General features: G+C 37.4%; 19 protein-coding genes across 27 annotated transcripts in view; 9 read left to right on the forward strand and 10 right to left on the reverse strand.

The window, feature by feature from the left end:
* Positions 1–6,009: 6,009 nt before the first annotated feature.
* On the forward strand, positions 6,010–7,556 carry LOC116286666 (uncharacterized). The gene has a single exon (XM_031693233.2). The coding sequence runs from the start codon at positions 6,126–6,128 to the stop codon at positions 7,227–7,229; it is 1,104 nt and encodes a 367-aa protein (XP_031549093.1). The 5' UTR covers positions 6,010–6,125; the 3' UTR covers positions 7,230–7,556.
* A 2,818-nt stretch (positions 7,557–10,374) lies between these two features.
* LOC116286662 (uncharacterized) lies at positions 10,375–12,123 on the forward strand. The gene has a single exon (XM_031693229.2). It carries the CDS (start codon positions 10,473–10,475, stop codon positions 11,127–11,129), a length of 657 nt encoding a protein of 218 aa, XP_031549089.2. The 5' UTR covers positions 10,375–10,472; the 3' UTR covers positions 11,130–12,123.
* Positions 12,124–13,859: 1,736 nt separating this feature from the next.
* On the reverse strand, positions 13,860–19,693 carry LOC116286675 (uncharacterized). The gene is made up of 4 exons (XM_031693242.2): positions 18,794–19,693; positions 17,624–17,862; positions 16,749–17,046; positions 13,860–16,184 (listed from the first exon to the last, which is right to left on the reverse strand). Exons 1-4 carry the CDS (start codon positions 19,682–19,684, stop codon positions 15,963–15,965), a joined length of 1,650 nt encoding a protein of 549 aa, XP_031549102.2. The 5' UTR covers positions 19,685–19,693; the 3' UTR covers positions 13,860–15,962.
* Positions 19,694–19,992: 299 nt separating this feature from the next.
* Positions 19,993–29,350, forward strand: LOC116286663 (uncharacterized). 2 transcript variants are annotated; one of them, XM_089039080.1, is made up of 17 exons: positions 19,993–20,332; positions 20,502–20,567; positions 21,397–21,597; positions 21,787–21,864; positions 22,083–22,202; positions 22,456–22,563; positions 23,041–23,198; positions 23,716–24,259; positions 24,900–25,129; positions 25,593–25,620; positions 25,734–25,875; positions 26,488–26,573; positions 26,663–26,733; positions 27,126–27,265; positions 27,569–27,623; positions 28,062–28,143; positions 28,248–29,350. In XM_089039080.1, exons 1-17 carry the CDS (start codon positions 20,240–20,242, stop codon positions 28,341–28,343), a joined length of 2,298 nt encoding a protein of 765 aa, XP_088895206.1. In that variant the 5' UTR covers positions 19,993–20,239; the 3' UTR covers positions 28,344–29,350. The 2 variants fall into 2 exon arrangements, with proteins under 2 accessions (XP_088895206.1, XP_088895207.1); XM_089039081.1 differs by having other exon boundaries at positions 27,129–27,265.
* Positions 29,351–29,584: 234 nt separating this feature from the next.
* LOC116286664 (prestin) lies at positions 29,585–39,546 on the forward strand. Of its 2 annotated transcripts, XM_089039083.1 has the most exons (17): positions 29,585–30,121; positions 31,540–31,650; positions 32,129–32,337; positions 32,413–32,577; positions 32,745–32,897; positions 33,449–33,531; positions 34,041–34,188; positions 34,578–34,688; positions 34,856–34,933; positions 35,285–35,380; positions 35,752–35,858; positions 36,573–36,642; positions 37,333–37,557; positions 37,834–37,977; positions 38,061–38,115; positions 38,514–38,643; positions 39,344–39,546. In XM_089039083.1, exons 1-17 carry the CDS (start codon positions 29,812–29,814, stop codon positions 39,348–39,350), a joined length of 2,202 nt encoding a protein of 733 aa, XP_088895209.1. In that variant the 5' UTR covers positions 29,585–29,811; the 3' UTR covers positions 39,351–39,546. The 2 variants fall into 2 exon arrangements, with proteins under 2 accessions (XP_088895209.1, XP_088895210.1); XM_089039084.1 differs by lacking the exon at positions 34,856–34,933.
* Positions 39,547–41,599: 2,053 nt separating this feature from the next.
* LOC116286676 (prestin) lies at positions 41,600–56,551 on the forward strand. The gene is made up of 18 exons (XM_089038913.1): positions 41,600–42,153; positions 42,265–42,375; positions 44,868–45,136; positions 46,142–46,306; positions 47,261–47,413; positions 47,980–48,062; positions 48,395–48,542; positions 49,279–49,389; positions 50,501–50,578; positions 50,885–50,980; positions 51,503–51,609; positions 51,820–51,889; positions 52,156–52,410; positions 53,612–53,752; positions 54,583–54,637; positions 54,787–54,914; positions 55,135–55,236; positions 55,720–56,551. The coding sequence occupies exons 1-18, from the start codon at positions 41,874–41,876 to the stop codon at positions 55,738–55,740; spliced, it is 2,373 nt and encodes a 790-aa protein (XP_088895039.1). The 5' UTR covers positions 41,600–41,873; the 3' UTR covers positions 55,741–56,551.
* A 188-nt stretch (positions 56,552–56,739) lies between these two features.
* LOC116286665 (uncharacterized) lies at positions 56,740–59,713 on the forward strand. The gene is made up of 3 exons (XM_089038915.1): positions 56,740–57,074; positions 57,465–57,872; positions 58,375–59,713. Exons 1-3 carry the CDS (start codon positions 56,909–56,911, stop codon positions 58,914–58,916), a joined length of 1,116 nt encoding a protein of 371 aa, XP_088895041.1. The 5' UTR covers positions 56,740–56,908; the 3' UTR covers positions 58,917–59,713.
* A 44-nt stretch (positions 59,714–59,757) lies between these two features.
* LOC116286672 (ATP-binding cassette sub-family C member 4) lies at positions 59,758–70,350 on the reverse strand. Of its 2 annotated transcripts, none has more exons than XM_089038912.1 (7): positions 70,127–70,350; positions 65,502–66,045; positions 64,715–65,094; positions 63,226–64,547; positions 62,274–62,844; positions 61,902–62,038; positions 59,758–61,489 (listed from the first exon to the last, which is right to left on the reverse strand). In XM_089038912.1, exons 2-7 carry the CDS (start codon positions 66,030–66,032, stop codon positions 60,573–60,575), a joined length of 3,858 nt encoding a protein of 1,285 aa, XP_088895038.1. In that variant the 5' UTR covers positions 66,033–66,045; positions 70,127–70,350; the 3' UTR covers positions 59,758–60,572. The 2 variants fall into 2 exon arrangements, with proteins under 2 accessions (XP_088895038.1, XP_088895037.1); XM_089038911.1 differs by lacking the exon at positions 70,127–70,350 and adding an exon at positions 69,857–70,095.
* A 3,075-nt stretch (positions 70,351–73,425) lies between these two features.
* Positions 73,426–78,965, reverse strand: LOC116286673 (RUS family member 1). The gene is made up of 14 exons (XM_031693240.2): positions 78,816–78,965; positions 78,652–78,729; positions 78,456–78,570; positions 77,927–77,972; positions 77,688–77,720; positions 77,350–77,455; positions 76,870–76,971; positions 76,623–76,693; positions 76,014–76,198; positions 75,740–75,803; positions 75,385–75,470; positions 75,078–75,193; positions 74,678–74,753; positions 73,426–73,992 (listed from the first exon to the last, which is right to left on the reverse strand). Exons 1-14 carry the CDS (start codon positions 78,963–78,965, stop codon positions 73,802–73,804), a joined length of 1,419 nt encoding a protein of 472 aa, XP_031549100.2. The 3' UTR covers positions 73,426–73,801.
* A 483-nt stretch (positions 78,966–79,448) lies between these two features.
* Positions 79,449–85,379, forward strand: LOC116286674 (replication factor C subunit 3). The gene is made up of 9 exons (XM_031693241.2): positions 79,449–79,584; positions 80,494–80,631; positions 80,992–81,059; positions 81,763–81,860; positions 82,410–82,591; positions 83,035–83,171; positions 83,569–83,667; positions 84,103–84,172; positions 84,713–85,379. The coding sequence occupies exons 1-9, from the start codon at positions 79,498–79,500 to the stop codon at positions 84,899–84,901; spliced, it is 1,068 nt and encodes a 355-aa protein (XP_031549101.2). The 5' UTR covers positions 79,449–79,497; the 3' UTR covers positions 84,902–85,379.
* A 1,052-nt stretch (positions 85,380–86,431) lies between these two features.
* On the forward strand, positions 86,432–90,382 carry LOC116286649 (uncharacterized). 2 transcript variants are annotated; one of them, XM_031693206.2, is made up of 3 exons: positions 86,432–86,638; positions 88,114–89,317; positions 89,778–90,382. In XM_031693206.2, the coding sequence occupies exons 2-3, from the start codon at positions 88,217–88,219 to the stop codon at positions 89,973–89,975; spliced, it is 1,299 nt and encodes a 432-aa protein (XP_031549066.2). In that variant the 5' UTR covers positions 86,432–86,638; positions 88,114–88,216; the 3' UTR covers positions 89,976–90,382. The 2 variants fall into 2 exon arrangements, with proteins under 2 accessions (XP_031549066.2, XP_088895226.1); XM_089039100.1 differs by lacking the exon at positions 86,432–86,638 and having other exon boundaries at positions 88,036–89,317.
* A 413-nt stretch (positions 90,383–90,795) lies between these two features.
* Positions 90,796–94,407, reverse strand: LOC116286650 (CCN family member 2). 4 transcript variants are annotated; one of them, XM_089039102.1, is made up of 6 exons: positions 94,215–94,407; positions 93,548–93,574; positions 92,835–93,056; positions 92,292–92,327; positions 91,514–91,735; positions 90,796–91,056 (listed from the first exon to the last, which is right to left on the reverse strand). In XM_089039102.1, the coding sequence occupies exons 1-6, from the start codon at positions 94,309–94,311 to the stop codon at positions 91,025–91,027; spliced, it is 636 nt and encodes a 211-aa protein (XP_088895228.1). In that variant the 5' UTR covers positions 94,312–94,407; the 3' UTR covers positions 90,796–91,024. The 4 variants fall into 4 exon arrangements, with proteins under 4 accessions (XP_088895228.1, XP_088895227.1, XP_088895229.1 ...); XM_089039101.1 differs by having other exon boundaries at positions 93,548–93,577; positions 94,215–94,406; XM_089039103.1 differs by having other exon boundaries at positions 91,504–91,735; positions 93,548–93,577; positions 94,215–94,404.
* An 853-nt stretch (positions 94,408–95,260) lies between these two features.
* Positions 95,261–101,211, reverse strand: LOC148905920 (uncharacterized). Of its 2 annotated transcripts, none has more exons than XR_016121609.1 (5): positions 100,997–101,211; positions 97,090–97,176; positions 96,202–96,423; positions 95,779–95,842; positions 95,261–95,394 (listed from the first exon to the last, which is right to left on the reverse strand). XR_016121609.1 is itself a non-coding variant. In XM_089039499.1 (5 exons), exons 1-4 carry the CDS (start codon positions 101,091–101,093, stop codon positions 95,821–95,823), a joined length of 438 nt encoding a protein of 145 aa, XP_088895625.1. In that variant the 5' UTR covers positions 101,094–101,209; the 3' UTR covers positions 95,261–95,394; positions 95,779–95,820. The 2 variants fall into 2 exon arrangements, 1 of the variants encoding a protein (XP_088895625.1); XM_089039499.1 differs by having other exon boundaries at positions 96,192–96,423; positions 100,997–101,209.
* A 2,953-nt stretch (positions 101,212–104,164) lies between these two features.
* Positions 104,165–104,977, reverse strand: LOC148905921 (uncharacterized). Its single transcript, XM_089039466.1, has 2 exons — positions 104,808–104,977; positions 104,165–104,671 (listed from the first exon to the last, which is right to left on the reverse strand). Exons 1-2 carry the CDS (start codon positions 104,872–104,874, stop codon positions 104,448–104,450), a joined length of 291 nt encoding a protein of 96 aa, XP_088895592.1. The 5' UTR covers positions 104,875–104,977; the 3' UTR covers positions 104,165–104,447.
* Positions 104,978–107,732: 2,755 nt separating this feature from the next.
* LOC148905922 (uncharacterized) lies at positions 107,733–108,511 on the reverse strand. Its single transcript, XM_089039281.1, has 2 exons — positions 108,371–108,511; positions 107,733–108,208 (listed from the first exon to the last, which is right to left on the reverse strand). Exons 1-2 carry the CDS (start codon positions 108,435–108,437, stop codon positions 107,955–107,957), a joined length of 321 nt encoding a protein of 106 aa, XP_088895407.1. The 5' UTR covers positions 108,438–108,511; the 3' UTR covers positions 107,733–107,954.
* Positions 108,512–112,897: 4,386 nt separating this feature from the next.
* Positions 112,898–113,680, reverse strand: LOC148905923 (uncharacterized). Its single transcript, XM_089038673.1, has 2 exons — positions 113,536–113,680; positions 112,898–113,373 (listed from the first exon to the last, which is right to left on the reverse strand). Exons 1-2 carry the CDS (start codon positions 113,600–113,602, stop codon positions 113,120–113,122), a joined length of 321 nt encoding a protein of 106 aa, XP_088894799.1. The 5' UTR covers positions 113,603–113,680; the 3' UTR covers positions 112,898–113,119.
* A 1,965-nt stretch (positions 113,681–115,645) lies between these two features.
* Positions 115,646–120,454, reverse strand: LOC116286641 (zonadhesin). The gene is made up of 3 exons (XM_031693193.2): positions 120,285–120,454; positions 116,937–117,395; positions 115,646–115,743 (listed from the first exon to the last, which is right to left on the reverse strand). The coding sequence occupies exons 1-2, from the start codon at positions 120,361–120,363 to the stop codon at positions 116,947–116,949; spliced, it is 528 nt and encodes a 175-aa protein (XP_031549053.1). The 5' UTR covers positions 120,364–120,454; the 3' UTR covers positions 115,646–115,743; positions 116,937–116,946.
* A 7,605-nt stretch (positions 120,455–128,059) lies between these two features.
* On the forward strand, positions 128,060–131,945 carry LOC116286669 (neuropilin-1). The gene is made up of 5 exons (XM_031693235.2): positions 128,060–128,188; positions 129,601–129,636; positions 129,838–130,209; positions 131,018–131,416; positions 131,815–131,945. The coding sequence occupies exons 1-5, from the start codon at positions 128,152–128,154 to the stop codon at positions 131,856–131,858; spliced, it is 888 nt and encodes a 295-aa protein (XP_031549095.1). The 5' UTR covers positions 128,060–128,151; the 3' UTR covers positions 131,859–131,945.
* Positions 131,946–133,087: 1,142 nt separating this feature from the next.
* LOC116286656 (tyrosine-protein kinase BTK) overlaps positions 133,088–138,796 on the reverse strand; it is a 20,428-nt gene continuing 14,719 nt past the window's right edge. The window contains exons 16-20 of the mRNA XM_031693221.2: positions 137,931–137,995; positions 137,262–137,380; positions 136,594–136,670; positions 135,163–135,243; positions 133,088–134,817 (exon numbers count right to left, since the gene is read on the reverse strand). Coding sequence (XP_031549081.2) covers positions 134,728–134,817; positions 135,163–135,243; positions 136,594–136,670; positions 137,262–137,380; positions 137,931–137,995 — 432 coding nt within the window. The 3' untranslated portion in view covers positions 133,088–134,727. The remainder of the gene's footprint in view (positions 134,818–135,162; positions 135,244–136,593; positions 136,671–137,261; positions 137,381–137,930; positions 137,996–138,796) is intronic.

Consider the following 138,796-nt stretch of genomic DNA (forward strand, 5'->3'; position numbering starts at 1 on the left):
GTACGAATATACCATATCTACAATGAAAAAATAATGCTATGAATTGGAGATATAACAAATTTTATCTTTAAAATATAGTATTTCTACAGTGCGCAAATCCCACATTAAAATGGATTGAAGATAAAGTACGAGAATTTACCATATCCACAGTGCTCAAATGATAGCATGAGTCGGATTTATGTTAAACCACGCAAACATAACATATATACAGTGTGTATATGATATATTGAACCAGAATGAAAATAAACTAAGTAAGTATCCATATTTTACAGTCCGCAAATAATGAAATTAACCGGAGTTAAGCTATATCAAGCAAATATACCATATGTACAGTGCGCAATTATATTATGAATCGGAGTGAAGATAACTCAGGGAATTATAACACATAATTACTGTTGGCAATATAATATCATGAATCAGATTTACGATAAACTACTTGAATAAGTTTACAATGTCTACATGTTTAAAATGTTCACATCTTCATTAACAGTTCGCTCTAATACGCTAAGGTGACGTATATAGCCGAGAGCAGTTGCTGATCCGACACACAAGATTGCCAGAGCCCTGTTTGCCGGCTTAACCCGTTTCCACCTCTCACGGACGAGGACGTAGGGTTGGACTTTGAGAGGCGCCATAATGTCTATAGTGCGCATACAAATAATTTCAATTGGAGTTGAGAAAAACTACATAAATATGTTATATGTCTTTATAGTGTGGAGAAATATTACATAAGATAATCTATATAGTACAGTGCGCAAGTAATATTTTGAATCGGACTTGAGAAAAACTCTCATCAATATATTATATGTCTACAGTGCGCAAAAAATATCGTGAATAGCAGTTAAGATAAACTATGTAAATATCAAAGATCAAATATTACCGATATAAGTAAACCAAACTATTAAATTACTCTGATTCTAACTGCCCAAAAGCAGTGTACCTATAGGTACAATAGGTTCAATAGGTACTCCTTGTTACACGTGAAAAAAAAAAAAAAAAAAAAAAAAACAACGTAAAATTAAATAGCCGACAGCCTCCCCCCCCCCCCCCCCCCATAATGAACAAAAACATTTTATGCATATTTATTGTCCTTGATTATTTATTTTTTTATAGACAAATGGCCAAAGAGACAGATAAATGCCTTTCCTACTTCATAATTAATCGAGGTTCTCGTTTCTCTTTCTTTCTTTCTTTTCTTTTTTTTTTTTTTTTTTCCAGTTGTCGGGTTCCGTTTTCTTTAAAATCAAGCATTTCAATTAAACACAGAAAATTCTCACAAAAAAAAAGTTATTAAATCTAACCGAAAAGTTAAAAAAAGTAAGGTTTTTCAATAGCGTTTTGATATGCTTTTTTTTCTTGGTATAAAATTCATAATTCATTATTCTAACAAAGTAAAAAGTCCCAAAACGTTTTTCCTTACCTCTTAACTGAAATTGAAATTGCGAAGTCGTCGTCTTACATCTGAAATCCTAAAAAGCAGTCAAAAGTTAGCTATTTGGTTGAATAAAATACAATATTTATCGTAGAAAAGCTACGTGAGTGAGGAAGACAAGCCGCAATAAAGTTTTCGCGCCATAAGACAACGTGATTGACAAAGACCTCGGCATTTAGCTTATGAGATATCTCTAGTTTCTAGTTTACTGGAATGTTTTGAGTTTTTAAATCCAGCGTATCAGTTAGGAGTTTCAAGACAGGAAGATAATTGTGGTCTTTTGTGTGTGTGTGTGTGTGTGTGTGTGTGTGTGTGTGTGTGTGTGTGCTTTTTTTTTTTGCGCGTGTGTGTTTGGTTTTAGCTTTTTTTTCATCCACGAAGTCCACGTTTGCATCGAAGTTCAAATTCGCCTCCACGCAACGCATGCTTCACGTCATGCAGAATTTTTCTATTTTCAAAAAATACTAAATGAGCTCATTTAACGATAAAACAGTTGAACTTAGAATTTCATAAAAGCAGTATTAGTGCAAAATTGTTATTGCTTTATGTTCATATTGGGAGTCAAAAGTTACAATTACTGATGAGATCAGTATAGCCATTGAATTTGACTCGCGAAGCTAGACCTAGGTATTAGCGCTTACAAAATTTTCATATTTTTTCAAAACTAATAAAAAGTTCAAGTTCGTAACGCCAGTTTAGCACATAGAAGGTTAAAGACAGGAAGTTAGAATTAAGCTAAATGTGGTTTTACAAGACTATTTTCATTCACGAAGTCGTTGGCGGGAAAGTTCAAATTTTCCACACGTCGCACTCTGCATGGTCGACATGCTTCATGCAAAAAAAATCAATTTTCAAAGAAAAAGTACCAAAATGATTTGTTTTAAGACTAAAAAAATGGTTTAGAGTTTCATAAGACAATTTTGAAGTAAAACTTTATTCTGTTTTACATGTCTTTGGGGTCAAAAATTACAATTTGAAATACGTACTGGTTTGCCTCCCAAAGATTAGCCGATCCACCTCGGTATTTTAACGTTTGAAAACTCTCTCTTTTGTTTCAAAATAAGTAATTTTTAATTTCTAATACAAATTTAGCCCATAGCAGTTTAAAGGCAGGAATATGGAATTTAAATGAAGTTTTTTGTGTATTTTTTCATTCACGAAATCGTTCGCTTGGGAATACAAATTTGCCTCCATACAACGCAAACCTCATGCAGAATATTTCGATTTTCAACGAACAAATTTAATTAAACTGCTGAGAACTGGTTTAAACTTTTATGAAAACCGTTGTTCTTTCTAATTTATCCGTTGTTGGGGATCATTAGTTACAATTAAGCTTCAGATATTGAATTTGAGGCGTGCTGTCCAAAACTTCAACCGAGTTGCAAGCCTTTATTCGCTTTTGAAGAACTATATGTTTGAAAATATCAATCTGAACAGAAAGACTCTTCTTTTTCTTAAGCATTTCTAGCAAACTTCTGTTTACTTGAGGTTTTTAAAAGTTAGAATTCAGCTGTTTTATAATGAATAAAAATATTTCATCTTACCTCGTGGAAGTCTTGCAGTCCTTTGAACGTGAGCAGCCTCAACTTTTTGCCGCCTTGAGTTAAAAAGCCCGCAGAGTGCAACTCAGGCTATTCAGCCAATAGGAAGTCATTTTACCCGCTGTCTTTGTCTGATTCAACCAATGAAGAATCGATATTCTTCGGAGTTGTCAATCAATTGAGATAATTGGGAGTTGTCAATCAATGTTCATAGGTTTAATTTTGACGTAATACTCACGGGAAAGCGGGAAAATTTGTATGCTTACAGTACAACGAAAGAAGGTTATATTAAATTTTATTGCATCACAATAGTACTTTTGCCTAGAACAATTCTCGAGCCTATTCCATAACAATTTCTATCAATACATTTCTAAGACAAGAATAAATATATAATAATAATTCATAATTCTATGGTCTTATAATATATTTATTTATTCTTAAGTGCTACCTCTTTAAATAGTGAAAAAATTAAAGCGAATTATGATAGAATAGCATTAAGTAGAGGAGAATAAATTGGCACGCAGTTAAAGAGAATAAAATGAGCTGGTAAAGAAAGAATAGAATGGAACAAAATCGAATTGAATAAATCAATTAAAAACGGCTGGAATCCAAAAAATTCGTAGTGGAATAAAATGGGATAGAATATAATACACTGGAAAAGAATATAATTGAGAGAAATAACTGAATAGTTTTTATCAAACTTATTAAGGTGCTATGCTGTTGGGAACATCTTTTTTTTTTTTTTTTGTATTATAAGCGCCATCGTGATTTGTTGTGTATGCGTGACTCGTCGAAGAAGACACTCCCTCCTCCCCTCCCCCTCCCCTCCCCTCCCCTCCCCTCCCCTTCCCTCCCCTCCCCCCTCCCCCTCCCCCCATTACTAGTCAAAATACGTACATCACACTGCCATGATTTAGTTGCTAACCCCACAGAAAGGCCAAGCTAGAATTTTGTTGTGTTTTTAAGCTTAACAAATCGAAGTCAGTTTTCTATACGTCTGTACTGTATTAAAACCTGAAATGATCCAAACTCAAGTGGAAACCACGTGCTTGTCTTCTTCTTCTTCTTGTAATATATTTTTGCTTGAGTGCATAAGTATGAAAATTGCCATGCATGCCCACAAGCAAATCGTCTTTAAATCGTTTTAGTGTTTTTGGGTTATTGTTTTCTTAATTTTCGTGTGCGGAAGTTGTTCTCAAAAATCTAACAGTTTGATATAAATCAAAACACTGAAATATATGCATGGGATTTTGCAGTGGCATTTCAGAATGGCGGCCCTTTGAGGGGCGTAAGCAGGGATCTTGCAGGGGAGGTGCACAGGCAATAATTTGCAGAACCTCCCTCCCCCCCCCCCTCCCCCCCAAAAAGGTAACCAAAAATAATAGCAGAACCAAAAATAAATAAATGAATATACAAACAAACAAACAAACAAACAAGCAAGCAAACAAACAAAAAAATAAATAAATAAACAAATAAATAAATAAATAGATAAATAAAGGTAACCAAAAAAATTTTACAGAACCAAAAAAAACAAAAAAACAAAACAAAAACAAAACAAAAACAAAAACAAAACAAAACAAAACAAAACAAAACAAAACAAAACAAAACAAAACAAAACAAAACAAAACAAAACAAAACAAAACAAAACAAAACAAAACAAAACAAAACAAAACAAAACAAAGCAAAGCAAAACAAAACAAAACAAAACAAAACAAAAACAAAAAAGGAATAATGGGTGAGTGATTCTTAAAAATGCTATAAGATGTAGTAAGATGGAGATGGAAAGTGGTCTTCATTTAATCAAAATACATTTACATGCAATCTTAGAGCAAAAGGAGATGGATGAGCAGACCTTAAGCTTTTATGGAGGGGTGCATGTGCATCCTGTGCTCCCCCTGTTTACGGCCCTGCCTTTATCCACTAAAAATTCCACTGGAATCGGGTCGCATTGGCCGGCCTGGGCGAGCGGTATGTTTAGTTTTGGTTCTCTTACTGCATTTTTAGTGTGTTTTAGTTCCTTCTAGTTTCATCTTCTTTGCTTTGATCCGTACGCTGGTGACACGAATGGGAAACGTTTGCGCATGCGTGCACTTCAGCACGTTTTGTAAGAGTTTGAGTGAGAAAATAAATGTTTGTTTTCTCCAAGTATACATAAAAATTTGGCGAGTATACTTTTGTCAGACCAAGATACTGTATTAACAAACATAATATGTATTTTCGCATTTTGTGAAGTTCAATTTACCAGGCATGTTTGAAAGTCAAATTTACATATGTTTTGAGTAATTTGCATACGGATTCAGGGCATGCGCAGACGTTTTTCACTCGTGTCTGCGCCGGTTATTCCTTCCTTCCTCTTCTCTTCCGTTTCTCTCTTTTTTCTTCAATGCGGTTTGTCCTGGAAAACTGAAAACAATTTATTAACAAAAAGTCTGATAACTAAACAGTTTAGTACGTTTTGTTTGTCTGAGTCGGTTAGGTATAGTATGTGCATGGCATCATCATGTAGCTGCTGACAGGATTCCACATACATATCAAAGATTCGATTCAAGTCATGAGTCGTTTCAGTTAACAGGCTATTTTTACAGTTATTATATTAGTTTTAAAATCTACATCTCCCTAGCCTCGTAGTTGCGTCAAAATGAACCCTCACAGATTGAAAGAGATCTTAGATCAACTCATTATTTTATAGAAAATGAAATTGATGGCAATATATATATTGAACTGAACAGAGAAAACAATTTCTAAAGTCATTCAATAGACAGTAAAATTCTAAAATCATCTCGTTTACGGCACAAATATTAAGCGTCAGTTGACAAGCAAAAAAATTCTTCGGAATTAATGAAAAGAACTAGTAGAGATAAATAAGACTCGTGTTTGACTAAAAAAATGCAAAAGATAAAATAAAATGCAATTGGGGGGAAGAAAAAACACTTAATCTATCTTTTCACTTAGCTATTTTAGGCAACCAGGTTAAAGCGAAATAGCGCTACTCCGACTAAATATAGGCGACACGTTCGAATATGGCATGCGGTCGAAGCAATCGCTAAGAACTTCCTTTAGCTTTAGAGCACGAGGGCTTTGCTTTGAGTTTAGTATCAAGAAGCGAAGATCAAAAGTCGCATGCAATTCCGTTTGATTGGCGTGAAGCAACCATGGAAATCTCCCTCAACGTCATTATATGGTTGATGATTTTGCTAAACACAAACCTCCCTATTTCTGGGTGCCGTTTTGGTTGTGATTCTGGCCAGGCGTGTTGTGGCTATCGATGCGTCGATGCTTCTGACTGTAGTGGACAATCCTGCGTTAGGGCTTCTGATTGCTCCATAGGCCAAAGCTGTTGCAACGAAAAGTGTTTGAATATTGGCTCGTTTTGTGCTGAACAGTCATGCTTATCTGACCTAGATTGCCCAGCTGGACACGCTTGCTGTAGAGAAAAGTGTGTACGCGGTTCGGACTGCAAAGGTCTGTTTTGCAACAGATATAGTGATTGCTCAAAAGGCCAGCTTTGTTGCAACAAGAAGTGTTCAACCGTTTCCTACTGTGATGAGAAGTTCCAGTCTTGTATAATTAACGACGACTGCTTTGCAGAACAAGTTTGCTGCCATGATAAATGTGTGAACGGTTCTGATTGCAGAGCACAGTCTTGTGAATATGATTCTGATTGCTCTTCAGAACAGTCTTGCTGCAACCATAAGTGTGTGGATGATTCTGATTGCAGAGGAAAGTCTTGTCATACTAAATTTGATTGTTCCACAGGACAAGCTTGCTGTAATGATACGTGTATCTATGGTTCTAGCTGCATAGGAAGGTCTTGTGATACTGACTTAGACTGTTCTGAAGAAAATTCAGAAGCTTGCTGCAATAACAAGTGTGTACCATTTTCGGACTATGAAGGATCATATTGCGACACTCACTTAGATTGTGCTTTAAGACAAGCTTGCTGCAACCACATGTGCGTCCATGGTTCTGTGAATGACTGCGCAGAACAGTTTTGTGCTGCTGACTACGATTGCCCTAAAGGAAAAGATTGCTGCAACCATAAGGGCGTCGATGGTTTCAAGTGCAATACAACAACTTCAAAAATGATGACTTCTCTACTGATTATACTCCTTACAGCATTTACATGCATTATTTGTGTTGTCGCAGTAATATATTTGTACAACAGAAAACGAAAGAGGCTGGCAAAGGCAGCGGACAGTGAAAGAGATGAAACTCCTTTGGTCGACACCGACCATACGGCAGAACAATCGGTTTAAAGTGCAAATGAACCCTTCAACAATACTTTCAGTACTGATTCTACATGAAGTGAATAGTTGAATCGTAAAATATTTCTTGATTTGAGTGATGCGTCTCTAAGTTATGAAGGTTTATTTGAGCTTGAGGTGAATAATTGTTTCAGTATAAATACACAGGTGATTCTTTCAAAAAAATACGAAAGAAGAAGTTAATGTCGTTTTATTCATTTATTTATTTATCTTTTTTCTTTTTACTTTTTAAAGTTTTATTGTAAAGTACTTTATAACGATAAAAGGGATTCTCGTGCAATGCCAAGCAGAATAAACAATAAACATATATTTTAGATAGTGGTATTTTAACTTGTTACTTGTCATGGTGAATTTATTAAGAGCTAAAACATCGATCGTGACCTGTGCATAGTCAATGTATTTTTGATTTGTTTCTACAGGCAAAATTCACCCTCATCATTCCCAAAAACGTCTTTTGACTTACTGTCTTTTGACTTACTGTAACTTACTTTCACAACAAGCCGTTGAAATGTCCGAGTTCGCAAAAAATCGAAAACCGTAGTAACTAACAGTCCATTCTCGTACCCAAGGCTTTCTCAGCTTTCTATAATGAAAAATCGATTTTTTGAAAGGTCTGGGCATGAGAATGCTAACAGTCAGAATAATTTCAACGTATTTTGTTATTTTTTCTAAGCAATTGTCTTGACACTGAAAAGGGAAACAACAGCAAAGCAAGCGAAACAACGTTACCTCAAACAAAGAGAGTAAACGATTTTTTAGGTCATAGAAATAAAATTAAAAGGATAAATAAATAAATAATAATAAGGCTAGTTAAGGATCGTGTATTCAATTTTTAAATGATAGGGATAGGACCGTAGAAAGCAAGGAAGATTACCATGTTTTGACACAGGAAAACCATGATACAGTATAAATTTCTTACCATCGAAAAATCTGTCACCAGCTAGGCCAACGCGAAAGGAAGAAAAAATAATCACTATGTTTATTTTCGAAAAAGAAAAAGAAATTAAGTTGCAGCAGAGCAAAGGAGGTCTTAATTTTGTAATATAAGAATTTTCTTATTAATGCTAATTCTGAACAAATTAAAATATCATGAATTAAGCTGCAGCGCAAAGGTCATTCGGTATGTATAGGAAATACCAACCGCACTCGTGGTAAAAAGCCACTTTCACCAAATGCGAAGGCATTTCATGACCTACCCCCCCCCCCCCCCCCCCCGCCTCTGACTCGACCATTTCTCTTAATTACATACTTTGACAAGCAATGGGGACTCCCTATATTTATCTGAGAGGCAACGGAAATTCTACATTTTGACGTTTTGACATTTTGACATATATTTACTTCGCAATTGTCCGCGAATGTTCTTAGCATTGGAAACTTCCTACGTATATCTGAGAGACAACGGAAATTCTAAGGTCCTTTACTGAAGCAGGTGTACCTCGATACGATACGCCAGATCAATCATGGCAGTGAGAACTCTCTTGGTATTGGCATTGATTATGGTAAGCGTATGTCGCAGTCATGATAAGTGTTTGGATAGTTCTGACTGCGAAGACCATTCATGTAAGAGTAATTCAGATTGCTCCGCTTTGGGTAGGGTGTGCTGCGATAATAAGTGCTCAGATGGCCAAAAATGTGTTGGACAGTCATGTATTGTCGACTCAGATTGCTTCCAAAATCAACACTGCTGTGAACATAAATGTTCCGGCGATGCCATATGTGGTATCAAAAACTTCACATTGGTTATAGCTCTTGTTGTATTTGGCCTTGCCGCCTTCATAATCATGATCTTGATCGTGATCATAATTATTGTCAAGATATTGTGCAGTACTGATCGTGAATGACAAACTCAAACCAACTTTATATGATCTTATATCTACGTGGGACCAGATTCACCAAGGCATGCAATATCCGCGTGTATAACAACTTTACAGCAACAATTTTATGGAGCCATAGGGCAACCTAATGCATGGGCGTATAGTCATACAGGAGTGTCTGTAGATGACAAATGAGCTAGTCAGGCTTATGTAAAGAGCCATAAAATGTAAAAAATGCTAGTGTGGCAGACGGACTTTCTCATACAGTGGATCAGTTCTTTGGAATTATCTCTCCCTCCCTTCTAAATCTTACAAGCTTTCCATCAAATCTTTCCTTTTCTAACTCTTTCTAAATTCACAGCTAGAACTTGATTCCTTTATTATATTTCAAACGTCAATTTTGATTTGATCAATTGTAATTTTCAATTTCATATATCTATTTCAGTATGATGTAGTTGAATCGTATATTGTAATCATTAATTTAACTTTCATGTTGTAAGCCAAATTGGAAACCATGCAGTTATTAATTAATTTTGTACTGAATTTTTCTACTCAATTAAAATAGCTCACTATTTAAAAACATTTTTTATATTTTAAAATTAAATTAAAAACACTATAACAGGAACAATCGTTTTGACTCGTAAATAAGAACCTGTAAATGTTAAGAACGAGGGAAAATATATAGTGGTTTCTCGTGCATATATGCCACTAGAGAACCTGGGGGAAAAACCCTCCTGACAAAATAGTTGTGAGTTCATGAGATTTTTTTTTTTTTTTTTTTTTTTTTTTGTTTGTGATGTATCGTGTTCTCTACTCATAGAGAACTTGGTTGTTTACGGAGGTGTATCATAGTACGTTGCAGAGGCGGATCAAGGAGAGGAGTACAGGGGGTGCGCACCCCTCAATGGTTCCACTTTGTGCCCCTACTTCGAAGATAATCAATACTGTTTTTTCCCTTTGATTCTAATTGGTGCACCCCTCCCTGGGTTAACTTTGTGCGCAGCACCCCTCCCTGAACACAATTCTGGATCCGCCCCTGTTAATGTCATAAGCTCTGTTAAATAATTAATAAATTAAAAATGACACAGGTATCCCAAAGTGTCATTTTTTCCCAATCAGCTTTTGAAAGGTTATATCCTAACATATAACAATCTCAGCAACTGGGATTAACTAGAACCTAACCGGCATCGTTTGCATGTTTATTACACCAGTCTCCTACACGGTCTTTTGGGTTTGCGAATAAAGATTCAAGGTCACGCGATATTGTTAAATGCTTAAAATAAATAGATTACGTCATCCCATATGTCATTTCCGTACACGATTGCAGAGCGAAACTGGGAAGGAGCTCGCAAGTATAGATTTACATGCAAGAATCGCAATTAATATTTGCAAGACTCATTACGAAAGAGATCGATCGACCATGGGATTGAGAATTCTTCTGCTTTATACCCTCTTCTCAGTAAACTATTTCTGCACTTCAGCGATGTTCTGTGGTTGTGATTACGACCAAGTTTGCTGTAACGGCTTATGTCTTTACGGCTCAAACTGCTTAGGAAATTACTGCTATTCGGATTCCGATTGCTCTTTCGGCGAAGTCTGTTGTGGTAGTTCTTGTTCAGATAGCTGTAGCGACAACGTGGGCGTTATAATTGGAGCTGTTTTTAGTATTATATTTGGCATATTCTTGTTCTGTGTGATCGTCATTTGTTGTCGCCGAAGGCAAACAGTCCGAACAGTGCAACGTCCTATACTTGGGCAAAGAGTGATCGCCCGAACTACGACCACCACGACAACACGGAATTACAGACGAGTACCCAACTATCCTCATCAAGGACCTTATCAAGGACAACAGCCCTATGGCTACCAGCAAGGATACGTACGACCACCGCCGCAATATCCTGGATATGGAGCTACAAACCCAATTGCAGGGGCCTACCAAAGCGGAAGTAATGCTCCGCCACCAATGTCTGTCGCTCAACCTCCCCCTTATGAAGAAGTTCCTGCGGTAGTAGCGATGGGGAACGGATGTACAGATCAGAAAAACAATTATCCACAAGCCTCTGCACCTTCTATGTAGAAAAACGTCAGAACATCAAACAAAGAAGGGAGAAACACTTGTATATACTGTGTATATTGCGTTTTTGATGCTGTAATTTGAGACATATTTGACGTCATGAATGAAATTAAACACAGATTTTTCACTGAAAAGATCCATGAAATGGAAGCCAGAGCTTCATGTTAACATTAGAACAATCATTAAGATTTTTTTCATTTCATCAATTTTATAAATTTGATTTATATGTGTATGTAAATTATCCATTTTTTGAATAGGAGTAGCTAATATTCCCATTTCGAGTTTATTCGCCATTGCTCTGTCTTAGCCTCGATTATGTGCTGACGGGTTTGTTCTTTGTTTTGATTAAGGTACACTGCATAGTAAGGAATGTAAATGCTATGGATCAATAGAAGTTGATTAAATTGCAACAGATTTTGGTTGAATAGATAATACTATAAGGCACAATCAAGACTAAAAGGCTGACCAAAGAGGACTCGAAACTGGGTATTAAGGTACAAGCTTTGATATAATATAAGAAAAAATATGACAAAAGGCATAATCACATACATGTGTCCACCCACTTTCTGCAATGTGGCTGGTTGAGACAAGAGCTAGGATATGATCTTTGTGGTTGAAAAAATTTGTACAACATTATTGCCTTGATGTAATATATAGAGTATGAGTGGCCATGTTGTATCTGATATACGAACTCGAGGCGTAGCCGAGAGTTTGTATATTGGATACAACACGGACACGAATACTATAGATTACTTATCAAATGTCTAGGTTAGTTCCTTTGTGTTTCCATAAAATTTTCAAGATAAAAGTGAATCTGGCCAAGAAATTCCATCTTAAAGTTTATGCAAATGAACAGGATTCTGTATCTGATTTACAGAACTCTACACGGTCGTGATTTCTGTTGTGTTTTCCTCATTAATTATTAATGAGTTTAATAATGAAATATACGATGTTCAATTTTCTATTAAAGTCGTAAAGTATTTTACTATAGATTATATCAGTATCTTGTTATTTGTTGCTGGTTTTGAAGGAGGGCATGTATCAGCTGAATCTTTATTTACGTTTTTTCCTCATTATAAAAAAAAATTCAAGCTACAAGCAAACTGACTCCAGAAATCGAAAGAGAATGTCATATTTAGTAACTACTGAAAAGCACACACAACCATACATTTCTTTGTATTTATAGTGTTTTCAAACATTTTGCTCCCAAAATATTGAACATGTTACTCTCAAAATTTCAGTAGTTACTAAACAAAACATTCTTTTTCGATTTCTGGAGTCGGTTTGCTCGTAGCTTGAAAAAATATATATGCTAATGAGGAAAAAACGTAAATAAATATCGGCCTGTAGTAAAAGAGAGGCGATCAAAAGTGTCCTTGTGCCCTACCGGCCCAATATCCTCCTCAGTGACTTGTGAACCGAAACATACTCTATATGGTCATTCTTTCAACTTGTCATCATCTTCATGTGCTAATGATCAATGTTGATCATACATTGTAGTAGAGGAGGTTCAAACTAATACCCCCAAATGGCAGTTCTGTTTTTCCATGGTCTTCCTCTTAGCCTAGCTGTGTACAAACACTTCCCACCCCTTCCCCTATGGGAGCTTCCTCCCCATGGCTTCTCCCACCACCCAGTATAATTTTCAAAGAGCAGGAATTTACTGACCACTAATTGCTTTTCAAGGCGCGGGAATGAAAATCGAGAACCTTAATTTCAAGATTTTCAGGGAGTGAGAGCGTTCCTACAAGCAAACCGTAAGTTCCGCGATCGCCTGGACGGCTTAAAAGGTGGCTGGACCCCTCACGCTTGACCGCTACCTTCCACTTTTGGAACGCTGGTGCATAAACGTGTTTGATCCGATTGCAAATCTTTTTTGCACATAAGTCACATAAAGATTGAATTAATGTTTGATACAATTTTTAGTGAGATCGGACGTCATAACATGTGATTATGATGAAATATTTGTTTTCGTTTAGAAAATAATTTTAGCCTTGCAGAGCGTTCAACACTAAAATGCTTCGTACCACATAATTATATACTAGATGCCTCCATTTGTAGGGATTTTTGAAAAAAAGTGGATTTTTTTCCAAAAGTGGAAGGTAGCGGTCAAGCGTGAGGGGGTCCAGCCACCTTAAACGTACGCACTCACGCTGCTGTTAGCACGTCACAGTGTAATCACGCGGTTACGCTCTAACATTACAGCTTCCGTGTTTTCAAAACGAAAGTGACTCCATGATTTTTGACGAACCAAGCATGGCTTTTAAATTTTTTCTTTTCCTTGGAGCCTGCCTTATAGGAACTGGATGCGTTTTGGCTGATGATGACCGGTGCAGTTATAGTTCTGCGTGTAAACTGAATCATGTCTGCTGCAATTATCAATGTGTGTATGGCACAGACTGCGCTGGAAGAACGTGTAGTGTTCCCTCAATGTCAGACCAATGTTCAGGGATGTTGTGTTGTGATGATGGGTATTGCCAGTACATGTGTGATGATAATACCATTCCTATGATAATCGGGATCGTTGTAGGTGTGTGCTTCTTCATCTTCATACTTAGCATCATCATATACTGCCTTTGTCGAAGACGATATTACAGTCCAAGAGGAGGCTACATCATAACGCCTTCCCAAGGACAGATTTATACGACTACTACCGCGGCTCATTTTACCCAGGTACCGAATTATACCACAGAACAAGCTTACAGTCAACAGTGCTATGGACAGGCAAATCCTCAGTACGGCTACGGAGCAATCTGAACAACCCTTTAAAAAAATGCCTAGATAGTAAGGGATAGTATCAAGCTGATTCTACTACTAGTAAGGGACCGATCATCAACCATCGCAATGCTTCAAACATCTTTATTTATATCTTAGAGACTTTTATATACACAATATATAACATTGTTATAAATATTGTGTATATGTCTGGAAAAGTTTGAGCAAGATTAAGATCACTATTAAATATTTAGAACAGATATCTATAAATAGATAAATATAATTTAGCATTAGTTTATGGAAAAATTGCTAGTCAGAATGCAGCTCAATATTTGGAGGACATAACAATAGGTTTCCAATTCTCATGAGATTGAAATTCTTTTTTGGCCTCCAAATTGAGCTGCTTTGACTTACAACTTAAAAAGCGGAATTAGATTATTATTATTATACTTAACATAATGATTGAGCTCAAGGAACGAGTTTAGAGTAATTTATAAATAATTGAGTGCAGATTTTGGCAAATATTTTCAAAAGCCATGTGTTAGCAAAGTTTGTGCACTGTTTTCCATATCGGATTATGCACATTTTTATCAGTGGGAATTTCATTGTCTATCAGGGTACACACTGTAGCCTCTCAATCAAGTATACATAAAGTATATAAACAAAGAAATCATACTTAAGAGAAAAGCAGTTGATTTGAACAGGAAAAAACTACACCTAATGACTTTCTCTAAAGTCAATGTGCACCAGCACGAATCTCTAGCACAAAGCATAATGGAAAACCGAGTACTACACAAATAAGAACAAGGCAATTGATAAAAACAACAAGAAAGAAAAAAAAAAATACTCTATTATTTTCATCTGTTGAAATACTTACAGTTTCATAGAAAATGTTGAAGGAAAAATTATCAGAGGGAGTTTTAGAGGAGCTGAAAAACCTTAAGTACTGTAGAGATTCGTGCTCATTGACTATCATTAGTATCTAGTTAAATTTGCCATGAATTCATAAATACTTGCAATTATAAAAAGAATCACCTTATAAAGTGTTGGAATGTTGCAACAAAGCTAAAACTTGGCAGCTGTTTTATCATACATGTAACTCTGTTTAACAGAAAATAAAGAATTTAGTTTAAACTAAGTAAAGGTTTTGACCTGTATTTCAGATACATTAATTAAAATTTCATGTATTTGCTCTTAATATTGAAGTATGTATAGATAAGTAAAGAACAGGTGCATGTTACGTCATTGCCGCCATCTTGGTTGAGGTAACAAAGCATTCCTCATTAGCTTCTCTTGTTAGATCAACCAACATGGCGGTTGTTTCATTGTTGTTCATATCTCGAGGGATTTTGAGTCACATGGTTGCACACACTATATTGTCAGCATCTCTTAAAATTTTCTTGAAAATTTTGCAACGAACACAGCCCTTGGCATTTGGGTTTTTTGTGAAAATTATGAAAATGGGTAAAAAAGTTTGTCAAAACCTAAACATCCCCTCACCCTGCTAATTCATAATCAGTTTATAAAAATGAGATTCGGCCAGAAATATGTACAATAGTTACTTACTAGTTCAGGGTTAAAAATAATGGCTTGTCAGTCGCTGACCATAATGATCAGGCAAATTAATCTTAGCTCATTCATACCTCATTTCAGACTCAATATTACTGGTCAAAATAAACGGCAAGGTAAGGATCTTACTGGACAGGTTCCAATACTGGTCAGACATTGTCTGGTGACTGCCTGTTATTTTAGCCTTGTAGCTAGTTATACAATGGTTTCGAGTCACTGTCAAAGCATGGAATATCCCATGGGACACCTGACATGTGTTTTCTAGTATACACTTGAGCTTTTAGGAGAGACTGTGTTTACTAAGAAAATACAAATCACAGAAATGGAATGTTCCACGGTGTGCCACGTGAATTAGAAAGCATCGCATAACTGTTTTGTCCCACACCATTTAAAATAACTAGAAAATTAGTAAAGAAATTTTTAAAAACACAGCAATGGGAAGAAATGGTGGAAGACTGCCTAATATACAAACAGCCTTCTCTCATGATCTTGATTGCCAGTATTTTCAATGGTGAGAGGTGGTGAAGGGGAGGAATTAGTACGAAGAATCCTTTAATATTCATCATCAGAAGAAAACAGCTGTTTTCCAGATATCTTATCCTTCTTCATAGCAGCAGTATATCTTGCTGTATTCTGCTTGAGAGATTTCACCAAATCTTCCAGGGTTGAAGGGCTTGGCATATTCATAAAGCTTGAACTGTTAGGGCTAAATTGCCCACTTCTTCGTGGGCGCAAGTTGTAGGAATGTGATGGAGTCAAGCTGGAGCGTGACGTCTGGATAGGAACAGACACAAACAGGATAATAAAGTTACAACTGAAATGTTATTATTCAAAGAAAATTGAACTAAGGGGCGGACCATTAGATTTTTGAGTGGGGGGTGGGGGGAAGGGGGGGTGGAAACCAAAACAAAATTTTAAGCATAGCTTTAAAAAGTGAAAAAAAAAGTGCATAAGAAAAGTGCCAGAAAAAAAACAAATTATGGCCAAAAAAATTCCTGCACAGCCATGGGGCTGAAAAATTCCTGCACAAAATAAATTGCCCAACCCCCTCCCCCCCCCCCCCCCAAATCTAATGGTCTGTCCCTAAAAGCTTCATTTTGGAGGGTTTGAAACACTTGAAAGTTCTGAAAATAATAACCTGAACAAAATAAATCACACTGTTTTGAAAACAGTGGATGATGCCACGGGTCGCCGGTCACAGCATGCATCTAATTAACGTATTTCCATTTCCACTTCAGCTTCTATGTTCTAATTTTCTGAACCCGACAACAATTCTTCAATTGAATGTATACATATCTTAATGAAACCATTTATCAAAAAATAGAAAAATATGCTGACCTGGGACCTAGATCCTGATTGCCTTGGTGTAGAAACCTGTTGTCCAGATTTCCTGCGACTCTTGGTTGGAGTTGAGGTTTCATTTTCAATGCCCTGCTTGACCATGAAGCTGCCATTACTAAAACTCAAGTCTGCAATACTCTCTGAATAAAGGCTTTCATAATCAGAAGATGAGGATGATTCATCATCATTTTCTTGCTGTACATATGTTTCATCATAGCCATCTTCTACTTCCACTATGTCTCCACTATCTGGGTAGTCTGTCGCTTTTTGTGTATTACGATGCTGGGATCCAGCCCTATAAATTAATATACATACGTACACATTAAGGTCCTGTTACATGTTGCAAGTTGTGTGAAAAAGTATTCCGAGAAAATTTTTGCTTGGGTGTTACACAGTGTGCACAATATTTTTGTGAAACCACTATCGTCAGTTATGTTGACGTTGCCTGCTTGCTGGGAATGTTGCCAGCTCTGATTGGATTGTTCACCAGAGCAATTTCTTCCTGAAACTTGTTTGCAACACAAGTTTCGGTTGCATGTGTAGAAAGCAGTTCTAGCTTCAGTGAAATCATGATGAAAGTTTCACAAAGTCAAGGGTGGCACATAGTGCAATTTGTCCTAAAACTTGCTTCATTCGTTGCACACAAGATTCAATTGATAACTGGACCATCTCACTATCAAATGCATTCCAATCTTGAGTGGTAATTTTTTTTCCATGGGAAAATGGCTGTCAAGTTGGGGGAATATTTATTACTTGAGATGGGAATGCACGTCTCTGCCTGTGGTAAATTTGATTGGCAGTAGTCAAAACGCCAAACAGTTGCTTAGGCTGCAGAAACATGAAACAGGCTGTAAATAAAACCTGTGACTCACCAAGACTTTGAAGCAGTTAATGCTGTCATGGGTACTGAAGTACCTTCTGTTATTGATTTAATATTTGAGTCCATAGATTGAAGATATTTGAGGTCCCGGATTTGTTTTTGAATTTCTAGTAACATATTGTGGTTGATTTTGTTGAAGTCTTTGTATTTGTAAGCCACCCATAGAAGACCAACTGATGCAGTTAAAAAAAAAATCTTTCGACACATCCATAAACGAAGATGAACAACTTCCTGAAAGAGAAAATGACAGTAAGATTTTAAAGTCCAATTTGTATATGTAACTGGACAGCTTGAGAAAATATATTACCTTAGTCATGGGCTTATTATTTATAACAGGACTGGGAGAGAAATACCAAACAACCCAGAGAAAACCCTTAAATCAACTGCAAGGCCCAACAAACTTTCCTCACAAATGATCTTGAGTAGAGCAATTGAACTCGAGACCCAATTATAAAAAGCGAAAGACAATTATTATTGCCTTGCACTAGATACCCTTCATTATACTGTAAAGGTGAATTTTGTTACAGGATGACCAAATGGATGAAAAGAAATAGAATGGTCGATTTAAGGAGAATATATGTAGAGTATGTCATGGTAATGAAGGAGTACTTATAGAATACCCCACCAAAGCAGACTGCTATCCTTTCTAGTCATTTGGCTACACATGATAACCCTAATTCAACCTAAGTTCTCACTCTGAAATATGAGTAACCCTAACCCTAACCCTAACCTTTAGCCCTCTAGCACTGTACAGAGTGTAGGCTAACCATGTAGGCTGCAGCCTTTCAAAAATCATGCACTATCGATGCGCGGTAATAATTCTAGAGTTGTACCATAATGACTACTGAAACTTATTAGAGCAGTTTTTGTAAGACTGTGAATAGCTCAGTAGCATGTGCATGGCCTTGCCTTGACTGTGATGTTTTCTAGAATATCGATTGGCTGATTTTTTTCTTATCAGTGTGATTGGTCTCGCAGTACTGCCATGACCTTAGCTTGGCTGTATCCGTGCCGTGTTAATATAGGTTTTTGGGAATTTGACTGGATGGAGGAAGTTTTTGGACTGGAGCATGCCTTGCTGTGTCACTACCACCTTCATGCTGCAAACTTTTCACTCATACAAAAACTGCTCTAAAATGTGCTATACAGTTGATAATACTACCGTATCCATAGAATCTCCATCCCCAATACTCCTTGAGGTGATAATGCGCTCAACACCAATCAGAGCAACTAATCCAATAAACAATGCAAGTCTAGCATTAGCAGTTCTTGGACTGCTGGTGAAGAAATAACACACACAAATAGCTACAAAATGAAATGCTAGAGATTGCAAAGTGATGAACTCCCCCAAAATCATGGCTTGTAGCTGTTTAATGCTTTCTACACTTTTAAAGATCCCATCAAAAGTGTCTGTAAAAATTGCCCGCTGTTCATTTGCCTTAGTTTTCATCTCATCAAACGCCTGCCTTGCCTCTGAGGTGGACGACTTCAAAGTCATTGATAACTTTTGCTCATGAACAATGATTCGTTTTTGATTTTGTAAAGATTGATTCTGATGCTTCAGGACCAGCAACTGATTCTTTATAGAGTTCTCAAGTTGTCCAGCGACTTCTTCAGATGTTTGTGAAAGTTTAGAAACCGTGTCCTCTGTTCGTTCTTGCCATGCTTGACTTTGCAAGTAAAAGCAGATATTCGTTGTGTGTGTAAAAAAAGTTGTGTACGCATTAAAAGCCAAATCATCCATACCACTTGTACACTCCTCTATGCTCTTATCTCTAGAGCAGTTGTAAGTTCTCTTTCCTGATTTTTTAAAGTGACAGTTCGTAAAAGCAACAGCTAAGTAGCTCTGTTCGATATCTGTCAGCTTCTTGCATCCAACTTCAAGATTTTCAATCGCCTTTTTCCAGCAGTCGCTATGTCTTGCCCTCGTTTGGAAATCCTCAAGCGACTTTTCTCCTGCTTTGTATCTGTCCTCTGAAGGTATCTCAAATGCTGAAGCTATAAGGAAAACGGAAATCATAAGAATAATAACGAATCTATTTGTAGCGAACATCTTGTCACGTCTGTTCGACGTTTTGCGCCGTTTGATATTTGAATTTATTTGTATCCGACTGTCTTACGATGACTTTACGATTATACTACGACTTACTACGACTTTATACAAAAATTCTGTGACACTCATTTTTCATTGCTAAAAATTTAATCATCTTTAAAATATATTTTTATGTAAGTTTGGAAGATCATTTTTTTAATATTAATTCAAATTAACAAAAAAAAAAAAGGCAAAAAGATAAGAGGCCGAAGGGGAGCCGAGAGACGCAGTCACGCATTGCATGACGGTCAGTAGTTACAGACGCTTTATAGAAGAATATTTTTAGATCTTTAGATTTTTAGATCTTCGAGTTTATTATCAAATTGATCGCTGTGAGTATGAGGCATAATGGCTTATCCTTATGTTGAGGGCTTAAACACACATAGGTATAAGCACTGGTATCCAAAATTGAGATATTTCGACAGCAGTTGGCGGGCATCAAGATAATACGCTATAACCAAGGAAACCCTGTAGCATCGTCAAGACTCTTCACGGTTGAGTACTGAAGGAAAAAAAATGTCACTAGAAAAATACTCTGTGGAAAAATTAATAGGAAAAGGAAGTTATGGAGAGGTTTTTCTTGCCAAGCACAAGAAGGATAAGAGAATGGTGAGACTGTTTATTATAACGTTGTTAAATATTACAATATAGAGCTTAAATTTAAGAACAATACATTTGACCTCTGTGCTCGTATTTTTGGTAGAACATCTCAACTTCTCTTAAGAATTTATCAAATATCGCGTATAATTGTATAAATGATGTCCTTTATTATTTTTAGTATGTAGTGAAGAAAGTAAGTCTTCATAAAGCATCCGAGAAAGAGCGAAAAGCTGCAGAACAAGAGGTCAGTTTTTCTACTACGTCATCTCGTCAATACTCTCAAATTTCTACGATCTATTCTTTATTTAATTAACCTTATGTTCCTTAAGTAAAGTACTCATTGGCTGTCATTCCTCTGTAACTATCACACTTGTATATTTTTAGTCATTTGATTTAAATCATTATTAATAATACATGTACATTGTATGCTAACAATTATTGTTTTGGTTTTTGTCAGGGGGTGGGGAAGTTTCGCAGGGGTGCAAATACCCCAGGGGGTGCTCTTGCCCATTTAAGGTAGAGATGTGCTGCTGAGCCCACTGAACCCTGACCCTCTTCCAGAATAAAATCGGAAAATTCATACCCTGTTCCACTCAAGAAAATTATATAACCAGTTCTGATATTGCGAAAATGGATACCCTATTCCAGAGAGGATAGAGAGTGATTTTATATACCCTGTCCCAGAGCGAGCGTGATTTTATATACCCTGTTCTGGAGTAGAATCGCTGAAAACCATACCCTGTTTGGCGTCACATACCCATATAGCGAATATAGGGGAGCACCCCCCGGGGCAAATCCTCAACAATGAATGTATCCAAGGTTTAACTAATAGGCTGTACTATATATCCTACTCAATCATACTTGAAAATTCTACAATTTCTGGATAATTTCTAATTTCTTGTGCCTGTTGCTGCATTTTTGGAGTAAGAAAAAGCATAACCATGATTTAGAACGGCAGTAACTTAAACCAAATTGCAGCTTTTTGTAACTGATTCCTAGCTGGCCATAAAAATTGCTTTGTATAGCAGCTTTCATGATACTATATCAAGTTCATTTTTTATGTTTTCCAATAGGCCAAGCTACTTTCCCAGTTACGTCATCCAAACATAGTATCATACAGAGAATCCTTTCAAGGGGAACAAGGTTTCTTGTTCATTATAATGAACTATTGTGAAGGGGGAGATCTTTATACCAAGCTCAAGGCTCAGAAATCAACGCTTCTGGATGAAAAACAGATAGTGGAATGGTTTGTTCAGATTGCAATGGCTTTACAGGTATTACATGTATATTGAAAAATATAAGATTCATTAAACATCTGATAATAGCAACATGGCATGGCATGCCTCTTGTTGTATATAAGCACTTGTTTAATTAACTCTGTTCATGTCCTACTGATTCTTGAATATTTTTGTCAAAGAGACATTTTTACATAACCACTCTCTTGTTGTTGTTGTTGTTCACAGTATATGCATGAGAAACACATTCTTCATCGTGATCTAAAAACACAAAATATTTTCTTGACAAGAAGCAAGATCATAAAGGTATGAAGCCAAAAAGATTCAAAAACTTTTTATTATTAAAATTAGCACAGGCAGTATCAGGGAAAAAAACAATGGCTAGTCAACAGGCAATGTTTTATTGAAATATTATGCTTGACCTTGCTGCCAAATTTCAACACTCTAAGGCTGGTCAGCTTGACTGATCATTGCATGTCTACTAAATACATGTAAACTAAACATAAACTTTTTATCCTTCAAAGCTTGGTGATTTAGGGATTGCAAAAGTCTTAGAGAACTCCTCAGACATGGCAACAACATTGATAGGAACTCCGTACTACATGTCACCAGAATTGTTTTCAAACAGACCATATAATCACAAGGTACGATATGTCTGCCATAATATATATCTGTTACCACTCTTTCCGTTGCAATGCGCTGATTGACAGGGAAATTGGGCAATAAATTGCCGTCAACAAATAAATTGGTTGGTACCTTTATATTCTCTGATTGGCGGCAGTGTATTGCCCTATTTCCCTGTGGCAACTGTTGTCTGGATCAGCGCTTAAGTGGAGGTAAAATGCAATATCATTAATAATCTTAAATTATAATTATGCAAATGATATTATTTTTCAGTCTGATGTGTGGGCTCTTGGTTGCTGTTTGTATGAGATGTGTACTTTGAGGCATGCATTCAATGCTAAGGATATGAGCTCATTAGTTTACAAGATCCTCAAAGGAAAGGTAAGAATAATTAGGAATAAGTGTCTTATATAAAATAAGTTAAATAAATATTTTGGTAATATACTATTTACTAATATACAATATACATGTACGTCTATTATACTAGTTCACTGGCAAGGAAAACATGTAAAGGGCAGTCTGTTATTACAGGATGGTACATGTAGCTGGGATCAAAATTAACTATTCATTGAACAGTAGCACTGGTCAACTCTAGATTTAGTTATTCTATTCTTTTGGTTTTTGTTTACCCTTTCTTTTCTTCTTTGCTGGTTTACTCAGCCCATAGACAGATAGACAAAGGAATTTAGAATTTATGAAGGGGGTCAGAGGAAGGATGAAAATTGCAGAGTTTGTATGGAAGAAAATTAGAATTTCTGGGGGTAGGGGAGGGGTGGCTATTTAAAACAATTCCTTCATGAGGGGGTTATGGATAATTTTTGGAACTAAACATTATGGGATTTTGTTTTTTACTTCCAGATACCTCCCCTGCCAAAGCAGTACAGTGCTGATCTGTGTTCTATAATAAAGAACATGCTAGATCAAGACCCAGATAAACGACCCAGTGTTTCTCGACTCTTAAGACATCCCTACATTAAAAAGCAAATTGCTGCATTCTTGGAAGGAACAAAGAACAGGTTTAATTATTTCTTTCTGTATTTCATTAGATTAACATTTTCATGGCACTCAAAAATACTTGTCCTATAACAAAACTACATGTATTTTTATGTTTTCACTTGGCTAAGGGGTAAATATTAATATAATATTCCCTATTATATAAATGATACATGGCTAGTATGTAATAATACTCTTAATGAAAGTATAGCAAATTGGTTGGTTCCCAGAGCAAGCATAATCCTACAGTATATATGCAGATTGACATTCTGAACTGGTGCCGGTAATAGGTTACTGGTTATAATGCCCTTGATAATTTTATACTGTACTTAATATGCTTTATATATTGGTTGCACATATCTCTTTACATAAGAATAAAAGGAATATAATTTTAAGATATATGGCTGCCTCATACAACAAAAGAAACAAAAGACAATCATTTGTGTACATCATTCATCATATTGGCTGTACATAAAGTTGTTAACATGGATGTGTGCACTCCAAGAATATTTCAAAAATTTCTATATTCTTACATCTCAGGCAAAAACAAAGATCAAACAGTGCTCAGAAGAAGATTGTAGAAATCACTTCTAGGAAAGAAAGCAAATCTAGTTCATCAATCACAGTCAAATCAGACTCTGGGTACAGTGAAACTGGTCTTCAGTCAATCGCAACAGTATCTGGAGTAGACTGTGTCATTGAGGACCCCAACAAACCAGCCCAAAAGCCTTCAGTTCCACTGATAAACATTCAGAATGAGAAATATTCACGGTGGCACTCAGAGAATGATGTGACAAGGATGTCGACCGAGAGTTCTTCTTCCAATGGGCCTTCAGAAAAGGGACAAACTGAGATTAACATGGGAAATAGGAATGAAATAATGAAAAAGAAGGAAAGAGAAAGAGAGGTGATCAGGAAACAAATGGCTCAGAGAAGAAAATCTGCCTCAGAAAAACCAGCGACTAAGGATAGAGCTGTTGAGATTAAAGTGAAGCATGTTGTTAAGGAAGAGAGTCATGTGTTGGTGAAGAAATCAGTACGACAAGTAAGGAGTGCTGGCTCATCCAGAACACCTGCGAATGAGGTAATGATTGTAATGTGTCTGTCCAGCCAGAACTGGGAATTGTCCAGTCAAATATTTTAATGTGTATGTCCAGCCAGAACTGGGACTTGTCATGTCAAATATTTGCTGAGCTGGTAATTTTGACCATAACGTTTAGCTAAAAATGAGGTAATTATTATGACTAAGCTAAAGCTAAATTGGCTTGTGATCAGCAACTGGTCAGCCATTATTTAAAGCCCTAGTGTCTATCCATCTATCACCTCAAACTGTAATTCTACTCTTCCCACCCATGTACCCATTTCTCCACTGCTTCCAAATCTATCTGTCCACTATGACAATGCTTCTGTTTGTCCATCCATTTATCTGCCTATCTATTTGTTTTTTTTTTTTTACCCATCTACAGTACTGTATCTGGACCCCTTTTTACCCATCAATCAATCCAGTCATTTAAACTTTTATATGTTCTATTGATTGGGCCACCCATCTATCAATATACAGTTGTATCCCACTGTGCTTCAGCAGTCATTCATCCACCCAATCCCTCTCACCTTTTATGCATTTACATCCATCCATTTATTCGTCTAGCCATCTATTCGACCATCGGTTAGCATTCATTAGTTTATTTTAACAATGATCGCTTTATTCTTTCTTTCATATCAAGGCCAAACCTGTAATCAGAAGAAGACCATTACCCCAACCTCCAGTTACCAAGCCCAAAACATCAGTTAACGAAGCACCATTATCAAGAAGCCCCAGAGCAAGAAGACGCTACAAAATAGGCTCAAGATCACACTCAATAGAAGGGAAAAATAAAAATGAAGAAGAAGAAGATGATGATGATGACGATGACGATGATGATAAAAGTACTGCATCAGTTGATTCTAATAAAAGGTGCAGTCATGAGATATTTGTTTGTAAGATTTTTATTTGCTTTCTTCGTTCTTCCCTCTCTCTTCTCTCCCCTCCCTTCTCTCTCACTTCTCTACCTTGCTTATTTCCTCAGTTTTGTTTTAATTCTTTCCACCTTCCTATCTTTCTTTTTCCCTCCCTCCCTCCCTTCTTTGTATTTTGCTAATTCCTTTTCTTCATTCTTTCTCCCTTCTCTCCCTCCCTCCCCTAATTTCCTTGCTTGCTTCCTTCCTTGCTTGCTTGCTTGCTGGCTCCGTTGCTCTATTGCTACCTTCCTCCCTTGCTCCCTTCCTGCCTTTCTCCCTTGCTCTTTCCCTCCCTGCCCTCCTTAGTCACTTTGTTCTTTCATTTTTCCCTTCCTCCCTCTCTCACTTTCCTTTTCTTCCTTCCTTCTCTCCATCCATAAAGCTTAATTGCAACTTTTCCTTTCCTTTTGTGGTTTCAGTTCCCAATCTGTCAGTGATTCAAATAAGGTATATATGCTTTGTTACCTATTTTAGAAGGGTAGATTCGACATGAAAAGGTTTCATTACAGATTTTCTTTTTATTCATATTTCTTATTCATTCAACCATTTTTATGTCCTAGCTAACGGCAAGAGAAAGACGCCGCCTAAAACAAAGCCTATCTGGATCACCTATCCATCGCTCTTCAGATCCGTACAATACCCCACCTCTCCCCTCCCCCCTGGAAATACGAAATAGAAAGTCTCAAGAACGATCTAGTAAAGGTAAGAGACAATTCCGAATTAAAAAGGAATAAAAACTGGGCAGTTTTTGATTATAAAAAAGGGGCTGTAATCTTTTATTTCAAGGGATATCTTGTTAAATTTTATTTCTGTTCGCTTACAAGTCTATGTGACTGATTTAATGTGTCATGTCACAGTCTGCAACCTTAAGTTATTCTGAATTACCTTGGCTTAATTACCTTGGCTTTATAGTTTAAAAATTAATTTTAGATTATTTACGCTTATTGTATAAAAGTGTTGTTGTTCTTCGTCATCTTTGTTGCATCTGGTGCTCTTGTTGTTGCTGCTGCTGGTGGTGCAAGTTACAAGTTGCTGTTGCTGCTGGTGGTGGTGCTGTTGTTACAAGTTGCTGCAGCTGTTGTTGCTGTTGTTGCTGCTGCTGTTGTTGCAGTCGTTATTGCTCTTGTTGGTGGTGCTGTTGCTGGTGTTGTTGTAGGCGCGGCTGCTGTTTTTGCTGCTGCTTTTGCTGGTGTTTTTGTTGTTGCTGTTGAAGCGCTGCCGTTGCTACTGCTACTATTGTTGTTGCTATTTTACATTAATGTCTTATGCAGTCAGGCATCATCTTTATACTATTCTACTGTTGTTTTTACTCAGAGACTCCACGATCCTCTGTTACTCCCAGCACGCCACAAGACTCTGTTGACGGTCCTCCTAGGAAAGTTGAACAACAGATTGAATCGGTAAAAAGAGTCGAGAGACTGCTCACTTCCCATCCTGTTTCTTGTACCAACCATTATGTAAAATAATAACTTAATACTTACTCGTATAGGAATCTTCAGAGGATGAAAGTAATGGCTCCGATCTCGAAGAGATTAGTATGGATGAGCCTGTTAAGCCGAGGTAACTTGTTGGACTCGTATCGTGGACTTATATTGATTTTTGGTTGTATACAGCCAAGCAATCCAATACTTTATTCGTATTTACGCCCTTCTCTAGCTTGCCATTTCTTTCTCTTCTTCTCTTCTATTTCTTTTTCAGCCACCGTCTTTCCTTTCTATCATCCCCTTCCTCTCTTCCGTCTTTTCTTGTGTTTTCTCTTTTACACTTTTAATTCTGTTTTCTTTCTCTCTTTTCTTTCTCCCTTTTCTTTATCTTTTCTTACCACCTTCTTTCCTGCCTACCATCCTCTTCTTCTTTTCTGCCTTTCCTTTGCCGTCCCTATATTCTATCTTCCATCTTGTGTTTCGTAACAGTTTCAATGTACAGTCTATTTGGTTTTATTTTTTCGAAAGTAGACGTCAAAATAGTGAAGTGAGCTCTCTGATATCCGCACTTGATTCAACCTTGAAACTGGATGATAAATCAGCTGATCGTGTGTCACCCGAAATAGAAGATAATGACCAAGACAATGATGAAGTATTACGACCCACAGGTAAGATTCCCAACCAAGTTTTGGTTTCCTTATTTAAGTTAGTAAGCCTGAAGCGAGATGACGTTTTACCCCCGACTCTATACCATAATAGTCTTTAAAATTCTTTCATATTAAAATTATTAAGAATACAGGAACAATACTCATAATTAAAGAACAAAAGCAGTGTGAAAAGGATTATGGTCTAGAGACGGGGATAAAACGTCATCTCGCTTCAGGCTTATTGGGTGTTGTTGTGGTGTGCCGTGATTGTTAGTTTGGGTAGTGTTGTGTGGTTCTAGATTTTTTTTTTACTTCTAACTCCAGGAGCTTCTCCCAATTCATCAGGAAGATTTCACGACCGATTGGAAAGATTAAAAATGTGAGTTACTTAACGATTCTGTTGCAGTTATTCTATGGTAGTGAAGGAGATCGAAAGGTTATAACTTCTATTTACTTGTTGGGAAATAACGGTCTGGTGGGGGGAGGGAGGGGGATGCTGGGGGGGTAGGGGGGGGGAGATGCTGGTGGTGGGTTAGACAGCTACAATGGACTAGCATCCCACTGTGGGGAAAGGTTAGGGGTGACTTGTTGGGAAAGATCGGTCTGGTGGAGGGTGGACCGCTAGCATCCCACTGTGGGGGAAGAGGTTAGGGGTGACTTGTTGGGAAAGATCGGTCTGGTGGAGAAGGGAGGGGGGATGCTCGGGGTGGGTGGACCGCTAGCATCCCACTGTGGGGGAAGAGGTTAGGGGTGAGATACTCTAAATAATTCATGCTGTCGAGAAGTTTTGGAATGGTTTATAATTTCTTTTTTGCAGTGACTGTTTAAATGATATCGGGGAAGAAATGCTTCATCGTGCTTGTAATATCATTAACTCTATCAGCGACGATGAGGTTGAGGTAAGCAGTTTAGATAAACTTTTATTTCCGGATTTTATTTCTGCTGTTGCATTGCTGCTATTTTCTCTCTAATCCTTGACTGACTCATTGTTGTCTTCCCCAAGGACGAGCTGGTCAAATACATGGGACGAGATCATTTCGACAAGTATGGTGGTTTAATATGGCAGCTAAATGTCTATGACCATTTTCAAAAAAGCTAAGAGAAAAAGATAAATATAGCTAAACTACCTGTATATAGTGAGAAGATTAGAATCAGATAATTATATGCCTCATAGAGAACTACAGCCAGAAAAAGAGCGATGAGTGCTCGAGTTTGTGTAGAGGTAATGTACCCACTTCTTACCTATGGGGTCGCGGGCTCGATTCCTGGACTCGGGTCACATGTAAGCAGAGTTCGTTAAGTTCTCTTTTGATTCGTGAGGTTCTCCGGTTTTCCTCCCTCCGCAGAACCTAACAAGCTAAATTCCGATCTGATCTGTGAGTAGGCCTTGCCCTGACTTTGATCGGCCCAGAGGTCGTTTCAGGGTACCGATAAAATTTGAAAGATCACGACTGTTAATTACTCACGTTACTGACGCTCTCTCGAAGACTGCGAAGACTCCATGTTGCTATGGATTGTGGGAATGATTGGGGGATGCAAGATAGCGAAGCTTTTGACCTCCACACATTCAATCCCACAATTCAATGCACAATGAGGTAGTTCCAATATCTTTGAACTTTTCACTGAGGTGAATATAACTCAAGCACTGATGACGTTTCAAACCTACACTTCCAGAATCCTTTTCGGTAGGTTTTCTTGTTATGTTAATTTCCACTATTATCTTGTTAATTCTCAAAAGAGTATTAATATTTAAATATGAAAAGAGATTTTGAAAAGGATTGTGGTAGTTAAGGTATGTGAAACGTCATTAGGGATGGGGTCTATTAGCAAAGAGGATGGGATGTCGTAGGGCCCAGTCACTAGTACTAGTCGTATCATGGTAGTCATGGCAACAACAATTTATAGGCTTTCTTGGGCCCAAGCAGGAGAAAGATAAGGTTGATTGTACAGATTAGATTTGCATTGCTAATTAGTATGAATGGTCAAGAAAGTTGGCTCTTATCAGTTAAACGTGCTTTACTTTTAGACCTTCTTTGCCTTGACTTCACTTAATACCAACCAAAGAGTCTTGTATCAAAATATCTGTAATAAAACACGCAAAAACAACTCATAAATCTACAAAAAAATATATTTGCAAATGATCATGTATTGATGGTTTTTAACCGTTCCCAGCTTCGATCTATTCTATTTCGCGAAGAAGAATATTGAAGAACTATAATAAGAAGAACTAAAATTGCCAGAGGCCGAATAAAAATCGGTTTTATTATTTAAAATTATTTAAATTTGCTTAATATTTTGCGTGACTTTGTTACTGACACGTATCTGAGTCACTAAGACAAGAGGGCCCAGCTGCTGAAGATCCTGGCCGGAAGATCTAGATACTATATATCTCAATTCTTAAGTGAACACAAGACTCCGTGACCATAAACAATTCTTTGTCGTAAAAGTAACCCAAGTCCACGTTGTTTTTTAGCTTGAGAACGCTAGGCGATTCAGAACGACTGTGTTCCCAATCGATTCCAAACAGCTGTAACACATTTCAAATCATATACACAATATAATACTGGATGTGTGATTCACTGAAGAACAGCAAAATCTCCCCATCATCTCTCCATATAAACATTACTAGAGCTGTCTACACGGAAGAAAGCTTCACCAAACAATTCACGAAAGCCAAGAAGAAAGAAACGAGTCGCTCTCTCTGTGGAAAAATTACTGGAAGCATAGATAAGATAATTCCCAGACTGCGATGTAATATTCAAACCGTTTCGAACTGTTTTCCCATTATAAAATGGTTACCTAATTACAGCCTTAAGAACGACATTCTGGCTGATTTTACTGGAGGGCTAACAGTTGGAATTATGCATATACCACAAGGTAAAAAATACCAAAACTTTAATATTTTATATATGTATTTATCATTAGCTAGTCATGTACGGTAGTCGAGCTACACTCTCCTGGCTTCGCTGACCCGTCACTTACAGTGCTAGTGGCGACCAACTTAATTGTACTGACCGCAATATCAAGAAGCTTTGTATACAGCTTTTTTCGATTGCAGTTGTGAAAAAAAAAACGTATACGTATGTATACCAAGTCGCCTGAAAGCTGACGGGTCACAGTTCAACAGTAAGTGAAAGTCTGATTTCCGGTTTAACCAGCCGCGGTTTGATTTGTAATTTTTATCATTAAGTTCACTCGATCGTGACATAAAAACAAAAAAATAGATTAAGAGGACCCAATTAATCTATTAAGAAGCCATGTTTTTTAACGATGCACTTATTGAGCAAAAAAATCGGAAAAGCGCTTTAGAAAGAGCAACAAACGTTGGTTCTTTTTTTTTTTTTTTTTTTCTTCAAGAAAATACATGTTTTTAAATGTGTATATTTACACAATGGCATGATTTTGTTCAAAGAAATTTGTTAAGCATACAAATCTTTTACTCCATCTCATCAGACTGACCACTAAGGTTACTGACTAATAGATTTTCTTTGTAATGATCGACTATCTTTTATAACCAATCATTTGTCACTGTGGTGGAGGCTATGCTCTTAATCGGTATGGACCTAAACACTTTTAATTTAGTCGATAAATGATTGACCGGACAGCTGATGGATTGCACTTTAACAAATTACGGGCGTTTTGTCAGGTTGATATATAGTTTCAGTCCAAAATGAGAATAATATGAGCAAAATGCAGCCGTATGGGTAACTTTACGCCCTTCTTACAATAATATAATATTTTCTGATGCAAAGACGTGATGATGATTTAAAAAAATTTCAAGGGTAACCCTAGTGGGCTGCAAAATGCAGCCGTTTATTCGGCCAAGTATGGATATAACTATACACCCTTCGGACAAGTACTTCAAATTCTCCTAGCTCCAAGTGCTCATTTGCTCAAAAATTTTGAATGCTGATTTGGAAATCTTTCTTAAACACTGCATAGGGAGAAAGAGTGACATTTGGCGCACACATAAAACAATTTCAGGGGAGAAAATCACCCAACAGAATATTTTGAAGGAAAATATAGTGACTTGAGCATATCAGCAGGAATTTGAAGAACTTGTCGCTCTCGGAAGGGCAGACATGCATGACCTAATTGTCATCGTTTTTGCAAACCTTCTCACTTAACACAAATATTCTTTTATTCATCTACCACTTATTGGAAACTGAATTTTTGCGATTCTTTTTCACTAATTTGGAAGAATATTTTGCTTGCCAACTGCCTTTTTCTCGTTTGCTGTAAAAGATACTGCTCAAGCTTTCTAACATTTTTTGTCATTCATTTTGATCGACCAGGTCTTGCTTTTGCAATGCTGGCATCTTTGCCTCCAGTGACAGGTCTTTACACAGCTCTTGTGCCTGTTTTCGTCTACATGTTGATGGGAACATCGAGATATTTATCTCAAGGTCAGGTATATTACCTTTAGATTAACCCTTCCATCCTCCGCTGATGAGGACCTTTTGAATTTTGGCGCAAACATTTTGGCGCCAACGCGCGCGCGCGCTTGTTCTCAAAACTCTCCTTGGACTCTGTCGCTACGCCAGTGTGCGGACATTACTAGGCTGTCTATAGAGCTTTTAAGTTGTACATACGTATTTCCAGGTCCGACCGAACTAAAAAGCCATTAGGATAAAGTGCAAATTGATCTCAATGATTTAACCTCTAATTGAAGCACTTAGAACTTTGCACAACAAATCCCGTCGTGAAGAAAAAGTCAGAAAAATCTTCATAGAACTACTTTTCGTTTTGGACCCGGAAGTAATTTTCTCAGTATATCATTGACGTCACAAAAGCTTTATGTAATTCTTTCTTACAAGAAAAGAAACATTTAAGCCATAAAATTAATGCCTTCATTATTATCCATATGATTAATTATTTCTATAGGTTCATTCGCCGTGATTTGCCTAATGGTCGCACAGGTATGCGAGAGGGAAGTTCTTAAGATGGAGGGACTAGGTCCAACTGTTTCTTCTGTTCAAAATATGACAACCTCTAGCCTCACCCTACTACCTGACGGGATGATGTGGAGTCCTTTTGATGCAAAGAAAATAGAAATAGCAGTTTCTCTTGCCTTGCTTATTGGTCTCATTCAGGTAACGTTAAAGTTCGAGCATGAAGAGTCTAGTGCCAATGTGCAGACATATATTCTGACTTTCTGACGTCACCAGGTTGCTATGGGAATCCTCAGGTTTGGCTTCATTGCTACGTATCTGTCGGATCCTCTGATCAGTGGTTTTACAACAGGATGTGCTGTCTTGGTCGTACTGAGTCAGTTAAAACACATTCTTGGCCAAAACGTACCTCAATTCACAGGAGTGTTGTTTTCAGTCAGGGTAAGACCTGCGCTAGCTGTTGTTGTATTGTAATTTCGTGGAACATGAGCACTGCATACTTACAACATTTGACACGGTAATGCATGTAAAATGTCTAGCTTCCAATAAGAATTTAGTTTCCCATTTGTTATACTCTTATTCATTTTTTTTTCATTTTTTCATTTTAGATGGCAGTTCACATGTTGAAGAACATCGCCTCGTCCAATTTAGGATCAATCATCACTGGATCACTCAGTCTGTTTGTTTTAATTGGCCTCAAAACGTTCAACGAGAAATTCAAAAGCAAGCTCCCTTTTCCTGTCCCTGCTGAACTACTTGTGGTAAGCAAACCATTCTATGAAATCACGCAAATCAAAGTGCACCATCGTACTACGATCTTACAAACCATATTTAACTTGTGGATACGCGTATACGGTAGACGAGAAATGAGTTATCTCACTCGCTCACATTGGCGTTAGTAGATCGATATATAAACCTATGTCTATCATCTGACGTTGTCTTTCTAAGAACGATCTTTTATCGGCGATCAGATTATTATATCTAAGGGACGAAGCATTAGATTATAGGGGGGGGGGGGGGGGGTTGCGTGAATCATTCAAAAAATATATCATGCAACCCCTTCTTTTAGGAAATGAATATCGATCAAACAAAACAAAAAAAATGAAATATCGCGCAACGTGAATTCTTGCAACCTACCCTTAAATTATCTAATAATTCATCCCTAAATATACTACTTTAATCCCAACAAAATGTTTAAATATTTCGTGCGCTCACGTTAGCATGCAAACCATTTCCTAATTAATCTAAAAAGAGATCACATGAGTTATGTATAATATCAGGTAGTGATACAGTTTACCTATATTATCTTTAGGTTATAGCTGGTACGGGGATATCGTACGGCGGTGAGATCAATTCTAACTTCGGAGTGCAGATCTTAGAAAAAATTCCAAAAGGGTCAGTACTATACAACATAGAAAGCATCCGAAGGAGAAATATTTATTTTTCAGCTTTAGCTTGCGTGTCTATCTATCTTTTCCTCCAGCTTGTCCGCCACAGATTCGTATACCACTTAGTTGATAGAGCCTCTTAATAATCTGAGTGTTGAACCGACGACCTCCCACACGTCCGACAGGCCCAGTGCCCAACCAATTGAGCCAACCTGGATGTGTTAGTCTGAAGTGTTTTTATGGAAAACACGGATTGCCTAGCGGTAAGAGTGCTCACCTATCGCCAAGGCGACCCGGGATCGAGTTCCACCGGGTGCAATGTCGTATCGTATGTGAGTGGAGTCGCTTGATGGTTGTCTCCTGTGCTTCGAGGGTTTTCCTCCCTCCGTAAAAAATCAACTTCTAAATTCCAATTGGAATTCAGGAACCAGTTGATGAAGAGACACCCTTATTTATTAATAATATATATTTTTAATTTCAGCTAGTGTGTACTGATTTTTTCTCGTTCACTTCCAGGATTCCTCCTATCAGTATTCCCTCAATTAGTCTGATGAAGAACATGATAACAGATGCGTTCGTCATATCCATCGTGATTTTTGCTACGAACATTTCGTTATCCAAGATGTTTGCTAAGAAAAATGGACAGACTATTGATGCCAATCAAGTAAGTTTTTTAGTGAATACACCGAGGGTTTTGGGGTTCTGCGGGATTCGGGATTCGGGATTTACCGGTATCTCTGTGCGGAAAGTGGAATTGAAGTATGCATCAATCGATTACATAAGCAAATCACATGGCATTAGAGTTTGGTTAGTCCCTCTCTTGATTCTAGGGATTTTCTCCAGGTATACTTTGTACGGTTCCTGATTTTCTTGGTCTTTTTCCCTCTGAAAAAATCGCTAATATCCATTCATATCTGTGAGCTAGCCGTGCCATGATATTGAACAGCACAGAGTTTTATTAGTTTCAAATAGAGCTCGTAGGAAAAACAATGCACGATGAAAGTATCAAGCATTCGTTTATTTGAGATTCTAATATATTGTTTCTCCGCTCAGGAACTGATTGCATATGGAGCCTGTAATATCGGTATTTCATTCTTTTCTGGGTTTGCTATTTGTAACGCCTTGGCGCGAACAGTCGTACAAGAAAATCTTGCTCATACTCAGGTAAGGTGTCAGTGCTGTGCTGTGCTGTGCTGTGCTGTGCTGTGCTGTGCTGTGCTGTGCTGTGCTGTGCTGTGCTGTGCTGTGCTGTGCTGTGCTGTGCTGTGCTGTGCTGTGCTGTGCTGTGCTGTGCTGTTTTAATACATTTGCATATATATAAATATTTGCAGTTATGTAGCATTGTCATCATTGGGTTGATTCTTCTGGTCCTACTCTTTATCGCTCATCTGTTCTTTCATCTGCCAAAGGTAAAAAAGTCTTTCGTTTATACAACATATAGCTAAGGCGTAAGGATACACTTGCGTTTTTCCCGCATGGTACGCACTATCGAGAGGTAGTAATAGCATATATGCGCTGTCAGCTTTTTGGCTCACTACCGTGAGTAATAGTTCTCAATGTCTGACCTGCTGTTTGAGCATTCATATCTTCTCCATTTAAAAGAGCGTGCTTGCAGTGTGACTAATACACCAAGGATAAAAAAGCAGGTTACTCTGCACGCGTTGTCCTTTTCACTTTATCGAACAATCATCATTTTATTTAAGAATTTTTTAAAAATCCCTTCCTTTACCCCTCATACTTATCCGATACCACTTTTTTAGGCCATTCTAGCTGCTATCATTATCGCAAACCTCATTGGTCTTCTCAGGCAGTTCTCTAGACTCAAGGATCTGTGGAAAATTTGTCGAAATGATGCGGTTAGTACACACAAGAAAATACTGGAGAATATAGAAATTACAGCTTTCCAGAGCGCCTATATAAAACGTACCATCTATCCCAAAGGCGAGATTACACGAGCAATTTTCTCTGCAACTGTTGCAAGTTGCAAAAGTGTTTACACGGTGCAAAGGAAATCCAATCATATATTGCCAAAAATAGTAACGAATTCTACTTCTTGCAACAATTGCTTCAACTTGTTTCGCAACATTTTTCAGATTGGCTGTAGGTTACACGCTGGAATGCTCCATGCAACTCATGAAATGAAACTATTTTCAGAGAAAATTACTCCGTGTAATTGCGCCTTAGGGCGGTGAATATTTATTTAATTTTTATGTTTATTTTTTATTAGATCGTTTGGTTTGCCACTTGTTTTGGAGTGATTCTTCTTGGAATTGACATGGGACTTGGGTGTGGAGTTCTCTGTGCTGTGCTGATGGTTGTTCTACCTTCTTCAAGGTACTTACGTAATTAAACACTGATCTACGATGACCAATAAGGGACATGCAGCAAGTTAGATAAGTTGCTGCAACTAAGAAACGAGTTGATACAAATAAGAAACGATTCGCTGCAAATACGAAACGAGTTGCTGCAAATAAGAAATGAGTGGATGAAAAATAAGAAAGGAGTTGCTGCAAATAAGAAAGGAGTTGCTGCAAATAAGAAACAAGCAAGTTGCTGCAAAAAAGAAACGAGTTGCTGCAAATAATAAAGGAGTTGCTGCAAATAAGAAACGAGTTGCTGCAAAAAAGAAACGAGTTGCTGCAAATGAGAAACGAGTGGCTGCAAATAAGAAACGAGTTGCTGCAAAAAAGAAACGAGTTGCTGCAAATACAAAACGAATTGTTGCAAATACGGAACGAGTTGCTACAAATAATAAACGAGTTGCTACTGCATGATAAGCCGCATATCGCACACAGTTTGCCGAGGATCTGCTTACAATAGTTTAATTTTCGACGATTTCTCAATTCTATAGGGTGTGTTTGTCTTTCCTCGGCACAGAATGCGAAAGACTCCCTTACTTTTAAGCATGCCTGGGTTGAATGATGAGTGTCAGTTTTAATTTTTCGACGCTTTCTCAACAAAGCTACTAAGCCTATAGGGTAGACCATTCGTGATGGGATAGTTCCTATATTTCTAAAACTCTTTGTTGCATTGCTTACTATTTTTCAGTCCAAAATACTCTATCCTTGGCCATGTTCGAGGAACAGATATCTTCAAGGACATCATCGCCTATCCTCATGTAAGTTTTAATCATTCATGAGTCGTTCCAAGGTTGAGGGGAAAACTGGGTCGACAATGCATAGCAAATAAGAAACGAGTTGCTACAAATAAGAAACGAGTTACTGCAAATAATGAACGAGGTGCTACGAATAAGAAACGAGTTGTTGCAAATAAGAAAGCCTTTTTTTTATCGAGAAGGTCCTTTCATTGGATTTGAACTCCATTTGACCATCACTATTTCACACCCAGTGAAAGGACCTTGGATTTAATCGCCGTCAGGTCCGAAGTCCATACGCCGCCATACGCGGGGGTATTTTTCATTTTAAAATCTTTTTCTTTTCTTTTGTGTTATTTCTTTTTCTTTGCCTTTTTGTTTTGCCTTTTTGTTTTGCCTTTTTGTTTTGTTATTTTCATTTCTTTCTTTTTTGGGGGATTCGTAGACCTTTTTTGTTTTCTTTTGTTTGTTGTTCGTTTATTATTCATTTACAAACCCACTGATGACATAGTCTCTATTGGACAAATAATAATAATAATAATTCTGACAAGGGAACAAAATATATAAACATGTTTTATGCTGTATTAACACATGAGACACCGTGCTTAGTAACTAGTTTTGGATGGAAGGACCTGCATAAAATAAAGATAAATCTAATATGATAAGAATAAAAGGTAATGTGTTGGTTTGATATTTGATTTTTTAATTTCACAGGCTTGTGAACTTCAGGGAATCAAGATCATTCGCTTCGAGTCATCACTTTATTACGTTAACACTGAGTACTTCAAGAGTCTTGTACAGTCTGTCACGTCTGTAGGGAGCTCCCTTGAACAACGTGATCATGAGAAGAAGGAGTACCATAAACTGAATGGAAACGTAGAAGTAAACTGCAGGTCTAAAGTACAAATGGAACAAGAGGATTGCAGTACCAGTGATGAGGTAGACTTTATTTTTTCTTCTTTGCTTTTCTTTTCTTTTCTTTTCTATTTTTTTTTTTTTTTTTTTTTTTTTTTTGATGAGGATCAGACGTTTCATCCTTTTATTTGCGCACTCCATTCTTAATTAGTCAATCGTCCGATCGGTTGGTCTGTCTGTCAGTCAGTCAGTCGCTCGATCAATCATAATTCTCTCAATTAGTCAGTCAGTGGGTGGGTTGGCCAGTGTGTTAGCCGGGATGCCTGTTTGTGCTTACTTGCGCATATGCATCTTTTCCAGTCTCAGGTGTCAACGTCAAGTTTACTTATCGCAGACTACAGTGAGCATAAGCACACCAGTTTTCCTGCAGCAATTCACACTATTATCATCGACGCTGGTGCTTTTACTTTTATTGACTCCATGGGAGTTAGCACTCTAAAATCGGTAAATAAGCCATTCGCCGTTTGTTTAATACACCATTATACGTGCTTATGATAAAATAAAGTGTATTATTGCTTTATTCATAGATGATTGAAGAATACAAAACCATAGGAATCCAAATATTCTTAGCCAACTGCTCACGTAAGTCCATCCGATCTAACTTCATATTCTGAATAAATTATTTCAATTTTATACATCTCTGTTGGCGCGCGGTAGTGTATGTAGTAGTAGTAGCAGCAGCAGCAGTAGCACTTTATTTAAAGAGGGAACCGTAATTACAGAAAACTGTACTCTCCCTTACGGCCCTAACAAAAATATAAAGATATATTACAATAACAAAAGGTAAATAAACGAAAAATACAAACATCATTAACCTTAATAAATTGAAGGGTAAAATTTGATAAAAATTACAAATATGTATAATACATTAAAGGTATTCAAGTTTTCAAGAAGGCTTGGACCAAGACATACAGTGCAGGCATGCACCACCACGAAACAGTCTTTTTTCTCATTGTCAGTGTCTTTCTTCTTGTTCTCAGACCATTTTCAGAATCAGTTGGTTCGGAGTGATTTCATCACCAGCTTTGATACCAGTGTTCTCTTCGTTTCAATCCATGATGCTGTCATTTATACTGTATCCAACGTCTCCCACAAGCTAAGAGAAACAAGGTGCTTTACTGCAATAGATACAAATATTCTGTTACCTAGAAAGCAAGTCGTGGAGCTATTTCAAAAAACGTTTGTGAACGAAGATGGAGGTTTTGTTGCATGTTTCATGTTGTACACCAAGTTTGAACCGTAATATGCATCATATGTAAATAATGTCAGTACAGAAGAAAATATGCCTAAAAAAGTGCACACAAAGTTGGAGAAATTCCTATTAATATTGTCGTGATTTTTAGCTGATTGCATTCACATTCACCATTTTCCATACATCGGTTCACTGGTCAAACACAAAGCATTCAGTCGAGGTTGCAAGGTTCAAATTTGAAAACTTTCTTCGAAAGTACCTTGGCACCTCGCTTGAGCGCTTTGTGTTTGACCAGTGAATCGATGTATGGAAAATGGGGCATCGCCATAGTGCATGCATTTCGGGCTTGGTGTTCCAGCATGCAACATGCAACCGAAACCTTCAGCAACCTTTTGATGAAATAGCTGTATAAATTCTTTTTTAGATTAACATTGCGATCTGAGACTATTTAGTTTTTGAACCGCAAAAAAGAGGGATGCCAGCCAGCCAGCCACCCACCCATGCTAGCCACCCATGCCAGCCACCCACCGATGCCAGCCACCCATCCTCCTCACTCGGATCCAGTCTTCCCCTCTTTTAAAACTTATTTTAACCAAAACAGGTTTCCATTTTTCTTAGATGCTGATGCATGGAAATAAAAGAAATGAAAGATAATAACTGATATGTGCATGCGCATAAAGCCTTGACGCATCTGTGAACGTGATTAGCTACATTTTTTCTGACGTCACTTGATTTGAAAGCAAGAAAATCTAAGAGTACGTATATGAAAAGTATAAGACAAATAATGAATTATTGCATATATTTCTATGTTGAACTAAACATCAAAATAATAAATACTATTTTATATAGTCTTTGTACCTATCTATATTTAACTCTTTTATAATATTAATCCTAATTTCTCAATCAAAAAAAAAAAAAAAAGGTGCAGAAAATGAGTATACGACATAAATCCTCTCTGCAACGGCAACGCAACTTCGTTACCGAAAGAAAAGAAGCCTTACCTCTTTCGCGAAACGTCCTATGAGTAATGCTTTTTCGCAGAAAATTTTTAAAAAGATGCGCACTTCAAAAAAATTCCTATTCTAAAATGCGATAATTCTCATTGGATTTTTTTATTGCGTCGGAATATTTTTTGTACAAACTTGTGCAAGGTATGAGTTCACGTGCTTGCGCCGTCAACAAGTGGGCTGCATGGCTATATCTGGAAAGCGAGTTTTAAGCTAGTTTTACAAGCCGCAAGACGGATTACGAATCTCAGTAATCTATCTTACAAGAGGTGTTTTTAGGAGAATCAGGTGTTGCCTGCAGGCCTAGGTGAATGATCATTTTAGCACAGTCGCGCACTTTTGATCAATACTCCTTATGCCACAAGAATGATTGATGTTCGAACAGGGCTATGATGTGACCTGATCGGCACGTACGGAATTGTTCATCTGGCTTCGTTTTGATTCTACGATGAAAATGCTGACAGATGGCTTTCCTTCACACACTCTGACCTACTCTAAATACTCCAGATACTTCAAGCAAAATCATCAGATATTTTTCTAATGGACTTCGCCGGGCATGAATGATTTTGTATTTTATAATGTTCAGTCTTTATAGATGGAAATGGTGGCTTACATGACTTTCATACATGGCCACCGTACCTAAGGGCTACTCACACCGACTTTCTTAGTCAATCGGTACGAGCTACTCTAGTTCAGTCACAACGTTTCTGAGCCGATTAGGAAGTGACCTTACGTAGACTATACGTAAGGGTTCACTTTCTGAGTGTTTCTAATGGTTGATTGTCGTTATAGAACACGGTTGTTTGGCTTCGGTCATGTTCCAATCACGTCAACATGTGGTGAGTCTACATGTTCGCGTAATAATCCAAGCGGGCATGTCTATCACCAGTTACAGTGCCGCTTGGCTGGGGTCCAAGTTACCAAGTAACGGGACACTTTTAAACAGGAAATAAAGTAATCATCGTGCCGTATATTGTCCGTAAGATTTGCTCGAGTAACGAACAAAAGAGTGCCCTCGGGACAATTTTTCTCAATGGTACACAAATCAGCTGTTCTCGAATTCTCTTACATAAGTATAAGTTGATATTTGCAAAAAGCCAGCAAAAATCCCCCAATCCCTCCCTCTTCGCAGTCCCAGCTGTGAACTAAACATCAGTTATCTCTATCAATGTTAGCAAGTTTATTTCCTTTTAACCTAGTTTATGTAAACATATATTTATTTGCACAATTTTTTAACCTTTCTGATTATTTTGCAAACATTTTTACACAAAATTGCCCGGCGCAATGTTACAAAAAATGATATCGGTGTTACGGTTTGTCCTTCAACAAAATTTCTCGTCATTCCTTTTTCGTTTTCCATTTTGTCTGAGGTAACTGAGGCTTGTATTTCATTCAGATAACTAAGAGAAAAAACTGAAATACTGGACTGATCCGAAGGCCCAGCCTTTTTTGAGGGTTTAGTTTTTTACGAGAGATTAACTTTTTCGATGGCCATCTCAGTATATTCAATAAATCGAAAAACGCTGATTCATCGTGACCACGAGCTTATATATACATTTCCCCCGTTAATTTATTCCCAGAAACTCTCACAATAATATTTACACCTGGTAAATGTCTAGACTAGGACCCAGTCCCTTACATTAAAATCCGTCAAGATAAAATCTGCTCATCAAACCAAATATCTTGACAGGAATACTTGGATTTTATTACCTGGGCCAAATCTATCGCTTGGTTGTTTTGTATTGATGAAATCAATGCTAAAAAAATACTAAATAATCGAGTTCATTGAAGCGGTTCTCAAATAGTGACGGACGGACGTGATGCAGGTCACGTGCGTTACTCTTGCTCAGCGGTATTCCGTGGAATATAAAAAAAGGACAAAAAATGAAATCGTAAGAAAGTTTCATTTGAAGAACGATTCTCCTGACGATCGTTTCGATCGAAATAACAGGAAAAATTAGTCAACAGCAGTGATATCATAACGCAGTCAAAGCTCAGTAATTTTTTATGTCACTTGATTTTTTATTTCGTCTGGCGAAGGATCTTTATTTTGAACTTCATGCAGAGATTTTGAACGCCAAGATATCTCTGTTTTATATCTAATGAAGGGATTATAATCGAACAACGAATCAAGCTTCAAAATGGACGTTTCCAAAAGGCAAATTTCGCTCTCGAGGAGAGTTTTTGATGAACAAGAATTCAAACGATGTTATGTGCCAAAAAATTCGGCAAGAAAACAGAAGTCCGTGGCGAAAAGACTAAGGAAGCATTTTTGTACGAATTTATCTAAACTGACTTTCAGAGGAGTGTTGAATTCCTGGTTTCCTATATTATTATGGCTACCGCAATATCAAGTGAAGGAAAATCTTCTACCAGACGTAGCCGGTGGTCTTACCGTAGCAGTCTTACATATACCTCAAGGTACTGGTCTTATGATGGCGCACGTATGATTTAAGATTTCTTTTGCTTTTTTGCTTTGTTATTATCGGTATTGAACAGTGTTTCTTACGTGTTTGGTTATTTTGGTAATAGGTCTAGCTTATGCGATGTTGGCATCTTTACCGGCTATCACAGGGCTTTATCTCGCTTTTGTTCCTCTGATTGTTTACACTTTGCTTGGCACTTCAAGACACTTATCGATAGGTTAGTATTTACAGAAGCTTAAAGGCTTATTTATATTTAAGTAAATAGAAAGCTCGTGAAACCAAAAATAAGGTTTTTTCTTGCTGTAAGTCAATATGGGACACATGGCAAATGTTCAAGGTTGTCAAGCTGAGCTTCCTACTTGATATGTCATCGGCTACACCACCCCCTTCCATTCCTACAAAACAATTACAAAATATACTAACATATATTAAATTGTTTGTATTAGAGTGCTTGCACTAGCTACAACGTAAAAAAATACAAATTTTTAGTATTAAATAGTGATAATCAAACAATAGTAAACAAAGGATTTAAATATTATTCAAAGGTTTAGTGTGTGCACTCAACTACTTAAACATGGTCAAACTTTGAAAGAGAAAGCTCCTAGTTTGCTTCAATAGCCTCAAAGAAAAAGCTAATTTTGAAAATATTGTATGGACAGAGTTGCAAAAACTAAAACTGTCCCAAGGGATTAGTACTTACATGTATGTAATTGTTATCATTGATTGTTAACTGTCTCATTTGCTGCCATTACAACCTACTCAATTTTCATGAATGTTCACACATTCTGTTACTAATTTCCTGTGATACTATATATAAATTACTGTACTATTATTAGTAAAATGATGCCGGAAAACATTGTATGTATAGAATTGCAAAAACTAAAAAAGTAAAATGACACCGGAAAATAATGTATGGATAGGAATTCATGGATAGAATTGCAGAAACTAAAAAAGTCCCTAGAGAATAGTACATACATGATGTATGTAACAGGCCTTTAGTAATCATGTGCTGATTAATTCATCGAGAGCAAATAAATGAATATCTTGATTCCCATTTTGGTGAAATATACTGGTGAGCAAAAACAAATTCTACAACCTGTTTTGAGAGATCGTAATAAAACTGCATTTTGTAACACACTGGTTACAAATCGTTTCATTCACTTCTTTACAAGTAGATAAAAAGAATAAACAATTTAAAATAAGATTAAAAGTTGTGCTCACCAGGACAGGCACTTGGCAATTAGCTGCAAAGCCGCCTATTGTTGTGCCTAAGACAACCTACTCAAATTTCATGAATGTTCTAATTTCCTGTGATACTATATATTAACAATGACTATACTATTATATAAAGTATAATCACGATTTTAAAATGATATCTGAGTGCTAAAAGGATTTGAAGTCAGCAAACAAATTATAATCTAAGCTAAATCTAAGTTTGCATAATGTTTTGTTGTTTTGTTAATTGATTTAATAACATTTAGTCTTGGAGTAACTACTTTTCTAGAATATTCCAATTCATTCTGTCTTTGTTACTTCAATCAGTACAATAATAGTTGATCTGCATTCATGGTCAGTCAGCCTTGGGAGTAATGAATAGCAAGTTCATTCATCCATGTTAGAATTTCTTATAGTGTTTTTGCAATGAAATGTGTAGTTCCAGAAAATGATAATACCCCCACCATGGAGGAAATTTGTTAAAGGACCCCCTACCCCCCAAAAAATTTCAATTTTCTTCCACACAAACTCTGTAATTTTTATTTCTATGACAACCTCCCTTCTAGAATTATTCCGATTTCCTCCTTGGATGGAGTGTGGATATTTTATGGAACTACACAATGTTCTATATGTGAAAGCAATTTTGGGGTTGTTTTTCATGCCTAGGTAACATCCCAGCCTTAAAGCAAATGTTTCTCTTACTTGTTATATTGATAATTTTCATTTGGATTTTTTGATATTTTCACTTCAAAATGTTTATGTGTGATTGCCCCTCAGTTATCTCGTACCCTCACTACATCATTTTGCATTGAGGGGAGAAAGAGAGAGAAGAGGTACACTGGACACTCTCATATGGAGGGAAGAATAGAAGAGAAAAAATAAATGTAAAAAGTAATGTAATGATAGTGATTTATGAATATAACCAAAGGCACTTTACATTGAGTTGTTAATATCAGATTGCTTTTTGTGCAATTTACAAGCATGAGAGATGGTCAGTATGAAGTGGAGGCTTTGAGGGTGGTCACTGCCAGGGTTTCTTTATGTCCTCGATCAGTGATTCTTTTACGTCCGTCCGATGTTCATGGTTAGTAATTATGAAGAGTGTGGAAAGACAGGACTGCCATTTAAAGTGGTCATCCCAGCCACTTGAAAGTCTTAAACCATTTGCAGATGTAATTACAAAGGCAGCACTTTCTCCTCAGTTAATTTAAGACCCTGAGTGTTTGTCTCGAACCACGACCTCCCTCACAAAAGTCTGATGCTCATCCAACTGAGCCAACTGGTTTGTGGTAAATGCCAAAAGCAAGTTTGTATCAATTCCAGTGTGCATACAATCTTATCTCAAATGTATCTCACCTTCTACCTTATTTTGTTTAAACCTTTTGTTCTTAAATAGCTAAAAGAAGGTGAGAAATTCGGGATAAAATCACATGCACACTGAAAACTTTTATTTAACTATGAACTGGCTTATTAAGACTCTAATGGAAATTTCAGGTACTTTTGCTGTAGTATGCCTCATGATTGGAACAGTATGTGAAAGAGAAGCAGACCGTATAATATCAGAAACATCACCTGCAACTACAAGTCCAACGTTATCGCCAACAACAGCTCCGACAACCCTAAATGCAACAACCATTCCTGCATTAACGAATTTAGTCAATAAAGTAGAAACAAACAGAAGTAACCCTGATGAAGAAGATAAGTTGAATGCAATAAAATTGGAGGTTGCTATCTCCTTGGCCTTGCTTGTTGGAATTTTTCAAGTAAGATTCATTAATTTTGTTATTCTTCAGAGTTCAAAACAGTATTCAAAAATTAATGATTAATTAATAAGCATTTAGACCTATCAGGTCCTTCAAATCCATCAATTGCATGGATCTTTATAACTGATAATTACTCAACATGGATATCTTTATATAAAGATTTTGAAATCTTTATAAATAAGATAAGATTTTAAAATCTTTATAAAGGACCAATAGAGTACAAGAGCATGGTATGAATAAGGGCCCTAATTGCTCATTAATTATTTAGGATTTTTTTAAAGTTGTTCAATAAACTTGCAGATCATGTTTTATCAGGTCTAAAATCACTTGGCTATGCCTTGTGGTTTAAACCTGATAAAACATGATCTGCAAGTTTATTGAATTTTACCTAAGGATAATATGGTATACCTCATGTACTCACTCAAACAGCATTCCTGTCACTGATATCGTAATATGGGAATCAAGGATGTAGTGCACCTGGCTCTCACCTCTGAGGTCTCAGGTTCAATCCTTGGACTTAGCATTGCACATGTGAGCAGAGTTTGTTAGGTTTCTTCTAGTGATTTGAGGGTTTTTCTCTGGGAATCAAGGATGGTGTAGTGATAGTACACACTTGTCTCTCACCTCTGAGGTCTCAGGTTCTATTCCTGGACTTGTCATCACCTGTGAGTTGAGTTTCTTAGGTCTCTTCCTTAATTCAAGGGTCTTTTTCCAGGTTCTCCCACTTCCTCCCTCAAAAAAACCTGACATGCTAAATTCCATGTTGATTTGTAAGTTTGTAAGCCATGCTCTGACTTTGATCTGAGTCTGGAGGCTGTTCCAGGGTATCGATACATATTAATTAAAACAGATTTACGTTTTTGGATGGATGGCAGCATTTTACTCCTAATTAATTGAAAAAACTTACTATATTATATACTTTATTGAAATTGGGGGTATTTATGTATAAAAATGTATTATCTTTTTTCCTAATTTTGAGTCAATATCCTTTGTTTTTATTGGTAGTTTGTAATGGGTCTTCTGCGGCTGGGTTTTGTAGCAGTATACCTGTCTGACACTCTGGTCAGTGGATTTACCACTGGTGCAGCAATACTTGTGCTAACCAGTCAGATTAAACACATCCTTGGACTCAAAGTACCAAGATATTCTGGTGTATTTGCTACTATTGAGGTAAATATAATCTCACTTGCTTCCCCATCAAATCACAAACTCAAGTTGTATGATTTGCTGTCATGACATTGTGCATTTTTGGTGAACTTTAAGCAAAGCATATAGCTTTCTATCCTAAGCGATTCAGAATGAGGTCACTTGGGATTAAACAGAGATTTTTATTCTTGTGTGGAAATACTGAATTTTACACACATGGTTGGGGAGCAATCTGAGCCCATGTCTAATGGATTTTTGTAACTAAAATTTTACCCTGTTCATCTCTAGGGGCATCCTCGTGACCCAGGGGTAAAATTTCTGTTACTAGTATTTTGCTCCCCAAAAAAATACCCCTGGGTGTGAAGTCTGTTAGAGCTTGTTCCAGAAGTCCAAAGTAATCTCTTTCCTGATTGGTTGAGCTGCTGGGGTCAACCAATAAGCATCAAGTATGTGTAAACACAAACGTGTTGGCATTATTTTGAATTCAGACTTCCAGAACAAACTAACTTCTTCCTTAAGGTGCACCAAACCCCTGATATAATACTTTCAGTATTGATTCTAAATAAAGTAAAAAATTGAATGGTGATGTATTTCTTTATTTGAATGTTGCGTCTTCAAGTTATGAAGGTTTATACTTCCAATATGTTACTGACTTTGACGTCACCCAAGACTTCATTAAATATACACATTGTGATGGGTTCATACAAACAGTTTTTCAAAAAGAATCATTATTATACTCAAGGTTTCCACAATGTTTATTATTGTAAATCAAATGTCTCATAATGGCTAGTGTTTGGTATTAAAAATTAAAACAAATACACTCGAAAGCCTGTGGTGACGTCACAGTCAGCACAGTCGGTGGTTAGGTGCACTTTAAGAGGTTTGGAATAACAGGATAGCACTGTTTTGTAACAAAATGAAGTTTGTACTTTTAACAACTCCACACTTTCTTTTAATTTTTCTCTGGATTTTCTTCAGACTTACAAATTCATATTCCAACATATTGGAGATGTGGTTCCTGGTGCAATAGTGACTGGGACAGTTTGCATAGCATTGTTACTCATCCTCAAGAAGATTGATGAGAAAACAAGAAAACGGATCAAGGTTCCCATTCCTGCTGATTTGATTGCAGTAAGTGAATCAGTTCTAGGCTTTACCTTAAGGTCTTACCTCCTTGTATGATTTACCTTTTCTCACCTTCTGAATCTATCCATGAAAACAATGCAGGTTTCAGTATTTTTCTTTTTCTCTCTCTTCTTTTTCTTTTCCTTTTTTGCTCAAATGATTGCTTGCTTTCTTGCTTTTTTACTTCCCTCCCTCCCCCTCTCTTTGTCTGTCTCTCTCTCTCTCTCTCTCTCTCTTGTTTCCCCCTCTCTCCTCTCTCTCCTCCCTCCTTCCTTCTTCCTTCCTCCCTTCCTTCGTTCCTTCCTCCTTCCTTCCTTTCCTTCCTTCCTCCTTCCTTCCTTCCTTCCTTCCTTTTCTTCCTTCCTTCCTTCCTTTTCTTCCTTTCTTCCTTCCTACCTTCCTTTTTCCCTTCCTTTGTTAGTTCCTTCCTTTTACCCTTCCTTCGTTAATTCCTTCCTTTTTCCCTTCCTTTGTTAGTTCCTTCCTTTTTCCCTTCCTTCGTTAGTTCCTTACGTCTTTCTGTCTTGCAAATACTACACTAATCCTCTCCCTCTTCTTCCCCCCCGTGATAGGTTGTCTTGGGAACAGCAATCACATATGTAGTCGAGACTCACAAGAAGTATGATGTAGCAGTATTGGGACACATACCAAAAGGGTAAGTTCTCAGTTGAGTTTGCCATCAGAAGCTTTGTCACGAATTTGCGTAAGTATTGTGCTGGCTTCCTGTTACATATAAAGAAAATGATTTTTCTTTCGAGCGAAACCAACGAAAGAGGATTAGATAATAAACTGGAACAAACGTGGGAAAGAACCTGACAAAGCAAACGAAACGAAAAACAAACAAAAACTTACGAAAAAGAATAAAGAGTAAACCAAACGAAAAGGCAACGTAAAAAGTAAGACAAAAGAAAAACGCAATACAGTACAAAAAAGCATGACGGTTGGGGGGTTTATTTATTTTTAATTTAAATCTTAATTTTAAACTAGGATGCCCCCAATAACGCTACCCAAGCTTAGCCTGATGGCCAACATCATAACAGACGCGTTTGTCATTGGTGTCGTCATCTTCGCTACGAATATATCCATGGCAAAGATGTTTGCCAAAAGAAATAATTATAAAGTGGACGCCAATCAGGTAACCATTTGTTTTAGGAACATTGTTAGGTTAAAAGTCTTAAACCTTCAAATTTTAACAAAACTTGAAATAGCCTCTCGACTGATCAAAGTTTGGGCAGATCAAACCCTGAAACGACCTCTGTCCCTGATCAAAGTCAGGACACGACTAGCTCACAGATCAAACCCTGAAACGACCTCTGGGCTGATCAAAGTCAGGTCACAGCTAACTCATAGATAGAACCCTGAAACAAACTCTGGGCTGATCAAAGTCAGGACACGGCTAACTCACAGATCAAACCCTTAAACAAGCTCTAGGCTGATCTAAGTCAGGGCTTGGTTAACTCACAGATCAAACCCTGAAACTAGCTCTGGGCTGATCAAAGTCAGGGCACGGGTAACTCACAGATCAAACCCTGAAACTAGCTCTGGGCTGATCTAAGTCAGGGCGTGGCTAATATATTTAATTGAAATTTAGCTTGTTTGGTTTTGTACCGTACAGTACAGGTACAGTAGGAAAACCGGAGAATCCAGAGAAAAAAATATCAAATCGATGGAGAGATTAAAGGCCTTTGTATAGAGCTAAACACGCTTCTCACATGTCATACAGTGTCTAGAAATCGAACCGGAGACCCTTGAGGTGAGAAACGAGCACCCTACCGATACACCACCTTTAAGTCACACATTTAGCAGCCCCCTGATCCCAAAATACTTTCAAGGAACTTTTAAATGCATGTATTATAATATTTTTCTTTTAGGAATTAATCGCATATGGATTTGTAAATATGATTGGATCATTTTTTTCGTGTTTTCCCGTCAGCGGGTCTTTATCACGTTCGGCTGTCCAAGAAACTTTAGCCAAAACTTTAGTAAGTACATATATGAAAAAATAATTAAAACAAATCCCTGACAAATGATAATTCCGAGCATTCGGCAACGTTTTTATTGGGGAAAAAGTACCTGAATCTAGAGCATTGCGACATTTTAGTTGCTTTAACGTCGATTAAAGAGATAATGCATTCATCTCGGAAGTGAGCTGCTCTTGAAACATTTTATGGGCTTCAACGTCACTCACAGAGATAATTTATTCATTCCACATGAATTTTGAACCAATTTGTGAGCTTCAAATCAAAAGTGCCAACGTTTGCGTTTTCTCTCAGAAAGGAGTAAAGAAATGGCTCAGAAAATTAGGACTTATTATTCTAAAACTGGTTCATGAGAAATTGGAGAGGAGAATGGAGATTTTCCTTGAGAAAAAAATATATTTATCTAAAGTGAGATCTTTAAACATTTTAGTGGCTTGAACGTCACTCACAGAGATAATTTATTCATCACATATGAATTTTCAACCAGCTTGTGAGCTTCAAGTCAAAAGTGCCAAAATTTGCGTTTTCTCTCAGGAAAGAGTAAAGAAATGGCTCAGAAAATTAGAACCTATTTTTCTAAAACCAGTTTTGTAAAAATTGGAGAAGAGAATGGAGATTTTCCATAAGAAAAAAATGTATTTATCTAAAGTGGGCTCTTGAAGCATTTTAGTGGCTTGAATGTCACTCACAGAGCGAATGTATTCATCGCACTTGGATTTTGAACCAACCTGTGAGCTTCAAGTCAAAAGGGCAAAAACTTTCGTTTTCTCTCAGAGAGGAGTAAGAAATGGGTTAAAAATTAGAACCTATTTTTCTAACACTAGTTTATGAGGAATTGGAGAAGAGAATGGAGATTTTCCATAAGAAAAAATAAAGTTATCTGGAGTGATCTCTAAACATTAATTTTTGGTAGCTTCAACGTCACTCACAGAGATGATGTCTTCATCTTGATGACGAATTCAAAGTGGAAGTGCCAAAACTAGCGTTTTCTTGAGCTAAAGTTCATTGTTCATAGTACGTACAAAAATGTACTTTTACATTATTTCGTACCATTACTGGCAGTAGTCTTACTAAATCTTGTTTAACGTTTTTTTTTCTTTCTTCTTTTCTCTAGGTATGTAACGTTCCTATATTGGCTGTAATCCTTTTGGTTCTCCTATTTATCGCTCCATTATTCTATTTTTTACCCAAGGTAAGATTTACTATATATCATCGTTGCTTTGAATGATATGAGTATCTTGAATAAGGTGTTATAGTTAAAATAGGTGTACTTAACCGACGTAACGTACGTTAGTCCTAGTGTTCAAGTAACTTAGATCTTTGGTTTCATACACCAACGCAACTCAACTACTTTACTCGCTGGTTTCATATTATATCTATTACTTGTTGTTTTGGTGTTCTAGGATGGTTTCTTCTCGTTTTCCTCTCTTCCCTCCATTTTTTCTTAATAATGTAACAATAACAATCAAAAGTTATTCTTTTCCCCCGTTTCTTTCAGGCTGTTCTTGCCGCTATAGTGGTTGTTGCTCTAAAAGGTTTATTCCTACAGTTCAAGAGATTCTGGGAACTGTGGAAGATCTGCAAGTACGATGCTGTGAGTAGAACTATCCTTGCCGTGTCGAGAGCAGCATATCAAAGCATCCTTTTGGATCAGTTTTCGTATATGCCTGTGAAAGGGTCGGTGCCTATATTTTTTACAATTTCAATTGGCTGGGCGTTTGTATGAAGGGTGGATAGCGCTATGCGACGGATAAATATTATCCAGTGGATACATTTATTGATAACACCATCGACTATCCTTTGGATAAGGATTTATCCATCGATAGGGCTATCCACCCTTCGTACAACCGGGCCCTGATTTTTCTCCCGCAATGTGATTAGTCTCGCAGTGCAGCGACCTCTGCGTGACAGTGTTCGCGCTGTGTTCATGCCGTGTTCCGGGTATTTGATTTGATGGAGAGTAAGTTTTCGAGCAATGTGATTGCCTGGCGTACCCCTTGCCGTGTGACGACCGTGTTTGTGCTGTGAACTTTTCACAGTCATATGAAAACTGCTCTAACATAGGAGTAAAGACTACAGTGCTGTCTTAACTATAGTGGTATTTGTTTCTTTGCAGTTTGTTTGGATAAGCGTGTGGACTGCTGTAGTTACTCTTGGCATTGATACTGGTCTTGCTGTTGGTGTGGTCGTAGCACTCATGATCGTTCTCATCCGCTCATCAAGGTAGGCCGTTCCGTGCGGTATGCTGTGCTTTGCCCTGCCGTGCCGTGCCTTGACCTGCCGTGCCATAGCATACTGCGTTATGCTGCGCCGTGGCGTCTAGAGCAACACCGACGCGTTGAGTTTTTTATCGCGCTCTAAAAAAGCATCACAAACACGAGGAAACGTTTGCAGCATCCACAGCTCATAATTAAATGTTTTTATATTTACTAGACCTCGCAGTGCCATTCTCGGACATGTGCCATCTACTGGAGTTTACCGTGATATAAAAAAATTTCCAGGGGTAAGAATTTGCATCCATTTTGACTATTGTTGATTGTAGCTGATTGTAGCATTTTAAGAAAAACAAAATGGGGATTGGCTGGTGCTATGCATGACAGCGTTGGCGCCTCGCAGGATGCTCCAGGGGTGAGAGGCGAGAGCACTCAGCTAGAAAAACTAGTATTGTTTTGTTGGCTGTAACTGAGACAATTTGAAACCCTGAAACAACTTCTTCGGTTGGCTGACTAAAGTAAGACCACTTCTCCTTTGATTTCCTTCCCACAACAGGCCAAAGAGTTTCCTGGTATCAAGGTATTTAGGTTTGAGTCTGCAGTGTTCTATGCCAACGCTGAGTTCTTCAGGAGTGAATTGTTGAAGAAAGTCCACATAGATCCAGAAGAAGAGCTAAAGAATTTACTTGGGAAACGAGTGAGATATGAAGCTAATGCGAACAAAATGACGGAATCTCCAGTGGATAGTGACCCTGAAGAAATAAGGAGTGAATCAGTCGTCATAGAAAACCAGAATGTATCTATGAACGGGGTAGGTTTGTAAAAGTGCCTATATCACCTAATCAAGAGAATATGAACTAAGAGAAGGAATCCTACCTATATAGCCTTGTAACCATCATGTGCAGAGTTTGATGCTATTTTTAGCTTGAAGATATTTTGAGCGAAGAACCTGATTGGTTGATTTCTTGAGGGTAGGCGTCTTCCAGTCTTGCAGTAAACAAAGCATGTGTTTTTTTCGTGGACGTAGCGAAACATGCCGCTTTTCGTGTCCTAAAACGAGGCATTAAAAGAAAGCATGTTTATCGCGCGGGCATGGTAACGAGTTAAAAATAGCATCAATGATTCTAAAAATAGCATCATCACGTGATGGAGCATGGGGATTTCTTCTCTTAGTTCATTTTCTCTTGACCTAAATCAATATTTTAAGCATTGATTCTACATGAAGTGAATTGTTAAATGGTTAAAAATATGATTTGAGTGATGCATCTTAGATATCAAAGTTTTTATTTCCAATATGTTAATGAGTATGATTTTATTATAGGCATGATTACTTTTACGAAACTTTTCTGGGGCAGTAAAATATCCTGTACAAAACATTGTCTTACTCAGGGTTTTTAGAAAAGTTATTGTAATTTTATTTCCTCACGATAAAAAGTGCTCCAATTTACAAATTGTGACTCGTTAGGATATTGAAAATATATAAACCTTTAATATTTTCAAGATGCATCACTCAAATCATCTATTTCTTTTTTTACTATTCAAAGATTCAGTTAATGTAGAATAAAAACTGAAAATATTAAGTTAGATGGAATAGGCACTTTAAGGAGTCGTTTATCTTGTCCATCCAGCCCATTCATCTCAGTCTATCCTATGCATTCTAATTTCGACGTATTCGTTTATTCGTCCATCTAAAAGGCTGTCTTATCCATCCATTTTTCTCCATCGCATTCATCCTTGCTGTCCATTTATGACATCTATCCTTCTCACTTATTCCTTTCATCCATCCATCCCTTTCTATCCCATTTATCCTTCCATACTTTTAGGTTTATTTATTCATACATCCTGTTCATCCATTCGTTTTTTTAATGATATTAAAAATCATTTATCTATCTTTTCCGCCCCATTCGTCCACCTATCCTTTCCGTCGGTCTTTTCATCCCATCAACCCATTCTTTCATATCTCCTTTTCTTTATCCATTTATACACCAATAAAAATGAATCTTTTCCCCTAGAATGCCAAACGACCAACGTCAAGAGAAGAATCCTGCACCTCGGACGACGAGAACCAGGGACCAGTCAGACTTCATACTATAATCATTGATGGCAGTACATTTAACTTTATTGATACTCAAGGCGTTAACATGTTAATCCAGGTAGAAAAACAAATTATACCAAGGCATACCAGCGATAGAGGCTTTGCACCATCACGTGGTGGCAGCCTTGACAGAAGGCGCAGCAATAGTCTTTTTACCCGGGGAAACTAAACTTATTCTCATGTAGATCAGATAACATCAAATTTAATTTATGCTGCCCCCTGTCATGGCTGCGATGGTGCAAAGCCTGTATAGACTTTATTCGTCGTGGTGTAATGTTTTCCCATTACATACCACGTTTCGTTCCCTTGAGAATATGATTCTTTGTATTTGTCGTATCCATATTCAACCACGTGCAACCACGAAATGATACTCAAGGGAATGACACGTTGTTTAAAATGAGCAAACATGGCATACGCCATGGAATCCGCCGTGTTTATTGTGAATTCTAAGTCTCATAATGGCTAGTGTTTAGTATTAAAATTTAAACCAAATACACTCAAAAGCCTGGAGTGATGTCACAGTCAGTAATGAAATGAAGTATACACCTTCATAACTTAAAGACGCAACATTCAAATGATGAAATATTTCACCATTCATCTATTCACTTTATGTAGAATCAGCACTGAAAGTATTGTATCGGGGGTTAGGTGCACTTTAGCCTTTACGACGCCAGATCAAATTGGAATTTAAAGTCGATTTTTTGGAAGGAAGACAACTTAGAATAAATTTATCACAAGATTATTTCCGCTGGCATTTTTCTTCTTTTCTTCTCCTCTCCTCTCCACTATGCTTCTTCAAGTTGTTGATCTAGACCATATTTTCTTTCCCTCCTCTATGCGCTATAATATTTTCAGACTACTAACTACTTCATTTCTCTATTTCTATAGCTGGCGCTTGAATTCGAGAAAATTGACATCAAGTTTTATCTTGCCAGCTGTCGGCGTAAGTAAATGATATTTGTATCTGTTTAGAATATAGGTTATCCCATGCGTAGAGTTTGAGGTTAGGTCAAAGGGTAGAGTTGAAGAAAGTGTTTGTTTTCAGTAGCTGGTGTTGTACTTATTGTGTATGATTTATTTATGTTTTACAAGATGGTATTCGTGATATGCTCAATAAAGTTGGATTCAGAAACAAAGTGGGTGATCAACACATTTTCATCTCCGTCCATGATGCTGTTGTACACGCGTTACACCCAAACGATGATGTTGAAGAAGTAATGGTAAGTAATGGCTTATTGACCGACCAACCGATCGAGGACTGACCGAATGACTGGCCGAATGACTGACCGACTGACTGGCCGAATGACTGACCTATGCCGTGAAGCCTAAATGTTTTACGAAACCTTTTAACTAACTTTTGTTTCCAAAATTACATTTCCTGCTAATTGTTTCCTCTAAAGCAACACAAATAAATGCGCGCATTTTCCGCATATTATTCAGAGCATAGATACAGAGATTTGCACACCTCCCATGAGTACTTCACCAAGTATCGCAGCTATTCCTAGCCTGGAAACGTACCCAGAGGAACCTGAAAGTCCAACGGTAAAGTAGTATCACTTTATACTTCATTTCCTGGTTTAATTTTCATTGCGCACTCCACATCTCAAGTCACGCCCTTGCGCATTGAACTCACTACAATTTTCCTGCAACGATATCATTTCATGTCCTCATTTTGTATGTAGTGATAATAGTGAAGAATTACCCTGTAACAGGCTCCGTCCATCCATCCATCCATTCACCCTCCCACTCATCCACCCTCCCACTCGTCCACCCACCCATCTACCCACGTATCCATCCTATCCATCCATTTGCGCTTTCCGCGTCAAGGCACGCTTGTCCTTGTCCATTGAACTTTAGTTTCACCAAGGCGATATCTCTTAAAATTCTTTGCTTTGCGCTTCCATCTAGGTATCCTCCCTCCCTTCTCTGCCTTCATTTACCATGCAGATCAACGGGTACCGTCCCTCTGTTCCTAAATACAAACGTTATTCATTCATAACTCTTATTTATTGATATGTTCAACAGATGAACGACACTCATTTCTAATTAACCTTGCTGTATACTCAAGTGACGGAAGAGTGGAGCGTATCATATCATTGTCAAGAGGACATATCAACAGACGCCTATATATTACCGGCAACGCAAGTTTATCATTAAAATTTGGCAGACCGTGCCTCGAGTCTCTACACGATTCGAGCAACTTGTAAAGAACTTGGAGCTGCAAGCCAGTCGTTCGTCCCAATGTGTGTTCAAACAAGATTCGCGTTCGAGATGGCATTTAATGTAGTTTCTTTGCTTCCAAAAGGGCAAAGAACCGTAAAAGATTTCAAACAAATGCATTCAACTCAAAAAAATCTAAGTAGATTGTTATTGTGCTACGAGTTTATGAATCCTTATCGAAAATGTTTTTATAGCAATGCATGATAATACTCATCATAAATCTCGTGTTCTGATATCGTGGCCCGTCAAGTTCCTTGCATTTGGACGCGTACGCAACCTTGAGAAAATGGTCCATAGCAAATACAAACCAAGTTCAGAACTAGATTTCATGGGTCTATAATTAAATCTTCGGGAACCTTAGGGTGTCGGGGTCTACTGTTATTATAAGTGATTAGAAAAATCATCAGCTTTGAACTAAATCAATGTTTTGTTATATTCCATGTGGTGATTTATAAATTCAATGCGAGTTTATGAATAACCCAATGAAATTGCGGTTTTAATGAAAGAAAAATCATTATTTATCAATCACGTTCGAAGAAAAAAATTATATTGAATAATATTTTTGTATCCCAGAGTTTTTATTCGAATCTTGTAATAATAATAACCAAAATAATAAAATTCTTACTATTTTGGGGAAGATTGAAGTATTTGTTTTCAGTCTCTTCTTACGGACGTTTATCGTGAATTTTAACACGCTGACAAATTTTCATTATTTTAAAATTAAGTTAAATTAAAAACCTTTACCTTCCATTAAAAAAACTAATGACGTCATCAAAAAACATTAATGTGTTGATTCCGAACATCATAACCCATTTTAGTGTTGATTTGAATCATTAGTTGACGCTACTTTATAAGCGCGTCATCAAAATCAATTAAGTGTTAATTCGAAGCATTCGACATTTTTATGAAGCGTCATCAAAACCCAATTAACTGCCATGTTCGCGCGCGCGCGTGAATGTTTACAATTTAATCAATTTTTGAAGTCTAAAACAAAATGTACGTAGAACAACCCAGAAAGAGAGGTAGTAACAACCTCGCAAGAAAGGTGGTTGGAGGCGTGGTGATGGTAGCAGTGTGTGTGACAGTTGGAATTCTGGTCATCTATGCCATCAAGAAGATTGCAGAGTCAGACATGCCTCCAACGAAAGAACCGGAATCTAGTAAGTTCCCTATTTCTGAAATGTTTGTTTGTGTGTAATCCTATACGACATGAAAAAGAGGAGAAGTAAACATTTAAGGATTAAGTTGTTTGCATGATAGCGTAATTGCGCGCTGTCATTTGAGTATAAAATGTGTCTGCGTCTTCAGCTTTTATATAATTCAATGTGGAATAATTTCGCACACTGCGATTGGCTAGAAATTATTTCTTTGTCATTCGCTTACTGAAGAGTGCGTACAGCTAATTTTGTAGAGTATAAGCACGACTTCATGAGAGTAAAATGTTTTTTCCTGTCCTCCAAATTGAACTACATTTGAAAGTAATGCTATAAGAGGTTTTTACATTCACACTGGATTTTAATTATATTTTCATCATGCATTCTATTTTCTAGTAAGAGTCTTCACAAACAGCCAAGCTGTTGGCAGGCATGGCCCAACAAAACTTCACTACAAGGATCGTAGATTGATCAATGAAGTGACGCTTCACAATGGTATTCAACATTGGACGGTACCACAAACTGGCATCTGGAGGTTAGAGGCTCGCGGAGCATCAGGTGCAGACGGTCTGCTAAAAGGAGGGACGCGCCTACATGGCGGCAAAGGCGCACAAATAAGCGGGAAATTTATGCTGAAGAAAGGAGACAAGCTAAAGATTCTGATTGGACAAGAAGGGACACGTGATTTTTTGGATCCTCGTCGACCTGGTGGAGGTGGTGGAGGAACGTTCGTCGTGAAGAGCAATGGAGAACCTCTGCTCATTGCCGGTGGGGGAGGGGGTGGGGGAATTCCTCCACCTGCAGGTAATGGAAGAAAGCTTTGATTTGAAAGTTTCATTTGATGCGCAATGAGCTTTTATCATGAAATTCCAAAAACTCACAAGACACGAGAAGAATTACTATAGCTGGAAATAGCATGTTAAACTAATCAGTAAAACTATAAGTGTTAAGTAGCAAGGTCAAAAATCGAAAAGATAGATTTTTTTCAAAAATCGAAATTTTGTATAAAAACTTGAAGGTATATTTTGCCTCCATCAAAGGTTTTCTTACAAGATTCATACTTTTCAAAAATCATATTTTCGCGAGTTTTGAACTTGTTTCCTTCAAACTTCACAGTGTTTCCCATTTTAACATGCTCCTTCCAGCTATGGTAATTATTCTTCTATATCCCAGATTTTTGGAATTATATGATAAAAGTTCATCGCGCATCAAACGAAAACATCAAAGCTTTCTTCCTGTTTTACCATTTCAAAATACCTTGTAAAAGCTCATTCCGGGCAGATTTAATTTTTTATTCTAATTTTAGCGTTCCAGACCGAAGGCCGAGGAGCAAGACCAAACGACCACCTCTACAAACACGACCATGCAAGTGGTCGGAAAGGCAAGGGAGGAAAACTATACGACACAGACGCAGCCAAACTGATATCTGACTCTGGAGGAGCCCACAAAGTTATCGCAGGTGCGGGGGGTGGTTTCCACGGAGATGGATTAGGCTACCACAAGAATTGGGGCGGCAAGAGCTTCATCCATGGTGGTATAGGAGGAGAAGCTACGCCAGTTTATACCAGGCACAGCCATGGTACACGTGGAGAAGGAGGCTTCGGTGGCGGGGGTGCGGCAGGGCTGCTACCCGGTGGTGGTGGTGGATACTCCGGGGGTGGAGTCAGTGGGTGTTGGTTGGAGTGTGGTAAAGGGAAGGAGGCTGGAACCGCACAGGGCGGGAGCTCATACATCGAGGGTACAGCTCTGTCTCGTATAGCTGACTCTAATAAGGGACACGGTATAGTATACGTTAACTTGGTGACAGCAGACACCGATGTTAATGATGCTATTGACGCTCAGAAATAATCCTTTGGAAAAGGTCTACTTTATATTTAAATAAACTTGTTTGAGCACGATTCTACTGAAGAAATACAAAATGCGCGCGTGTGTTGCGTGCGGTTATGAAGCGAGTGGGGATTCATAGAATATGAGAAAAAGATAGAAGATCGAAAAACGCTTCAGAAACTTAGCTCGATGAATGAAGAATAATAACTCTAATATTTTTCTAGTCATGTTATTCATCAATACTATATCTACCACCCATGTTACGTGTTACAATTTGATTTTCATTCCTGAGCAATATATTGTTTAAGGTCTTAAATTAGGATAAAATATATAGAGAGAGATCATTCCGATGTCAAGGAATAGTCACGTTCTTGTTCGTATTATATCAAGCTTAACAACGTTCGGCAATAATCGGCCCGTGGATTCGACCAAAATCTCCAAAAACAATCATACGATTCATTTTTAAATTAGAAAGTTTAAGCGATCTACAATTACAATGTACGTTATTCCAGATAGGGCGTGGCCCGTTTCACGATCCTCCCGATCCGAAATAGCTTCTATTACATTTGAGCGCGCAATGAGAAATTCTTTTGTATAAGAATCACACAAATGAGGCTATCAGGTCGATACAATGCTTGTTGTCTCATTTGCATGCATCCATGATAACAAGTGAGGCTATCAGGTCGATACAATGCTTGTTGTCTCATTTGCATCTCGTTTACTTGCATCCATGATAACAAGTGAGGCTATCGGGTCGATACAATGCTTGTTGTCTCATTTGCATCTCATTTGCATACATTTATAATAACTGCTTATATTGGCTTGCTTTATTTTTGATAGAGAATGAACGATATCTTAATTTTATTTTTTTTATTACCCATTTCATAACATTTTTTTCTCGTGAAATAAACTAAGATAAATTTCTACAGTTAAGTTAAATATATCTGCTTACATCGAGTTGATTCTGGTCCTCCCATTTTCCCTACCCACCCCTCGTTGGGAAGAACATCTTCATAACGAGAAATGCGTGACAATATGTAGCGTTCCAGGCGAATACCTAGACGTTAAGTACGCCCCTCATATCTCAAAATCAAAACTCTATTTAAGGTGTTTTAAGCCATGGCCATGGAATGATAATCGACATTGTATCGGCTGAACCCATGTGAGTTTGCGCTTCCCAATAAAAGCCGTCGATTTTGTAACAATACTACTTTTTACAGTTCCGTTCAGTAACCACGAATGGTTCTAAGTCGATGTTGGAGTTGCCACGCATGTCAAGCCATAGTCCTTATATAAAATAACTTTTAAATCTCGCATTCTGGGAGCACACGGCACGCGCGCGCGTTTTCTATTTCTTCAACTATGCACTGCAATTCCATCCCTCGACTTGGAACTATTATTCGTGGTCAATGAACGGGACTGTGAAATGTAGTATTCATTTTATTAAGGGATAGGGACGTTAATCCTGTGTCCAACCCCAACCTGAAGACCAGTAGACTCTTTGTCTTGGCTCCCTAAACTAAACAAAAAAATATTTTTTAACAATAATTTTCATTAATTTCATCCCAATATTTTAAACGTCCAAGAAAGTAAAATTTGCTTTCCCAACCCATTTTGTTAATCACAATAATTACTCGAATTAACTTATTTTTTTAAAGATTTGAACGAGTCTCGAGTCTAGATCTGTTCCAAGTGGCTTTGGTACAACTGCCTCAGCACACCGTTCTGTTTGTTCAACAAATCCTGTGGTGTATCAAACTCCACCACCCTTCCATTCTCTAGCACTAAAATCTTATCATAGTCCATTATAGTGTTCAACCGATGGGCAATCGTGATCACAGTACATTCCTTCAGCTTGGTTCGAATGGTCTCTTGTATGAGACTATCCGTCTTGTAGTCTACGTTTGCAGTGGCTTCATCCATGACTATGATCTTGCTTCTTTGAAGAAGAGCACGAGCGAGACACAGCAGTTGGCGTTCTCCCGCGCTAAGGTTCACTCCACATTCCTTGAGCTTCTGGTTAAGTCTCTCTGGCAGATTTTCGACTGTAGACCTCAGACTGGCACCGTCTATTGCTTCCCAAATTTCATTATCGCTATGGTGATCAAAAGGATCCAGATTGAATCGTAAGGAACCAGTAAAAAGGACAGGATCTTGTGCTATTACTGTCATTGCTCTCCGAGAATTTTGTAGATTAATAGTTGTGATATTTATCTTATCGATAAGGATCGACCCATTAGGGTCTGGCATTCGGAACAATGCAGATACAATCGACGACTTTCCTGCCCCGGTTCTTCCAGCAATCCCAATCCTTTCTTGAGGATTGACCTTGAACGACACATTATTCAATACATTTCCTGCTCCTTGGTAGTACTCCAGAGAGACATTTTGGAGCTCAAGTTCTCCCTTCTGCGGCCAGTCTTCTGGGGCCTGGGTTTCAATATCGTACCCAGGTTCTTCTTCGAGTTTGGTGTACGTCATCACTCGCTCTACTGACGTCATGTAGTTCTCAGTCTCCGAGCACTGGCGAACTCCGTACTGGGACGTGTCGACTGCTAACTGCAGGGCGTAGATGAGAGAAAGAGCAAGCGATCCTACAATGATAAATACATATCACCGAGTAATATTTGGTGACTCCTAATTTATCTGGCAGATAGATTCTATCATTATCCAAATTCTCAAAAGCTAGGTCCACCAACATGCAATCTCCGATCAATAATTAAACAAATTGTCCCAGTTCTTCGAGGGTACCCATGACTTAACCTAGCCAGTGGCAAACAAACCTGCGACCCTCATTTCATCCTCAAACGGGTTTTTTTTTTTTTTTTTTGCGGTTGGAGAAAAGTAAAAAAACTGGACTAACCAGGAGATAAAACCCTAAGCATAGGAAACCAACGAACAATTCTACTCGTATTTAATGACGAGGAAGTACAAGTGTCAGGCTAGTATAGCCTCTGATTAAGTGCTAGTGGGAGTATTTTTTATGAAGGTGTTTTGTGAACTAACCTGCTCCAGAATCCATAGCAAGTGCAGCAAATACGACAGCTGTTGTGAAACACACACAGAGAATGTCAAGTCTCAGTCCAAGCCAACGTAGACTTGATAGAAGAGTAAACCAAACACGGGTATGGTCGTCTTGATACCTACAGAAACTCAAAAAGGTTAATTCTGCAGCAGCAAAAAACCCGGCCAAGAGTACAATACATTCTGCAACACCAAGAAACCTGACCAAGAATACAATACATCCTGCGACAAGAAGAAACCTGACCAAGAATACAATATATCTGGCAACACCAAGAAACCTGACCAAGAATACAATACATCCTGCAACGCCATGCAAATATGGCAAACAAAATAAAGCAAAAGAGCTGCACTTACTTATATAAATTTCTAACAAATGTGTTTTCCATGTCGTGATTTCGTATAGTAACCAAGCCCTCCAAGGTATCCGAGAAGTGCGAGAAGACTGGGCTCCTATTCAATGCTTCGAGTCTTCGTAGCTCCCTAGACGTCTTTAGATAATACTTCCCAACGAAATAAAAGAGAATAGCCATGGTAATAGCTGCGATTGTTACCATGGGATTCAAGATGGACGGCAGGATGATGGCACCTATGCAGAAGAGCATCAGTTGTACAGCATCAAGGAAGACTATTGGAAGAAGGTCATCCATTACGCCAATGTCACGTGAGAATCTATTCAGGATTCTACCAGTTGGGTTAGTATCGAAGAATAGGACTGGTGCTCTTAAGACGCTCTTGGCCATAGCATCATGGAGGCTCTTTGAGGAATTAAGTGTTGCGAAGAAGAACAGCACTGAACGAGTGACGGACATTAGAAAAGCAACGATTACGAGTCCACCATAGACGTACAGGTTGGAGAAGTGGTTCCTTGTGTTGGATTGTAGTTGGGAGATGTGTAACAACCACCAATCGGGGAAAATTAGAGCAGCTGAATTGAAATCATAACATAAAGTGTAAAAACCTAAATTTTGAGTTCTGTTTAAATGTGGAAGGAAGTTTTACTTGCTGTAAATCCCACACAGTACAAGCTAAAAGCAAACAACAAGTTGGACTTATGAAAATTAATTTATTCCAAATTGAATTGCTGGCTTGCAATCTCAGCTGATGAAGAGAGCATTAACTAAAATCACTATTAAAGGTCAGAGATGTTGGATCTGGAACATTTTTAGCATCAATGTGTTTTTGCTACTTGGATAGTTAATAAATATGTGATTTATGTCAATTCAAGTTTTGTTTTTTTTTTCGGAAAAAACGTCCGAGCTGGAAAAAGGAAGAAACATGAATCGCATTTTTTCAGAATCATTTTTACCTTGAGTAACGATGAAGAATATGATAAGCAACACCATCATCATTGGCCACAAACCGTAAACAAGATAATCCCAATACAGACGCCAGGATACCGATCCAGTGTGTCGATCCTCTTCTGCCACCTCCAGACCCTTCTTTTCATCCTCCTTAAAGCTCAGAGTTGCTGATAAACGTCGTGTGTCCATCGCTCTGGTCAATGGTGGGCTGTCGTCGTACTTGGCAAAGAGACACTGGAGCTCAGAATTGGTGTCAGCGTTGAGTCCTTCATAAGTACCCTCGTAGAATATCGACCCATTTTTCATGAGCACAACATGATCTGCACCTTTTAGATACTGCAGCTGGTGAGTGACAAGGACTCGGGTCTTATTCCTTAGAATTCCGCAGATACATTCATGGAATATGTGTCTGCCAACTTTTGCATCTACAGCACTTAAAGGATCGTCTAGTAAGTATACATCCGCTTCTGCGTACATTGCTCGTGCAAGTCCGATACGAGTGCGCTGTCCACCGCTTAGAAGGACTCCTCTTTCACCAATCAGCGTCAGGTCTCTGTTGGGGAAGCTGGAAATATCCTTTTCTAAATCACATGCCTTGATTATTGCTTGGTATTTTGATCTTTTGAATTTCTGGCCAAAAAGGATGTTTTCTCGGACAGAACCTGAGAATACCCAAGGTTTTTGAGGCACATAAATGGTGTGTCCAGTAACCAGCATCCTTCCTTCTTTCACCGGTAATTCCCCAAGGATTGTAGACAATAGGGACGTCTTGCCACATCCTACTGGCCCGGTAACAAGTACTAAATCATTCTGCTTCAAATCCAAGCTTACGTCTCGAATGGATGGATAGTTTTCACCATTCCAGTAACAAGTTACATTTTCGAGAGAAACATGGATATTCTTGGTGTCATTGTCTTCATCCAAAAATACATTATCAGAATCATCAGTTTTCTCGTTGTCAATCTTCACTTCTACATCGTTTAGGTTGGGATCCGTCATCCCCTGCTTTGTGGGAGAGAAAGGCAAGAACACAAAGTCGTCTCTTCTGGGCTTCAGTTCCTGGAGTTCGAGGAACCCTTGGATTCGTTTCAAGGCGGAGGCAAAATCCCCGATGTAGTTGGCTCCCTCGGCGATGTTCCATGCGACAGACGATCTTAACGTGTTGATAAATGCAAGCGTCATGAATATATTGAAGGTGTTCAACTCTACGCCGGCTGCCATGAGAACGACTAAAGAGATAAAGGCGGCGATACCTTGGGCTGTGTACAAAAATGACTGAAATGTGGCGAGGATGATTCCTTTATGGCGGAGAAGGCGAATTTCACGACTGGAAGATAATTGGGCACATGCAAAAACGTTAGTACCAGGTACTAAACAAAGTTATTAAAATAAGATAGGGAAACTGGGGTAATTGTTCGTGATTTCAAGTTACGACCCTAGCTGTGAGAGAAAACAAGAGGAATAATTATCGATAAATTTTCAATCAGAACCTACCCACGTATTGTCTTCAGTCTGTCAATGAATGGTCCTTCCCAGGCGTACATCTTTACTGTTCGTATCCCAGTCAGAATGGTACTCATGAAGCCTAATCTTAAGTCTGAAACCTTGGCGATTTTATTTCTTATATACACACAGACCCGTCCCATGCTGCAGTAATAGAGTACCAGGACTAACAAAAATAAGACGCCCGAGACAGCCTGGTAACCAACCACGTGAATAAGAAGGGCAGATATTGTAGCTACTTCAAAGATTCCTTGAAAGAAGAGTGCCATCTGGGACACTACGGGGTCAAATCGTTGGACATCTCCTGTCACCAGATTGATAATGTACCCTGTGGATGCGTATGCCAGGGTTGTCTGGCTCAAGCGAAAGATCTTTGGATGGAATAAAATGGGAAAGCTAATATGAAAATCATATGATAAGTCGCGCAAGAAAATCTAAATGAATTAACATCAATGAATCGATATTTTGCTTATGCTCTCTAGAAAGCGCTATTTTTTGTTGTTGTTGTTGTTGTTGCTGTCCTATTGATTTCAGTAAATTCGAGCTAGCATAACAATACCCGTAGAGAAACAACGGGTTAGAATCTTATCCCCTTGTTTCTATAAACAGAGGGGGTACAAGCCACTTTGATATTGAGTCTGCTGGAAGTCCATATATTGACGACAACTTCTCTTTCTTACGCAGAGCAATGGATTGGCATATTTTTGATTTTTGATTAAAAATTAGTCTTTGGCTACTAAAAATATGCATGAAAAATTTAAAAAAGCATCTGTCTTACCTTATTGAACATCAAACCCATTGTAGCAATTCTCCATTTCATAGCCATCAACCAACCATTATACAAAAATTGATGTAGGACCACTACACGAATGAGAGAACTAAAGCAAAGTGCTGTAGCATATATATATAAATGGTCCCTGTTCGATCCTGGAAGGCCCAGTAGAATACTTAAAATCATCGCCAGAAACACCGGCTGGCACATATTACAGAAAGCCGCAACGAGTCCTGTTGATGCCAAAAACATGTAATGCGACAAAGGGGACATCTTGATAAGTGCCCAAAACAACCGCCACGATTCAGAGCCATTTTTTTGTACCTGATCCCAAGAGTCCCAAAGTTCGCGCGTAACCGCTCGAGTCTTGTCCCTTGTAAGGATTGGATAAAGGTCCTCGTTTTCTAGTGGTCGTTGGTTTCCGATGCGAAGGATTTTGTTCATCCACCAAAACGTCAAAGACGACAAGATATTTGCTGATGAGGAAGGGTTTTCTTTGGATACTTCAAGCTTTTCATATTTGATCTTCCCCGGCATCGCTATAATCAATCTAAAACGAAAATATTTTTAAAATAATGAGCAAAATCTTTATCAATCGAGGTATCGCAATAAAAACCTATTATGGCAGTGTAAGTTACAAACATGCGAAAAAAGTCAAAACCGTTAATTGAGAGTTTGTTTTCAAAATATTCAAAAGGTCAACACCTTCTCAAAACAATTTTTCTTGGCTTTAGAATTAAAAGAATTGTAACTAGATCAAAATGTATAAATCAAGAAGTTGAAGGGCTAGATTAACGCAATGTTTTTAGTCTTTTTTCTCTCTCCTTTTTGTTTACAATCATCGCGTTAGGTGAGTTCAAAAACCCTCAATGAAAAATAAAGTTCAAGGAATCAGTTCACAAATAAGATGCTGTATATTGCAAAACTCACCCCAAAGTTGTGGAGAATTTTTTTTGCTCAACAAATTCCTGGCCTGTCTGCCTTTTGTCGCGCTGAATGAATCGAATGTGATCTATCGCCTAGTGTAGGACGTTTACCAGTCTTCTTTAAGAACTAATGAATATGCGGAACCCTAGATATAAGATCGCCGAATTGAAGTTTGCAATTGCAAGCACTTGAAGAAACTGAACAAAAACTCCAACGCCTTCAAGCTAATAGATAGACTACGCTGTACAGTCTTCTACCCTAATTGGTTTGGATAATAACTCCGATCTGTTCTCATTGGTCCAAAACCCGTTTTAATTTTTGAACGATTTTATTTTTTTCATAATTGTTTATTTAAATTCTACTTCGGTGTCCAACCTAAACTGACAGCTTTAAAACAGCTTTTACATTTAATTAAACCGATTTTTTCGCCAAATAAGTCAATGCTTACTTGTCACTAAACTAGTTTTTGAGTGACTATATTGCTTATCTCTTGTCACCAAAGTTCTCACAAGCCAAAGCTTAATTCTAGATTAGTTTTGAGCACATAAACCGGGAACGTTCGCTAATTGCTTGAGAAGCTTACAATGTCTTTTGAATACTCTAAGTTTTACAAGGATCTCAGAAAAGCGGAAAGAAACACTTGATGAGACTTTCTAAGTAAGTCGCCTGAATTCAAGCACCAATTAACGTCTATACCCGACTATCTATAGGCTAACGATTCAACGTTTGAGAACCAACTAAAATAAATAAAAACTCTAGTTTTTCGCCTCGCATTTCCAAAATAGTAAATGAAAAGTTGTCGTGTGAAATAAGGGATAAAACAGAGTACACGGACGTGACTGGATTAGAAGGTAGTTAATCCCCGCCCCCAAAGTAAATTGCTTTAATATATACATTCAATTCATCTATAGTATAAGTACGCCCGGTTTACATCGCTATTAGTAATCATGCTACAGATAAACCATACCTTCGTTATAGTAACGGCACTATATTGAACCTTTCATTTGTCGGCATGATTTTTTTTATAACTGCCTACGAGTTAGTTCCTAATAAATAGTGTACAGTTATCAGTTTTCTCTCGTGGTTCGGCACACAACGGCAAGAAAGCTCTCTCTAGACAAGGATTACAAAGACATTTCTGTCCTTTCAACATCAAAAACATGACCGAAAAGGCATACGAGCGAAAAACCTCTCACACACCTATACCTAGAGAATATACTTATTATTGAAAATAGTTTACAAATAGCTCGTTAGGTTAGAATTTAAGGCAAAATCGTTAGATAACTATATTTTCAAATTAAAGAAGAACTAGAGGTATCGATATCATGATTACACTGAATAGGTTGTAGCTTGAATACTCTCTCCTATAAAATATCATTGAGCAGCAATCAATATAGAAAGCATCATATTGCCGGAGCACTCATAAGGACAACCACTTGATATATGATGAATATGAAAAATAGGGGGCGTTGCATATTGGTGTAAACACCCTGGACTCCAGAGGGGTCCCCCCCCCCCCCCCCCCCCCCCCCTTTCCACCGCGAATTTACTGAGAAAAGTGTCGTCCAGGAATCGATTCCGCAGTTCAAACACTGAATTCTACTTGACTCAAAAGACCTCAAAATAAACAAAACAACAACATCAAAAACAAACAAAAACCAATATTAAAACTAAAGACTGAAATACCGCTATATAACCTAAATAGCCTGAAAGTCTTGCCGTCAAAATGAAAATTCCCCTTGTATTTTGACTGCTATTCTACTCAAGCGAGAGATAGCAGACCTCAATAAACTGATTTAATGACGAATGATTAATTGTAACAAGTGTAAATTATTTATGATAATATGAGTTATAGAGAACAGAAGTGCCAGGAATAAAGTTTTTTTTTCTTTCAGTAATTTAACGAAGCGAAGGCGTCCGTCCGTAAGGCTAATTAAATGAATACTGAAAGAGATGGCCGACCTTTGCTTGGCCGGCATTTTTCACATATAAACAGGTTCGGTTCTAACTGGGGAAAAACAATAATTTCAGTCAGTGAAGACTGGCCGTTCCACTTCGTACCCGGCCCGAAAGACCCAAGCCGCTATGCGGAGGTGAAGGACTTTGATTGGCTGTATATATTCACAAAAAGAGTCCTCGACTGACTGCCTTAACTCTCGTTATTTTTTTCCGGTCCGGTATCCTAAAAAATCATGCGTTCTGATTGGATGTTTGAGCGGGCGGTATTTCGTCAATATCTGCCCGCGCTCGCGGTCCGGTATCCTTTGCCGCCAAACAACAAAACAAAACGTGATTACAAAAACAAATAAAAAATACGGGAAAAAATAAATAAGTTAGTTACCGTCCTATAGTCGGTCCGGATAGGGAAAAACTGTGCCCTCGGTCTTTATAACGGAACTCTGCCTAACGCCTCGGTCCGTATATTCAAGACCTCGGGCACAGTTTTTCCTATTCGGACCTCCTGGTCGGTAAATAACATATTTATTTTCAGAAAAAGATTAAAATTTTCAATTATTTTATCTTATTTTACTTTGATTATTTTTTTATTTTTTATTTAGTATAACTGAAGTTATGAGTGAAGAGGAAGCATAGACGTTAAAAATGTTTATTCATAACAGCTTGTTCAAAAATGTTATGCTCATCTTGGCCAAAATTAGTGAAGAAAAGCCACTGAGTTTCTATGCTTTGGCGATTTTTGGACTCCCTGGAGTCTAGATCACAGATGTTAGCATTGATCAAGAGAATATTCTATTGTATTGATATATTTCGTGATAATTTTACCTTTTTCAGTGATGCATAATTTAAACTTCAAAAAATTTAACTTGATCATGAACAGTTGTCGTCTTTTTCGATAATTGCTTTTTGACAAGATGGCTGATGAGGGATATAGATCAATAATAAAACTTCGACGTTTTCGGTCAGTTATACTAAAATAGGGTCATTGTGAAATAAATAAATTGAAAAGTAGGATAGAACTGAAGAAATTAAAGCCATTTTGAAACTAAAATACTAGAAAATTAGTCCAAAATATATCATAGACTTGATGTCCAAGTTCATTTTATCAACACTGAACAAAGTCTCCAAGTGTGTTGCTAAGGTTTTAGGATGAACGCTTTTAAAGAATTGAAAAGTTTAGTATGAAAACACTGAATAATGCAGGTCACTTATATCACAAAACGTCTGGGGAAGCTGCTAGACAATGGCCTTTTTGATATACCAATAAACCGTACAATATAAAGAACTAACGAACCATAGAAATAGCAAGCCCATATCCCCATGAAATTGTCTCTGAGAGTAGTTTATGCTCCGAGCATTGTTCAGGTAGTTAGTTTTTAATTTTGATTGAATATAAGGTCAAAATAAAACCGGTAAAACATTCACTGAATTTGTCCTGATACAAACGTTAAACTACCTCAGTCGTATTTTTTACTTACTTTTATCAATACTGTACTCGTCGAACAAACTTTACCAATGTTATTTGTGTTTGCAACTCATTTAGGAGTCGACTGATTCCCCGAAGTATCTGATACATCAGAGTCTTTGAGCTAGCTATCTTTCATCTTTGACAAACTTTTCTAAAATCCCTACGTCACTCAATCACGCAGTACTTGACCGTTTGTCAATGGCAACGTTCGTTAGCTGTGATGTTTTAATGTTTGCTGAACGCCATACGTAATGAAAACACGATAACATATAAAGTTTACCTAACTATTTTGGCCGGTAGCTATCATCCATACAGCCAGAACTGTGGGCGTCATCTTTTATCAGGTGCTCAGTTTATCCATTGCTTGCCTTTCTGCATCGTCCATTAACTTAAACCAGTCCAAGCCAAGTTAGACAAAAAATACCAATTATGGAGTTATTTCAAAATACGAAAATAAGCTTTTAAAAAACTACATTACTTTGAAAGGATGCTAGTGAATAATAATGCTGAGTTTTCTGATATGTAAACAAACTATCCGCGTCGGTGAGCATGATTAACTACAAAGCACTTTACTAGGTTGTTCCAATACTATCTGATTTTAAATTTCGGATCAGTCATTATATAAAAGCTGAAAATTTCTTGAAAAACCGGTTCTTACAAAAAACCGTTGTCTATAGGAGATTTTGAGTCATACAAATTTATATATTTTGTCATCATAATTGACATTACATTCTGCTATAACCTATTACTTTTGGCAAAACGATTGATAATAAAGTGTGCATTTTGCCGACTAATACGAACCCCAAAAAAATTAACAATAAGGTGTTGAATCCAAGGAAGCCTAGAAAAATTAAAAACGTGGACATTTAATTTGAGTTTTATGACATTAAAGAAGGTGTAGACCTAAAAACAAAACAACTACTTTCGTTGCATTTTTCTACGGTTGAAGGACTTCTATTCAGTTGTCAGACACGAGGGTACAGTTCAATACCGGTATTTCAATTACTTCAAAAATGTCTTATTGACTTTAGTTTTGCTTTGCAAACCTAGTCTAAATTTCGAAATATAACTGTCTTATTTATTGGGAAATTCAAGTTTATCAATCACAAGCAGATGGCAGGTTCAATGAAAATTTACAATACAATGTCGTTGTCAAGGTGATCTACCTTGTACTCCTTAACCAAAGTACCCATTAACGGTTTGATCATTCAAAAGCAGTTGACCTTCGTTGAGCGACCAATGGTCGGTTATTGGTCGATTTAAAGAGATGGTCGACTTACAAAGGTGGGCAATTGCTTAAGAAAGTAATACAGTCCTTGATGTTTTATCCCTGACCAACACGACATAATACGGTGAAGGAAGTTATAGGTAAAATTTAACGAATAATTTAAAAATATTTTTCATCGATAAATCTTTGGTAATTACTAATTAGAGCATTAAAACAGAAATTTAAAAAAAAACTTCAAGCATACAACGAAAGTTTTAGCTGCGCGAGTAAAAAGTAAATCTGCATAACTCGATCCTATCCGGCTTACAACTCGTGTTAAAACTGCGATAGAGTTCAAGACTAAATACGGTTTGATTAACGGTAGAGAAAACTTGCTCCTTTGATTTTGCTAGTTGTTCCTTCATCTTTTTTGAAATGTTGTATTGAAATTGAGTTGGTTAGAATAATCTTTTTGAATCATCTGAATATTGATTGATCAACGATTTTCCGATCTGCCGCCGTGAAGAGAATAAGACATCCTCACGAAAGTGTTGCTTAGCTACATAGAGCCGGTAAGATTCGTTTCCATGAGAGAGCTGAGCAGTTTTTATCAGGAACTGCTTTACGATTTAATTAATCCGTAGAACTAAGGTTTTGGATAACAACACCAATTGCCTAAATAAAGGGGCAATTCGACGTTAAATTGTTTTATAATTGATTGAACTTTCTTCCTTCAAATTCTTTCTTTCTTCTTTCTTTCTTTCTTTCTTTCTTTCTTCCTTCCTTTCTTCCTTCCTTCCTTTCTTTCTTTCTTTCTTTCTTTCTTTCTTTCTTTCTTTCTTTCTTTCTTTCTTTCTTTCTTTCTTTCTTTCTTTCTTTCTTTCTCTTCCTTCCTTCCTTCCTTCCTTCTTTTTTCTCCCTTTCCGGCTTAAACTTTCTTTCTTCATTGTCTCTTTTTCTCCACAATCATTTTCCTTCCTCGAACACGCGCTAAACGCAAAGCATCGCCTTACTTTTGCAAGACTTCTTTCTCGGCTAAACAAAAGGCCAAGCCTCTTTATACGGTCATATGCCAAAAGCCCCTTAACATATATCGAAAAACGTATTTAGATAACGGGGAAAACGATGATCAATCAATTCTTAATAACAATTAAATCAGTTATATAAGCCGTACAAATAGCTATAGAGAGTACGAAACAGCTGGAGAAAATTAGATAAACAAAAGTAAGAAATGAACATAGGGACCGCGGCACGATTGATTCGTTTTCGGATAATTAAATTTTTCATTGACCAAAAAAATAAGATATTTATTCTTCTCGAGATTATGTTATGTTAAATGTTTGAAAATAATAATTTCCAGCTGATTGAGTATTTGTAATAAAATTAAAAATAATATAAGTTGACAGAAAGGGGTAGAGTGATTAAAGAACAACTGAACATGGAATCGAAAAGAAAAATCCAGGAGAGATCGGCATGTAAATTGATTCCTAAACTTTGACCTCGATTCCTTTATTCACATGACAGATATTTTCCCCGCTCATTTATTTATTATTACTATTTTCTTCTTTCTTGCATTCCTTTTTGATTGTTTATTTATTTTTCGTTTTTCCCCCTCTTTTTGTTATCGAACTTTTTCGTCCAACTTTCTTCATATTTCCTTCATACTTCCATTCACATTCTTATTTCAAATTCTCTAGGAGTGAGAACTCTTTCCTTCTTTCTTTTATTTATTTGTCTCTCACTTTCTTTTTCTATTTTAATTTTAATATCTACTAATTTCAAATTGTCTTGAATAAACGCGGTTTGGAATTTTTTATTTGTCAACAAAAACAATGATAAAAGTCGATGAAGAAGTGACGAGTGATTGACAGGATTGATCATATCCTCGTACCTTTGAGCTTATTTTTTGTGTATTTTTGATCTCAACTTTTGGTTTTGAGTACATAAAGGTAACAATAAGATGACAATTCACATAAAATATATTGAGTCAAAGTATCACTAAGATGTAATATTTCTAATCTATATTTGATCTAAGGTTCCATGGCAATGATCAACGAAGAACAGAACCATAATTGGGGATGGTATTTTTGAATTGTTCCGCCCTAACCCACAACAATACAATACACCATACCCTACTCACACCATTTTATACCATGCCATATCATACCATACCACACCACATCACACCACACCACACCCACACCACACCACACCACACACAACCACACCACACCACACCACACCAATGATACCATACCACACGACACGACACCATACCCTACTCACACCATATTATACAATGCCATATCAAACTATAAAATAATTTGTTCACATTGATCTATCAATTCATTTTCAACGAACAACAACATCTCTTTTAAAACTTTTAATCCAAATCTTTAATATTCTGGAAAATATTCCACCCGTTACTTCAGTTCTTTTTATGCACATACATAAAATATAGCTTTAAGCTTTCGTTTACGAAAAGATATAAAAGTGGTTCTAGATATCCCCATCTTCCACTCTCCAACTTGTCTCCTTCCCCCTCCCCTCCTGGTAGAGGGGAGGAGTACACAAGCTGCCGAAGAAGAAATCTCTCATTGGTAGATGGCTTGGCCAATTAAAAGGCTTCCAACGGTTGTCTTGGAAACACAGAAGGGTTAAGACAAGCAAGTAGAATCCATCATCATAAGTATTATCTTTACAACTTATTTCTTTTATGAATTAATTTATTTTGATGTCATCTATAATTTAAATAAGTTTTTTGACTTCGAATCCCTTTGAATTCCAAATGGCACGCCACTCATTTGGCCCTAAATGAGTTCGTGTGGACACCCATCCTGCCTTCTCCAGGTTCGCAATGAATCCTGGGAATGCTTGAAGCGTAAAGTTGTGAGCCTGTGCTATCATATCCCAGCAGCATTCAGGGGAAGTACTTCTTTCTGTGAACAGAGATAAATTAATCTTTTTATGTCTTGGGAATAATGTTTTTCCATTTAAGACTACACATCATTTCCTAGAGTATCATTTCTTTGTTTAACAGTTGCACATGAGAAGATGCACTAAATGGATAACAAAGAAAAAAGTCAAACAAAGAATCTTATTCTCAAGAGAATGAAATATGGTCTAAAATGAGAAAACATGACGCCCAAGCTGAAGAAGTCTGTTATGGTCTAATTCTAGAACTTTTGAGTCACCATACCTGTAAAAAGTTGGGCTGCTTATGAGGAATGTGAGAGATATAAGCTTTTTCTTCATCAGCATACAGGACATATGCACTTTTGTCGCGATACTTGTTATTATAACAACACTGGGCTTAATTGTGATTCTCTTAGTATCTTTTCTTTGAATAATTGTACATGAGAAGACACATGAATATGGATACAACTCAAACAAAGAATCTTATTCTCAAGAGAATGATGTGGTCTAAAATGAGAAAACATTACTCTAACCTTAAACAGTCTATTGCAAGTTCATGATAATTTAGAGAATTTAGAAATATGAAAATCCATTGCTTACTCTTACACATCTTGATAAGTCAGAAAACTATACAGCACCTATATCTAGTGGTAGATCTTTGGGATAATCAGTCTACCCAAACAGATAGGAGTAGTATATAACCCTTACCTTGCCACCAGTAATTGTGTAGAGCACCAAGCGCAGATGAACCAGAAGTCATGGGTCTCATTGGGTCAATCATTTGCTGTTTATAGGGATAAATAAATGTGATTATTTGTCCAGTTATCAAAAGAGGGCTAGCAAAACATGGAAGAAAAGGAGAATTATGAGGAATAAGGAACTGTATGAAAGTAATTGGGAGAAGAGAGTAGGGAAGAGAGGAGAGGAAAGGAGATGAGATGACAAGACAAAAGGAAGAGACAAGAGGGTGAGACAAGATGAGTGAGGACAAGACAAAACAGGACAAGACCAATGGAGATGACAGGAGGACAGGAGACAAGACATGTACAAGAGGAGGCGAGACGAGAGGAGTACTATCAAAAACTAAACAAGAGTGCATAGCATTCACCTGTTCAAATGTCAGACGAGGTGTTCTTATAATAAAGTCCAGCACTACAGCTTGAAAGCAGCTCTGAATATGATCAATAGCTTCTGAAGTCTCATGGAGAACGATATGGACTTTCCCTATTAATAATTACTTTGTTAATAATAATTATTTTAAATAGCTCTTGCAAAGTCTCATTATAAGAGGTTCTACATGTGATTTTAAATTTTTACTTCATATGCACAAAATCAAGAATTTTCTAGGATATAGCAAAGTCCAAGAATATCTTTGTAACAAATTTTTCAGGGTTGGAAAATGACAAAAAAGTTACCAGATTTGGCTGTAGTCTCCAAGTTCATTTTCATTAGGTACTTGGCATCGGGTGAGTTTGGTAAGGCAAGCTTGAAATCTTGTGCACTGAAAAAGTTTTAAAAATTGCCATTTGTAAGAGCTCGAGTACAAGAGCATGATTAAGCATGAATAGCAGTGTTAATTTATTGCCCTTCACTGAAGATTGTTAATGAGATTCATGAGATTTATTCAGCTGATTGATACCAAGCAATAGTCCCTGGGACTGGCCAAGCTACAGCTTCAGTGTACAAACATGTGCCCTTTTCACTCATTTCTATCAAGGCTAATGGGAAAAGAATATCATGAAATGATCAAAAAATATGAAAATTACTTACTTTTGTACAACACACTGAAATTGTGTACCAAGATTTATCGTAAGACATTCCCCAACTGAAAATCCTAAAAAAAAAAATAATGTAACTTGGCATTACATGAAATTTTCACATGTTAATCTAGCGATTTTAGAAGCAGCATATTTTGCAACACCTCAATTTCGCAATTTTGCGGGAAAACCATATTCCTAATCACGTTAATTTTAGCAATTTCATTGAATAAACCATTCATAATGTAACACAAGAAGACTGCATTTAATTAAATTAAGGAACTAACCAAATATAACAGGTTCTCTAAGGGCAACTTCTTCAGGAGTGAGTATTCGTCCACCCTTGAGAAACTCTTCCATGAGTATACGGAGGTGAGTAATGTTTACTGTTTCCATGACAACAGAAGACACTGCACGAAAATTTGAATACAGGTGCAAGAAGGTGAAGATGAAGAACAACGTCCATGTCAGTCTGAAAATAATTGATGAAATATATTGTTATGGTATGAGAAATTAAAAAATTTAGAGACTACTTCATAGAAAGTGCAGCATACAGGGTTATATTCAAGAGTTGTTTATGTAAAACATGAACGAGTGAGTCTTTGAGCGAGTGAATTCTAGTTATGTATATAATAAATATAATTATATTATAGCTCGTGTACTCTAATTTGTATTTTATAAAAGAAATTAAAAAATGCTTGCTGTGTTCTGTTGTGTGCAGTCATAAAGAACTTGGGTTTGGCAGAACACTCAAAAAGTATTGAGACTGAGCACTCACTCTCCTACATGCCATTCATGTTCTCATGTTCTGCCAATTATCTCCACATTATGCTTTATATCTGCAGAAAACACACTCATCCGTTTTTTTTCTCCAATGATTCTTTAGTCTAACTCACTGTGTATGTCCAGATACCAAAGGTGTTATCACAAGTCCTGCAAGCAATGCCATAAGATTCACCAGTGTTTCCTAAGAGACAAAATTATACAGCATGATTGATCCATGATGTGGCTATTACCTAGAGAGCCAGCATAAACAGTGTAGCTGAAAACTACATGGTGCCCTTTTAAGTGACTTTTTGACAATTCCTTTGGCAGGTATTAATTCCATCATTTTATGTGTGCAGGATTTTATCCTTTCCCTACCTGACTGCCATCTTTAGCTGCAACATCAGCCATGTTGTCTCTTCTTGCCTGGTGCTGAGTCAATGCTGCTCTTGTTGCTCCACCAGCTACTCCAACTATGGACTTGAAAAATAAAAGATTCTGAGTGAATAATGAGAAGAGGTTGCTGGCCAGGACCTTCAGAGCTATAGTTGACAAGTGGAGGATGGCAGGGGGGTGGGGGGTGAATAAGCTAGGTTTCCATTCTATGTATTAGCCATGAAAACAAAACTTTGAGAAATTTTAAAATGTTTTTCATGTGGGATAAAAGAAATGCCCATTTTTACTATGGTCCTCTTCATGATTCATGATCAAACCATGAGGTTTCGTTATAAAATTTGGAGTCACAATATCCACCTTCAACCCTCCCCCTCCACCATCCAGCTTTGGGAATTATTCTTGCTCTATGCTACTAAGATTTTTGAGATAAACTGATATAAGCTTCATTTTAGCTTTATTTACCTTGGCAATACTAGACAAACAGGCAAGATAAATAAAGTAAGCTTTGAAGTAGGGAGATAAGAGTTCTACCAAGATGGATACATCATTGAGGATGTCAGCAAATAATCTAAAATTAAAGCATATTTCTTTCATTAGCCAAATACTACACAAAGAAATGCAGCAATTTTGTAATTAACAAATAAAACTTCTTCGCAAAGTTGGATATGCACACATGGTTGGCGTCAGCAACTGTGCTGTATTCACTAATAAGGCATAATTTTTGACCAGTCAGAGCATTAGATAACTATAATCAGAACATATGCACTAATTAAGCTATATATAACAAATGATAGACATACCTCCACTTTTTAGCATTGCAATCAAGTCCACTTCTACAAAATGAAAGAAAAATATGGTGTCAGCCAGCTTGATTTAGCTGATGAACATTCTGGCGAGGACATGAAATGGGGTAACATGAAACACAGCAATTCTAGCTATTTGGTACACAGAAATCAGTCAACAACAACAACAACAACAGAAATAGAAAATAAAATAGAAAATAAAATAGAGGGATACTTACAGTCTACAATAAACTCACCCCTGCATCCAAGCAAATACTATACTGCCTACCATTCCAGAGCCATCTAAAATTTTAGGAAGAAATCAATGTTAACATGACAGCAGGGCTGGTCAATGGACAATGTATGGGCAAAACACTCCTTTTTACAGTTCCATTCAGTGATCACGAATAATAGTTCTAAATCGAGGCTGGAGTTTCTGCGCATAGCAAACTATGCTTTTTATCATGTGCGGCAACTCCAACCTTGGCTTGGAACTATTATTCATGGTCACTGAATGGAACTGTAAAATGGAGTATTGGCACTTGTCTGGCCAAGTTCCTCTTATGCCAGTCCTCTTGACTGGTAACATTAACAGGTCACATCATGTTGACCTAACCAATGTGACCAGTCAAGTTCTGTCATTCTTTCCAGCCACTGAAGTCATAAAATGGTAATGATAAAAGGGTAAATTTAACACCGTAAAATGATGAAAAAACTGACGTTTCGGACGCTAGTCCTTCGTCGGAGTAAAGAGGAAATGAAATGGGTTGATTACAGTGTACTTACTGCGCAGTATCCATGTCATCGTAGCAGCAATAATCGATGCTTTTTCATCACCAACCCCATAACTCTTCAACATCGCTTGTGTTGCTAACGTTCCAGTTATGGATGAGCAGAATGCCTTTCAAGATTATACAAAAGTTTAATTTAGTAAAATTTCAATAAGCCAACAAATTATGTTAGTATCTTTAGGTTAAAATACCTGAAGTGTATCCCATATTTGGTACTGAAGATAATCTTTACTAACACTCTCTGGATACCCTTGAGGTAGAAAAGCCAACTGAAATATAATGAATGATCGTAAATTTGGATTTCAATAAGCTTAGAATAAAAACTAAGAGGAAAAAATGAATAACTTCTCAAGACCTTAAAAAAAAGCAGTATGGACGATCCAAGAGATTCTTTGCCTTGATGTGTCCTCTGCAAATTTCCATTTTCAGCGGAGAACTTATACGATCTTTCCAAAGAGCATGATCCGTATTTTTCTTTTGCCACGACAAACCCATCGTCCGCCATCTTCGAATTCTAAAAAAACTTTATTTGGGCTCCCTGTGGTGTGTGCGCACAGGCAGCCCAAGCAATGTTTTTGTCAGGTCCGACTAAAAGGTTGTCTCATTTTTAAGTCATATTTAAACACATGAATATATTTATTATAGCTTAATTTTATGCTATCGTAGGGTATGACTACTAGCCGACTGAATAAAATTCCCCTGAATTATCTCTCCCTAGTTTCTCTCAATCACTTGGACTGCGATAATCCGATCTAGACACAACCTTTCTAAAATGTCTTATTCTAGAAATGTAAAATTTTTGCTCAGCAGTGAATATTTATGGGTAACATACATACGATATTGGGCATCATACTACATAAGGCACCTTTTTAGATATTTTTGAAGCTATAGTGTCCTAAACCACAAATACATTCATTGGGCGGCCTGTGGTTTGCGGTCATCTTTATTTATGTATCGCGGGCTCAGTTCAAAAATTTCGCGCCAAAAAAACAAGAAAGAAAAAGTAGAATAATACGCTCTGGAAAACCATTTAAAAAATGAGTCTCTGGGTGGATAAATACAGACCTACGTCCCTATCTAAGCTTGACTATCATAAAGATCTATCAGAGCATCTAAAAAAGTTGGTAAGTTTGTTTTTTCTCTTTAAATTTTGTGCTTTGGAGAGTCGTTCGTCTTCATCCCAATATATCAGCTTCAGTTCAGGAAATATTGGAAAACAAGTTATATTTTTTTATATTATATTCGTAGTTATAGCGTCGAAGGTTTGTTTAAGATTGAAAATGATGTGGGGAATGCATTGATTATTCAAAATAGCCCTTGTTTAATTAGTTCTGAACTAAAACTCCATTTATAAACTTGATGTAAAGAAATAATGATTCAAAAAGTGAAACAGTAAGATTACTGTACTGTACATCAATGTTGTACACTAAAGCAGTTTTCGTATGAGTGGTACAGAATTAATGCAACGTTGCTCAACATTCTGTAACACTGAAATGGCTTCCCAATTTATCCATTTATAATGCATTGTTACAGTACTAAATCACATACCTGTACACAGTATACAGCACAACATTGAAATGACTTCCCAGTTTATCCATTTACAATGCATTATTACAGTACTAAATTACATACACAGCATACACCACAACATTGATATGGCTTCCAAATTTATTCAATCACGGCACATAATTAAAGTATTCATGTACAGATACAACACACCATAACATTGAAATGGCTTCCTAATGCCTCCATTCACAATGCATAATTACAGTAATCATATGGTATATACCATAACATTCATTCTACATGAGGGAGGGGAGGTGGGGGTCATAGAATACCACTTCTTCAGTTCATATTTGCTCCTGAAGGGTTATCCTACTATTAGAATCAAAATGCTCATAATTACCAGTACATTACTTAATGACCATGACTTCTATTGTTGTATGCGTCATTTACAAAGAGTTCTGACAACTGCATATCATTTGCAAGGTATTCTAAAATTGCTCCTAATTACCAATTACTTATTATTTCAGGTTCATAGTGGGGATTTTCCACATCTCTTGGTCTATGGTCCCTCTGGTGCTGGCAAGAAGACGAGAATCATGTGCATCTTGAGAGAACTCTATGGTTCAGGAGTGGAGAAGCTCAAGATTGAACAGCATAACTTTACAGTAAGAACTTTTTAAAAAATCATTTCAACAAATTATTATGGGAAGGAGGGAAAAGGGGCGGGGTGGGGTAGGGAAGAAGGGAAAAGGGGAGAGGGGAGGGGGAGAGAGAAGAGCATGCATTCATCCCCTGGGTTGTACACAAAAACCTAGGGGATAAGTGCAGACTCTCCTTCCTCCCCCTCCCTGCTCCTCTTTTTCCTCCTTCCCAATCTACCAGAGAGCCGCCACCCAGGCTAGCATAAGCCTACAGCTTATTACCAGGATTTTATTGTAATCTTATTTATTGCTGTTATCATCACATACTGTATCATCATTTTTTTGTTTTTGTTTTTTTTTTTTTTTTTTTTTTTGTCATTGTAGACACCATCAAAGAAAAAAATTGATATTTCCACAATTGGAAGTGCTTATCACATTGAAGTTAATCCAAGGTGAACCAGTAACAGTAAATGCAAATAGTATATATTACATCAATATTTAACCAAATTAACTTTGGGGTAATGTTTTCCAATTTCAGATCACATGTCATTCCATTGACAATAATATTCTCTATTTGATTGGCATTTATATTCTTCTTTCTTCTCATGTGCAACTGTAAGAGGAAGAAATGATACTTTTGGGGATGACACATGGTTTACAGGGTTGTCAATAGAAGCCGGCAACTGGCAGATTCCGCCATCTACTCTTGCTAATTCAGCCATCTACTCAGCCAATTCCCAATTCTCTCAGTAACTCAGCCGCCTACTCACCCACTTCCCAATGTAATTGTAAATCTTGATTAAAGTTCTTTAAACTAGCAAAATGTGTGAATAAAATAAATTTTAACCCAATCTTTAATTTGTTGCTGTACTACGAAAACTGTAACGCAATCGAAACTTACAACGCCATCTTGGATACGTGAGAAGAGGGAAACTGGTGACAAGTATGCCTCGATTGCATGCTCCGGTTTACCGCCTATTTTAATTTCATAACCACCTACCAAGCATTTTATTGACAACCCTGGGCTCAAAATGGGAAAACATTACACCGAAGCTAATTTGGGCTATTGAAGTCTATAAGCTTGTCATGTATAGTACATGAAGTACATATTAAGGTACTGGAGATTGAGACCTGATTTCATTGTTTGAATCCTAGTGATGTTGGTATATACGACAGAGTAGTCATACAAGAACTTCTCAAAAGTATGGCACAATCACACCAGCTAGAATCTTCTGTGCAGAAGGAATTCAAAGGTAAGAGTTGTGATGTCATTGTGTGGTTTTATAACAGGCATTACAAGTTTCCCTTATCCAATAAAGTCAGAAACCCTCCTTCTCCAGAAATCTTGGAGTCATTTTTGGAAATGTGAGGTGAAGGATGTTGCTAATGTTTTTGCACATAGTTACTTGGTGGGCAACTGCTGACCAGAAGTGCTGATAATCAAGATGGGGGCTATCATTCACAAAATACAACAAAACAGCAATTCTTGGGGTGCATGTTACACCAAAACTGCCTTGTTGGTTGACAGTAACAAATTATTCCTTATTTCAGTAGCTTTCACGTGAATTTTATTAGAAACCCAGACTGGGATTATTGAACAGTTTCAAGAATATTGGATAGCAGACAATCAAATTTCTGCACCCTAACCTACATAGAGTTGAAATGACTTTTTTTGAGTCAAATATTATTTTTTAATGTAAATTAATTATAGTATGCTAATTTAATTTGGCATATTTATAATCCCTGGCTTTTGAAGTGGATGCAGTTGACCAATAAATACAACCACTTTCTTTGTTTTACAGTTGTAGTGCTCACAGAAGTTGATCGTCTAACTAAAGATGCACAGCATGCATTGCGTCGTACCATGGAAAAATATACGTCTACTTGTAGGCTGATCTTGTGCTGTAACTCTACAAGTAAAGTAATCCCTGCTATTCGTAGTCGATGTCTTGGAATACGTGTCGCGGCACCATCAATAGATGAGGTATGACAGCATCACTATTGTTACATTGTAGTTGATCGACCAATAAGCTCCAAATGATGCTCAGTTTATGTTGTCTTCCAAGGGATTCCTTCAAATTTGAGTGGCATTTGGAGTATGCTGTTAAGGGTTAATTAACTTCAGACTGTTTTCAGTAAATACATCTTCAAAAAACTTTGAAACAGTGTGATCAAACTCAGGGAAAGCCTACAGTAACTCACAGATCAAATTGGAATTTAGTGTGCTGAGTTTTGTGGAGGTGGAAAATCTGTGAACCAAAAGAAAACCTTTAAATCAATACAAAGACCTAACAAACTCTACTTCGCATGTGAAGCTGAGTCCAGGAATCCAACCTGAGACCCCAGAGGTGAGAGGCAAGTGTGCTACAGCTACGCCACCCTTCACTCCCTAACAACTTGGTTTATTAATTCCTTTCCCATTTCCAGATCAGCCAGATACTCCATCATGTGTGCAAGAAAGAAGGCCTTGTTATTCCCTCAGAGTTGGCAAAGCGAATAGCTGAGAAATCTGGAAGGAATCTGAGGAAGGCACTTCTTATGTGCGAAGCTTGTAGAGTGCAACAGTAAGCATTCCATTTTTACAGAACACCTTCCTTTGTCTAGTAAACAATAGCTTATTTGACTTCTCTGATGATACAGTGGCCATCTTGGATCGCAAGGCATTATGGGCATCCCAGGGGAGGGGGAGGGGTGGGGCAAATAAGGCTATGTTACAGAAAATTTTGATGGGAAATTTTGAAGGAAAAAACTTCAGGTAAATTTTTAGAGGAGCAGAAAAAGCATTCTTGCTTTCCCATAATGGCTATTACAACCTACAGTACCAACAACCAACCAATACTTAATGACCAATCTACAGAAATGATCCAAGATCTTTTATCTGGTGTGTTGGTAGATCTATGGTACATAGACAGGACTGGGATATTCCCAACTTTTTTAATTTCGAGTATTTGAATTTCTTAGATACCCATTTAGTGCAGACCAGTCTATACAAGAAGCAGACTGGGAAATATACCTCAGAGAAACAGCACAACAAATTGTTGAAGTCCAGAGTCCTAAGAGGTAAATTTGTAGTCTGGAGTGATGTTACTATCACTAGGTAATAGCCCTCCTTACCTTGGCCATAACGTTTTATCATTCCAGAACAAGTGTTATTCTCTTGAGAATAATATTCTTTGTTTGAGTTGTAACCATATTCATGTGTCTGGTCATGCACAACCGTTAAACAAAGAAAGGATACTCTAGGGAATGTCACGTGGTCTAAGTTGTGAAAACATGTCCAAGCTAAAGAGGTCTATCCCTTGCAATTTTATGACCCAAAGGGGAGAATTTCTGGAATTCCTATAATGAAATCTGTTCAAACTATGTGTTTTGCCCGAGATATATTATAGTAATAATTGCATACTTATAGATATACAATCTTTCCATCAACAAAGAAATCGAATATGGTGATTGTTGATAAATGGACGTGCTGTTTGTATTGACCTTGTATTGCAGACTCCTCGAGGTTAGAGGTCGGCTTTATGAACTTCTCACCCATTGCATTCCACCTGATGTCATATTGAAGGTATGGCACTTAGATATTATTTTTATTTACAGGGTTAGAGGTTGGTGAGCGAACTGTGTGTGCCCTTACTTACATGTAGATCAACCCAGAGGTTTTTTGAGGGTTTGATCTGTGAGTGAGCTGTGCCCTGACTTAGATCAGCCCAGAGGTTGTTTAAGGATTTGATCTGTGAGCACTGAACTGTGCCCTGACTTTGATCATCCCAGAGGTTGTTTAAGGATTTGATCTGTGAGCACTAAACTGTGCCCTGACTTTGATCAGCCCAGAGGTTTCAGGGTTTGTTAAAATTTAAAGTTTTTTTACTCTAGGTACCATAAAGATATTATCACTTTCTTACCATGATCTGTTATGCATATTGTGGCTGTATTCTGTTAATTCAATATACTCTTAAGTATTTCTGTGTAAGAACTGTACATCAACAGAATAATTATAGCCACAAATTTAAAAATGTATAACGCCAAGTCTTTTGTTGATAACTGGAGTCCAAGAAAAAATACATACCGGTACTAAATCTGTTTTTCTTTTTCTTTTTCTTTTTAGGGGTTGATATCAGAGCTTGTAACAAACTGTGATGGCACTCTCAAGGCAGAAGTCACTAACATGGCTGCTTACTACGAACACAGGATTCTTCTCGGTAGCAAAGAAATATATCACCTTGAGGCCTTTGTTGCAAAATTTATGAGTATCTACAAGAGATTCCTTGAGGAGGGAATGGCAGATTTCTTCTAAGGTCCTATCAGTATCTTCTTGTTTATTGTCACCCCTGGAATGTCTAGACTGTGCATCATATGTGGTACTTTTAGTTAGTCTTGATGTGATAGGAAAATGCATGGTATTGGGATACTAATTTATTTTGCAAGGAAAATAATTTGGAAAACTATTTTTCTCTTTTTTTTTTAGTTCTCTTTCTTCCATTCACTCTCTTTTTCTTCTCTTCTCTTGTAGACTCTTGATTCTTGCTCTATTGCTCTCACTTTCTTTCTTTCACTTTTCCTTCCTTCCTTACCTGCTTGCTGGCTTACTGGTCTTTCTCTCTTTTGCTCTGATTCTGTTCACTGTTTTTCATTTTTGAACTTTTCTGCTCTTTTTTCATTAACTTGTAATGTACTAATGCAGTCCAGTGGTGAGGGAGTTTTCCATGTAACCATATGTACATAGTATCTTGCCATCAAAATTTATCAGAGTAAAAATTTGTTTGTCTAGACAATACATTTTACTTCATCCTTTTTTGCCATTTACAGTAGCAAAATCAAACAATTATAATATCTTCATTGTTATATAATTTATATATTATTATATATAATTATTATCTTGATGACATGTGATCAGGCATCCCAAGCATCATCCCAAGCCCTAATTGACAAAAGTCCCCATCACAGTTCCCTGTGCCATCTTGAAAGGTAGCTGTGCATTTGCATCGAAGCGAGATGAACGGTGAGCTTGCAATAATAGAGACATGTGAATGTATGTCCAAGGGGTTTAAAAAAGTCTCTATCATTGCAAGCTCACTGTTTGTCTCACTTCAATACAAAGGCACGGCTACCTTTCAGGATACCTTTCAAGTCAAGGGCGGATCTAGGGGGCAAAGGGGGGGGGGGGGCAGTGGCAGATCCAGGGGGGGTTCAAAGGGTTCCACGAAACCCCCCTTTAAGGTTTGATCTTTTAGGTAATAGAAATATGTCTTATATAAATTTTGCTTAAAAGTATCCACAAGGATAATGTTGAACACGAAATGATAGATATTTGCTGTTATAATGTTTAATTTACCTTTAAATTCCATTACTAGATAGTAAATTAAGTGATTAGAGCCAATTTTTTTGTCGGACATCGACTAAACAAAAGAAAATCATACACAGTTTAAGAAACGGAACCCCACTTTGAAAAATCCTGGATCCGCCACTGGGGGGGGGGGGGGGGGGTGAAGCCCCCCTTCAGCAGGAAAAAAAAAAAAAAAAAAAAAAAAACTGAAGAATTAGATGTTTTTTTTGTTTTCCGTATTTTGGCTGGATCCGCCCTTGCAAGTGACTAATTTCCGAAACAGTGTAGTTGCAAACCTTCAGTACATAGTGTTTACTAGTAAGTTTCCTTCTTATTCACTCGTATTCAATACGCCAACACCAGTCCCAACTATTGATCGATTTAGGTGCGTTTTCCATATGATCACTACGATCAAATAGGTAACAATCTCCATAATATGTTTTATTGACAATATTTATTTTTACACAGGGTATTTCACTTTGAATAACAAACTGTTGTCACTGCCTTTGTTGGCACAAATACGACTCCTTTGGAGTTTCTGAGAAAATCGGAGCAAAACTACCCCCAGGGGAGGGGGCAGGGATCACCGTTAATTGAAAAACAGCCAATCATGCATTACGTTAAAATGATGTTTACTCTTTTTGTATGAGTAGGACCTTGATTGCTTTGTAGTGCCTTCTTAGAAATCCTTGCCAGCGTCGATTCAAGGTAAGTTTAAAACTAATAATCTATCTTATATCTAAAATCACTCGGTTCCTTCGAGACCTCAGATTCCAAAACATTCATTTTCCACTCTTATCTTCTAAAACACGGTCGAGTCTTGATGTTTGATAGATGTCTACAGTATACTGCTAAATTTGAATAATTGAGATAAGTCTAAAAAGTGAAACCAAAATATTGCAAGGCAAGATATTCCAAACTCTTTAAAAAATAATAAAAAATTTTACTAGAGAAGGGTAGTGGAAAACGTATTTACAATCAAATTACATATTAATGATACCCTAGCGTTATAAGTGAAGTTATTTTAGTTCTACAGAAGTTAATGTTTTCAAAAGGAAATTATACAGAATGTATACCTAGACCTAAGCGGTTGTAAATAGAATCCGAGACGGCGCATTTTTTTGTGGTCCTACCGAGTTATCCGTCTTGTTCGATATATGAATACTGATCATTACACTTGACGCTTGATGAGCCGAGCGAGAATGTTTTTTTCTCTCAGTAATTTGTTGTTGTTTTTTTAATCTGAACCCACTCGTAGAATTTTTTGAAATTATTGTGGATAGCGGGTCACAGCTGCAGTGATCTAGAACTGATATAACTGTAATTCATACACTAGCTATGTTCGAATTAGGGTATCTCGCGAGTCCAGCATTTCTTGTGTTTATGTTTCGGATGTTTTAACACGGGGAATTTAGTAATTAATACAACGTTTTATTTAGGCGTCTTTTTTGGCGGGAGAGGTTACAACAAGCTCATGAAAAAAGAGTTACGCAAATTCAGACGATTCTGGCTTTCAAATTGTTAATTTAAAATACTTCAATTCTAGTAATATCTATTTACTATGTATTCAAACCACAGATGATCGCGTAAGAGATATTTTACATTTATTGCATTGTTTGTGCTAAAGTCCATTTGTTACGCCAAAAATATTGGATAAAAACAATTGGATCCAAACGTTTGGTGGATATATGTTGATAAAGCTTTTATATGCTGGCAGATTTGTAAAGCTTCCTTTGAAAACGAACTTTCTAAACCGAGATAAGCATTCTAACAATTTTAACTTTATTTCGAGGAGCATGGTACTTTATGTATTTAACGGAAATGTGCTTAACAACCACATTCACCTTTTTCATTCACCCTGTATATGACGTTTCTACCTATTTCCAATTTTGGGACAAATGATATTAACTACTCAACGAAGTTGCGAAGTATATCACTATATATCTACTTATTTCTTTAAGATGTGTGAGGTTTTGATAGTTGTATTCCTTGAAGAGTCAATACCGTACCAGAAATTTAATACAGCGAAAGTAGTCTATTTACAGACTAGTCGTTCCCAGCTCGTCTCGATCATAAGGACAAGCGTTTCCGAGAAATAACACGATGAATATTTAATTACATTCTCAGAAAGCTTCGAAGGCTTTTCACCGAGAAAAACCAGTAACCAACATCTGTCTTTCCAGTTGCAGCTCCTCCTAGTCCAAGAGAAGAATTAGCGGAGAACGAGATCTTTTCTTTCCCCGAAAAGATTGTACTATACTTTTTGTTTGCTTCGCGTGTTCCGAGATGATGCTGGTCGTAATTGGAGCAGTCTTGTCTTCCATTTTCATCCTTGATGGAGTGAGTGCTGTCGATCAGTGCGAGCAGATCATTGGTAACACGACTGCACAAATCTGTATAAATGGAAACTGCTCGTTCACTTGTGGAAACGCTGGGAACCCACACGATGTCTGTGATCAGTTATGTTTGCAGATGAGTAAAGTACCCTGCCCTTTGCTGAGATGTTCCAATGCAAAGGATTGCAATCAGAGGTGTTGGTCTGGTGGATGTAATACACTAGATTGCGTGAGCTCAGAATCGTGTGAGCAATCCTGTAGTGTTAATTGCAGTATGGTTGAATGCAACTCGAAGAAATGCAACCAGCAGTGTGAAAAGGGAGGCTGCAAGCTTTCTGCAAATGGAGTCGATGCCGATCAGACATGCTCCCTCAGTCCATGCTCAGATATTCATTGCCGGTCCACTGGAACATGCAATCAGAATTGCCAAGGTGGTGGTTGCAAACTACGATGCACGAACAGCCAGACAGGTGAATGTTTGCAAGGATGCAACAAAGGTGGTTGTTCATTCGAGTGTTCTTCCAAGTCCTGCGAGAGTGCATGTAGCCACGGCAATTGCCCCAAGATGACTTGCAATGGGCAAAACTGCACTCAAACCTGCCAGAAGGGCTGCTCGAGCATTACATGTTCTTCAGAAAGATGCAAGCAAACTTGCAATGGCGAAGACTGCAATTTGTCCTGTGCTAATCGCCAATCCGAGAGCTGCGTACAAAACTGCAAAGGCAGCTGCAGAGCCGAGTGTGTGTCTCGTGACTGTGACACAACATGCAGTGGAAGTGGGTGTGACCTCAGCTGTGCAAATCCTGAAACAGAGAGCTGTGACCAGGTATGTTCCCATGCTAAGGGCTCTTGCAACATCGACTGCAAATCCAAGGCCTGTAAAAGCACCTGCGTGCATGGAAGTTGTTCCAAGATGAGCTGCAATGGTACAAGTTGCTCACAGCTTTGCACAGGAGGGAACTGCACTGAGATGTCGTGTTCTGCAAACACATGTACCTTGACGTGCGAGGGTGGAAACTGTAAGAAGATGAGCTGTGATGCAAGTGTCCAGGTAAGGTTACAAGCCCCTTCCATGGTTTCCTCCTCACTTTGTACCCCTTGGGATGGCTCATTTTTAAAAGATTCTTCGAAATGTTACCGCTTCGCTAATGTTTTTGTTGTTGACGTTTTGTTTGAATTGTCCACAGTCCTTGGATTTTTAGTTACCTTTTGCCATACGTACTCGAGTTTCTCGTCTTTTAATCTATATATTCCCCAGGGCTTATTGTGGCACTTGAAAGGGTTTTTTACCTGGAAAGGGTCTTTGGCCTACATACCAGAGTTACTCATGTTTAATCCATATATTCCCCAGGGCTTATTGTGGCACTTGAAAGGGTTTTTTACCTGGAAAGGGTATTTGGCCTATATACCAGAGTTTCTCATGTTTAATCCATATCTCCAGGTTTCTTGGACAGGGAAAGGGTTTCAATGATTATATTAGTCCAGGACTAACCATGTCTTATTTGTTCCAGACATGCACCATGAAGTGCGCTGGAGGATCCTGTGCCATGAGATGCGATGCCAAGTCTTGCAATGTAGAAGAATGTGAAGGATGCATCAGAACGGGTAGTGGTATTAGTACTCCAAAACCTAAATCAGGGTCGTCTCCTACCTTTGCCTCTATCCTTTTTGTATTTACTGGCTTGATTGGATCAGTATCGTCTTTCTAGGTTTACTGATAGAGCCTGATAAATAGTTAACTAAGGTAAAGCAGTCGGGATTTTATCCAGGATTTCCGTTTGGGGGTGGGGTCACTCTTCACTACCTTACTATCATCCTGCCCTTGTATCATGCAACCCTTTCCTCTACCACTATACAAAACATGTCCACATAGCAGGGGACCACAGAAACCGGTCCCGTACCGCTAAACTTTCACCTATCACTTCGTACCAAGTGACACATAAGGCTTCGACACCTTCGTCAATCTAATCCTGCACACACCCTAGTCATTCATTTAGTTATTGCTGTCTTTAGACTGTAAGACTGCAACGTTAACACTGATATGCTAACTTTGTTTTAAAGTACATTTATCAAAATGTGAACTCACAATAAATTTCTTGTGGTGCGTCCCTCGAAATAGTAAACACCTTTTTATTGCGCATTCTTGGTTCCATTTTATCCTTATGATATGCACACGCCTGCACATATATTTCAGTCTAGCTGTTTTAAAAGTAATTATATGTAGAGCTAGGCACCAGGTGAAATTTCTGTCTTGTGAAAATAAACTTATTAGATTTTAACTTTTAATTTCAAAAAGACAGGCGCGCCTCTGACATGTTAGATATTTGGCTATTTAAGTCATTCAATTTGAATCGCTTTTCTCTCTGAGCACTGTGCTAACCATAGTAAATAGATGTGCTGTGCGTCGCCTAAATCCTTCACGTAATTAATATTTTCTTCAAGTAATGACTGCCCTCGCATACGGTTTATACGTTAGTGGAAGTTCTAACCATAGGTAAACTGCAGAACACAAATTTGGCCCGCGAAATATGAAGTGCAAAATTTTTATTGTTTTACGTGGTTTGTTACAGCTGGTATCTGACGTAGTTGGGCAATTCAACATTTAAATCGTTTTATTCAATATATTTTTCATCAAAACCGCTGCATTCATTTTTCCATCAGTACATAAACTGAAGGCTATAAATCGTTGAAATGCATAATTAACGGTATAACATTATTATTCATATTCTTTTTTTCACCTGAAATCTTTCTTTCTTGTTTAATATATTTCTTGAACCTTCTTTTCTTTATCTGAAACAGTAAGACAAACAAGTTCTTTGGTGAGTTAGCTCCGACAGGCTTACCTCTCCAAGCATGAGCACAGTGCGAACACCGAGAATAGAACTCTTCCATGTGACGTCAATGCAGCTCAATATTTAGAGGACAAAAAAATAGTAATTTCAATCTCCTAAGAGTTGGAAACCTATAGTTATGTCATCCAAATTGAACTGAATTTCGACGTACTGCGAGGGGTCTATAAAATACTGTTTAATTCTAGTTTTCCTTCCGCATGCCATGTGAGGAGGTAAGAAGGATGTGGCATGGTCTATCATTATATCATCATTTTAAAATTGCCGTAATTTCCCGCGTTTGCGGCCTTGGGATGCTTCACACTGGATAGGATGGGAAATCTCTTCTTCGGCAGTCTTTTCTTTTCATTATTATATTACAAACAAACAAATCATAAAAGAAACTTACTCTACGTCACCTTTCTTCACACAAACAGGCACCCTGCAGAAGCATCTTCCCTCTTTATCGGCAGGTACTTGTTTTGTTGATTCTACTTCACCAGGGCCACACTTGACGTAGACGGGTGGACAGAGATCAACGCATCCCACTGCTCCATTAAGGCAACTGCATCGAGCAGTGCATCTTTCATCAACCCATTTCTCACCGTTTTCGTACGTCTTCCCATCCATAACGCACTTTTCTTTGCAAAAATAAATATTGGATAAGCGGGTATCAATTAGAATATATATTTTTCTCCGTTAAAACCCAACATGCTAAATCACCTCTGGGGTGTCAGATTCGAGACTTGGACTCGGCATCACATATGAACAGACGTGAGATCTCCCTTGATTCCAGGGTTTTTAGTCCCTCCACAAAACCTAACGCGCTAAATTCCAATTCCGATGTTAGTTAGACGTGACCTAAGCTATCAGCTCGGAGGATTTTTCGGAGTTCAATAAATTTAAAGACACAAAGCGCGCTGGGTGACCGCTTTTTTACGATAGATATATTTACGATATGGACCGAAAAAATAAGAAAAAGGAGTTACATTAAAAAAAGAGAAGTCCTGACCTTTAACGTTCAAAAGTTAGGGACTGGTACTAATTATCGTTCCCACAATCCTACGAGAGTTGTTTTCGTTACCAGTCTCGAAATTATAACCGAGCCGAGCCTCGGCGGTACCATTCTCGTTACTAGACCCTACTCATTATTTGCTAATGAATAGGGTCTGGTAACAAGCATACGGCGTTACTTACTTGCAGGGGGGTTCTCATTCTTTGACTCGTCTTCAACTATCGGAATAAGAAGTGAAAAAAAAATTCTTTTTCCATTTTATATTCATCGACTAAAGATCTATGTTCAAAAATTGAGATTATTCAAAATGTAAGATTTTTCATATTTTTGGGTAAAAACTATTTTTAGTTTGTAGATTGCCTTATAGACATGTTTCAGCAGATTAATCATGTCGTGAACTGATAAATGCTTATTTTTTAAATATAAAAACAATATCCGCTTTCAAATCCCGAATAATTCCATTGTATAAACATAAGGTTCCTCTTCTGCTACCAACTGTTTGAAATGAGATTCCCTTAATATATGTCAAAATATTTCAACATGCTTTCAGTTCGTAAAAATGTTTTAAACTGATTCGTAGATAAGCTTCAATAAATCAATACATTGTAATCTATCGGTGTTTGTTAGTTCGGGCCTCGAGCGGTATTTTGTGTTCATCGGCGTTAACAAATATATTTTTAGGCGTTCAGATTTTAAGATGTGCAAAAATATTATTTCTACGTCACCTTTCTTCACACAAACAGGCACCCTGCAGAAGCATCTTCCCTCTTTATCAGCAGGTACTTGTTTTGTCGATTCTACTTCACCAGGGTCACACTTGACGTAGACGGGTGGACAGAGATCAACGCATCCCACTGCTCCATTAAGGCAACTGCATCGAGCAGTGCATCGTTCATCAACCCATCTCTCACCGTTTTCGTACATCTTCCCATCCATAACGCACTTTTCTTTTCAAAAAGAAATATTGGAATAGCGGGTAACAATTAGAATGAATTTTTTCTCCCTTAAAACCCAACATGTTAAATCACCTCTGGGTGAGTCAGATTCGAGTCTTGGACACGGCACCACATATGAGCAGACGTGAGATCTCTCTCCCTTGATTCCAGGGTTTTCCTCCCTCCACAAAACCTAACGCGCTAAATTCCAATTCGATATGTGAGTTAGACGTGACCTAAATGATCAGCTCAGAGGGTGTTTCAGAGTTCAATAAATTTGAAGATAGAGGCGCACTAGTTGTCGTCGACCGCTATTCTGCGATAGATATATTCGGATATGGACCAACAGAGAATATACGAGGAGTTGCTTCTAAAAATAGGGGTCTAGACTAACGTTCGAAACCAAGAGGGGACCGGTTGCGAACAAAATTTTCCTTCCCACAATTCTACGGGAGGCGCGTTCGTTACCAGTCTCCCGTTAGTTGAGCCTTGGCGGTACTTACTTGCAGTGGGTGTCTCATTCTTTGACTCTTCTTTTGTTGAAATAAGAAGTGAAAAAAAAAATTCATTTTATATTCATCGAATGAAGATCTATTTTTAAAAATTGAGACTATTCAAAAAGTTAGATAATTCATATTTTTAGGTAAAAACTATTTTCAGTTTGTAGTTTGCCTTATAGACATGTTTCAGCAGATCGTGAACAATGTCATGAGCTGATAAATGCTTAATTTTAACAAGTAAGAGGCTTAAATATATAAACAATATCAGGTTTCAAATCCCAAAAGAAATCATTGTATAAGCATAATTCTGATTCCAAAACTGTTTGGGAAAGACGGATTATTCCGACAAGTAAAAAAATTCCTACGTACTTTTTTGTACAATTTCTTCAACATTCGTAAGCTTTGACTACAAAACAATAATCTATCGTTGTTAGTTTGGCCCTCAAGGGGTACACCGGTAACTGTAAATTGAAGTTTTCTCCAGGATTTTCGTTCATTTTGAATTTGATAAAGACAAGGACTACTACAATGATGAACGATTTCATTCGAAAAAGTGGCTTGCAGTTAACTTAACCCCTAAAGCAACAGTTCACCGTAGTTTCAAAAATACTTTGAGGTCACACAACAGATTTCCGCAGCAGCGGATATGCAAAACAAATGACACACTCACCCCGAAGAAGCTCTTCCAGCATGTTACGGATATCAGCGCCAGAGCACAGACAAACAAACCCAACCAAAAGCAGCGCAAAGATAAGTCTGGTGGTCATCTTGTAAAGTCTTTACTTCAGCGTTTTGTGAAATGTTCTTTCGTTCGTCTGCTCGTAGATGCGAGTCACATGATCAACGAAACCCCACAGCTTATAATAATAGCCGGTCGGTCCACAGGGTACCCGGCTATATTTTGATTGTTTCTTTTAGAAAATCATTTTTGCTCTTTATGGGTTTCCTGGGGTTTGTAGTTGTCTTTGATCGCGGTTTACGTTACACAAGTTGTAATCAAATCCGCGTTGTAAATTGATACGCGATTAAATTCGCGACAAAATATAGTCGGGGTTCCCTGTGTTTAGCCTAGATCTCAATAATTGCAGTATGGTTGAATGCAACTCGAAGACATGCAACCAGCAGTGTGAAAAGGGAGGCTGCAAGCTTTCTGCAAACGGAGTCGATGCCGATCAGACATGCTCCCTCAGTCCATGCTCAGATATCCATTGCCTGTCCACTGGAACATGCAATCAGAATTGCCAAGGTGGTGTTGCAACAACTACCCAACTACGGTGCACGAACGCCGGACAGAAATGATGGACTCCTGGGTTGAATTTTTTTCTAGGCTTAGCTTCTCATGCAGACAAGTAAATTTGAATCGCCTTTTTTTTTCTCTGAGCACTGTGCTAACTATAGTCAATCTTCTGCGCGTCGCCAAATCCTTGACGTAATTGATTAATTTTCTTCAAGTAATAACTGCGCGCGCATTCGTTTATACGTTAGTAGAGGTTCCAACCATAAGTAAACTGCAGAACACAAATGATGCCCGCAGAAAGATCAAGTGCAAAATCTTTGTGGTTTTATGTGTTTTTTTACAGCTGTTATCTGATGTAGATCCTATAATGGCTAATTTAACATTAAGCTCGTTTTTTTAAATACCTTTTACATCAAAACCGCTTCAATAAATGGGTGTCTTTTTCCAACACAGTACATAAATTGAATGACTGCAAGTCGTTAAATTAGATAACTTTTTATTATTCATATTTTCTTTCATACTTATATTTCTATTGTAAATAACGCTCACGAATGCAGAGTACATCTGAAATCTTTCTTTCTTTAATATATTTCTTGAATCTTTTCTTCTTTATCTGAAACAGTAGAACAAAAAAAAACAAAGATGAGAACGCTTTAAGCTTTTTTAATAATTTATTATGGTAGTTCGTGGCACTCATCATTTTTTTCCTTTAAGTTTCCTTTGTTTGCTTTTGTTGCTCAGTTTTGATAGTTGATTTAATCTTAGGTAGGAAAAAAGTTGAATAGACCTCTTCGGCTCTGACGTAATGTTTTCCCATTTCAGACCACATGTCATTCCCTAGAGTATCATTTCTTTGTTTAAGGTTTGCGCTCGGTTGCACATGAGACGATACATGAATATGGATACAGCTCAAACAAAGAATCTTATTCTCAAGAGAATGACTCGTGGTCTGAAATGGGAAAACTTTACGCCAAGCCGAAGAGGTCTATACATTTACCTGATATATTTAAGGAACAGAGCCTGCTAAGCATATTGCATATTACTTCTTCACCATCATCGATCTTAAAACAACCATACAGAATGAGAGATCAATAATTGTTTCAACTTGAGGTTATTGTTAAAAGGTGTTTAGATTCTTTGGTGAGTGAACTCCGCCAGGTTTACCTCCAAGCATGAGCAACGTGCGAACACCGAGAATAGACCCCTTGTATGATGACGTCAAAGCAGCTCAATTTGGAGGATAAAACAAAAGAAATTCAATCTCCTCAATTTCTCCTCTCTTCAATTTCCCAGTAGGCGCATTTGCATCCTTGGGGTTCTTCACACTGGATAGGATGGGAAATCTCTTCTTCAGCAGTCTTTTCTTTTCATTATTATATTACAAACAAACAAACCATGAAAGAAACTTACTCTACGTCACCTTTCTTCACACAAACAGGCATTCTGCAGAAGCATCTACCCTCTCTGTCGGCAGGTACTTGTTCTGTCGATTCTACTTCGCCAGGGTCACACTTGACCCATGAAGGTGGACATAGAGAAACGCATGCTACTCCATACCTACGGCATCTGCATCGAGCAGTGCATCGTTTATCAACCCATCTCTCACCGAATTCGTACGTCTTCTCGTCCATAACGCACTTGTCTTTGCAAAACAAAATGTTGGATTAGTACCAGGTAAATAGAATGAATAGATATAGTTTTTCTCCAACTCAAAACCCAATAACATTCAGGCTAAATCACCTCTAGTCACCTTTGGGACTTTGTAAGGTCTCGCCCTTGATTCGAGGGTTTTTCTCCAGGTTCTCATATTTTTCCTCCCTCCACAAGACCTAGTACGCTGAATTTCAATTCCATCTGCGAGAGTTATACGTGACCTGACTTTGATCAGCTCAGAGGTTGTTTCAGGGTTTGATCTGTGAGTTAGGCGTGACCTGACTTAGATCAACCCAGAGATTGTTTCAGGGTTTGATCTGTGAGTTAGACGTGACCTGACTTTGATCAGCCCAGAGGAAGTTTCAGGGTTTGATCTGTGAGTAAGTCAAGTCCTGACTTAGATCAGCCCAGAGGTTATTTCATTATTCAATAAAAGTGCACTAGGTGAACCCTGTTATGCGATAGATATATGAACGATACTAATGGTATGAACCGAAAAATTAAAAATACAAAGAGTTGCTTTATAAAAAGGGACATTTATAACTTTCCAAACCCAGGGACCAGTACGGTAGCGAAATAATTAATCCTTCCCACGATTCTTGGCAATATGCGTTTGTAACCAGTCTCCCGTTAATTGAGCCTCGGTGGTACTTACTTGCTGGAGGCATGGGTGGTCTTCGGAAACTTGCAGGAGGTCTGGGTAGGCCTGGAGGTAGAGGTCTGTCATTCTTTGTTGCGTCTCCTGTTGGAATAAAAAGTGAAAAAAAAAAATTTTTTTTTTTTCATTTAATATTCATCAATCTATTTTCGAAAATTGAGCCTTATTCAAAAAGTAAGATAATTCATATTTTTAGGAAAAAACTATTTTCAGTTTGTAGTTTGCCTTATAGACATGTTTCAGCAGATCGTGAACCATGTCATGAGCTGATAAATGCTTAATTCTAACAAGTGAAAAGTTTAAATATATAAACAATATCAGGTTTTTCAAATCCCGAATGATTTGATATTCCATTGTATAAACATGAGGTTCAAGTCCTCTCTCCCAAAACTGTTTGGGAATGAGATTCCGATATGTGAAATATTATTTGATTAATATTTCAACACGCTTTTTTTTTTTTCAAAAAATATTCTTCAAAACTCGTAGATGAGCCTTGATAAATCAATAATCTATCGGTTTACGTTCGGCAATCAAGCGGTATCCTGTATTGATTTGGATATAATTGGTACGGTTTCGTGAGAATAAGAGTGCGGGAACTTCGATCGCGGCATGGTAACTTCACCATGTGGAAGCATTAATAGTAGACGAGGAGGGGGGGTGGGGGGGGGGGAGCGTGTGCGGGCACGCACACCCAAAGTGATAACCCTTAGCAAATTTATGCGTCTGTTCGAGACACCCACCAACCACACCTACCTCAACACATCTCGCGTATAGGAAAACCACATATGTAAACATATAATCTGTCATATTTGTATGGTTCCTGATCATTACCCACAACTTAACCCAACGTTTTTTGAAATAGGTGTATCCAATATGAGCGGGAGATCTGTATGAGGATTTAAAACAGCGAGCTGTTTTAAACCTCATACAGGTCTCACGCGAATATCGTATGTTACTTCAAAAATGCCTAGATTAATGCTTCTTCTTTAGAGTAAAAATTTTAACATTAAAAGTAATTTGGCCGAGATATTTTTAAATCAACCTTATGCAAATCAGGACGAATTCTGTATCAGGGTTTACAGATGCCTTCACGGGAGTGATTTTACATTGTTCAGAGGTCATTAATTATTCATGAAGTTTATATTAAGGAATGATTACAAACCATCTATAGTGAACATCATCCAATATGGCTGCCTCTTTTGTTCCCTTAGGAATGATTACCCAAACCATCTATAGTGAACATCATCCAATATGGCTGCCTCTTTTGTTCCCTTAGGAATGATTACCCAAACCACCTATAGTGAACACCATCCAACATGGCTGCCTCTTTTATTCTCTTAGGAATGATTCCAAACCACCTATAGTGAACACCATCCATCATGGTTGGCGCCATTTTTATTCCCTTAAGGATGATTGCAAACCACCATCATCCAATATGTCTGCCACCTTTATTTTTTAGGCCAAGGTTGTATTTGATACATATATATAATAATAGAAATCCTTCATTTTGTTATCTAAACGTTGACATATGGTGTAATTATAATAGCAAAGTCTTCATTCTTCAATGACAAGAACTTTAAAAAAATTCATATCTGTAGCTCCAGGTGCATGAACAATTCTGACAATTCGTTTTAGACTCGAATCAAAGCATTTCCTTCAAGGTTGCAATGTAAAGAATTCTTTGACGCGGATAATTACCATGTTTTATATCCACACCCTTCTAGATCTCTCCAAATTTATCTTTAAGAAAGGTGTTTTCCAATGAAAACGTCATAACCAAGGATTGTAACCACAAAACAGAGCTGTCTCAGCGGTTTGAAAACTGTTATTATTAATCGAAACTTCCGTGTTTCAAGTAAACCCAAAAATAGGGCTTCAAAGTCGAAGTTTGAACCACACATTTTTAAACCTGTTCAAGCCTTTCTAGTGACAGCATTCTTTCCTCTTTTCATAGTTAAAAAATTTCGGGCATTTTTTTTTTTTTTTTTTTTTTTTTTTTCCTTCACATTTAGTTGTGGTTAGATGGATTCAATCATAAATGTGTAACCTTGTACCCCGTTGGCTGGTAAGATTTTAACAAGTTTTCCCACATTTTGATGCTCAAAATAAATCAAGTCTATAAAGTAAAGGATATCTGGTCAGACTGTGCACGCAAATTGTATCCGGTTTTATGGTCACGAAAAAAGAAATGCTATTTATTTTTGGGTGTTCTTTATTGTCTATAAATAAGTCTTTCCTTCTGATTTCCGAATGCTTGGGTATTAGTCCTATGTCCACACACACAAAAAGAATTACTCATTATCATAGCGAACCTTCACAAAAACTGTTTTGGTCAACGTTTTTTGCGTGGGTTGAGATTTACTAATTACTCCATTAGAACGCATTCTATGTTCTATTGAAACCCATAATTTGTTTATTTGAAGTCACAGTCAACAAAGAAAAGCGTTTAAGGTTGCAAAAAATTTTCTTTTTGGGGGGAGTAATCGTTTTACCACGAGATTTAGATTATCCCAGAGTAAACATTTGGTAAACTGAATCACTTCTACTTACAGCTATCTTAGATAGGATTGATATTGTAAAGCAGAACGAGCGCCATCTGGTAGACAGATTAATCTTTTAATTCTTGAAAATCGAACTCGAGTTTGGAATAGCTTTCCTTGTTTTGACAAAGACGATTGTTAACCTTATTGGCATAGAATTGATTGATACGGACTTAATAGTATAAAAATATCTTGGAAAATTTTCAAAATTTATGAATGCTATTTTTAGTAGAACAATTTTAAGACGTGTCTTTCAATTTGAATCGGTTGGTGAGAGCAATTATCTCTTTAAAGACGATGCTAGTGAATGATGCGGAGCTAATGTCCTACAAAAATCGACAATAATCCGAAGCTAGTTTAGCTACTACGACGATCTCAAAATAAACTTTTTGATCATCATTTTTTCGTCCATATTAGAAAAAATTTGATTCTCTAACAAAAAGATCGTGAGAGGGATTGATATCTACAAAGATTTAAAGGTATTTTTCGGTTCCAAAGGAATGAAATCTATATTGAAGGTTTTACGAGGATTTTAGTCCGTATGTTTTAAAATTGATAAAGAAAAAGACAGCTACGACGTCGTGGAAACGATTTCAAAAATTTGGTCTTCAGTGCAATGATATTAATACCATATGGGGAAAGACCTTGTCTCGCCCGGAAATCTTTGTTATGATATATTTGACATCTCTTCGTCCTTTAAGCTAATTTTACAATTTTTTAAGGGCGTTTCAGCTAAGCCTTCTTACTGAAATATCTACATTTTTAGTCGTACATTGAAAAAGGAATTTGTCTAAATAAGTTTTGTTAGTTATTTTTGCAGCCTTTTGGTAGTGCATTCATAAGGTTGTACTATATTCTAAGGTCAGCTTTAAACTTGAGTTGATTATAATGATATTTTGGTATCTCGTTTTGTACTTGACATGCCCTAAATGGTATGTTAAGACCTTGAACTAATCTTACACTATTAAGAATAAAATGTTTACACATGGATTTTAAAATACCCGCGGAATGTTAGGGTTATTTGTAATAATTTAAGAGTAATAAGGGTCTTTCGCAAGGAGTGGTTAGAAAATCTTCGAGCTCACATCCTACGACAAAACTCCTTCACACTTCTCGTTTGCTTCGTGGAATTCAATTGCGATCATTTTGGACATTCCAGATATTTTGTCATATTTATATTTTTTACGTCACAAAAATTACACGATGCTACGATGACATTTGGCTAAAAATCTGTGTCTAAGAAAATGTAGAAGACTCGTATTTTTGAAACTACTGTGACCTGTTCCTTATAGGGATAAATGCTTTGAGGTAATACACAACAGATTTCCACAGCGGTGGATATGTATAATAAATGACACACTCACCACTAAGAAGCTCTTCCAGCATCTTACGGATATCAGCGCCAGAGCACAGACAAGCAAAACCAACCAAAAGCAGCGTAAAGATAAGTCTAGAGGTCATCTTGTAAAGTCTTTACTTCAGCGTCTTGTAGGATATTCCTTCGTTCGTCTGTTGGTAGACAGAATGATGCAAGTTCATTAAAACCCCACGCTTATATAGACGGTTACCCCAGACCTCAATGATTGAAAAGCCCACACGAAGATCCCCTTTTGGGGTCGTTGTCATGGTTACATGATGACTTAATGACATCCGATGAGTGGGCTTAAAAGCAGGCAAGGCATTTGTGGAATGTGCTGGTAAAGGCCGTCAGGAAGATACGACAATCCTAAGTTGAAGTTCGCCTTTGGAAACACCCAGTAATTTGATAAGAAAGTAATGTAGTGAACTATCTGACGTGGAGATGGATGCAAGGTAGAAAAATTTTCTTTCGTCCCTCCCTCCCCAGCCCCCTCCCCTAGGGACGTTTGGCTCGTAACCAATCTTCCTCGACCAATCGACACGGACAGACAGACGGACAGTGACCAATGGAAATAGGGACTTAGCTCGCAGTCTAGATGCAAGGAAAAAGGAAGGTCGAAAATTAAGAAAAGGAAAGAGAAACGTATTGAGCAGAAAAGAAAAAAACGACGAGAGAAGAGGCGGAGAGCTGAGAGACACGAAAGAGGAAAAAAGGCTAAAACTAAACGTAATTCAAAAACTTCAGAACTACTTTTAAATATGTTTTTTTTTGTCTTCACTTGGTATTATTAGAGAAAAGTAATTTTTCTTTTAATGGAAAATTTTTCTATTATTTGTTAAAATCTTTGCTAATGCCAAAGTATCAAGACGACGCCCTAGTGTTAAATAACTGAACGCCTTCGGACAAACCTCAGATTCTTCTCATTTTCAGCTGTTAAATGGCAAAAACATTAAGGAAATGTTAAAAAAGGGCTAGTCGTTGTAGCAAGAATGAATAAGCAAGGTATCGAGTGTTTTGCTATGTGAAGTGGATGGGTCAAGTGAGAGCGTATTACGTAAACAACGTCGCGTCCTCTGGTTTTTTTACTTTCATCTCTGCTATAAAACGTCGGTATTCCAAAACCGGGACATCTTAAAATCCAGCGAGTTGAATCAATCTAATATAAAATTTCTTGTCAAAAAACACACGTACTCTAAAGAATGGTCGATGCTTATCCCCCTAGAATCTGTTAAAATTGTCCTTTTTTGTGAGTTCAGCAGAAGATCTTTTCTTGACACGACTTTTTGAAAATCCTTCATGCACAAACCTTAAATTAGTTAAAATTTTCACACCTATGAAGACTTCGGAGATGAGCCGTAAGTTTTCCAAAAGAACAGCCGACGTTCTAATCATTCAAACTAGTTCTTTTGATTTTTCTCTTCGCTTTGTTATATATTATCTTTCTCATTATTTCATTATTATTACATTCTTATTATAAGTGTATTTTTGCTCAGTATTTGATGACTTTACTTTCAAAGCGTTTTCAAAAGAATTCAAAGAAAATCAAAGGAAATGGCGACTCATGTTGGTTCACATAACAAAAGCCGATAAACAGCCGTGAAAAATGCATTGTTAAGTTCAACCAAGGACGCCAGGACAGACGGATTGGGTTTTACTCTCCCTTAATAAGTCAATCAAATTTACCTTCAGTACAGTAAAAATTTGATTAATCGCTAACAAAGCGACGCCGGCGCTGTTTGGCACGGATAGTGCAGCGGTAAATACTCAGAGCGTACAGCTGATTCAAACCAGAAAGACCGTTGGTGGACGTGGTAAATATATTCATATCGTATGGCTGATTCAAACCAGCATAATCGTTGGTTGTAAAGGACGTTTATTTTCACGCACTAAAACCGTGAACATTAAATAGTACTAATAAGTACATCCTTTGTTTTCTATTGTTTAATTATCACTATTTAGTGCTAAAAATTAGTATTTGTTTCACGGATTTAGTGTGAGCACTCTATTTAGTATCCATTTAGAAACAAACATATATCAATTCAATTAGAATAACTGAAATAATTACACATACATCTAAAACCCAATCCGTCTGTCCTGGCGCCCTTGGTTCAACCAACATGGCGGCTGCGGCCTTACATGATTGCCCAAAGCATTCCGCAGTTTTGTAGTTAAAATGTTCTAATTAAAAGTTGATTGGATAGCTTTGATGGAGCCTAATAATAATAATAATAATAATAATAATATTAGTAGTAGTAATAATAATAACAATAATAATAATAATGACTTTATTTAAAGAGATTAAACACATTACAGTCAGAGACTGATAAACTTGTGGACCTCCATCCTCAATTCAGTCACCCAAAAAAACTAGCTTGCTTATTCAAAAATTAATTCGTTGCGGTTTTTGCTTTTTGTTTCATACACGTTTTTTTTTTTTTTTTTTTTTTTTTTTTTTGTCTACTACCTATTTACCAGCATCAACTTCGTTTTTATTTCATGGTTTTACTGCATGCGCTCTAGTGAATTTGTCCAAAAGTAGTTTTAGCTCTAAAAAATTATGCCAAGGTTCATTAACGGAAAACGAGGTCAAATGTGTTCACAGATTGCGCGCAAAGTGAGTCTCTTCGAGCATTCATTTTATTAATTTATTTTAATCTATTTCCTTTTTTCCTAGAGGTTTTAAGTATTTTTGACTTATCACTGGCATAACCGCTTGGTTCCTAATTAATAAGATGGTCTCACTGACAGGAAATTCAACCTAGACAAGAGTGAGCATATATACGAGATGCTCACCAAACTTGAAAAAAAAATGCCGACTTTAAGCCATTCTCAATCACACGCGCCCTCTAGCGATTGTTTCTGTCGCGACGAAGTATAGGTTTTTGGTGGACGTCAATCATGCAAGGCGATTCCATAACATTGTCGGAAAACAAAACTATAAGGACACGTGCCTGTAGAATGTCATGGAAACGCCTTGATTGACGTCCACCAAAAGCTTCTTCGTCCAGACAGAAGCAATCCGCTAGAGGGCGCGTGTGATTGAGAATGGCTGTAATGAATTTGATTGGAAGGGAACTCGACGGTATCATCAGTCACCGCAGGGAACTCAAATCAAGAAAGGAATAACTTCCCTCGCCCCAACGAAAAGGAGGGAAAAGGGAATATAAATCCATTAACTTTTCATTAATTTTTAATGTCAATATTATTTTTACATAACAAGTTGCAATATACCTAACAGTGTCCCTACAATATCTCTACATCCGGGACTTTTTCTAAACGGTTTTCCCGCTAAAAATCTGCTATAGCTAAAATGCTACGCTTACAAAGAATGCTAGCAGATAAGAAAGAGTCTTTATATGATCGATAGTCGATTGCAAACAAAAAATGTTCTACAGATGATTCCACGAATAACTAGGCTTTTAGTGGCTACTAAAGCATGATCAGCCCATTATTCCTTATATCTTGATACAAATAGGACGAGTACAGAAGCAACGCCCGTTATCCCTCGGGATGATCTTCCTAGATTTTACTTCTCCGGGGCCACAGTCAATCCTGGAGACGCCGCAGAGATCACTGCACCATACTGAGTTTCCTGGCTTACATCGGCATTCACCAGAGCAATTTTTGTTGACAAAATGTTGTCCTACTCTGTATATCCTGCCTTCAAATTTACACACGCCTGCAAAATATAATTAAATCAGTTACTAAAAAATATAGCCATTCATAAGTCCGTCTCTTACGAAATCAAAATCTTGTCCCACAAACAACTACACAGTATCTGTTATAAAGAGTACTAAAATGTTAGCAGTTATTACCTGGTGCTGCAGATGTGAACACAGTGAGAGCCACCAGAAGGATGAAGACCAAGCCAGCCTTGTACATGTTGTTATCTGCTATCGTAGTACGAGGGACTGTGTGATATCAAGGAGTGTTGAGCTTTAGAATGAGAATCTAGTGTGTGAATGTCTGGTATTTATGCCTGATGTTACGGTGCAGTGGACAGACCACATGTACATAAACAACAACGGAAACCAATTCAATATATATATTATAATAGATAAATGTGTTTGGTTTTGGTTTGAGTCGCCTCCATGAGCTAGAGGGTGCAGTCTATTCGAACAGATTTTTTAAAATTCACTCACCTCAATTTACAGTCAAAACGGCTCAAGCTTATCCCCGCTAGATTCCATTAATAGTAATTCGAGAATACGTGATTAGTGATAGATATTTATTGTTATAGTCAGTATAATAAGTTATAATTTGATAAATAGTCTGACTTTTGCCTACGAAGAAAGGCGGGAATCTATTTTTTGAATGGAGAATACGTGAATATTTATAGATATACATTGTTAGTCAGTATAATAAGTTATTATTTGATAAATAGTCTGACTTTTGCCTACGAAAAAGCGCGCGCGCCATCCTTTCGCTGGATGTGAAATAGTCATAGTCTAATGGAGTTCACATCCAGTGAAAGGACCTTTTCGATTATGAAAAAGGTCCTTTTGCTGGATGTGAAATAGTCAAGGTCTCATGGAGTTCACATCCATTGATGGGACCTTTTTCATAATCGAAAAGGTCCTTTCACTGGATGTGAAATAGTCATGGTTTATGAAAAAGGTCCTTTCAATGGATGTGAAATAGTCATGGTCTAATGGATTTCACATCCAGCGAAAGGACCTTTCCGATTATGAAAATGTATATCCAGTAAAAACAATGTGAAATGGTCTTGTCTAATAGAGTTCGCTCACTGCCGGACATCCAGTGAAGGCACCTTTTCGATTACAAAAAAAAAAAAAAAAAAAAATTCAATATGAGTAAAAAGTAATAGGTAGTCTTTCTTTATAAAAAGATATTGCAATGACTGATAATAATATGCATTTTAAAAAATAGAAAATGTTATCTGGATACGATGGAGTTCGCATCGGCCCACCGACAGGAATTCAAAAAAAATAATAAATAAAAAACGACTCCACTGTGCCATACCCCCGAGACATCCGCAGAGCTGAGGCGGCGTATGGACTTCGGACCTGACGGCAATTAAATCCTTCTGCCCTTGGGTGCACGAATTACGCAAGAAAATGTTCTAGCCGGAGCATCAGGGGAGAGACCAACCGGCCCCCAGACCATATCGGCTAATCCCTTGCATCTCTGCCACGCACGGAATCGGTTGAAAATTTGATGTTAAAAAGCCTAGTCTATCTGGTGCATTGTTTTCACGACTATTGTTATGCTGATTTATCTGGAACCGTGGTCCAGTGGAAAAAACTCGGGTTTCCATATCACGAGTCAAGTCCGGTTGAGGGAAGTTAGTACCTGGATGGGTGACCTGAAACTAATGGCTACTAAAAAATATTTTGGATTTTTTTTTTTCGTAACTTTCAATCGATTAAAACGATTATTATGAGAAATCGTCGGAACTTAAAAACTGTCGCGGGTATTTAATCACCTAATTTAGAAGTATCCATTCACCTGATTTAAGAGTATCCATTCACCTGATTTAAGAGTATCCCTTCACCTGATTTAAGAGTATCCATTCACCTGATTTAGGAGTATCCATTCACCTGATTTAAGAGTATCCATTCACCTGATTTAAGAGTATCCATTACCTGATTTAAGAGTATCCATTCACCTGATTTAGAAGTATCCATTCACCTGATTTAGGAGTATCCCTTCACCTAATTTAGAAGTATCCATTCACCTGATTTAGGAGTATCCATTCACCTGATTTAGGAGTATCCATTCACCTAATTTAGAAGTATCCATTCACCTGATTTAAGAGTATCCCTTCACTTGATTTAAGAGTATCCCTTCACCTGATTTAGGAGTATCCATTCACCTGATTTAAGAGTATCCCTTCACCTGATTTAGGAGTATCCATTACCTGATTTAAGAGTATCCATTACCTGATTTAAGAGTATCCATTACCTGATTTAGGAGTATCCCTTACCTTTTCTAATTGGTAATCGATAATTAATTAATCGATGTCTATTGAATCGATAAAAGTATTAGATAGATTTGATTCCGTAATTCTAATCGCATATTTATCATTCGATCATTAATCTTTATCCACTTAATGTTCGCGCGGGAATATAGTAAACACAATTAGAATTAATTTCAATTCTTTTCAGAATGTGAGCTTTTCGAAAACGGATTCACGGTCCAATCAACGGAAACAATTAAAAAACAGATTCAATATTTTTGGCATTACATTTTGTCTATGAATTTGCGGTTTGGACATTTGAATTTTCTTTAATCCAAATGCGCGCCTTCGTCGATTCCTGCGATTTTTACATCAAGGTCTCCCTTATTACTTATGACAATTCTCAGTTCTTCTGAAGGAATTACGTACAGTCTTATTTCGAAACCAACGGTATTATATGCTGAGTTTTAACAATGTTGTGTTTCCTGGCTGTCCAAATCAGTTTTCACTTCATTGAGTTTTATTTACGTGCTAGGCAATTGAAAAATGTGGTTCTTTAGGAAGATAAACAAGATCAAATGTGTCCACGGTTTCCGCACAGACATTTCTTTTATAACGTTGCCTTAGTGAGTTCCTTTGTTTTAGAATTGTAATATGAGGATTTTGTCTATTCGTAAGTTCTTACCGTAGCTGGTGGGTTAGTCTTCTTTCATTCACTTGAAAACATTTGCCCCCCCCCCCCCCCCCCCCATAACTGAGAAAATTGGGAGAGTGGAAGTAAGAATAAGGAGATTCAATCAATGAACCACAGACACAAAACTGAAGATTTAAGAGACACTTTAGTTAAGTTACAAAATGACTAACAGCGTCTTTGCAATATCAAGTGACAACATGTTGCTACACCTGAACAGCATACAATTCCCACTAAAAAAAATATCTTTAACATGATTAACTTCAGTTGTCAGATAAAAAAGAGTCTACAAGTGTCAATAACAAATAAAGCAAATGGATGGTTTCACGAATGGCTGGGCTGATAGGTGGCTCAGTAGTCCAACATGCTCAGACCACGAGTCTTGATCTTGACGCAAATTGGTTCAGTACAGAAGCAGCGTCCGTTGTCAACAGGGATCATCTTTTTTGATTCTACTTCTCCAGCGCCACACCTTATCCTGGAGACGCCGCACAGATCTACGCACACATATCCACCTCCTGGCTTACATTCACAACGACCATCGCAATTTTTGCTGATAAATTTTTGTCCTACTCTGTACGTCTTGCCATCAACTCTACACACACCTGAGAAATATAATTGAAAAATATAGCTATGAGGGTTCATTGTACAGGCTTAAAATGTCTGTCAACTTTAGTTTCAAAGGCACTTACAAAAAAAAGTCCTAGACGTAAAGAATGTGAAAGTACAGATTTTTATGAAGTAACCTACGTCATTATATTACTGACCTGGTGCTGCAGAAGTGAACCCAGTAAGAGCCACAAGAAGGATGAAGACCAAGCCAGCCTTGTACATGTTGTTATCTGCTATCGTAGTACGAGGGACTGTGTGATATCAAGGAGTGTTGAGCTTTAGAATGAGAATCTAGTGTGTGAATGTCTGGTATTTATGCCTGATGTTACGGTGCAGTGGACAGACCACATGTACATAAACAACAATACGGAAACCAATTCAATATATATATTATGATAGATAAATGTGTTTGGTTTTGGGTTTAGTCGCCTCCAGGTAGAGGGTGCAGTCTATTCGAACAGATTTTTTTTTAATTCATTCACCTCAATTTACAGTCAAAACGGCTCAAACTTATCCCCCCTAGATTCCATTAATAGTAATTCGAGAATACGTGATTAGTGATAGATATTTATTGTTATAGTCAGTATAATAAGTTATAATTTGATAAAAAGTCTGACTTTTGCCTACGAAGAAAGGCGGGAATCCATTTTTTGAATGGAGAATACGTGAATATTTATAGATATACATTGTTAGTCAGTATAATAAGTTGTTATTTGATAAATAGTCTGACTTTTGCCTACGAAAAAGGGCGCGAACCCGGCCATACGATAACGCGCGCGCGCGCATCCTTTCGCTGGATGTGAAATAGTCATAGTCTAATGGAGTTCACATCCAGTGAAAGGACCTTTTCGATTATAAAAAAGGTCCTTTCGCTGGATGAGATAGTCGTGGTCTAATGGAGTTCACATCCATTAAAGGGACCTTTTCCTTTTCGATTATGAAGAAGGTCCTTTCACTGGATGTGAAATAGTCATGGTCTAATGGAGATCACATCCAGTGAAAGGACCTTTTCGATTATGAAAAAGGTCCTTTCGCTGGATGTGAAATAGTCATGGTCTAATGGAGATCACATCCAGTGAAAGGACCTTTTCGATTATGAAAAAGGTCCTTTCGCTGGATGTGAAATAGTCATGATCTTATGGAGTTCACATCCAGTGAAAGGACCTTTTTCATAATCGAAAAGGTCCTTTCACTGGATGTGAAATAGTCATGGTTTATGAAAAAGGTCCTTTCGCTGGATGTGAAATAGTCATGATCTAAATGAGATCACATCCAGTGAAAGGACTTTTTCGATTATGAAAATATATATCCAGTAAAATATAAGTGAAATGGTCTCGTCTAACAGAGTTCGCTCACTGCCGGACATCCAGTGAAGGCACCTTTTCGATTACAAAAAAAAACTTTTAATTTTGAATATGAGTAAAAAGTAATTTATAGTCTTTCTTTATAAAAAGATATTGCAACGACTGATAATAATATGCATTTAAAAAAATAGAAAATGTTATCTGGATACGATGGAGTTCGCATCGGCCCACCGACAGGAATTCAAAAAAAATAATAAATAAAAAACGACTCCACTGTGCCATACCCCCGAGACATCCGCAGAGCTGAGGCGGCATATGGACTTCGGACCTGACGGCAATTAAATCCTTCTGCCCTTGGGTGCACGAATTACGCAAGAAAATGTTCTAGCCGAAGCATCAGGGGAGAGACCAGCCGGCCCCCAGACCATATCGGCTAATCCCTTGCATCTCTGCCACGCACGGAATCGGTTGAAAATTTGATGTTAAAAAGCCTAGTCTATCTGGTGCATTGTTTTCATGGCTATTATTATGCTGATTTATCTGGAACCGTGGTCCAGTGGAAAAAACTCGGGTTTCCATATCACGAGTCAAGTCCGGTTGAGGGAAGTTAGTACCTGGATGGGTGACCTCAAACTAATGGCTACTAAAAAATATTTTGGATTCTTTTTTTTTTTTCGTAACTTTCAATCGATTAAAACGATTATTATGAGAAATCGTCAGAACTTAAAAACTGTCGCGGGTATTTAATCACCTAATTTAGAAGTATCCATTCACCTGATTTAGGAGTATCCATTCACCTGATTTAAGAGTATCCATTCACCTGATTTAAGAGTATCCATTCACCTGATTTAAGAGTATCCCTTCACCTGATTTAGGGGTATCCATTCACCTGATTTAAGAGTATCCATTCACCTGATTTAAGAGTATCCATTCACCTGATTTAAGAGTATCCATTCACCTGATTTAAGAGTATCCATTCACCTGATTTAAGAGTATCCATTCACCTGATTTAAGAGTATCCCTTCACCTGATTTAGGGGTATCCATTCACCTGATTTAGGGGTATCCCTTCACCTGATTTAGGAGTATCCCTTCACCTGATTTAAGAGTATCCCTTCACTTGATTTAAGAGTATCCCTTCACCTGATTTAGGAGTATCCATTACCTGATTTAGGAGTATCCATTCACCTGATTTAAGAGTATCCATTCACCTGATTTAAGAGTATCCCTTCACCTGATTTAGGGGTATCCATTCACCTGATTTAGGAGTATCCCTTCACCTGATTTAGGAGTATCCCTTCACCTGATTTAGGAGTATCCCTTCACCTGATTTAAGAGTATCCCTTCACCTGATTTAGGAGTATCCATTACCTGATTTAGGAGTATCCCTTCAAATGATTTAGGAGTATCCCTTCACCTGATTTAAGAGTATCCCTTCACCTGATTTAAGAGTATCCATTCACCTAATTTAGGAGTATCCATTCACCTGATTTAGGAGTATCCATTCACCTGATTTAAGAGTATCCATTTACCTGATTTAGGAGTATCCCTTCACCTGATTTAAGAGTATCCATTCACCTGATTTAAGAGTATCAATTCACCTAATTTAGGAGTATCCATTCACCTGATTTAGGAGTATCCATTCACCTGATTTAAGAGTATCCATTTACCTGATTTAGGAGTATCCCTTCACCTGATTTAAGAGTATCCATTCACCTGATTTAGGAGTATCCATTCACCTGATTTAGGAGTATCCATTCACCTGATTTAAGAGTATCCCTTCACCTGATTTAGGAGTATCCCTTCACCTGATTTAGGAGTATCCATTCACCTGATTTAGGAGTATCCATTCACCTGATTTAAGAGTATCCATTCACCTGATTTAGGAGTATCCATTCACCTGATTTAGGAGTATCCATTACTTGATTTAAGAGTATCCATTCACCTGATTTAGGGGTATCTCTTCACCTGATTTAAGAGTATCCATTCACCTGATTTAAGAGTATCCATTCACCTGATTTAGGAGTATCCATTCACCTGATTTAAGAGTATCCCTTCACCTGATTTAGGAGTATCCATTACCTGATTTAAGAGTATCCATTACCTGATTTAAGAGTATCCATTCACCTGATTTAAGAGTATCCATTCACCTGATTTAAGAGTATCCCTTCACCTGATTTAAGAGTATCCATTCACCTGATTTAGGGGTATCTCTTCACCTGATTTAGGAGTATCCCTTCACCTGATTTAGGAGTATCCCTTCACTTGATTTAAGAGTATCCCTTCACCTGATTTAGGAGTATCCATTACCTGATTTAGGAGTATCCCTTCAAATGATTTAGGAGTATCCCTTCACCTGATTTAGGAGTATCCCTTCACCTGATTTAGGAGTATCCCTTCACCTGATATAGGAGTATCCCTTCACTTGATTTAGGAGTATCCCTTCACCTGATTTAGGAGTATCCATTCACCTGATTTAGGAGTATCCCTTTACCTGATTTAAGAGTATCCATTACCTGATTTAGGAGTATCCTTCACCTTATTTAAGAGTATCCATTACCTGATTTAGGAGTATCCCTTACCTTTTCTAATTGGTAATCGATAATTAATTAATCGATGGCTATTGAAACGATAAAAGTATTAGATAGATTTGATTCCGTAATTCTAATCGCATATTTATCATTGGATCTTTAATCTTTATCCACTTAATGTTCGCGCGGGAATATAGTAAACACAATTAGAATTAATTTTAATTCTTTTCAGAGCTGTGAGCTTTTCGAAAACGGATTCACGGTCCAATCAACGGAAACAATTAAAAAACAGATTCAATATTTTTGGCATTACATTTTGTCTATGAATTTGCGGTTTGGACATTTGAAATTTTTTTTATCCAAATGCGCGCCTTCGTCGATTCCCGCTATTTTTACATCACGGTCTCCCTTATTACTTATGACAATTCTCAGTTCTTCTGAAGGAATTACGTACAGTCTTATTTCGAAACCAACGGTATTATATGCTGAGTTTTAACAATGTTGTGTTTCCTGGCTGTCCAAATCAGTTTTCACTTCATTGAGTTTTATTTACGTGCTAGGCAATTGAAAAATGTGGTTCTTTAGGAAGATAAACAAGATCAAATGTGTCCACGGTTTCCGCACAGACATTTCTTTTATAACGTTGCTTTAGTGAGTTCCTTTGTTTTAGAATTGTAATATGAGGATTTTGTCTATTCGTAAGTTCTTACCGTAGCTGGTGGGTTAGTCTTCTTTCATTCACTTGAAAACATTTGCCCCCCCCCCCCCCCCCCCCCCCATAACTGAGAAAATTGGGAGAGTGGAAGTAAGAATAAGGAGATTCAATCAATGAACCACAGACACAAAACTGAAGATTTAAGAGACACTTTAGTTAAGTTACAAAATGACTAACAGCGTCTTTGCAATATCAAGTGACAACATGTTGCTACACCTGAACAGCATACAATTCCCACTAAAAAAAATATCTTTAACATGATTAACTTCAGTTGTCAGATAAAAAAGAGTCTACAAGTGTCAATAACAAATAAAGCAAATGGATGGTTTCACGAATGGCTGGGCTGATAGGTGGCTCAGTAGTCCAACATGCTCAGACCACGAGTCTTGATCTTGACGCAAATTGGTTCAGTACAGAAGCAGCGTCCGTTGTCAACAGGGATCATCTTTTTTGATTCTACTTCTCCAGCGCCACACCTTATCCTGGAGACGCCGCACAGATCTACGCACCAATATCGACCTCCTGGCTTACATTCACAACGACCATCGCAATTTTTGCTGATAAATTTTTGTCCTACTCTGTACGTCTTGCCATCAACTCTACACACACCTGAGAAATATAATTGAAAAATATAGCTATGAGGGTTCATTGTACAGGCTTAAAATGTCTGTCAACTTTAGTTTCAAAGGCACTTACAAAAAAAAGTCCTAGACGTAAAGAATGTGAAAGTACAGATTTTTATGAAGTAACCTACGTCATTATATTACTGACCTGGTGCTGCAGAAGTGAACCCAGTAAGAGCCACAAGAAGGATGAAGACCAAGCCAGCCTTGTACATGTTGTTATCTGCTATCGTAGTACGAGGGACTGTGTGATGCCAAGGAGCGTTGAGCGTTAGAATGAGAATCTAGTGTGTGAATATCTGGTATTTATGCCTGATGTTACGGTGCAGTGGACAGACCACATGTACATAAACAACAACGGAAACCAGCTCAATATATATATTATGATAGATAAATGTGTTTGGTCTTGGGTTAGCTCGCCTCCAGCTAGAGGGTTATTATTGTATCTATTCAAACGGATAATAAATCCAGTACTAATTGATCCACTAATTTTCTTGCGAAAAAATTAAAAATGGAGTGAATTCTGGATGTGCGATTCGCAAAATGGCATGTTTTCATTCATGTACCACACAATGCAAAACGACGCAGTTATATGATTCTATAATAGAAATTCAGATAGTTTAAGATCGGATTTGCACTCTACATAGTTCATTCTCAATACCAGGGCCTGGTTGTTTATAAAGCTATCCGATGGATAAATCCTTATCCAGTGGATAAGTCGATGTTGTTATCCAATACATTTATCCACTGGATAAGATTTATTAGTCGAATAGCGCTAGCACTAATTAGGAATGATTGAAAACCAGCAATTTGTAATCGATAGTTGACTAAAATGAGATCGATGAACTACTCGCATGCTTATTAATTGATCGATTAAACGCCAAACTAACAATCATTTTCGCGTAGTATTAGAGCGTGCCATCACTAAAAAAGAAATGGCGGGAAATCGTAATGTCAGGCAAGCGTCACTTAGGTAAGCTTGAAAACGCGGGAGAACTGGAGAAGGCGCAGACGCATATGGAATTGAAGGATTTAGAAACAGAAACATTAGCTGTTGGAAAAACTAATGGATGCATTTTTAATTAAGTCTACATAAAGCATCATAATTTAGTATACCATATGTATTAATTTTATCATAATTTCCAATAAATATTTGAATATTAATTTCCTTATAATTAATGGTAAACGACAAAATCTAAATATGCCGTGCGATTATATTTCTCACAAAACTTCCCGCGAATGTGACCATGATTAAACTTGTAAATATAAAAAGTCAACGTACCACGGTTCTATACCTGCAAAATGAACGGAAAACAGTTCAAAAAAAATTACAATGTTGTGCTTCCTATTTTTTTGACGTCACGTTTTTGTGGTATTTGTTAGATGTAATATGTACGAGAAAACAAGCTTACTTTGGTGTCCTTTTGAGTGTTGTGAAATTCATACGCTTCAGAAGGACGCCTTCTTCGATGTAGTATGTACGAGTAAATAAGCTTACTTTGGTGTCCTTTTGAGTCTTGTGAAATTCACACGCTTCAGAAGGACGCCTTCTTCGATGTAGTATGTACGAGAAAATAAGCTTACTTTGGTGTCCTTTTGAGTGTTGTGATCTTCACACACTTCAGAGGGACGCCTTTTTTGATATAATATCTAAAATAAGCTTACTTTGGTGATTTTTTAAATGTTGTGCATTGGCGGATCCAGGGGGGGTCGAAGGGTTCCACGGAACCCCCCTTAAAGGTTTGATCTTTTAGGTAATAGAAATATGTCTTATATAAATTTTGCTTAAAAGTATCCACAAAGATAATGTTAAACACGAAATGATAGATATTTGCTGTTATGATGTTTAATTTACCTTTAAGTTCCGTTACTAGATAGTAAATTAGATAGATGTGGCAGTGCGCCGTGTGGGATGGGCTCGGATATCAAATAAGAACATGCCACATCTATCTAGTACTACTTTTCCGTGGGATTGCCAGCTCACTAGATACACTGTGCTGACGAGGCCCAATACAGGCCGAAACAGCTGTCCACAGTTTCTAGTTGAGCTGGCTCATTTTTTACGCGACTTGAAGTTGTGAAAGGCTTGTATGGCACTCTTCTTCAGTCGTTTCATCTAAAGATAGTAAATTAGGTGATTAGAGCCAATTTTTTTGTCAAACATCGACTAAACAAGAGATTATGCACAGTTTAAGAAACGGAACCCCCCTTTGAAAAATCCTGGATCCGCCACTGAAAAGATCAAGCTAGTAACAACATTGTATCGTTTTATGCCTTTTAATACACTATTCGGTTCTACAATTCATCATCTACTGCTTGTATCATGTAACTTCTTCATATCTTCGTTAGTTTTTTCCTGGTGAAAGATCAAAGAAGAAAAGAAAATTAAGAGAAATTATTGGTAGATTATTCATACACGCATCAAAGAACCCTTTGAGCTTTGTTCGGTGGAGGCAATCCCTTCGTGAGGTGGTGGTGGGGGGGTTGACTGGAAACGTCTGCACGAAGGCTAGCTATTTATGATAATATTACGTGTCAAGAAAATAACTAGCTGAGGGAAAACCCTCTACTAATAGGGGACACCTATTAGTCAGAATGTCTTGCCTTAGAGTGTCCCCACTTTTAGAAGTCAGAAGTTAGAAGTCAGTCTAACTACATTTATAGGGACAGAAAAGGCTAGCAATAAAATCCTGAATTTTGATCAAATTCTGTCACCCTGGATCCCAGAGCCCTAGCATTTGTATACACCTATTTTTAAAAAACGTTGTCGCTTAGAGAGATCTGAAATGCATGGGCGATCTGAGACGAAACGGAATTTTTGTGCTTTTATGTCTTAATTTCTAAATCACATTTCTAATGCAAAGATAATGCATGCTTTCATATTCCAATCTTAAAATGAAGCTACGTTGTTCGGCTGTAAATGTATCACAATTTGCAGCGTGCTACTCGGTTTCAATGGCCACATGTCTGTACTGGAGGGCAAAATTTATGTTTTTATATTAAATTGATGATTCTTTTTACCTACTTGTAAAGAGCTGAATGAAAAGATGTGTAACCAGTGTGTTACGAAATGCAGTTTTATTACGATTTCTCAAAACAGGTTGTAGAAAGTTTGTTTTCTCACCAGTATATTTCACCCATGGGAATCAAGATGTTCATTCATTTGCTCAGTGAATTAATCAGCACATGATTACTGAGCTGCAAAGGGCCTATGCAGTTCTCCGACCAACGAAGGTTTTTTTGAAATAAGTGTATTAATACTGTGCCTGGAAACTAATGGGGAAGTGGAGAGGTACAAAGGCCTCGAAGCCACACCCATAAGTCGTCATCGTCATCGTCTTCTAACTAGAGTAGAGTTATTCAGTTCAAGGCGGTCATGCGTTGTAATCGTAGGGCAAAAGAATAGCAATTTTCTACTTTATAATTATGATCTGTCACGAAAAAAAAGAAAGAAATGCATTTATGTGGCCATACGACAGGGTTGCTGTAAACCCCTTTATTCTGAATCTCGAGAATTTTCGAAATTTTTTGATCAGATTTCAATCTTACCTTCACTGAGCTAAACGCAGATGGGAAAATCACAGAAACAGCGCCCATCGTTGCCTGCTGGAACTTTCTTAGAAGACTCTTTTTTGCCTGGGGGACAGAGAATTTGATGGGGTGGACAGAGGGACACGCACGAGATATGTCCGCCTGAATGACAAGTACATTGACCTGTGCAAGCTTTATTGGTGAAGCGTTGACCAGCTTCGTACTTCACGCCATCGACATCACAAACGTTGGCTTTTGCACAATATGGAACGGAGCAGAAGCAGCGCCCATCACTGCTAGCGACGGGATCTTTCTTGTATTTGATCGTTTCGCCAACCTTACAGGCTACTCGGCTAGGTGGGCAAAGAGAAACACAGGATATGCCACCTCCCGAGTGACACTGACATTTGGCGGTGCAACCTTCATCTATGAAACTCTCCCCAGCCTTGTACGTTTTTCCGTAGATGACACATACATCTAAAAAATGGAAAATAACTATGAAAAAAAAAAGCTTTGCGTGCAAGAAAAGTTAGTAGAGAGTTTTCAGTTGACCATTTAAAAACTCCTGGTATTTTAATTAGCTTAAAAAGAATCGCAAAAAAGTCCAAGTAGTAGAAAAACAAAAGAATATTTGTCTTTGGTGAGAAGGTTTGTAAAAGGTAAAGTAAAATACAGTAAAACGATGAAAACGTGGTCACGTTTGCCGTTTGCGGGGAGAAAAAAAAGTCAATCTAAAACTCTCTAGTCTCTCCTAATCGTCACATTTGACGCATTTGCCTTATCGGTACGCGAGACGTTTTTTAAAATTCAAACAACGTAATGAAAACAAACTTTTTCGCGCTAAATTTTCATAAAAACCTGGCCGTTCAAACGGTAAAAATTCCACACTGAACTGGAAATGACACGTATGATGTATTGACAGCAAACTTTACGCCAACGCGAAACATCCGTCTCTGGAGATTGGAATGGCGAGAAAAGGATTTTGTCAAGGTAACAATTTAGTGCAATGAATTTGCTTTTGAACAAAAAGTGCAAAAGGTATACTGACACGTTGTAAAATATTATAGCGGGGGTGGACAATGTATTCTTTTGTCCTAGGTCCTAGATAGTTACTATCTAGGGGAGGGTTGGGAAAAATTATAGCTTACACTACTATAGTACAATGCCCATCTCCCAAATCAGTAACCATGACACGGTAAAGACGTTAGAACTATTTTGATTAGAACTTTCTGGGGGAGTAATTATTTAGTTGTCTAGTCAACAATTCGGTGTTTAGACAGCAGTGGTGATATCGGTTTCAAAATCGAAATATAGATTCCCTAATTTCCTAATTTGTTTGAGTGACCACGACGTTGTACTTGATAAAATAAGGTAAATGTATGAACACATCAAGCTCAACCTCGACTTGGAAGCCATTGTTTCGTGGTCATGAGGACTCAAGCAAGGTTAAAGTCTATTTAATTTTTGTCAAACCACGCGAATTTTAATATGGAATCCAAAACGTTCAAATCAAATCTAAAATCTAAAAAGGTGCGTGTTTTTTAATCAAAAAAGGACTATTTATTCACAGCAAGACTGAAAAAAACTGTTATATTATATCTTCACAGCAAATTGGTGCGATGAATTAGTAGTTAAAAAGAAAAATGAGAAAAACGATCAACTCGAAGGTAATGAATACAATATACCTGTGGAGTAACTAAACAAGGTGTGTCAACAATTATAAATGAGATATTTTGGAACAAAGAAAGAGGGAGAGGTTAATGGTTAAGATAGAATTTTTTCTCGCAAACACTGAGCTGTTAATTTTGAGTAATTTTTTATTACTCTGCGCATTAAATTAATAAATGAAATCCCTTGTGGTGAATACCTGGAGAGAGATATTGTTAATAAGGAAAACTCGCAAACGTTGAGTAAAAATATCCCAAAGTCAAATGGTAAATAGTTAAAAAAATGAAACGCAATAGGATTTTATTTTATTGGTGAGATTTTAAGCTAGTTTAGAAGGAAATCGAAAGCATTTTGGGGGGGGGGGGGGGGGGGGGTAAAAACATATGAATGAAACCTTAAAATCCGACGACGTTTCGACGCTGCTTCACGTCATTGTCAAGTCAAAAATGTGAGGGCTAAATTTGCTTAGATTCCCATATTTTAGCTCTATTCATAGTGGTTGATAAGACTTTTTTTCCTTTTGAAAAATATAAAATTTATAAAAAAAGATTCAGCTAGACTGAAATGCTGCATTTATTTAGCATTTATCTTAATGGATAATCGGCTAATTAGCACCTACTTGGGGATAGCTAAGTTCAGTTTGTACAAGTCGTGAAATTTTAAGGGTTCTTGAAAGTCGATGTTTACAGGACCTAACGAAACCGGCCTAATGTTTTACATTCATTCAATTAATAGCTACAGAAGTCCTTTGACGACCGCACTGAGCCTACGAACCCTGGGCTGATATTTGCTTTTGGGGAAGGGCTGCTTATGTATGGGAGGAGGGGTGGGGGAGTTGTTTTTGAAGAAGAAGAAGAGAGAAATTTGTATTTTTTTCAAAAATGGGGCAATTTTCAAATTGGATTTTTGCGTCTCAAAATACCGTTGCAAAGTGAGACCCATAACGGTTAGAGAGATCTATTTGAACCTTACAACTCTCTGGCTAACCAACAGCAACAATGTCATTCAGTCGTATCATGTAGAGTCCATGTATTTTTTTAAATTTGTCTTACATCACAAAATGGCAAAGCTTACAAGTACTTATACTTCTTTGGTTTTAATGCACAATGTATACTAACAGGCCCATTCTTGAAACAGTATACGACCATTCTATGGGCCGGGATTATATATGAGCAGGGAGGGCATATCATGGGAAGGGTTTTTACGTTTCTAATTAATGGGGCTTATTTTTTGTCGAGAGGTTTTATTTTGAGGTCTACTTTTAGTATCAGACCAATTTATTACAAAATGTCGGGCATTTTGCACTCATACATCTCACTAGCACTGCTATAGCAACTAGTTTTCTTTCGCTTTGTGTCGTCTTCATAATCAGTGCATGGTACGTACAAGTCGATCAAGACGACAAAGGATTGTTTGCAAGAGTACGTTATTTTAAGTGCGAATCCTCCAACGGGTACAAATTAAGACTGGGAAAATAGAGGAACTGATCAGGGATCGGCGAAAGGAGAAAGGAGAGCCTGGAATGAGGAAGCGGGAGAAACGGCCGACAAACATTAGGGAGAACTGGAGAAAAATGATATAAAGAATAGTGAGAGTGTTGAAATGTCTGACGCTAGGCTTGTGAATGGGCACACCCAGTGAGACGCACTATTAGACGAAAGACGTTTTTACCTAGTATATAATCACACTTGAACTTACCTTGTGACCGAGCCCCCGAGTAAAGGCAAGCAAAAGCAATCAACACTGGCGCAAAGACAAGTCCGTGAGAGAAAGCCATCTTGTAGGTAAGAAGGTAGCTTTAAGACTTTGAGATCTCTAGCAAAGAAAATGTGAGTTTGCAACTGATATACAGCTTAAAATGAGAAATGGAAAACTCGAGTTCTTATACTTTCTTGCCCAGACCTCCGGTCCATGCTCGTTTAGCACACCGACCAGGTTACCTGGCTCGTTGCCATGGTTACTATCGGTTAAGAACCTTTGATTGAACCACGTTAAACTTAACATGTTAAACAAAAGGTTCTGGAAGAGAGGACGGAATGGCTAATTTAGTATGGACTTTAGGAGTCCAGCTTGCTATACAATCTATAATCTATTACGTGTATTCATTGATTCCCCTAGACGTTTGACAGGGAATAACACAGCTTGTCATTCACTAACACAGATCGCACTCAGATCTACTCTACATGTTGTGACGGCTCGATATATATATATCTTGCCGTAACCAAAGAAAAACGAAAGCTAGCGAGGTATTTGACTTTAATTAATATCTAAAAATATAATGTATAATCATGATAAAAAAAGTCAAGTTGGAATGGTCTTAAATTGATAGATAAGAAATAATTTATTTCAAGAAATGGTCTTAATACGACCAAACAAAATATAACGAGCTCCAATTAGTTCAAAATTTTGCATGTAGTATTGTCTTAGGTTTGAAAAAGTATGGCCATATTAATTACTGAAGGCCTCAAATCTTTGAATTGGCTAATTGTGAAAGAGAAATTGCTTTTATACGATTTAGTAATGGTTCATCAATGTTTACATGAGCAAATGCTGAGCATCTAAGTGATAAATTTATAAAACGCTCAAAGATACACGGTACGTAGAAGTACTAGAAAAATAGATGAATTGAATCTACCAAAAATGTAGATTAAAAACAGGATCATTTGCCTTTCGAGGTGCTCAGTTGTATAATGATCTCCCAAATGATATAAGCAAATTAGTGACACAAAACCTGATTTTAAGAAGAACTTATTGAACTATTTATTGAACTTGTAGAGATTTCCCCTTTTATTAATTAACATTATACTTTAAAAAATTTAATTCTTATAATAGTATTTTATAATTATTTATTATTTATTTTTGTTTTATTTATTTTTAGCATTTTTTAGTATTTATAGCGGAAGAGCCCCTTTGGGAGCTATAATAATAAAGCCACACGGCTGCTAAATATATAAGCACACTAAGACAATGGGAAATGCGCTTTATAAAACCTCCCATTATTATTATTATTATTATTATTATTATTATTACTACTTTTTATATATTCACAGACCGTTAACTTTTATGTCAGTTGCCTATTAACGCATGCGCAGGAAATAATCGGTTGATCCCACACGTGTCAGAGTCTTGAGCAGCAGTGAATTCGGGCTTAGCCTTGAATCCAGGATTAGCTTTTTTTTGTTATTCTAATTTCTGCTTTTGTTTAGAGACCGCAGAACTAATGCCTAGCCTCCAAACACTGTAGTTTTAAGAGTCGTCAATACGATGGACTCTACACTGAATCGAAATATGGCGTCCAGTTTGAATAACTATTATTATTGTGGACTTAGTACCCTCGTGTTCACCAACTAAGAAGACCACGTGTCATTCCCTTGAGTATCAATGGGACATGCAAATGGGACAAAGACTCCTATTCTCAAAAGGAATTTATAGCACGTTAATGACCCAAACAAACGCGCAAGGTAAAGAGATCTATTACTATGATGCCCACAGATCTTGCCCCCCTCTGTATCATCTTCTTATTTTATCCTCATCCTCTTCTTTTTTGTGTCTATCTTTTTCTTGTCTGTTGGTGAAGTGGAGGGCGGGGCTCACAACCCCGGCGTGCGGTCGGCGTCCTAGTAGGACCCCTCCTAGCTGATGACCACCACACTTGACCCTTTGCACTTCGTGGGTCAATCACTGGTGAGATGGCCAAAACAAAAAGACTATGTACATTTTGTGTGCCTTAATATGCTGTGGAATAAACACATGCAGGCTGGAAAGAAGGGAAATGGAAGAGCAGCAACATGTAGGGATTATATATAAGTATGATATGAAATTATTAAAACGAAAAGATCAAAGCAAATGTTTAGCTACATTTTTATTGATTTCCATCAAAACCTACTTTGCTTTGTGCTCATTGCGCACGCGTATTTCAAGATTAGTGATACAGTATACCCAAAACGACAGTCCCACACGGAAAGCCGTCAACGAATGCATGACTATCTTAGGGTTAATAAAATATATAACTGTAGCTTCAAGTTCAATAGTGAAAAAGTGGAAGAGGCATAAGAGTAAACAAAAAATTGTTGTAAATCAAAAAGTGATTGGATATATTAAATATAACTGAGATGCGCTATATAATATAAGAATATATGATTCAAAATCGTGTAAATTGTATTCCAAAAAAACGCAATACTTCAAGGTACGATATTTCATGTTTGACATAAAGGTTGGTGCCAAAAATAAATGAATTTTAAAAAGATTATTAAACTGTATTCCTGACCAACCCCAGGTAGATAAACCACCCCAAGTAGATAAACCACCCCAGGTAGATAAACCACCCCAAGTAGATAAACCACCCCAGGTAGATAAACCACCCCAAGTAGATAAACCACCCCAGGTAGATAAACCACCCCAGGTAGATAAACCACCCCAAGTAGATAAACCACCTCAGGTAGATAAACCATCCCAAGTAGATAAACCACCGCAGGTAGATCGAGGAAGCAAAGAATGTCCATGAAATATATCACCCAACTGTGCCCCCAATTTACAGATGCGCAAATATGTAATAACCCTCGCTGAGATATCTCCCTTCAAATTTAACGTTACAGTTTCCTGCGTTCCGTTCTGGAACGCTCACTGGAAATACTTGCAAAACTAAACATGTCGCATCCCACATGGAAAAGACTGGGAAATGTTTCGTTGTACCCTGTGTTTTAATTCCCCATGGAATTGATGGATTTTCAACAAATTCGCTTTAAAAATCTCTTACGGTCGCACTTTCTTAATTGCGCAAATGTGCGCAAAGATGGTACATCCCACATGGACGGCTAGGTTGGTGAGATTTAGGTAGTTGCATTTTCATTTCGACAAAATTTAGAATTTTGCTTTTTTTTCAAGGATCCAACGTTGATGCACAACACCTCTTCAGACATTACGAATATACCACAAAATAAAGATTATTGATTGGAAAGAAATAATGGACAAGGTAGATTTGTGCGAAAATTGTACATCCCACATGGATAATTGTGAGGAAAAGATAGAGATGCAAGGGTGTGGCTTGGTTCCTTGGGGTCATTTCAAGAGTTCCCCTGTTTAAGAAGAATACATTTCAAAGAAAACAAAATAATCAAAAATAGAGATTGAGAGACAATGATAAATAACAGTGTTAGGGTTAGAACCCTAGCAATAATTCTAGCTAGCTAGAATTTCGTGTTAGGGTTAGGGTTAGTGTAAAGATCGTTAGGGTTAGGGTTAGCGTTAACCCTAACCCTAACGATCTTTTACCTAACCCTAACCCTAACCCTAACGATCTTTTGATCTTTTGATCTTTTTATTTTATTTTATTTTATTTTATATTTTTGATTTTTAACTCCTTTATTATTTTTTTTACACCAAAACATTTTTTTTTTTTTGATTCTTCAAAGGGGGTACTTTTGATCCGACCCTTAAAGACTAATTAAGAATCTTGGATATATACTAAGTGTTCAGTTTTATAGAGACACTCTAGAATGTCTATGTGTAGAAGTCGAATTTTTGTTCCATAATTTCGTCCTCCATGCACCCCATCCTCCTCCCCATGCAAATGCCTCTCTTCTCTATCTTTTAGTCACAACTGTCCATGTGGGATGTATGTTTTTTGTACAAAACTACCCTTTTCGAACATTTGTTTTCACTCGAGTATCTGTATTTTGCCCTTTATCGTACTCTCTGTACAGGGGGACATCATGGAAGACCCACGTAGAGACGCCGTGCATCGAGCCAGCATCTTCATCAGATCCTTGGTAAATGTGGATATCCAGCAAGGAAGGATCTTAAAATTGAATCCTTGGAAAAACGAAGTAGAAAATCCATATAGGATCCTCCTCGTCCCCATCCAACCTCCCTGAATCGGAACAATGCAACTTCCTACATAATACCAAGCTATCTATCCATGTGGGATGTTCTTTTCTCAAACTGTGTTTATATCAGTTCATGAGGACAAGACAAAGGAAATAATGACTACCTTGCAGGCCGCAGGTAGGAGATTAAAATTAAGATAAAATATGGTCACCCTTAGTTTTAATTTTCTCCCAAAAATACCAATGAATTGAGATTATATATTAAAAACATGCAATATTGTATAGTAACTACTAAGTTCTTTCTCGTTCTTTGAATGCAAAGTTAATTTTCTTGTTTGATCTATTACTTCTTGGCTCGAGCACAGTTTTGATGAGCGAAGTTACGTTTTACTTCGCTAGCATACAATTATCTGAAGGTGCGAAAAAGTCAAATCCCAAGGGACTAAAATTGGGTGTTCCAATAGCATTATCCATGTGGGATGCGCTTCATTACTGAATTATAGTCAAAGGTCGGTTTATAAATGAATATTTACCATAAGCTGGGCAAGGATATAAAGTACTTGAATGATACACCCGAGTTGAAGGCCGGAAAGATCATGCATTATGTAATATAAATTGCGTTTTAACAGGTTTAAATGCTTCATATCAACATAGCACACAACGTACAGTTTGAAGTATTTTATTTTAACATTTTTTTAACGAAATTAAAGCAGTAATACAGAAACTTATAAACAAAACTTTCCCCTGCATCACAGCTTCATGGTATTGCCATACCAATGAGTATAATACGAATGCAAATGCTATTTGATTTAATTCCTTTCTAGCCCTGTCAATTCATCGTTCCCTGCCAATGAACTGAGCAAACTAAGGCCCCGTCCACACGTATCCGGAAATTTTTGTATCCACAAATTTTTCCACACGCAAAAATTTCCGGGTACGTGTGGACGGGACCTAATACGCCTTTTTATTTTTAATAACTTGTAATTTGCATACGCATATAATACTCTCATAACGTCCTGATTTAAATAGCCTATGGATATCTGATATGCAATAAATTCAATTTATTTCTTTTTTTAGACAGTTTAATGACAAGCTCCCTAACCGAAGAAGTCGCTCTTCTCTGTTCATAACGACTATAGACAATGCATATCCTCATTCTGCCTTCTACTCCATCTCCGATGATAAACAGCGCACTGACGAGGTCAATAATAGAGTCCTCTTTTCAGGCCCATTGTCATCAAAGAATGATACATCAATGAGGTACCAAAGTTCCTGTGCAGTTTGTACTTACGCAATGAACTAATTTCTAAATAAATCACATTCTCTGGCAACAACCTTACTTATTAAGACCCATTAACGCGTGTGGGATGCATAGGTACATAAACCTAAACTGCGCATGTCAACAACAATACGTCACGATGAATCTTCTAATATATATATTTTTTCATTTTTCCAGTTTCAGATCTAGAAATTTTTATTTGTTAATACATTTTTAAGGTTTCCCAATAATTTTGTTTTAACACTCTTCTCATATCAAAGGGTAACGTCAAAACAATTGCCATCTTACTGGACCAGTGCTTAAAAGGGGAGGGGTGGAGCTATTTGCTACTCATCACATTTCAATCTCGTACCCAGTGCCTACGTTTCTTCTGGCCTGCGGCGAAGAACCAGGGCTATGGCATAATCCATATTTTGGCGCATGCGCAAATTTCTTGCAGTGAAATATAGCCAATGAAAGTAATCAAAGTATAAATCAAAGTAAAAATCAAAGTTAAATATCAAAGTTAAAAAAAGTACAAATTAGAAATCGGGAAGACACATATATACATATATATTGGCAAGCCTTTGAACGCATGCGCTCTTATACCGGAAGTCCAAGAAATCCTGGTCTCAGGAAGTGAATTACGCCAGAGCCCTCGTTCTTCGCCGCAGGCCAGAAGAAACGTAGGCTCTGGGTACGAGATTGATCCCGTTTAAAAAGATATATGGCAGGTGCGGATCCAGGAATTTGTTCAGGGAGGGGTGCACTGCACATAGTTAACCAAGGGAGGGGTGCACCCCTTAGAATCAAAGGGGAAAAACATTATTTTGCATTGGTTATCTTCGAAGTAGGGGCACAGAGTTGAACCAGGGAGGGGTGCGCATCCCCTGCACCCCTCCCTTGGATCCGCCACTGTATGGTGAACGCATGCGCAACGACTACTCAACGGTTCCCACATGTACAAATGCTGGAGTCTTGAATCGTGTAGTAGATAAACATATCAATTACAAAATTTCTTCTCGTCGGTTGTTAGAGTGATTTTCCTTTCCCCTGAAAAAATAGTGAACGTAATATTTAACAATTATAAGTGAATATCGGGGAAATTTACCGAGACGCGAGTCTTCGATTGGCGAGGTAAATATTCTCCGATATTCAAAGAGGTTGAGGCAAATAATTGTTTTAGTATAAATACACAGGTGATTCTTTCAAAAAAAGAAAAAAAAAAAGAAGATAAAAGACACATTTAAGATTAGGAAAAATGTAAACAAATGGTTTCAAATAAAAAAAGCCTTTGTTACACCGACTTTGCGAATCAAAACAGTTTGTTTCAGCTTATTTGATTGATAATTTAAGTCCTTTTTTACCTTTAAGTAAAGTTAGTGCAAATTTGTTAGCCTTTTTAGTCCTTTTGGGGATAGCATTTTCTTTCATTATTTCTAATTCCTCTCCGGTAACAGCAACAAAGCGGCTGGCCGCCATTTTGGATTATCGCTGGAGGTGATTATGGTGTGATAGTGCGAGTTTCTCGACCAATCAGTGCGCGAGATTTTCAATAATCACCTGTGTATTTTTACTAAATAATAGTAGACACTAGAGTGCAAACAATATAACCGTGAAACTTTAGTAATACTAAATAGCACAATTTCATGCAAATTCCATTGTCTTCTATTGTTTAATTAGCACTATTTTGTGCTAACAAATGTGTCGTAGTTGATAATTTTATCACTGTATATACTAAAGATAGTAGACTGACGTTTCGAACGTTAGTCCTTCGTCGGAGTCAATTTTGTACTATTTAGTAATTAGTGTTTCACGGATTAATTGTTTGCACTCTAATTGTTTTCTCTTGTTTTACTTTGACTGTTAGTCACTAAATTCGTTTCACGGGGCATTTGAAATAACTCGATCATGTCCCATTCCCTCCAAGCGGAATAGAATTGTAAATGGACATTAGACTATTTAAGAGGGAAAAAATCCTTTTAGAATAAAGAGTTTAAAATGATTCAGTGAACCTAAATAATGAAAAAATATCAGTCTTTTTCCTTTTGTAATCATCCGATGTCGCATCTAAGCAAGCTGCATTTCATTCGAGTTCTGCTGAAAAAATAAATATTGCAGAAAAACATCAACGAATTTAAGAATCATAATAAATTATAACGCTGATTAAGCTCAAACTATCATTATTCATGTGTTAACTTTCAAACTGCAAACTCTGAAACTCTAATCGATCCAGATTAAAAAATTGTCTTAATATAAATTACTCCCAAATCAATAGGACTCTTAGAAGTGTTGACAGGAATGTAGATCGCAGCTGTTTTCTTCGACGTCACTCGATTCGATAATGATGTCACTATCTTTTTGGTGGCGTATTAGGAGTGATAACTCGGGCTATTGCCGACATGACCTCGTTGAACTGACCTTCAAAATAAGTGTCTGCAGCTTATCAACCAAGAGAAAACCTGTAAGAAAACGAACTAAAATGGAAGGAAAACTTCGAATGAGCCTGGCGTTTTTCGGTGAGTTAAATTCAAACTGATTTTGGAGCGGAAGATATTCGTACTGTTGGATGCTGTTCGAGTCGTGTGCTCTTTCTAAGACATCTGGAACTATCTGGAATAGACCATCAAAATATCTTTCTTTTGAGTTGCTGGTAAATAGAAATCTTAAATGTTTGACTTCTATGGAAATTGGACCACGAAGATGGGGAGAAGTTAATCTACAATGCTCAAAGCGATAACCAGGAGTTGCAAGATACGTCTTACGAATTCTGAATCGATCAAACTTTTCGCTTCTGTCAGATTCGGCGTAGGATTCGGCGCCTCGTATAAGGAAAAATAACATATCTAGCATGATCATATCTACATTAATCAAATACAAAGGCAAAAGGCAGGCTTTTGAATTTCCAGTCGACTGTGTGAAATATTTTATATTTTAATTTTCTTTCGTATTTGGTTGAAATTTAATTCCCGATTTACTTTACTCCTCAAATCACCTAAATTCGTGCACAATTTACCGAATGCAGAATGAGAGAGACATAGAACGAAATATAAAAATTGTACAATTTTGAATCACTAGAATAAAATTAGGTTTCTATGGCTACTCGCTTTGTTTACATGTTTTTTGTTTTGTTTTTACTCGAAGTGTTAGATTTTTAGAAATTTAGACTTTTCACGGCTTTTTTGTTGCTTAATGTTTTTTTTTTTTTTTTTTTTTTTTTTACTTAGAACTAATTCTGAACCAATTCTGTCTCAAAAAGAAAGATAAACTATCGTAAAAACAATGATAAGACAAGAAAAAGCCGGTGCAAGCCAAACTAAAGCCAACGTTTTACTTTGTATAGTATAAATTAAAGCTTATAAGTTATGTAATAAGTTATATAAGTTATATGCCATGGTCGGCTGTATTCGTTGATTGCTAACCTGTACCAAAGTTTTAACTATGCCTGAACTAAAACATATGGAAAATTTCGATGTAAAATCTCAACAAACTCCCTTAGACAAAATCTAAAAACGTCTATTCTTTCCACACAACTAAATTTCTATCAAAAAAAGCAAGACTTTTGAAAGCAAAACTTGAATTTTTTCCATTACATCGAAGCATAATTAATTTTAACTATAATTGAAGCCTTAATAATAAATGCAGAAAACAGTGTTTTTGTTAGTTCCCATAGAAACTAATACTTATTTTTTATAACATTAAGTGTTGATGAAAAAATTAAAGGAATAAGAATTATTATGACTTTTCAATAAAAAGAGTATTCAGGTATACCTTAACTGAAAGTGCGTAATTTTTACAGAATTTTGTGAAATATATGAAGGTCATTTCAGCCTAAAAGCTGACGGTTAACTTTATATCTTTTCTAGTAAAGAAAATTTGATTGTAACTCTAAGTATATTTGTTTCCATTTTTCTTTTTTTCCATCGTTTAGTTCTTCTGTCCGTTGCCAGTCAGCTTAAGGCCTCAAGTAAGTATAATTCCTATCTATTTATATTAATATTTCTCTCATTCGTTCTATAATTATTTGACAAATTATATATGTGTTTGTTTACTAAGGGGATAGGAAGAAAAATCATCTTCCTGGATTGTGTAGTCAGCGTATCATAATCATAAAAAAAATATTCCCTACTTTATTTTTTCATTTTTTCATTTATTTTTTATTTCCCAGCATGTTATCTCAGTGCTCAACGTTTGGATGCCAATCCGTATGGGTCCAATTTTTCCCTCTCATCCCCTAACTACCCCTTTAACTACTACAACAACCAGGACTGCTCTTGGTACATCGCTGCTCCTTACAGCAGCATGCTCATCAAACTCACATTCTACGACTTCTATCTGCAGTCTTCTACATCGTGTACTCGAGACTATATCGAGATTAGAGACGGTCGTTATAGCAGCTCTACGTTTCTCAGTCGGTACTGTGGCTCGAAAAGACCTCCAACTATTATCTCAAAGGGTCGATATCTCTATATCAAGTTCCATAGCAATTACATGTCTACCTACAGGGGATTTAAACTGACATACACTGCAGTTTCTCCAGGTAGGCAAGGATAAGATCCCGTTTGTAGATGGAATTATAGCAGATATTGGCATACACTCTTTTGCCTTCAAATAATAGACCAGTTTCTCTAGGTTGCGTGCGCATTCAAATTTAAGGAACTTGACGGTTGTTGCAGGTAATGTTGCAGCCATGTTCACATGATGGAATTGGTTGCGCGCAATGTTGCAAATATCTGTTAATATCTGTTATTATATAACCGTGAATCTTAGAGCCTGGACACTAGCAAATCGAGCAATCTGATTGGATAGATCGCATCGCGGACTGGTCTAGATTCTCCGGTATTAACCGGTCCGATCGCATATTAATCTTACGTCGAAAACATTTTGTCCTATTCAATAAAAAGTGGTCATATAATAAAACTCTTATCAACCGAGCTTGGTCGGTCTGTACGGGATAATCTTGACCTCGGTCAAGATTATCCCGTACAGACCTCCCGCTCGGTTAATAAGATCTAAGTAATATCTGTTGCGCGCGGCATGCATGGCAATAATATCTGTTGCGTGCGGCATGGCAATATCGGTTGCGCGGTAATATCTGTTGCGCGCGGCATGGCAATAGACGCGTGTTGTCTGCAATAAACAACAATTTATCAACAAAATGAAATTATGAGAATACACCCGTGTTGTTGTCTGCAATAAACAACAAGCTACACGTTTAACCTATCACGAAGATAGTTTGTCCCATAGACAACGTGGTTTGATCACAAGCTACAGGTTTAACCTATCACAAAGATAGATTGTCCCATAGACAACGTGGTTTGATCACTTCCGTTTATCTCTTTATTCAGTGACAAACGCCAAGGGTAAATGTTCATCGTTATACTCCTTTGAAGCTAACAACAACATACAAATGACGTCTGAACAAGGCACCATCAAAAGTCCAAACTATCCAATATTCAACTACCCCAACAATATCCAGTGCACTTGGAAAATAACCGTGCCGAGAGGCAAGACGATCAAACTGACTATCGACTACATGAGCATGGAGTCATCTCTGTTCTGTACTGCAGATTATCTGCAAGTGCGGGATGGATATTACTCGACCAGTACTAAGAAGGGTGATTACTGTGGAAGCACGAGACTGACTATCACCTCATCATCGCGGTATCTGTGGGTCCGCTTCCGCTCTGATCATCAGTATACCGCCAAGGGATTCAGTCTGTCTTATTCCACGCGGGAAGAATCTAGTGAGTATAGTTTCGTATACATTTAAGAAAAATGGTTGTTTAGAGCAAAAAAGGTGAGGGTAAGGAATTAACTATAACTTAGTCAAGCTCCGCCCTCCCCTGCCCTCCCCTCTATAATTTCTACAGCTGAAATGTTTAGAAGGCAATTCAGTAAAGATTATATACCGTTACCGAGGTGGATTTGATATATCTCATATCCACCGTGGTTTAGGTATATAACCACCTCACATCATCACTGGAAAAGTCTCTTAAAACGGGGTTAATTTGATAACTAGATATCATCCTGCTGGACATTCCTTTGTTTAATTAAGTTGGGTGAATATGAAGGATATAGTCCGACAGTGACTCAATGATGATATAATATAGATTAAAGATGGTTTGGTCTCTTGTCTTCACAGGCTCAACTGTTGGAACCATTATCGGTGTGTTGTCTTTTGCATGAAGAAGAATAGAAATCGTGGTGTAGTTGTACGAAACTCAGCTCCCCGCTCTACCGTAAACACCACCACTGTTAGCATTGCTACTCAGCAAAGCCAAGGGGTAGTCATCCCACCACCTCAAGGACCACCAACGTATGGTCAACCTGAGCCGTATCCACAGAAAGGACAGCAATACCCAGGACCACCCCTCATGGGACAGCCCAATCCATACCCAGGGCCACCCCCCATGGGACAGCCCAATCCATACCCAGGGCCACCCTTCATGGGACAGCCCAATCCATACCCAGGGCCACCCCCAATGGCACCAGTACAACCCAATCCATACCCACCCCTCCCTCCAGTAGAAGTGAATCTAAACCCACAGCCACCCCCACCAGGATATCCAAACTCAGGTGGTCCCCCTACAGTATCTATGTAAGATTACAAGTCGTTGTACATATTCTTGATAAAGTGTATACCATATATCCGTGAAAAGCCTCGTAAGAAATTAATGGCACAAATTAGTAAGTTCAGTAGACCTCAGTAGACCGTAGACCTACAAAACTTTGCACAAATCTGTACAATTTTGTTATTTTTTTCACGGATACATGGACGTATGCACTCTAATGTATATTCCATTATATGGGTTGTAGTATATGCTGTTGCTATGACACTTTAATTGCTATAGCAACAAGTTGGTCGTGACTGCTAGGGAACAAAGCTTGCCATGCTGCATGGTGTAGCAGTTTGATATAGAGTCGGTTGCACGACTTTAGAATAGCAAGCCTTTTCATAGTTTAAGAATCGATTCCACTGCGCATGCGATTTTATCCCGAATTTCTCACCTTCTTTTGTTTAATTAAGAACAAAAGGTTTAGAAAAAAGGTGAGAAATTCGGGATAAAATCGCATGCGCAATGGAATCGATTCTTAAACTATGAAAAGGCTTATACATAACATCGTCATGACAACATTCTTGTGATGACCAATCACAGTATGTGAGCATTGCAATCAGAATGCTCTGACCTGAAACTCGCATAGTTCATTCACTTTGTACTATGCATGATTTTTTCATAGTTGCACAAAATCTTGTTATCATTTTGTAAATTTCCTAAACTTCACAACATTACAACATTACAATGTCAGAAAATCATCATTACTTTTCAGATCCATTTTTCTAATTTCCCATTTTTCTAACTTCCCAATTTTCGCTTTTAGTATTTCCTTCTTTTCTTCACACTTTTAAACAACACTTTCATTCATTAATTTTTATTTTAAAAAATTCTATCCATTGTTATTCACAGGATTTTTCTTCCGAGAATATTTGCTACTGATCAATTTTCAAAACATTCTAAATTATATCTGAAAAATTTCCTAGAAAAACTGCTTTCAATACAACTGATCTAAAGTCAGTAGAGCTTTTCATACAATGGGTTGTTTTGGAATTTGATGTGTTTCTTATATTTCTTCTACGTTAAAGTTAACTTTATATTACAATTTCTTTATAACTTTTACTATTTAATTCTATGTTATTTACTAACATTAAAGCGTTTTTTGTCCAAATGCGTGGAATGCCATAAGTATTTTAACTAGAAAATTAAGAATGGATCTTGTGAAATTTTGTAAAGTGTGTGTTAAATGCTAGACTTTAATTCTGAAACTCATTAATATTTCACGTTGATAAAACAGTTTATCACTACTGTGATGGAAGAATGAATGTGTGTTCTTAATAAGCATAAACATTTTCAAATTTAGCTTCGATTTTGCACAAGAAATATTAATGGTTTGAGAAGCCTTATCAAAAAATACAAAGAGTGTTTCTACCTCTATCCAATCACCTCAGAAGTGGATAAAAACACTTGGTTAAGCCTCGTTTTTTGACACGCTACTTTGTGTTTGGATATGAAATAAAACACTATTTCTATTCTTCGATCTACAGCTATTTCAGAAAAGGTTGGTGAAGATTTTGTTTCATGTTGCATGTTGCAGAACCAAGCTCGAACTGCACTACGGGTGATCAATATGGAATTTTCCCAAACTTTGTCTGCACGTATTTCCAGCATATTTTCTTCTGTGCTGAAATTTATATTTACATGAGTAGGATAAATTCCAAGCTTGGTAAGCAAAATGCCATACGTATAACAAAACTCTGACCGACCTTTTTTAAAATAGAGAGTGTATTGTATATTGTGCGTATAGGTTTTCATTGAAGATACATGCCTGTTGCTCTAGAGGCACTTGACTAATGTAAGAAAACCCTAGAAAACCCAAGGTATCTTAACATTAATTTTTTTTTAAATTCCAGAAAATATACTGCACATATTATTAAACTTGCTAATACTATTCATCATTTTCTCTAAAATTTTTACTTTTGTCAACTTTGTATGAAAGTCAAAAGGGTAAGAATAATGTGCAAAGCAGTTGATATGATAAATTTTGAAATCTAGAAAGAGTATAGCAAGTATAGCATGTTGATAACATTCAATTCTAATGCAAATTTAACAAGTGCTAGCTGCAACTTGACTTGATTAATGAGCAAATTTATAATCTCTAGTTTGCGTTGTTTTTTAGGGAGCAAGTTGTGATCTAGTTGGTTTCATCTAGTTGATCTAGTGATCTCAAGGAACTTGTTACGAATGTAATTATTTAATGTAACGAATTTAAATTTGAAGTATATATGTGTAAATTGTGTAAATAGCCATCCTATATTTTGCGTTATCACTATTAACATATCAGATTTGAATGGGACACATTATTTAGATCCATAATTTCATTAATTGAATTTGAAATTTGATATTGAGAGTAGAGAAACTAAGTAGAACAGAGAATTTAGGGGGTAAGCGTGGGACAAAACAACCTCCCACCCCCCCCCCCCCCAGGGGATAGTACCAGACTAATCTTCAGTTGTTTCATCATAGTCTTCGCCACCGAGCTCTAAAAATCCTTTGTGTATTTGGTAGAACGATAGGCGGTCGTCGCTTTCCTAAAAACACAACGAAATTCAAGGCTTGACACTTGTCAGGACATGGCTATCTCACAGATTGAACGCTGAAACAATCTCTGGGCTAATCATGGTCAGGGCAGGGTTAACTCACGGATTGAGCCCTGAAATAACTTTTGTGCCGATCTGAGTAAGGGTATACTTTTGTGCCCATATGAGTAAGGGCATGTTAACTTGTTAGGTATTACTGAAGGAGGGAAACCAGAGAACCCTGAGAAAACAGTTGAATCTAAGCGCAGGGAATATCCCCCAGAAAAAAGGTTAAAGGATGCAAACTATAATCCAATTGATAAAAGTGAATGATACAAGATAGATTAAGGGTCTCACCTCAAGCCAACAGTTTCTCATTATCTCATAAGCTAGTTCAGGACAGCGCCCAGGTCTCTCCAACCGATAGTTATTCAGCATCTAAAGACAATGGAAAAGCGTTCACTAGATGTCGTATAGACAGATTTTATACGTGATAATACGTTATACACCTTTTGCTGTTCATTAACAGAAAATGTACATTCATTTGTGCCAATAGTTGTATCAATAACGTGTAATGTACTTTCATCAACACCACAAGTAACATCATTAGCGCGGATCAACTTTCAATAACGACAATTGAATATGCGTGTACATTCATAGGCATCAATGGACAATCAATAGCGCGTTTGTACATTCATATGCGCGGAATGTATTTTCTTGTGCGCGAAATTCAACTTCAATAACACCAAATGACAAACAATTGCATTTATGGACAATCATTTACCCAAAAGTGAAAATTCATTAGTGCTATTAGCATAATCATTGACAATCTATAACGCGCTTGGACAATCATGAGGGTCAACGTTATATTCTATAGCGTGGTTCGACAAACATTTGCATGATTCGAATAAACAATAAGAGAAATAAAACAATCATTAGCGTTTTTAATTTAATCACTTTAATACATATAAAAAACTCAGGAAACTGCCTCCATAATAGCGGCTGCGTAGGAGAATAGCAATTAGCTCACTTAAAGCAGCAATTAAAGCCGACATCAGCCGTCCAGAGATCCAACAACATACGAACTATTGGGCTGAGGCAAGACGACAAGGGATTGCTCTAGGCCTCTACAGAAAGCAGTTGCTAATGGAAGGGTTCCAGAGAAATGTGGCAACCATCACTATCGCTAAATGTGATCAGTGGTTCAGATATATGCAAACGTATTTGCCACGATGTGTAAATGGCGAAGAAATTGAAGGCTAAAATAGTTTTTAAAAAAATCGCTAATGATTGTTTTATTTCTTTTATTGTTCATTCGAATCATGCAAATGTTTGTCGAACCACGCTATAGAATATAACGTTGACCCTCATGATTGTCCAAGCGCGTTATAGATTGTCAATGATTATGCTAATAGCACTAATGAATTTTCACTTTTGGGTAAATGATTGTCCATAAATGCAATTGTTTGTCATTTGGTGTTATTGAAGTTGAATTTCGCGCACAAGAAAATACATTCCGCGCATATGAATGTACAAACGCGCTATTGATTGTCCATTGATGCCTATGAATGTACACGCATATTCAATTGTCGTTATTGAAAGTTGATCCGCGCTAATGATGTTACTTGTGGTGTTGATGAAAGTACATTACACGTTATTGATACAACTATTGGCACAAATGAATGTACATTTTCTGTTAATGAACGGCAAAAGGTGTAATACGTGATATAAACGTGTAGTCGGAAAACAAATTTCATGAGGGCTGAAATCATCAATCCTTTCGTCTACCTGTTGTACAACTTCAGAGTTGTTCATAGCTGGGTATGGAGTCTTGCCACCACTATAAACCTCCCAAGCGAGAATTCCTGGACAAAATGCAAGAGATGGAAATGAAGAAAGAGAAAACGAATGCGGAAATCGAGAGAAGTTTAATGAGAAGCACAACGTTTAGCAGTAAGTGCTTTATAACTACACACAGCAAAGCAAGCAATTTTTTGATTTCTTTGTATAATTGGAAATAGCAATTAAAGTAGCTATCTTTTGGATACGAAAGACGAAATAGAAAGCATGCGTGCGTTCTGTGTGCTCTCATAAGGTAAAACGTAAAACACCTATATTTTAAAAACATTACTCCCCGTGAGGGGTTCTTGCGTGAGGTTCCCTCCACACGCACTACAACTACTTCCAACTATATATAAAACGTACAACGACTCACATGTCGATTCTTACGGAGGGAGGAAACCGAAGATGCCAGAGAAAACCCTCGTGGCAAGAGAGAGAACAACACATCAAACAAACTCAATTCATTACGGCTCAGCAAACGCGCAACCTCAGGTATGAACTACGCAAGAGTGGGGACAGCGTGCATACCACCCAACGAATCAGAAAACAAGACTTGTATAAAAGTTATTTCATAAGAAATAATGAGTCGGATTACACAACATGGATATGCTCACCAAATGCCCATACGTCTGACTTGCTGCTAAATTTACTGTACAAGATGACTTCAGGTGAAGCCCATTTGATGGGGAATTTGGTTCCCTCTGAAGCTGTGTACTCATCATCGATAACATATCTGTCAAAAGAAACATGGTAATGTATTTTATTTAAGAAATATAAAACGCGCGCATGTCTCTGTACTGTGATATGAACACGCTCGGAGCGTAGAGCATGAGAGAAGCTAGCTTAGGAACACGAGGAGCAGGTGATGTTGCTTTTATAAAATCATTTTTGAACGATTTTGCGCGAGACTCTGATATAAACACGGTAGCCAGCCAATCAGCGCGCGCGTTATATACCAAATATTTTAAGAAAATAAAGAAAATAATAAAATATTTGAAATATAATATATATTGGCTAGGTACCACGTTTATATCAGAGGACAAAGACGCTCGCGCAAAATTGTTCAAAAATTGACTTGACTGAATTTTGCTTGACTTGTGCAAGTAACGGATCATTTTAAATCTTAGCTGATCAAATGAGACTATATATGGCTGAAGTGGGAGATAGGGGGAGGGGGCTTCCCGTAAATATCACTGTATCCTCATATCACTCTTCTTATTCCCTAAAAAATAATTTGGGCCTTCTGTACAAAATACTTGGCGCTTGTTTGTGAGTCAACATACCTTGATAAACCAAAGTCTCCTACTTTAACTGTTCTATTGTCTCCGATGAGACAGTTCCTAGCAGCCTAGAATGAAGACGAATACAAGTTATAATATAAAACTTGTGCATTCTTGACCAGAACGTTTCATGAGAGAGAGAACTACTTTTGACTCGAGTAAACTGGAATTTTTGACACGACAAGTTTGACAAACCCTGAAACAGCCTCTTGGACAGGGCACGGCTAACTCACAGATCGAGTTAGAGTTTCGCTTGTTTTGTTTTAACGGAAGGAAAATGGACAATCCTGAGTAATACTCTCGAATTGAGGGATAGAGACTTAACAGACTCTGCTCAAACTTGATGCCGAGTCCAGCAATTGAACCCAAGACACCAGAGATAAGAGGCGAGTGTACTTCTGCTATGCGACGCACCCTCGATTCTTAGACAAGGACATGAGCCATGCAAACTACTCTTCTCACAAGGCCGATGCCAGCAAGTTGATGCCGAGTCCAGCAATTGAACCCAAGACCCCAGAGATAAGAGGCGAGTGTTCTACTGTTATGTGACGCACCCTCGATTCTTAGACAAGGAAATGAGCCGTGCAAAACTCTTATCACAAGGCCGATGCAAGCAAGTTGAAGCTAAATGTTGTACTGTCCAATAGCAAAATCGATGCCGGGCAAGGTAGATTTTACAGTTATCACAGCAATATGACTTAATAGATGCATAGAGGGTACGTAAAGAAGCTGTTAGGTTTTATAATGCAATAGTCCTCTCAGTCCCTGCTCCATCTTGAAAGGTAGCCGTGCCTTTGCATCGAAGCGAGACAAACGGTGAGCTTGCAATGATAGAGACAGTGTGAATAACTGTCCAAGGTGTTAAAAAA

This window comes from Actinia tenebrosa, unplaced genomic scaffold (assembly GCF_029948245.1).
Source record: "Actinia tenebrosa isolate PJP-AT-01 unplaced genomic scaffold, QUT_ActTen_1.0 PGA_scaffold6__47_contigs__length_16458017, whole genome shotgun sequence".
In the NCBI taxonomy this organism is placed as follows: Eukaryota; Metazoa; Cnidaria; class Anthozoa; order Actiniaria; family Actiniidae; genus Actinia; species Actinia tenebrosa.

Coding starts and splice junctions, on each gene's coding strand:
- LOC116286666 (XM_031693233.2), top strand. CDS start 6,126: ATGGAAATCTCCCTCAACGTCATTATATGGTTGATGATTTTGCTAAAC.
- LOC116286662 (XM_031693229.2), top strand. CDS start 10,473: ATGGGATTGAGAATTCTTCTGCTTTATACCCTCTTCTCAGTAAACTAT.
- LOC116286675 (XM_031693242.2), bottom strand. CDS start 19,684: ATGTTCGCTACAAATAGATTCGTTATTATTCTTATGATTTCCGTTTTC. Junction 17,863..18,793: donor ATGGAGATTCTATGGATACG/GTAGTATTATCA, acceptor TTTCTCTTTCAG/GAAGTTGTTCATCTTCGTTT. Junction 16,185..16,748: donor AATCAGGATCTAGGTCCCAG/GTCAGCATATTT, acceptor GTTCCTATCCAG/ACGTCACGCTCCAGCTTGAC.
- LOC116286663 (XM_089039080.1), top strand. CDS start 20,240: ATGTCACTAGAAAAATACTCTGTGGAAAAATTAATAGGAAAAGGAAGT. Junction 22,564..23,040: donor ACAAGATCCTCAAAGGAAAG/GTAAGAATAATT, acceptor TTTTACTTCCAG/ATACCTCCCCTGCCAAAGCA. Junction 23,199..23,715: donor TTGGAAGGAACAAAGAACAG/GTTTAATTATTT, acceptor CTTACATCTCAG/GCAAAAACAAAGATCAAACA.
- LOC116286664 (XM_089039083.1), top strand. CDS start 29,812: ATGTGTGATTCACTGAAGAACAGCAAAATCTCCCCATCATCTCTCCAT. Junction 31,651..32,128: donor ATCGAGATATTTATCTCAAG/GTCAGGTATATT, acceptor TTATTTCTATAG/GTTCATTCGCCGTGATTTGC. Junction 33,532..34,040: donor TTAGAAAAAATTCCAAAAGG/GTCAGTACTATA, acceptor GTTCACTTCCAG/GATTCCTCCTATCAGTATTC.
- LOC116286676 (XM_089038913.1), top strand. CDS start 41,874: ATGGACGTTTCCAAAAGGCAAATTTCGCTCTCGAGGAGAGTTTTTGAT. Junction 42,154..42,264: donor AGTCTTACATATACCTCAAG/GTACTGGTCTTA, acceptor TTTTGGTAATAG/GTCTAGCTTATGCGATGTTG. Junction 49,390..50,500: donor AAACTTTAGCCAAAACTTTA/GTAAGTACATAT, acceptor TCTTTTCTCTAG/GTATGTAACGTTCCTATATT.
- LOC116286665 (XM_089038915.1), top strand. CDS start 56,909: ATGTACGTAGAACAACCCAGAAAGAGAGGTAGTAACAACCTCGCAAGA. Junction 57,075..57,464: donor AACGAAAGAACCGGAATCTA/GTAAGTTCCCTA, acceptor TCTATTTTCTAG/TAAGAGTCTTCACAAACAGC. Junction 57,873..58,374: donor GGGAATTCCTCCACCTGCAG/GTAATGGAAGAA, acceptor TTCTAATTTTAG/CGTTCCAGACCGAAGGCCGA.
- LOC116286672 (XM_089038912.1), bottom strand. CDS start 66,032: ATGCCGGGGAAGATCAAATATGAAAAGCTTGAAGTATCCAAAGAAAAC. Junction 62,845..63,225: donor ATTCTTCATCGTTACTCAAG/GTAAAAATGATT, acceptor ATTTCAATTCAG/CTGCTCTAATTTTCCCCGAT. Junction 62,039..62,273: donor TTTGTTAGAAATTTATATAA/GTAAGTGCAGCT, acceptor GAGTTTCTGTAG/GTATCAAGACGACCATACCC.
- LOC116286673 (XM_031693240.2), bottom strand. CDS start 78,965: ATGGCGGACGATGGGTTTGTCGTGGCAAAAGAAAAATACGGATCATGC. Junction 77,721..77,926: donor GTATTTGCTTGGATGCAGGG/GTGAGTTTATTG, acceptor TTCATTTTGTAG/AAGTGGACTTGATTGCAATG. Junction 75,194..75,384: donor GGAGACTACAGCCAAATCTG/GTAACTTTTTTG, acceptor AATTATTAATAG/GGAAAGTCCATATCGTTCTC.
- LOC116286674 (XM_031693241.2), top strand. CDS start 79,498: ATGAGTCTCTGGGTGGATAAATACAGACCTACGTCCCTATCTAAGCTT. Junction 79,585..80,493: donor CAGAGCATCTAAAAAAGTTG/GTAAGTTTGTTT, acceptor TTATTATTTCAG/GTTCATAGTGGGGATTTTCC. Junction 82,592..83,034: donor CGGCACCATCAATAGATGAG/GTATGACAGCAT, acceptor TCCCATTTCCAG/ATCAGCCAGATACTCCATCA.
- LOC116286649 (XM_031693206.2), top strand. CDS start 88,217: ATGATGCTGGTCGTAATTGGAGCAGTCTTGTCTTCCATTTTCATCCTT. Junction 89,318..89,777: donor GCTGTGATGCAAGTGTCCAG/GTAAGGTTACAA, acceptor TATTTGTTCCAG/ACATGCACCATGAAGTGCGC.
- LOC116286650 (XM_089039101.1), bottom strand. CDS start 94,311: ATGACCACCAGACTTATCTTTGCGCTGCTTTTGGTTGGGTTTGTTTGT. Junction 93,057..93,547: donor GAATGAGACACCCACTGCAA/GTAAGTACCGCC, acceptor CTTTTTGAAAAG/AAAAGTGCGTTATGGATGGG. Junction 91,736..92,291: donor GAATGAGAACCCCCCTGCAA/GTAAGTAACGCC, acceptor ATTTTTGCAAAG/AAAAGTGCGTTATGGATGGG.
- LOC148905920 (XM_089039499.1), bottom strand. CDS start 101,093: ATGACCTCTAGACTTATCTTTACGCTGCTTTTGGTTGGTTTTGCTTGT. Junction 97,177..100,996: donor GCTGGAAGAGCTTCTTAGTG/GTGAGTGTGTCA, acceptor TTATTCCAACAG/GAGACGCAACAAAGAATGAC. Junction 96,424..97,089: donor ACCACCCATGCCTCCAGCAA/GTAAGTACCACC, acceptor TGTTTTGCAAAG/ACAAGTGCGTTATGGACGAG.
- LOC148905921 (XM_089039466.1), bottom strand. CDS start 104,874: ATGTACAAGGCTGGCTTGGTCTTCATCCTTCTGGTGGCTCTCACTGTG. Junction 104,672..104,807: donor GTTCACATCTGCAGCACCAG/GTAATAACTGCT, acceptor TATATTTTGCAG/GCGTGTGTAAATTTGAAGGC.
- LOC148905922 (XM_089039281.1), bottom strand. CDS start 108,437: ATGTACAAGGCTGGCTTGGTCTTCATCCTTCTTGTGGCTCTTACTGGG. Junction 108,209..108,370: donor GTTCACTTCTGCAGCACCAG/GTCAGTAATATA, acceptor TATATTTCTCAG/GTGTGTGTAGAGTTGATGGC.
- LOC148905923 (XM_089038673.1), bottom strand. CDS start 113,602: ATGTACAAGGCTGGCTTGGTCTTCATCCTTCTTGTGGCTCTTACTGGG. Junction 113,374..113,535: donor GTTCACTTCTGCAGCACCAG/GTCAGTAATATA, acceptor TATATTTCTCAG/GTGTGTGTAGAGTTGATGGC.
- LOC116286641 (XM_031693193.2), bottom strand. CDS start 120,363: ATGGCTTTCTCTCACGGACTTGTCTTTGCGCCAGTGTTGATTGCTTTT. Junction 117,396..120,284: donor CTCGGGGGCTCGGTCACAAG/GTAAGTTCAAGT, acceptor TCCATTTTTTAG/ATGTATGTGTCATCTACGGA.
- LOC116286669 (XM_031693235.2), top strand. CDS start 128,152: ATGGAAGGAAAACTTCGAATGAGCCTGGCGTTTTTCG. Junction 130,210..131,017: donor ATACACTGCAGTTTCTCCAG/GTAGGCAAGGAT, acceptor CTCTTTATTCAG/TGACAAACGCCAAGGGTAAA. Junction 131,417..131,814: donor TTCCACGCGGGAAGAATCTA/GTGAGTATAGTT, acceptor TTGTCTTCACAG/GCTCAACTGTTGGAACCATT.